Raw genomic sequence first — 123,873 nt, forward strand, 5'->3', positions numbered from 1 at the left:
ATTAATGCTTCAGAAAGCAAAGTACTAATAGAAAAGTGGTGCCTAGTTTCCAATTTTCTTTGTTAATGAGCACATTTCACTCTCAGGTCAGCGCTGACTAGCTCAGATTCCCTGGTGGCGGGAAAGTTCTCATCTAACTGCTATCCTGGTCTGTTTTGAAATCACAGTGCAGACAAAAGCTTAGATGTCCCAGGTTGAAAACAGGTTTGGAAACTAAAACTACAAAAACTAAAATGTTTTAAAAAGTGTTACCCCTGAACATCTGGAGTCAAGGGTACAGTGATACCTGCTGTGGGATAAAAGGCAACAATTTATGAGAATATCAGGGTCTTCCTGAGCCCTGAGTTGCCTCACACTCACAAAGGATAAGGACATTCTCATCCAAGTCTCTACCTGCTTTGGTCTCTCCCATGAGGTCTGAGGATAGAGGAACATGAGTCTCAGAAAGACAAAAAAAAAAAAAAAAAAAAAAGCCCAGAGTGGCTGAGAGAGCTCTCCCCTTCCTGGAATCATAATCTATCACGAATCTCACCACTTCCCCAGTACCAACCTAGTTCACATCCCTATCATCTCTCAATTTTACAGCAGTTACCCCCTACCTTGTCCCCCTGCTTCCTCTCGTCTTCCTAAAGTCAACTCCTCACAAAACAGCCAGCGTATAACCTTTTGAAACCAGAAATCAGACTGTGTCACCCTCTGTTTCAAACATTCTTGATTCCCCATCATACTCAGAATAAAATTAAAACTCCTTATGGTAGTTTAGAAAGCCCTGTGTACTCTGGCCCCTGCCTCTCTTTCCCCAACTTCAACTCCAACCACTTTTCCCCCTGGATCACTCTGCTTTAGCACTTTGTACTTGAACACACTAAGCACATGACTCTTTATGGGCCTTTGCACAAGCTGTTCCTTCTGCCTGGAATGCTCTAACCTCAAATCTTTGCACAGATCTTCAGTGAGGTCTCAACTCAATTGCTACTTCCTCAGAGAAAAACTTTCCTCCCATCCTATCTAAAACAGTACCTCTGCCCCAACCCAGTCACTCTCTTTCTTTTATTCTGCTTATATTTTATATATAGCATGTATTTCTTGACTACCTATACATATATGTGTGTGTATATCACCTATGACACATACATACACATATTCTCTGGGTCTAAAAAATAAGCCACTATTCTGGGTAGCATGGAAAAAGCAGAGTGTCAGAAAGATTTCAGTTTGAATTTAAGTTGTTGTTGATATTGTCTGCCCCCCTCACCAGAACATAAAGTCCATGAGAGCAAAGCCTTGTCTTCTCAAATACTGATATATCCTTGGTTCCTGGCACACAGTGAGTGAGTGAGTGAGTGAGTGAGTGAGTGAATGAATAGATGAATGAAGAAACAAACCAGTGCTCAGTTCAATTCCCAGCTCTTCTACTTCCAGGTTATGTTACCTTTAGCAAGTTGCTTAACTTCCCTGGACCCTAAATTTCTTCATCTCTAAAGTGAGCATAATTATCACCTCCTCTAAGAGTTGTCATAAGGAATAATTGAGATAAATTGTATAAATCCTCTGAATAGTGGGATAGAACTTAGTATGTATTCAAAAAATTTTCTTTCCCTCTCAAGCTATAACTTTTCTAGGGATACCAAAAACACTGTAAAGTGAGGCTTCACAAGTTATCAGACTAACTACTAGGTTATGTGTCATGAATTCATCAACATACCCAAACATTGAAATCCTATCATTTATTCAACTAGACCTCTCTGTCCCTGTACATTCCTTAAAAATGCAAATATTTCTCAATAAAGTATCCATAAGGTCATATTTATCTTAATAAAAATGCTTTTCAATTTTTATTCTATGACGTAAAGTTCTGTAGAATAAATAGAAAGCATAAACAAAGGATGCCAAAGAGCAGCTTCATAGATGTGTAGAGAGTTCATTTAATATAAAATCACAGCCTGAAATCAGAGTCACAGCCAAATCATCAGAGGTGAAACAATTGGTTCTTGAAGAGGAATGGTTAAAGAGATTTTTTCTTAAGCATGGACATCACTCAAGGTTGACAGGTCTGTTGCTACCTGACCAATGGGTACTCATGGTGGGAAATTCCCAAGTGGCTGAGCCAGAAACAAACTGAATTGTTTTATTGGTTAGAGGAATGATCATATTAAATTAAGCTAGTGATATGATCATTCCAAAAGACCTTAAGATTTCTTTATAGTTTAGCTAAGATAGCCCCAGTCTTAATATGATTCAGCCTAATACCTATGCCTTCCATTCTTCTTCTATTCCTAAAGGTAGAAGGGAAAGGAACTGGCCACAGTCAACTACTCTGTTTTTCCACCATCCTTTCCACAAAGGATGCACTTAAAACAAGCTCATCTAGGTTGCTCACATCACCACTCTAGCCTTTGAAGTAGTCTGTGCCTCTGATGTTGGTACCCGCTCATCTCACATCTCTTTATTGGCCTTGAAATACCTCACCAAATCTGTCTCTTCTGGGACCATAGAGTGTGTAGCCTAAAAATGCCTGGGCTCCCTCGATCACCAAGAATTTAGAATCAGGGAAAATTCATTGGAAGCCCATTAGCTTGTGGGTCTATAACATTGGAGGATTTCAAGACTTTCCTTTTATTCATTTAATCTTCTTCAATGACATGCTTCCCTTGCCTACGTCCATCTATCACCCCCAACCCAGAAAAGCTTTTGAAGTTGAAAGCCCTTTTGAAAATAAAATTCTATCATTTAGTAAAATATTTTTTCTTTTGGTTTCCAAGATATATTTTTAATAGTCTATCACACCCAAGTATGTGCAATTACGGGTAGATTGTTGCTAATCAACTTGATTTGGCTGAAATATAGCTTTCTTTTATTTCCTTATTTCTTTGTGTAGTTTTGAGCCAACATTCCTAAAATGGATGGCTCTTGATTGAATAAACAGACGTAAATGAGACTGATCTTTGGATAAACATAAACCTTATTTTTATAGAAAGTTGTGCTCACGTTTGTTGTTTTTTTAATGTACTCATACCTGAAGTCCAGCCAAAACTGTCTTATCTCTTACAGAAATCTGTGCTAATATTTCTTAGAGAAAGAATTCTAAATCAGGGAGGGGGAGATGACCTAAAATCTCATCAGTGTCTTAAATTCTATACTAGTAATTTTAGAATCGTAACTTTAGAATATGAGATTGCACTGAGGAGCTAATAATACTACTAAGACTTGTTGCTGTCTTTTCTAAGCCTAGATCAAAGGTTTTTACAAACAAAGAATACCAAAGCTCTAAAAAAATTTTAATAATTACTATGCCATTTGCAGGACGATCCAGATTAATCTTTTATTTCAAGGGGCCACATTATCCTCTCTATAAACTAAAGGTAGAAAAAGTGGGAATGAACAGCAAAATCTTGTTTAATATCAGCCTACTTCAATGGGTAAAGGAAAGTTTTTCAAGTAGAAAGTCCCTGACCTATGGTTTAAAATTTTATAAAGATTTCCTTTGCTATTTAAACTTTGCTGATTATGAAGAGGAAGAGAAAACATAAGACAGTTCCTGGGGTCATCGTTCATTTAAAAGTCTTCTGGGGAACTCTTGCGATGCATCTGGGATAACTATGTCCATTCCATTATTTTCTCTATCATCAACTAGTATTTTGAACTTTTGAATGTTTGCTAGAGGCCACACACTTTGTTAGGATCTAAGAGTAAAATGTTGACCCCACCCCTATTTTCAAGACAAGAGCTCAGTCTTAAAGCTCACTTGTCCTGATCAGTGCCCCTCCTTAGAATGACAAATTCATCATTATTTGTTTCTGGAATCCCTCAACCCTCCTTTCACGGCTTTGCCCTCTTCAAAGTCTCTGCTCTACAGTGTCGCTTGAAAATAATTCACATTCATGTGAGTAAATCCATGACTAAGTTCTCCTTTCCTTCTCTTTACCTTTGCCTACAATTCACCTTCGCCAATAGACAGAATCTACTATAATAGAAGATATACAATGATATATGAGTATTACCTTTCAAGGAATAACATTTCTTAAAGAGAACACTTGGAAAGGATAAAGTTTAGCTCAAGATATGAAGCCTTCAACAATGAAGGCTTCAGGCTATGGGGCAACCTACTGTCTTCCATTTATTTTGCCTGCAAGAAGCAGAAATGCACTAGCATAGACACAAAGTGGGACTGATGATAAGAATACAGGCATTTCATGGGCCAAGAACAGAGGGTGAAGAAAAGATGGGCATTTGGTAGAATTTTAACTAGAAACTAGGAACTACATGATTTCTAACTTCTGTTCCTCTGAGTTTGGTCCATTTCCTTTCTCAATCAGCTTCTACTTCACCTTGCACATGGCTCAATGTGACCAGCAGTTCCAACTCTATGTCATAAAGCTTCAGCCCTTCTGCACATCACCAACTAGTACCAGTCTTTGTTCCTCAGTTCAAATATGAAGGAGGGAAACAAGGAGAGGATATGAGTCAGAGTTTGAGTGGTCCAGCTCATCTCTTCAAGCCAAGCTATAAAAAATTTGCTGTCTAACCATTGCATAGGCAGATATTGGATAAGGTGCTTACTCATGGCCCAATTATCTGGGCCCAGGATGTATCAAGGTACCAAAGTATGTAGGGCTGTCTAAGTGGCATTTGGATAGGGAAGAATGTTTTAAAATCTGTGGATAGGGGCAAGAGATGAAACATCTTTAGTGGACTCAACCTCTGTATTCCTACCTTGAAATATCTGTAGGTTGTTTTATAGTATGTTCAGCCCTTCCTCTCTTCTTGCTTTCCAATTATTATAGATTTTCTTGATTCAAATCCATTTCACATTTGTTTGCTAGCCTCCCACATCTCTTTCATTATTCACTTTAAGCCCTCAACCTTCAGAACCTACTTAGTATTGAAACAAGGCAAAATCCACATGGATCATCTGTCTAGTGACCATGATGGCCCACTTCTACAGCAATGATAAGAGGGTGCTCAAATTTTCTCCATCTGTCACAGCACACTCTGACTGTAATTTCGAGTACCATAGAGACAAGTGGGCAAGAAGAATGGGATGTTCATAAATGTCCTTTACAATAGATCCAGAGAGGAATGAAGGGGGTTCTATATTGCCCTCTTTTCAACTCACAAGAATGGACTGGCTCTGAAACAATAGAATCTGGTTTCTCTTTTATACCTACCCGGTCTCTTTAAATCTCTACCTCCCTTTGCCTTTCTTTCTCCATTCTCCCAGTATGTTAACCCTAATCTCAACTGCTGAGGGAAAACAAACTTTACTACAGATGGCAAATTGTCCATTTGCACAAAGTACACAGGGGTCTAAGAAACTATGGCAAGGAAGATAGAAAATAAAATCCTCTACCCTGATATAAAACTCCCTTATGAAATGCCCCATCATTCCAGAAATGCAACCATCCTATGGTTACATTGCAAACCTCATTTAATAATGATGTATTTGATGACGTGGAAAATTTGCAAAGTAAATATTATTTTTTGTCCTTCAGATACAACTATCTGATGAATAGGAGTATTTGAATAGCAGAGGAATAGTAAACAGATTAAAAGGAGTACTCAATTTATTTCCCTGGGTCTATTATTGGATCTGTCTTGTCTAATCTTGTGACTTTGGACAAATTGTTTAACTCCTGCTGGGGCTCAGTTTCCTTCAAAGTCAAGTGCTGAGTTAGATGCTAAAGCAAACAGTGTTGGTTTCCAGACATCATTCTCTCCCCTCCTTCCTTGCTAGTGGAACTTATCTCCCACTATAAAGCTAAAAAGATCATCTCACTTCTCCATTTTCCTATGTATCTAGTACACAGGCACATAATCAGTCTCAGCCAGTGGAAAGTGATTATTCTGCCTGGGGTATTCTGGGAAAGGTTTTCCTTACTATTGAAAATAAATTTCCCGCCTACATGCCTTTGGAAGCTTTTGTGCTTGTTAGCGGTTATAGCTATCATGCAACCATGACATGGAAGATAAGAGGATTATATAGAATCTGAGGGCCCCCTGTCACTTTTGAGCTGCTGAATTACCAACATTAGAATTCATTAAACAATTTCTCATTCTATAAGCCATTTGGGGGGATATTCCATTACTTTTAGCCAGAATCATCCTTATTGAATAGATGTCATTCTAAGGGGTCCTAAGACCGCTTCCAGCTTTAAAAATATATGAGTCAATAAGAAAAAAGAGAGACAGAGAGAAAGAAGGAAAGTTGTCCCCTTGATAAAAAGAATAACTGCAAATCTTTAAGGACCAATAGTAAAGAGACTTCAAAAAGAGATACTCCAATAAGACAAACTTACAGTGAGAGTAAAGAACTGCTGATATGATGTGGCTTGAAGAGAACAAGATATGAACTTACCCCCAAATATCTCCCACTGCTTTTGTGTGTGCCTCTGTAGCGTCATGTGTAATATTTTGACTGCCCATCATTTGAACACCCTTCCTATTTTAGCAATCTGTCTCCCACTATGAAAGCCAAAGGGAGATTTGCTCTCTTCCTATCCCTGGCAGACAGAATAAGAGAAAACGGCTAAGGCTTGGCTAATTCAGGGCTTCTACACAGGATTTTGAATTTTGGGGAATAGAGATTACGGATGCCAAGGCAGTTCTAAAGTTACTGACGAGTCCTTGGCAGAGACAGGGCAGGGAAGGGATCACCAAGGGTGACTCCTCAACCAGACTGTTTCTATGGTGTGTCTTGGATGAAAATTCCTGATGCCCTGATCTCACTTGGTCCTGCCTCTGTTTTTTTTTTTTTTTTTAGTTTCTGCTTTATAACAAAGTCATACAGTCATACATATACATATACATCCGTTCCCACATCCCTTCCCTCATGCATCTCCCTCCCTCCCACCCGCCCCATCCCACCCCTCCAGGCGGTCACAAAGCACCGAGCTGATCTCCCCGTGCTCTGCGGCTGCTTCCTACTATCTATCTACCTCACGTTTGGTAGTGTATACATGTCCATGCCTCTCTTTCGCTTTGTCACAGCTTACAATTCCCCCTCCCCATATCCTCAAGTCCATTCTCAAGTAGGTCTGTGTCTTTATTCCCGTTTTACCCCTAGGTTCTTCATGACATTTTTTAAAAAATTCCATATATATGTGTTAGCATACGGTATTTGTCTTTCTCTTTCTGACTTACTTCACTCTGTATGACAGACTCTAGGTCTATCCACCTCATTACAAATAGCTCAGTTTCATTTCTTTTTATGGTTGAGTAATATTCCATTGTATATATGTGCCACATCTTCTTTATCCATTCATCCGATGATGGACACTTAGGTTGTTTCCATCTCTGGGCTATTGTGAATAGAGCTGCAATGAACATTTTGGTACATGTCTCTTTTTGAATTATGGTTTTCTCAGGGTATATGCCTAGTAGTGGGATTGCTGGCTCATATGGTAGTTCTATTTTTAGTTTTTTAAGGAACCTCCATACTGTTCTCCATAGTGGCTGTACCAATTCACATTCCCACCAGCAGTGCAAGAGGGTTCCCTTTTCTCCACACCCTCTCCAGCATTTATTGTTTCTAGATTTCTTGACGATGGTCATTCTGACTGGTGTGAGATGATATCTCATTGTAGTTTTGATTTGCATTTCTCTAATGATTAATGATGTTGAGCATTCTTTCATGTGTTTGTTGGCAGTCTGTATATCTTCTTTGGAGAAATGCCTATTTAAGTCTTCTGCCCATTTTTGGATTGGGTTGTTTGTTTTTTTGCTATTGAACTGCATGAGCTGCTTATAAATTTTAGAGATTAATCCTTTGTCAGTTGCTTCATTTGCAAATATTTTCTACCATTCTGAGGGTTGTCTTTTGGTCTTGTTTATGGTTTCCTTTGCTGTGCAAAAGCTTTGAAGTTTCATTAGGTCCCATTTGTTTATCTTTGTTTTTATTTCCATTTCTCTAGGAGGTGGGTCCAAAAGGATCTTGCTGTGATTTATGTCACAGAGTGTTCTGCCTATGTTTTCCTCTAAGAGTTTGATAGTTTCTGGCCTTACATTTAGGTCTTTAATCCATTTTGAGCTTATTTTTGTGTATGGTGTTAGGGAATGATCTAATCTCATACTTTTACATGTCCCTGTCCAGTTTTCCAAGCACCACTTATTGAAGAGGCTGTCGTTTCTGCACTGTACATTCCTGCCTCCTTTATCAAAGATAAGTTGACCATATGTGCGTGGGTTTATCTCTGGGTTTTCTATCCTGTTCCATTGATCTATCTTTCTATTTTTATGCCAGTACCACACTGTCTTGATTAATGTAGCTTTGTAGTATAGTCTGAAGTCAGGGAGCCTGATTCCTCCAGCTCCGTTTTTCGTTCTCAAGATTGCTTTGGCTATTCAGGGTCTTTTGTTTTTCCAAACAAATTTTGAAATTTTTTGTTCTAGTTCTGTGAAAAATGTCAGTGGTAGTTTGATAGGGATTGCATTGAATCTGTAGATTGCTTTGGGTAGTACAGTCATTTCCACAATATTCATTCTTCCAATCCAGGAGCATGGTATATCTCTCCATCTATTTGTATCATCTTTAATTTCTTTCATCAGTGTCTTATAATTTTCTGCATACAGGTCTTCTGTCTCCTTAGGTAGGTTTATTCCTAGATATTTTATTCTTTTTGTTGCAATGGTAAATGGGAGTGTTCTCTTGATTTCATTTTCAGATTTTTCATCATTAGTGTACAGGAATGCCAGAGATTTCTGTGCATTAATTTTGTATCCTGCTACTTTACCAAATTCATTGATTAGCTCCAGTAGTTTTCTGGTAGCATCTTTAGGATTCTCTATGTATAGTATCATGTCATCTGCAAACAGTGACAGCTTTACTTCTTCTTTTCCAATTTGGATTCCTTTTATTTCCTTTTCTTCTCTGATTGCTATACCTAAAACTTCCAAAACTAAGTTGAATAAGAGTGGTGAAAGTGGGCAGCCTTGTCTTGTTCCTGATCTTAGTGCAAATGGTTTCAGTTTTTCACCATTGAGGACAATGTTGGCTGTGGGTTTGTCATATATGGCCTTTATTATGTTGAGGAAAGTTCCCTCTATGCCTACTTTCTGCAGTGTTTTTATCAAAAATGGGTGTTGAATTTTGTCGAAAGCTTTCTCTGAATCTATTGAGATGATCATATGGTTTTTCTCCTTCAACTTGTTAATATGGTGTATCACATTGATTGATTTGCGTATATTGAAGAATCCTTGCATTCCTGGAATAAACCCCACTTGATCATGGTGTATGATCCTTTTAATCTGCTGTTGGATTCTGTTTGCTAGTATTTTGTTGAGGATTTTTGCATCTATGTTCATCAGTGATATTGGCCTGTAGTTTTCTTTCTTTGTGACATCCTTGCCTGGTTTTGGTATCAAGGTGATGGTGGCCTCGTAGAATGAGTTTGGGAGTGTTCCTTCCTCTGATATTTTTTGGAAGAGTTTGAGAAGGATGGGTGTTAGCTCTTCTCTAAATGTTTGATAGAATTCGCCCGTGAAACCATCTGGTCCTGGGCTTTTGTTTGTTGGAAGATTTTTAATCACAGTTTCAATTTCAGTGCTTGTGATTGGTCTGTTCATATTTTCTATTTCTTCCTGATTCAGTCTTGGCAGGTTGTGCATTTCTAAGAATTTGTCCATTTCTTCCAGGTTGCCCATTTTATTGGCATAGAGTTGCTTGTAGTAATCTCTCATGATCTTTTGTATTTCTGCCGTGTCAGTTGTTACTTCTCCTTTTTCATTTCTAATTCTATTGATTTGAGTCTTCTCCCTTCTTTTCTTGATGAGTCTGGCTAATGGTTTGTCAATTTTGTTTATCTTCTCAAAGAACCATCTTTTAGTTTGGTTGACCTTTGCTATCGTTTCCTTCATTTCTTTTTCATTTATTTCTGATCTGATCTTTATGATTTCTTTCCTTCTGCTAATTTTGGGGGTTTTTTGTTCTTCTTTCTCTAATTGCTTTAGGTGCAGGGTCAGGTTGTTTACTCAAGATGTTTCCTGTTTCTTAAGGTGGGATTGTATTGCTATAAACTTCCCCCTTAGAACTGCTTTTGCTGTGTCCCATAGGTTTTGGGTCGTCGTGTCTCCATTGTCATTTGTATCTAGGTATTTTTTAATTTCCTCTTTGATTTCTTCAGTGATCACTTCGTTATTGAGTAGTGTATTGTTTAGCCTCCATGTGTTTGTATTTTTTACAGATCTTTTCCTGTAATTGATGTCTAGTCTCATAGCATTGTGGTCGGAAAAGATACTTGATACAATTTCAATTTTCTTAAATTTACCAAGGCTTGATTTGTGACCCAAGATATGATCTATCCTGGAGAATGTTCCACGAGCACTTGAGAAAAATGTGTATTCTGTTGTTTTTGGATGGAATGTCCTATAAATATCAATTAAGTCCATCTTGTTTAATGTATCATTTAAAGCTTGTGTTTCCTTATTTATTTTCATTTTGGATGATCTGTCCATTGGTGAAAGTGGGGTGTTAAAGTCTCCTACTATGATTGTGTTACTGTCGATTTCTCCTTTTATGGCTGTTAGTATTTGCCTTATGTATTGAGGTGCTCCTATGTTGGGTGCATAAATATTTACAATTGTTATATCTTCTTCTTGGATCGATCCCTTGATCATTATGTAGTGTCCTTCTTTGTCTCTTCTAATAGTCTTTATTTTAAAGTCTATTTTGTCTGATATAAGAATTGCTACTCCAGCTTTCTTTTGATTTCCATTTGCATGGAATATCTTTTTCCATCCCCTTACTTTCAATCTGTATGTGTCTCTAGGTCTGAAGTGGGCCTCTTGTAGACAGCATATATATGGGTCTTGTTTTTGTATCCATTCAGCCACTCTGTGTCTTTTGGTGGGAGCATTTAGTCCATTTACATTTAAGGTAATTATTGATATGTATGTTCCTATTCCCATTTCCTTAATTGCTTTGGGTTCGTTATTGTAGGTCTTTTCCTTCTGTTGTGTTTCTTGCCTAGAGAAGTTCCTTTGGCATTTGTTGTAAAGCTGGTTTGGTGGTGCTGAACTCTCTCAGCTTTTGCTTGTCTGTAAAGGTTTTAATTTCTCCATCAAATCTGAATGAGATCCTTGCTGGGTAGAGTAATCTTGGTTGCAGGTTTCTCTCCTTCATCACTTTAATTATGTCCTGCCACTCCCTTCTGGCTTGTAGAGTTGAGAGATCAGCTGTTAACCTGATGGGGATTCCCTTGTGTGTTATTTGTTGTTTTTTGCTTGCTGCTTTTAATATGATTTCTTTGTGTTTAATTTTTGACAGTTTGATTAATATGTGTCTTGGCATATTTCTCCTTGGATTTATTCTGTATGGGACTCTCTGTGCCTCCTGGACTTGATTAACTATTTCCTTTCCCATATTAGGGACGTTTTCAACTATAATCTCTTCTAATATTTTCTGTCCCTTTCTTTTTCTCTTCTTCTTCTGGAACCCCTATAATTCGAAAGTTGGTGTGTTTAATGTTGTCCCAGAGGTCTCTGAGACTGTCCTCTGTTCTTTTCATTCTTTTTTCTTTATTTTGCTCTGCAGCAGTTATTTCCACTATTTTATCTTCCACCTCACTTATCCGTTCTTCTGCCTCAGTTATTCTGCTATTGATCCCATCTAGAGTATTTTTCATTTCATTTATTGTGTTTTTAATTGATGCTTGATTCATCTTTAGTTCTTCTAGGTCCTTGTTAACTGTTTCTTGCATTTTGTCTATTTTATTTCCAAGATTTTGGATCTGGGAAATAGAATCTTGGATCATTTTTACTATCTTTATTCTGAATTCTTTTTCAGGTAGACTGCCTATTACCTCTTCATTTGTTAGGTCTGGTAGGTTTTTATCTTGCTCCTTCTCCTGCTGTGTGTTTTTCTGTCTTCTCATTTTGCTTATGTTACTGTGTTTGGGGTCTCCTTTTTGCAGGCTGCAGATTCGTAGTTCCCGTTGTTTTTGGTGTCTGTCTCCAGTGGCTAAGGTTGTTTCAGTAGGTTGTGTAGGCTTCCTGGTGGGGGGGACTAGTGCCTGTGTTCTGGTGGTTGAGGCTCGATCTTGTCTTTCTGGTCGACAGGTCCACGTCTGGTGGTGTGTTTTGGGGTGCCTGTGGCCTTATTATGTTTTTAGGCAGCCTCTCTGCTCATGGGTGGGGTTGTGTTCCTGTCTTGCTAGTTGCTTGGCATAGGGTGACCAGCACTGTAGCTTGCTGGTCGTTGAGTGAAGCTGGGTGCTGGTGTTGAGATGGAGATCTCTGGGAGATTTTCGCTGCTTGATATTATGTGGAGCTGGGAGGTCTCTTGTGGACCCGTGTCCTGAAGTTGGCTCTCCCACTTCAGATGCACAGCACTGACTCCTGGCTGTAGCACCAAGAGCCTTTCATCCACCCGGCTCAGAATAACAGGGAGAAAAAGTACAAAGAAAGAATTAGTAGAAGAAAGAAAGAGAGAGGGAAAGAAAGGAAGAAGGGAAGAAAGGAAGGAAGGAAGGAAGAAAGAAAGAAAGAAAGGAGGGAGGGAGGAAGGATGGAAAGAAAGAAAGAAAGAAAGAAAGAAAGAAAGGAGGGAGGGAGGGAGGAATGAAAGCAAAAGGAAGAGTGATTGGAAGAAGGGAGGGAGGGAGGAACGAAAGAAAGAAAGACAGGAGGGAGGGAGGGAGGAAAGAAAGAAAGACAGGAGGGAGGGAGGGAGGAAGGAAAGAAAAACAAAGTGGAAAGAAGAAGGGTGGGAGGGAGGGAGGGAGGAAAGAAAAATAAAGAAGGAAAGGAGGAGCGGAGGGAGGGAGGGAGGAAGGGAAGGTAGAAAAAAAGAAAGAGCAGGTAAAGTAAAATAGAATAAAGTATGAAATATAGTAGCGTTATTAAAATTAAAAAGTAATTATTGAAAAAAAAACGGACCGATAGAACCCTGGGACATATGGTGGAAGCAAAGCTATACAGAGAGAATCTTACACAGAAGATTGCACATACACATTCACAAAAAGAGAGCAGGGGGAAAAATCAAAAATCTTGCTCTCCAAGTCCACCTCCTCAATTTGGGATAATTCATTGTAAAAAGAGGAAAAGGAGGGAAAGTCTTAAATCTTGTCCTCAAAGTCCACTTCCTCAATTTGGGATGATTCGCTGTCCATTTATGCACTCCACAGACGCAGGGCACATCAAATGGACCGTGGAGCTTTAATCCGCTGCCTCCGAGGCTGCACAGAGAGATTTCCCTGTCTCTGCTGTCACAGCTCCCGGGTCTCAGCCTTGGACCCGGTCCCGCCTCTGCTTGTAGGTCGCTGGAGGGCGTCCGTTCTTCGCTCAGACAGGACGGGTTTAAAGGAGCCGCTGATTCAGGGGCTCTGGCTCACTCAGGCAGAGGGGAGGGAGGGGCGCGCAGTGTGGGGCGGGCCTGCGGCGGCAGAGGCCGGCGTGACGTTGCAGCAGCCCGAGGCGCTCCGTGCGCTTTCCCGGGAAAGCCGTCCCCGTGTCCCGGGACCCCGGCAGTGGCGGGGTGCACAGGCCCCCCGGAAGGCGGGGCGGACAGTGACCCGCGCTCGCACACAGGCCCCGCGGCGGCGGCGGCAGCAGCAGCCCCAGTGTCCCACGCCCGTCTCCGAGGTCCGCGCCTGTCTCCGGGGCGCTTCCCCAAGCAGCCCTCTTAATGCCCTCTCCTCGCGCACCAGGAAACAAAAGGGAAGAAAAAGACCCTTGCCTCTTTGGCAGCTCCAGACTTTTTCCCCGGACTCCCTCCGGGCTAGCCGTGGTGCTCTAAACCCTTCAAGCTCTCTTTCCGCAGCCAGCCCCAGTCCTCTCCCTGCGCTCCGACTGAAACCAGATACCCGAGCCTCAGCTCCCAGCCCCGCCCGCCCCAGCGGGCCGAGCAGACAAGCCTCTCGGGCTGGTGTGTGCCTGAGGGCACCGATCCTCTGTGCCGGAATCTCTCCGCTTTGCCCTCCACACCCCTGTTGCTGTGCTCTCCTCTGCTACTCCGAAGCTTTCCCCCTCCGCCACCTGCAGTCTCCGCCCGCGAAGGGGCTTCTAGTGTGTGGAAACCTTTCCTGCTTCACGGCTCCCTCCCACTGGTGCAGGTCCCGTCCCTATCCTATTGTCCCTGTTTATTCTTTTTTTCTTTTGCCCTACCCAGGTATGTGGGGGAGTTTCTTGCCTTTTGGGGCATCTGAGGTCTTCTGTCAGCGTTCAGTAGGTGTTCTGTAGGAGTTGTTCCACGTGTAGATGAATTTCTGATGTATCTGTGGGGAGGAAGGTGATTTCCGCGTCTTACTCTTCCGCCATCTTCCTCCGGGTCCCTCCTGCCTCTGTTTTGACACTGGTTCTGCAAAAGCTACTGGGAGCTATCCCTAATATATTTGAAATAGTTTTCTGGTTTTGGTTAACCAGAGCTTGTTTTTGTTTACTACAACCAAGAGATCTGACTGATACAGTCAACATCTTGAATGTGAAAAATGTGTCTTCAAAAGTCTAGATTTCATACAAACTTATGAAAATAAAATTTGGAAGAACAGCTGGAGCATCTGAAGAACAGCTGGAACTTTACAGTACCTTCTGGCCTTACCCAAGAGAGGGATATCAGTCTTGGAAGGCACCAAGGGAAGTGAGACAGACTTCCCTGAGCATCTCTGCTGCTCCCCTTCCTGCAAACAGGAATTTCCCTTCCCCAAAGACTTTAGAACAAGTGGTCACACATGATATCAGCAAACAGCCTCATTTCTTACTGTCATCTTTCAGGGAGAGCTGTGATTTTCCTTCAAAAGTATTTCTGAATATTCTTAGTGAGGTATGCGTTTTTGAGAACCAATATTGAGTAGAATATGACTTTTATTAAGTGTGACCCCTGAAGAACTGGCTAGAGAGAAAGAGGCCTACAAATTTTCCATTTATGGTGGAATTATTCCCCTATCCCTCAAAGACCAAACTTCCTGCTACAATGAAAAAAACAAGTTAAAAATTAAAATAAATAAACTTGAAGGAAAACATAAATGAGAGCTATATCAAAACACAGATAAGAAGTTAACTGGGGGTTAATGTTGTTGGTAAAAAAATACAATGAGCAAAAATATTATCATTAAAAAGAAAATAGGTGATTTTTATCCTGTTATCAGTTAATGGCAGAATCAAGCTTTGAGACCAAACCTGAAATCACTGGGCTATCCCACCTCTTTTGCACTGTGCTGCTGAGGCCCAGTTTAATGCCTGGGACAGAGCAGATGCTTAGTAAGTAAGCTGACTAAAAGAAATGACCTCTACACTCTCCCAAGGCAGTAGAAATAGAAGCAAAAATAAACAAAAGGGACCTAATCAAACTTACAAGCTTTTGCACAACAAAGGGAACCATGAACAAAACAAAAAGAAAACCTACAGAATGGGAGAAAATATTTGCAAATGAATCAACAGACAAAGGATTAATCTCCAAAATATATAAACAGCTCATGCAGCTCAATATTAAAAAAACAAACAACCTAATCAAAAAATGGGCAGAAGACCTAAATAGACATTTCTCCAAAGAAGATATACAGATTGACAACAAACACTTGAAAGTATGCTCAACATCACTAATCATTAGAGAAATGCAAATCAAAACTACAATGAGGTATCTCCTCACACTGGTCAGAATGGCCATCATCAAAAAATCTACAAACAATAAATGCTGGAGTGGGTGTGGAGAAAAAGGAACCCTCCTACACTGCTGGTGGGAATGTAAGTTGGTGCAGCCACGATGGAAAACAGTATGAGGTTCCTCAAAAAACTAAAAATAGAGCTGCCATATGATCCAGCACTCCCACTCCTGGGCCTATATTCAGACAAAACTGTAATTCAAAAAGATATATGCACCCTTATGTTCATAGCAGCGCTATTCACAATAGCCAAGACATGGAAAAAAACCTATATTTCCATCGACAGACAAATGGATAAAGAAAATGTGGTATATATATACAATGGAATACTACTCACCCATAAAAAAGAACGAAATAATGCCATTTGCAGCACCATGGTTGGACCTAAAGATTATCATACTAAGTGAAGTAAGTAAGAAAGAGGACGACAAATGCCATATGATATCACTTATATGTAGAATCTAAAATATGACACAAATGAACTTATCTACTAAACAGAAACAGACTCACAGACATAGAGAAGAGACCTGTGGTTGCCAAGGGGGAGGGAAACTGGAGGAGGGATGGAGTGGGAGTTTGGGGTTAGCAGATGCAAACTATTATATATATAGGATGGATAAACAACAAGGTCCTACTGCATAGCACAGGGAATTACATTCACTATCCTGTGATAAATCATAATGGAAAAGAATATAATAAACAGTATATATGTATGTATAACTGAATCACTTTGCTGTACAGCAGAAATTAACACAACATTGTAAATCAACTATTACTTCAATTAAAAAAAGAGAAATGACCACTACTCAGCCAAGAGACATCTTGGAAAAGTTGTCATCTGAGGGAGTTTGACAAGGAGTTCCTTGTTAATCTTTGCATACTCATCCCACAAATGTAGACAGGGCATCTATAACATGCAACAGATTGTGCCTTGCAGGTATGGAAATGGACTAAAAATGGTTCTTGCCAGAAGCACCTGAAGGACACAGAACTCCCCCCACCCCCGCCATCTCATCTTGTACTCCTTGCTCTCTACTAGACACACACATACAAAAAAAAAAGAAAACAGGAATCAGGATGGTTAAATTATAATATAGTAAAATACAAGATTCAAATAGATAAGAGTTAAAGAGAAATCAAAAGATCAGATGAAAATAAATAATGAAAAGGAAAACAAATTAGAGATCCAAAAGATAATATGAATCCAAAAGGAAACAGTGTTTTGTAAAACCCTAACTCAGAATAAGAAAGTGTACCAAACCAACGCAGTACAAATTTTATGGCTTAAAATAATACAAGTTTATTCTAACAGTTCTGGAGGCCAGAAATCCAAAATAAGCCTTACAGGGCTAACATCAGGGTACTGGGGCAAGCTGGATCATTCTGGAATCTCTAAGGGAGAATCCATTTCCTAGCCTTTCCTGGTTTCCAGAGGCTGTTTTTGTTCCTTGGCTTATTGCCTTGCATCAAAAGACATTTTTCTCCTTGTTTCCATCAGCACATTGCCTTCTTTTCTAGTTCTGATTTTTTGCCTGTGTCCCTTATGATAATAAGGACCCTTGTGATTAAATCAGATCCATTCAAATAATCAAGGACAATCTCCCCACCTTGTGATCCCTAACTTAGTCACATCTACAAAGTCCATTTTGTCATATAAGGTAACATCCCGAGGTTCTCAGGATTAGCATGCAAACATCTTCAGTGGCCATTATTCAGCTTGCTACAGACTGGTTGTGTCAGAATTTCCTGAATGGTGGGTAGTTAATAGTATTGAACCCATGTTCTTTTCCCAGTTTTGGTAATTATATTAAAATTATGTAAACTGTTAACAGGAGAAGCTGGATAAGTGGTATATGTGAACTCTCTGTACAATTTTGGTAATATTTCTATAAGTCTAAAATTAGTGAAAAACAAAACAATGTTATTGAGGTTATAAACAAGAACAAAGAATTTCCTGGGGGTTTTATTAAAAATAAAGATTCCCAGGTCCCTCCCAGGATTATAGAATCACATTCTCCAAAGACAGAGTATAAGAATCCGTAATTTAGACAAGTACACATTCCCTGTTCCACAGGCAGGTTTGACAGTTGCTAATTTGAGATTATGCCCTTGCTATACAAAATGTTGTGCACTTTCAGCAACATTACCTGAGGTCTTTCCAAAATGTAAATTCTCAAGCTTACTCCAAACCTACCAAATAGAACCTCTCCTGGGCATGGGGACCAGGAACCTTGTGTCTTAACAAATTCTTCAGGTGATTCTTTTGCATAACATATTTTGATAAGTACTAGATTGCACACATTTAAAGCATGGGACATAACTATTATTATCTCCAGTTACTTCAAGCCCAAGAGAATGAGGATCAGTTAAATGAGGTTTTCAAAGTAATATAGCTGATAAGAGCCAAAACTGAGATAAAATTCCAGGTTCAACTGAAATCTTCAACAACTTGTCATTTAATTCTGATATTTCCCCTTTAAGTTAAAGTCTTTCCCAAAATGAAAATAGATTACTCTGCATGAGTAAATCATTAAGATGAGCAGATTATGTTCATTCATTGAACATGAATGAGGTAACCTGTTACTATCAGGGACTTGAATGAGGAATGAGACTCTGAATAGTACGTTTGATGGTCAAAGGAAAATCTGATACCATAGCCCTTGAATATACTGACTCAACCACATACTTCAAAACTTTCAATCCAAATAGTCCTTTCTTCAATTATCTTATTCTATTGTCCCTATAAAAATACTCACACTTCTCAGGTATAACTTCCCAATAATGAGACCCAGAGAATATGATTACCTTACTTATGAAGGGATAGCCAAGGAGGCAGATTCATATGTTTGGTAAAAGGGACGTTTGGTAATGTAACTCAAAGAAAAGAAAGAATATGCCACAAAAAAGCATTCTAAGAGGTTGAGCATCACAGCAGAGTGCAAGTCTGACCATAATGGCAGTGTTACAACTGCATGTTCTGAGCATCTTCCCCAGTATTGCTCTCCACCGTGGTCCACCCTGATGGAAGAGATGGAACTGCATGATTGATAACCAACACCAGAAAAGAAGCCCCAAGAGGAAGGCCCCAAGAGAGGGAGCCGAGAGGACGAAATTTAAAAGCATGTGAAGGAAGGAAGAACCTTCCCCCAGGACCTTGAGAAGAGTAATTAACTGTGGAGTGGGAGTCATAAGTGGCCCACAATCGTCGAAGTTGGAGGACAAGTGGATGAGAGTAACAGAGTCCTTCACACACTCCTCTCCACCAGTGGATTCTACATGAGATAAAAGACACAAATCGAACCTGAGTTATGGTTTCATGGACTTGGGTGTGCTCGTCCAGCAGATTGAATGATGTTTAATAATATGTTGAAGCCCCATCCTATCCACAGGTGAAGACAGAACTCTGAGTGAGCAGTAGAGCAGGATGGGAGTGGGCTTGAAGTCCTGAGGGAGGTTTGGGGCAAGAAGAAAATCAGCTCCACCTAAGCCTAGGGGGTGCCCAGACGGAGAGCCTAAACGCACCATGTAGGCCTAAGTGCCAGGCCATCCTCTTTTTCCAGGCTCCAGAGATGTGTATTGTGTGGGAAGCTGGCCTTTCACAGGTTCTGAGCACTTCCAAATGCTAGGGACACTTGGAAGGCTTGCTTATTTCAGATCCTCGTTTCTCCATCCCATAAAATCTCTGGCTATGAAGAAAACCAATTGATTTTTTTTAACATCTTTATTGGAGTATAATTTCTTTACATGTGAGGGAAATGAATCCTAGAAATGATGCCAGGGCACTGTTTGACACTTGTTCAACAACTTGCATCATAACCACCTATGGCCTGATTTGAATTCATTTTAAAGTGCTTTGTAAAGTACTCAAGAACTTAGCAGCTCTTGCTGAGGCATGGAGGCTAACAGCCTATAAGCAGAATGTTAGGAAGGGAGAAGGATGCTGCCCGCTATCTGAGCTGTCCTGATTTGCTGGCTGCCTTCCAGACTACTTGATTAGATCAGGATCTAAGTTTGTCACTGACCTGTTTTCACATCTCTGGTATAGGCAGGTAATGTAAGCCCAGCTCTCTGGTGTTATTTATGTATGAAACTTGGGTTTAGCCAGTTCTGTGTTTCATATCTGAATTCTGCAAATAGTAGCCTGTGCCTGTAGTTATTGTTAGAGGTAGGTAAGAGCCTCATAGTGTGGGAGTAAAGGAACCTGGGGAGAGATCCAAGCAAAGAAGACAAAATGCATCTCCATGAATGAGCTCATACACATGCTACTACCAGATTCCTGCTGAGGACACAAAAGGCTACGGGGAAATCAGAAAATCATTGAACCGACCTGACTCCATTCAACACTTTTGAAAGCCATAGCTCTGAACTGATATTGAGAACAAATCTCACCATCCCAACCCCCTGTGATTGAGAAGCTCTTCAGTGAGGTGTTCCTAGCCTAGAATTCTAGAACAGGATATGTAAAAATAAAATACACAGCTCCTGGACCTAAAGAATGCACATTCTAATGCAAGTAAACTTATTTACAAGAGTGTGATAAGTGTTACGATGCAGGTAAACCCTTGTGTTGTAGGAGCAGAGAAGACAGGCAGCCAACCCAGAATGTCATGGCTTAAGAACAGAAAGAAAGGTTAGGGATGGAAAGATACTTGGAGGGAGAGAAGAGGAGAGAAATCCTAAACTACTAGGGCAATGATTCCCAAACTTTTGTGGGCAAAAGAATCACCAGGGGGCTCTCAAAATGCAGATTCCCAAGCCACTCCTCCTTAACCCCCTCCTGAGTTTATTATTAACTGGGACTTGGGTGGATCCCAGGAATCTGATTTTTCACAAGAGTCACAGGTGATTCTATTTCAAGTGGTCCTATACCCTATTCTGGGAAACGCTTTACCCAAAGCTAAGCCAAGATCACCCCACTCACATGTGTGCTATTCCTGACCTGAGGTAGGCAGCCTTACGAAGTCAAAAAAGTCATCATTACTGACTTTGTCTATATTTTCTTCACTCTTTCAGCTGCAATCCACTCAAATTACACCCCTCTTCACCCAGTCCCTCATGGCCTCCTCTATGGAAACATATTCTCTGGAAAGTGCACCCTTCACATCCCAGTGTGAAGTGAGGGTCTTGAGTTACCATGACCAGGATGAATCTGCTTTTTATCCTGATCTCTGAGGAACAAAAATCTTTGTCTTCAATAAAGGAATGTGAACATCCTCAGGGAGGCAGGATTACCTGCAGATTACCAGGGAACCTTTCCTATTGACCAGAAAAATCAGACCTTGAAGGTGACCATTTATTTAGCTTGTGAGAAAAGGTATCCCAGAGCTCTGGGACACACCTGCTCTGTGGACCGCTCACTCTATCTACACTTGCTATCTCTTACACAAGATGCACAATGAACGAGTCTTCATTTCCTTGTGGTCCAATGAGTTTTATGCTTCTCTCCATATTTTCAAAAGATAAGGACTGAAAATAACCTCTGAAAAACCACCAAAGCCAGGGTCCTTGGGAAGGCCTGTCCTTTCCCAAGGCACCGAGGAGAAAAGGAAGGAAGGCTGATGACAACAGGAACCTTCCCAAACAAATAGTTTTCTAAGACAGTTTACATATATCACCAAACACCAAAGGAAAAACAACTTAGAACACACTACTACTGGGCACTACTTTTCCTAATCAGATGAAGCCTATTTCTTCAGGGTCTCCTGTGGCCCTTTTCTATATCACTTCCTTCCATACCTAAAGCATTCCCTAACTCTGTGGTCCGTCTTCTAATCTCTCTCCCACTCCCATCTTTTGGCCCCTGCTCTTGTTTGCAAAACACCACCCAGATCCTTGTTGTATCTTTCCTGGAGGTCCACCGTAACAGGCTCAGAACCAGCCTACTGACTTCAATGCATCACATTGACTTATCAGGCCAGTGTGGCCAGATGTGTATTTGCAAAGCACAGCTGCTGTCAGGTAAGTCCTCTGCTCAGTGGCTCCCCAACACCTCCATGGAAGAGCTTCTTCAACACTGGGAGGCAACTTCACCCTGTGCAACAGCCAAACATATCTTCATGCCGTTTGCTTCCAAGGACTGTCTCAAATTCTCTTCTTTGCTTTGGATGTTGTGGCTGGTTTTTAACATTATTTTTATAATGTTGTAAATGCACATAGTAAATATTCAAGCAGTGCAAAAGGGTATGAGGAAATAAATTACATTTCCTTTCACCATTGACTCCCACCCTGTACCATTTCCCAGAGGCAACAATGCTGCCAGTGTCAGAGCTATTCAATGCATCTATAAACATATCCCCATGTATACATGTCCCCACCTTTTAAAATAAATAGTAGCACACTATACACACTGTTCTGCACTTGGCTTTTGTCATCTAATAATATCTTAGAGATTGTTCTATATCGGTACATATGGATAGACCTCCCACATGCTTTTTAGCAACTGTATAATATTTCATTAAAAATATATCATAATTTATTTAACCAGTACTCTGCTAATGAACAATTTGATTAGCCCAGAATTTTGCTACTAAAAATGATGCTAAATTACACAGAGACAGGTTCACAGTGAATCTACTGAAGCTCAAGCTTCAGAGTCCCTCACTTTCATGGGTCTTTTGGTGTATTTTTCCTCTTAACAAGAGAACCACAAAATTATAGTATATATGCTTCAAGATCCACAAAACCTGGATCAGCACCTGGATGTAGTATAAATTTTCTATGACAGCAGAGTCAAAGTGCATGTGTATTTTACATTTTGAATAATGTTGCTGAATTCTAAAATCAAGTCTATGATCCATGTTGAAAGACACTCTCACTACCTCCTTCAATTCCCAGGGGGATTCTATTGACACCTCTGGTAGGATGCATCCTTTGGTATCTTGTTTTAGTTATTCAGGTAGTTGTCTTATCATCTTCTCAGGTTGTAAGTACCTTGAAGTTGGCACTCAAGTCCTCTATCTCTATTCTGCTCAGAGCCTGGCATAGCTGCTCCACACAGCAGGCATTCAAACATTTGCTGACTCTGCTGGAAGTCCTTTTCAGACATGAGGGACATATAATCAGACAATAAAATACTTATTGAGTGAATAATAAACCATTTCTGCATCACCTTCAATACAATTTGATTTTAGATTCTATCCATGAGATACCAGCTCTGCCAACATTGCAGATTTAAAGACTATGCTTTCCCTTCCATCATTAAAGTCATGTAAAATAGTACATAGCAGTGGCCTAAGGCCAAAGGCCTATAAAATATTACCTAATAAGTTCTCTTCCCTTTTTTAATACTGCTATTAAGCCACTGATATTGCAGTCTAAATATAGCCTTGCTATATTTAATTTGTAAATATGAAAAAAAATCAAAAGCTTATTGAAGCTGAAACACAAGCTGGCTACTTCTTTCCCATTATTTTCAGTAAGGGGTCCATTGCTTTACCTAAGAGGCAAATTTCATTTGTTAGACATAGTTGGTTCTTTACAAAACAGCACCAGGTATTAGGAAACTCTTCAATTTGTCTGAAGTGTTTGCCAATAAGTTCAGAGGTATTCAAGTTAAGGTAACCAGAATATGTAGGCATTAAATTGGATGGGATATGTAATTTCTCATTTTAAGCAATATGAAGTTTAGCAATGTTGAAATCAGTGCTGAAGGCACCATTTTTTAATATAATAAAAACTTACATTAGAGGATCCCAGAAGTCCACTTAAGCATTATCATACATTAATCCTCGCCTCTGACTGTCATTAGATATTCACTTCATTCCAACTCAGCTGTCCCTCCATGCTTTCTAAAATCTCTTTTCCTCTTTCATTAAGCTCAGTAGTTTTCCAACTTTGATATGCATCATAATCACCTGGAGAGTTATTAAAAACACAGTTCCCTATTCCCATTCATACAGTGTCTGACTCAATAATCTCTCTAGACCTTGCTACTTAAAGTATGGTCCAAGCAACATCACCTTGACATCACCTGGGAGCCTGTTGTATATTCAGAATCTCAGATCTCACCCTAGCCCTACTGAATTAGAATCTGCACTTTTACCAAGATCCCTAAGAGATTTGTATGCACTTCAAAGTTGGAGAAGCACTGAGCTATCCTCCTCTTCCTTCCAGCCTTTTCAGTTTGTCTCCTTGATTCTATCCCCTCTTGTCTATTCAAAAACATTACTGCTGAAACCACCTCCTTATTTTCTTATATTGTCACTGTGCAAGGTAATTGAAATTCAGCAGTGAATGAGTCAAACAAAGTTCCTACAACCACGGAGTTTATCTTCGGAAAGAAAGGTAACAAATACAACCAACAAATGAAATGAAATAGGTAATGATCAGGATAGGTTAAGAAAGAAATAGACACAGTATAAGGAGAATGAGGTAGGTACTATTATTATTCTTATTTTACAGACAAGGAAATTGATTTTGACGGTTACACAATTAGTTGAGAGTCACGTAGCTAGTAAATGGCAGAGCTGAATTTAACCTAAACCAGAGCCTACTGTCTTAACTACTCCACTAACATGGCTTCATTGAAAGCCCAGGTGGGATTCATTTTTGGTCACCTATGAGAACTTTGCATTTATTTTTCCAGGATTTCTGACCGTTCTTTTCCCATTTGCATGTTTTCTTGCCCTGATAAGTTTGGATGCATTTCTCAAGCTCTGATCCTGGCTCCACCGCCAATGTATTTACCCACCCTCTGCTTCTCATACCACAGTGGGGAGAAAAACAATCTAACCTTTTACCTCAAACCCAGAAGGTCCAACTGCCCCCCCACTGGATAAAGAAATTGACCATCTTGTCCATCATCTTATCTAAAAAAAGAAAAAGGAAAAGAAGGAAAGAAACCTGCTTCTCTGTAACTACAAATCACCAGTAGTGTGCCCTTAAATCCTTTCCTAGAGGTAGAGCAGATAGTAAATTAAAACACACACCTAGGGAATATAGAAGAGATCCCATCTCTTCTCTCAGATCCAGAAAATGACAACTGTTCTCTTGCCCAAGTTATAAAGACACTTGGGTGATTCTGGTCAACTTTAGGCAAATAACCTCCCAAAGAGCAGCATTCAATTTTCATAGTACTATGCTAAAATACCCTCATTCAGCTTTGCTTCTCTGAAAGGTTGATAACATTTGTGATATAATAGAAATATTCAAGTACTAGAATATTCTAACAGATAACTGTGAAATATTGTACACATTTGTTCCAGGAAAGTATTTTACAACTTTGCCCATACTTAAATATGAAAACTGCAAATAGATTTTATTTTGTATAAGTACTTACAAAAATTGGATGCTTATTGAATCAGGTAATGGGAAAAGATTTTGGTTTCAACAATAGCATTAAACTTTAAAAGTACGCCTTGAAAAAAAAAAACTGCCTTGACGCAGTGTAAAACAAAGAAAGAAAATCTCTGTAGTGGACCCTGTATGGCTGCCTCTCAACATTCTCTTCACATTTCCCCTTAGTGTACCAGCCCATGTGGTTTTCAAATTTAACCCTGGTTAATCTTAATCATGAGAATGAAATTCCCCTTTGCCAATAATTGGCTTAGAAAACAAGACTTAAGCCATGAAATGGACAGCTTTTCCCTACAGAGATTAACTGAAGAAGGAACTCATGAAGATCTTTCTCATCGTCTAGATTTTGCTATGTGAGCATGTAAGGCCTGAACCAAATTAACTATGAGGGGCTGAAACATTAAACCAAGAGTGTTGGCTGAAATATGGAGCCAGAAGCTCTAGAAAAAACCTAAAGCCTGTGCTACCTGAGGGCATCCAGCTGCCATATTTTATCAAATTTAATATGCCATCCATTGTAAGACATGCCATTATTATATGTACCACTAAGAAAAAGCTCTGTCCCTGAGACATAATGCTTTCTTACACTTAAGGGTTTTGTTTTTTTTTTAACTTTGTTACTGAAATAGCTCTTTTAGACTTATTCAGGCAGAGATTGGAATTATATCTCCTTTTCATGCATAATAATAAGGGATGCATACAAAACAAATTTAAGGTCATCTCAAAACTTCTTCACACTCAATCTGGCTCTCCTTGGATCCCATATATCCCAACCTTTTCTATGCCATTAAGGATACAGACAATGCTTTTTTTTTTCTTTTTTCCCCCAAAAGAATGGTCCACTACTATCTTCAGGACCGCCTTTCAACCCAGTAACACCAATTCTTCTAATATTGATATGCACATGGAGGCGATGACAACATTATATCCACTGTCTGGCCAACAGTGACTGTAAGACACATTGAGATTTAAAATATGGAAAATGTGCGTCTTAGAATCACTAAATACCAGTATACATGCCAGTAAATGTCCTTATTGCTGCAGTATCCTCTAACCATTGACATGAGACTGTGACCGCTGAGAGGCCACCAGACTTCCTACTATCGCTGACTGTGAACTGCTCCTTTAGAATCATGACAACTGGAGAGGTGGGCCAACAACAGGGTCTGTGCTGAAGGATTCTGTAAGGCAACAGTGATTTATGGGTTGAATGGTGAGTCATTGGTGAAACTTTACACAGTATTAGAAAGCAATTCTTAAAGGGCATGGAAACTAGAGGGCAATAGGTATTAATATCTACATTATAATTCATTGTCCAGCACACCCAATATGACCAAATGGAATTAAACATTAATTGTCATAATACAGAGGGGGATTTGCTACCATTGGTTTAGAGGATGACAATATTCCTAAATAAGTGGAGTAAGTGATAGTCTGTAGGTCATCAAAAAAATGTGTGGAGCATGGGGCTTCCCTGGTGGCGCAGTGGTTGAGAGCCCACCTGCCGATTCAGGGGAAGCGGGTTCGTGCCCCGGTCCGGGAAGATCCCACATCCCGCGGAGCGGCTGGACCCGTGAGCCATGGCCGCTGAGCCTGCGCGTCCGGAGCCTGTGCTCCGCGAGGGGAGAGGCCACAACAGTGTGAGGCCTGCGTACCGCAAAAAAAAAAAAAAAAAAAAAAAAAATGTGTGGAGCATGTTTATCAAAGAGTATGAGGCAGTTGAACAGAGCCAGGGAGCTATCTTTATAAATTAGATTATAATTTAAGAGTAAATGTATTCAAGTTAAAATTTTTGCCAGAAAAATAGAGTCTCATCTTGAAACTAAGCATTTTCCAAAATCGGTCACGTGTAGTTCATGGGTTCTCAGCTTGAGTCTCCCTATATTCCGTATCAGTCCTCCATTAAAGCAAAACACTTAAAAAAAAAAAAACCTCCAATATGTTTTAAACTCCAGAGAAGGGAATAACAATGATAACAAAAATAAAAACAACAGCTACCATGTATTGAGTTCTTTGTATATTACAGGCACTGTGTCATGCACTGAATACACAATGCTCCATATCATCTTCACTTATGAAGTGGGCACTTTGAATACCACCATTTTATAGAGAAGAAAACTGAGGCTTGAAAGTTTTAGGGAACTTGCCTGAGGTCTCCCACTGGGAAATGGCAGAGCCATGAGTCAAACCTGGTCTTTCCATCCCCTAAGACTATTTGCTTTCCACTGACTGCCCATTGTCACTAACTTATAAGGTGGTAAAATAAAACCAGGGGTCTCTTCTGAGCCTTTCCATGAAGAGCAGGAAAATGCTTTATTTAACTCTCACCAGTATTCTGGAGTAACCTACGTTGATTTAAATATACAGCTTACTCAAATTTTGGAATTCCTCCTACAAACCAGTATATGTGAGAAAAGGTTGGAAGATGCATAATTTATGCATTGAGTAAAGGACTAGTAAAATGTAAAATTTTTTGGAACTTATACTCACTATTTTTGGTCCCATTTACAACAATAGATTATACCTGGTTGTATGTAAGTACGGATAAAGAGAGAGAAGGAGAGAAATAGTGAGAGCAGTGATTATATACACATATAACCTTATAATTAGACTTTTGAAGATCTTTAACATATGTCTCAATTGCAATATTCAGGGCTGCCCATGTGCATCAAGTCAGGCAATCTTGGGTTCAAGTTCTTGCCTACCGCTGTGTGACTTTGGTCAAGTTACTTCTCTGAGTTTAGTTCCTCCATCCATAGAATAGGGAATAGTAATGCCTCCTTTTCAGACTTATTTTGAGGTTTACAAATGATGTATGTAATGTGCCTCAGACACAGTGTCTGACACATTCATTTACTCATTCGTTCCTGTATTTAGCCATTCAATATTCATTGAGCACTTACTACATTCCAGTCAACTTCTAAATACCAAGGACACAGTGGCAAACAAACTCAATAAGACATATACCTTGCCCTCATAAAGTTTATAAGTTTGTGAGGAAACTGCATTAAATCAACAAATCATAAAAGTATGTGTAAAGTTACAATTGTGAAAAGTGTACCTGGACACAGCAGCTGACTGTAAGATAGCCCAATGGCCAAAGTTGGAACGTTTGAGCAAGAGAAAAAAGTACTATTCGATTACAACCCAAAGGGTAAAATAAATATCCATGGTTCCACACTGATAAATAAGCAAGCAAGCAATAAAGCAAGCAAATAGGGGAGAAGAGCCAAATCTCCCATGCAGAAGAATTCCAAAGAGATTATGTAGGTCCTATACTCTAAAGGAGGGGGAACGTAGCTCCCTACTCCTTCAGTGTGGCCTGGGCATAGTGTCTCTCTGCCAAAGAGTACAGTATGGAAAGGGGAAAATAAAGAGTAACTTTGCAGCAGAGAAAGCTGACAAACACTGCTTCAGTCAGGGGTTCAAGGTCAACATCAACAGTCATAAGTCATGTTGATAGTATGTGCCCTTGATATGATATGATTAAAATAGCACTTTACCTCTGTGCTCTTCCCCAAATCTATAACTCCAGTCTCATCATGACAAAAACACAGATAAAACCCAATTAAGGGATGTCCTACAACTCACTTCATCAGTATGCCTCAAGACTGTCAAGGTCACCAAAAACAAGGAAAGTCTGTGAAACTGTCACTGCCAAGAAGAGCTTAAGGAGGCATGATGGCTCAATGCAATATATCTTGGATGAGAACCTGTGACAGGGAGAGGATATTAGGTAAAATTTAAGGAAATCTGAATAAATCATGTATTTTAGTTAGAAATACTGTGTCAATATTGGTTTATTAGTTGTAACACAGGTACTGTACTATTATATGATGTTAATAATAGGCAAAACTGGATGCTGGGTATAAGGGAACTAAGCGCTGTCTTCACAATTTTTCTGTAAATTTAAAACTGTTCTGAAAATAAAGTTTATTTTAAAAATAGTTATTTTTAATATCTAGAATGTACTGTTCTAAACTTTAATAAACATGTTTTCAAAAACTTTAAAAAGTTCTCCTAAATAGAAGCATATGGAACTAATAGAGCAGGCAATTGCTAGATTTGATTTCCAACTTCTGGATTTATACATGTGTATATAATAGTTTCCTTGAGGCAGTATTGGAAGATCTGGGTTTGGACTCATTAAACAGTAGCTATTTTTTTTATTCTGATAAACTTTTCTGGTTTAATTAAAAAAAAAAATCTCTGCCTCCTATTAGAAATCTACTCTATTGGAGTCACTGATTTGAGTTAGGCTACCCAAGAGCCTTTGCCTGGGAGAGGGGATAAGATCCCTAAGTCTGATTGTTTCACCCAAGAAGCCAAGATGCTGCCATTATTCCATCAGTCTAAGAAGGAAACTAACATGTCTCAGATGCTTGTGTGCTTAGCACGTAACAAGCTTTTTAAACAGAACCAATCTCACTCTTCACAGCACTTCTGAAGTGTGACAACTCCCATTTTACAGATGAGGAAACTAAGGTTCAGAAAGTATATGGCCAGATCTGCCAGAGCTCAGATTCATTAAACTGAAATCTTTCTGGCTCCCTGTTTTTTCTGTACAACCCAAAAAAAACTGCCCTAATGAGATGAAACATTTTTAAAGGCCTGTCCTAGTCACAGTTATATGGGAATTTACAAATTTCACAGAATGGTGAAAATGTCAATCTACTTCCATACTAAAAATTAAAAAAGAACAAAAAACAAAACTCCTTGGCATAAAGTCAGCAGTCAGATGTTTGAACTCAAAGGACCTCAGCAAAGTAGGTCTTGCTGAATTAAATGTGCCTTTAATTGGTGTTTTGGTTGAATGTCCCTTTTGCAGCAAAGGGATCACAATAAATGCCATTAACATGGAACTCATTTTCCAACTGAGTGAACAGAACTGGCTGAGGTTGTAAAGTTTGGTTGTTCTCTTTTCAGCGGTTCTCCGCTGTGTGAAGTTAATGGGGTAGAAGTAATTTGTGTGGCCAGGTCAAAATATTGTCAGCAACAAAATCCAGAAATATTTGAGCTGGCCAAAGCAAACACAACCTGGGATGCATTTTATACCTTCCTCTCCAATTCTCTTACCCCAGGATTCAGGCATAAATAGTGCTACCCTGAACACCAAGCATACATTTTAATTTATGCTTTGACACAAACTGAATATACTCTGGGCCCTTCTACTTTCTCTCATATTTCTGTCAAATAACAATATAAAGGAACTCTTACCTTTCTCCTTTATTAGGAAATCTTTTTGGATGGTGAACTCATGATATCATAGGAACTCATGTTTTACTTCAATAACCTATAGCTAATATCCACTGAATCCTTAGAGTGGGTTAAGCACTTTACATAACTATAGTAATTAATCCCCCAAATACCCCATTTTAAATGGAAGGAAACTAAGCACCAAGAATTTAAATAATTTTACCAAGATTTCACAGGTAGTGAGTGGGGGAGCTACAAAGTAAATAAAGCAGGAAATCAAGCTTGAGAGCCTGAATGCTTCATCACCGCACCATCTCACCAGGCATTACTACTCAGCCATGCCAGCCAGTGAATTCCAGAACTGACCTCCTAACTCTAACTTAGAACAAAGTTTTAAAGTTGGGTTTCAAGTTTGGGAGTTGCTTATCCTAGGTCTTGATGTTCTACACTAAACTAAACCTTTTGCCAGCCTTGCAGAGGTCACTTCTTTCTGGGTCTCAATTTCCTCAATGACAGAAAAAGAATGGAAGTCAGTGCTTAAAGGGTGTGGATGATAAACCAGCTGGTGAAGGCAACATCCCTCTTCAAAGCCTTCTTTACAGAGTAACTGCCATTCCTAAGATGGGAACAAAATTTAAAGTGAACCCTCTCAGCCTTCTCTTTTCTTGACCCAACGACATTCCAACATGTCAAATTCAGTTTTACTAAGCATCTCCTTACCAACCAATTTAGCATACTCTTTACAACAGTAGTATACAGATTTCACTTTTAAAATAATTAGTATTAAAAATAATACCTAAATATACTCTTATTGTTGAAATTCCAATAATACTGAAGTGAGCATTCTTAGTTGCCCAAGATTTCTTTTTTTATAGTAGCCTATTATTTTTTTTAGTAAATGCTAATTCCTATCAAATATCTGAAGATAATAATTCTTGGACATGCTATGTTCTGAATTTGTTGCTTATGTAACACAGATCTGCCTTTCCTCAAATGCTTATTGACCTTGATTTTTCATTCCTAATTTTATAATTTGATAATTATCAAATTTCTAAGGTAGGTTTTAATAGTAGCCTGCTTCTGGCAAGTGGCTATGTCTGTGTGTGTCTGTGTGTGTCTGTGTGTGTGTGTCTGTGTGTGTGTGTATCCACAGAGAGAGAGAGACAGATAGACAGAATTTAAGGTATTGGCTTATGTAATTCAGTCCTGGAAGTTTGGCAAGTCCAAAATCTGCAGTGTAGGCTAGCAGGCTGGAGACCCAGGGAACAGTTGCATTTCAATCCCAAAGGCAATCTGCTGACAGAATTCCATCTACCTTAGGAAAGGTCTTTTCCTCTTAAAGCTCCAACTGATTGAATTAGGTTTACCCACATTATGGAGGGTAATCTGCTTTATTCAAAGTCTACTGATTTGAATGTTAATCTCATCTAAAGAATACCTCCACAGAAACATCTAAAATAATGTTTCACCAAATATTTGGGTACTATACCCTAGCCACGTTGACACATAAAATTAGTCACCACAAAAGCTCCTAATTGGATGTAAATTTTCAAGTGAGGAAACAGATTCAGAGACATGAAATTGTTTCCATAGTTATTAAGTTATATGACAATATATCCCTCTAGACAAAAGCCCCATGAGAACAGATACCATGCCTGCTGGCTCCAATAACCCCCATATCAAGCATGATCCAGATGTTCAATGAACATTGTTCCTTTAGGTGCAATCCTGTAGACTAGACTTCTTGAAAAACTTCTTGTGATGGAAAAGACTAGTTGCTTACCTCAATTCTGCCTTCATAGTAAAAGAACCCTGTTCTTATTTGGGATGGCCTTGAAAGAGTAATTCCTCCAACTAGGATCTAGATGAGGCCATTTGACCAAGTTTTGGCCAGTAAGATGTAAGCAGAAATGTTGAGTGGGATTTTGGGGAGAATTTCCCTAAAGAGAGGAAGTATGTCTTCTAAACTCCTTTCTGTACCCTGCATTCTGGATTTTAGAAGTGATGACCAGCTTGGGACTTCCCTGGTGGCACAGTGGTTAAGAATCTGCCTGCCAATGCAGGGACATGGGTTTGAGCCCTGGTCCGGGAAGATCCCACATGCCGCTGGACGACTAAGCCCATGCGCCAAAACTACTGAGCCTGCGTGCCACAACTACTGAAGCCCGTGTGCCTAGACCCCGTGCTCCACAACAAGAGAAGCCACCACAATGAGAAGCCCATGCACTGCAACAAAGAGTAGCCCCCACTCGCTGCAACTAGAGAAAGCCTGCGTGCACAGCAATGAAGACCCAATGCAGCCAATAAATAAATAAATAATGTTCCTTTGGATCAGGATCCAGGTGTGTGAAGATGAGAGTTACATCATAGCTGAGGGCAGGAAGGAGCCCAGGTCCCTGAGAAAATCTTATAGCTACCCTGCCAGCTTTCACTGCCTCCTTTGGACTTATTTTACATAAGAAATAAACTTCTATCTTCTTTAAATCACTGCTATTTTGGGTTTCCTATTATATGAATCCAAACCTAATTCAAATATATGTAATTTCCATTAAAAGACCTAGAAATGTGGATAGAATATAACACACTCATATAAATGCATAAAAATAAGAAAACAAAAAATTGTCAGAACCTGATTATTAGTAACCAAGTGGAGTGGATCCTTGCAACCAGGTGGGGACCTTGGACCTGAAATAAGCATAGCATCAGCATTGGTATTGAGCCCCTTCATAAAGCCAGGACTCTTGAATGTAACCACGCCGTCCAAAACGAAATGTAGACTGGAAGATATTTGCCCACTGGCAAAGGAAAATTAAAATGGAATTTGTCTGTCTCAATCTTAGATCTAAATGAGATAAAATTTCTCTAATGTTTATAACCTAATATATCCTTACGCAGGTTTTAAGGTACACACACAGACACACACAGATGATTTGTGTCTGTATATGCGTGTGTGTACGTGTGTATATATATATATATTGCATAGTATCATAAATAGCAAGCTAAAAAATTAATTTAGAAAAGTGTCGCCCAGAGGAAGCAAATGCAAAATCTCTCTGGAGGGATACAACCCCCTTGGCAAACTCAGGCGGTCCAGAATTCCTACATATAAAAGCACATATGAAATATAACCTCTCTATTAAATAACTTATATATTAAATATAACAATCTAAAAATGACAAAACTACAAGGACATAAGACATCTTAAAAGAGAGTTAACAAAAACAACAAAAAGAACTGGACATGAATCGCTTCATAGATAGAACTGTAATCATATACAGACTATAAATGAATGTGTTTATCATGATTCACAAAATAAAAGATGGAACTGAAAACAAAGAAAAATAATGCACAGCTCTGTTAAAAAAATAGAACTTCTAAGATATATATATGCACATATACATATGTATATGTGCATATATATATATATATATATACATACACACACGTACATATGTATATATGTGTTTGGCGAAGTTTAAAAACTTAGTGGATACATTAAGATGAATTAAACATAAGATTACACAATGTTGAGAAGGAAATTAATGAAAAGAAATGTGTATTTGAAGAAATTACCAAAATATATCTAATCATAGCTATAAAGAGAAAGATTAGAGAGAACTGGTTCAGGGGCAACATTTGAAGAAATGATGATCAAGAATTTTATAGAAGTGATGAAAGACTTAGAACTTTAGATTCAGGAAGCAGAAGGCTCCTCAAGCAGTCTAAATAAAAATACCGATTTGTTAGTGGGAGAACCAGGATAAGAATCCTAATCTGGATGGATTACGGTGTGGTAGAACGAGACCCGGAGCTGAGACAGGAATTTACCATGTGCCAGCCATAGTACAAACACAAAGCTCATTTAATTCTAACAAAATATTATAAATTAGATATTACCAATCCTATTTTACATATGAGAAAAAATTAATGTTCAAAAACATTAGGAGACTTTCTAAGGCCACTCAGTGAGTAAACGGCAAAAGCCTGTATGCTTTGCTCCACCCCTACACTGTTTCCTGGTATAACACTACTTTGCACAAAACATTTAACCTCTTATTATCTCATCTTTTCTTCTTCAAAACAGAGGAAATTGCCCTCCTGCCTTAATCTTTCCCCAGAGTTGCTATGAAGATAAAACACACATACATATAATATCTTAATTCCTACAGTGATCTATGATTCTCAAAGCGCACGTACACTGTTTACTCCACATTGTAAATGCATGGTGTTCACCAGACCATGCGGATGACCTCGGACCATCTGACAGGAAACACCAGTTTTCAGAGCAGTACATTTGAGACCACATGGAATCACAGTTTTCTGTTCACTGGTATAATGGAAGGAGGACGGTTAACCCTGAAGGCTCCTTTTAAAACTAATATAAAATTAATAGGTAAATATATGCTACGAATTTGGCTTTGGACTAAGCTCTTTCCATGCCTTCTCTCCTTTGAGTCTCATAGGAGCTCTGAGGTAGGTTTTACCATGATCCCTATTACCAGATGTGAAAATAGAGGCTCTGAGAGGTTAGAAGACTTACCTGAGGGTAGATAGCTACTGTGGTTAACTGAGATGACAACCCAAGCAACTGGACTGCAAAACCCATGCTATTAAACATTTTACTCTACCGCCTCCTAATCTTATATGGTTTTTGAGAAGACACATTAGAAGTGTTTTGGAAACTACAAAGTGCATTTGAAATGTAATTTTCCATTTTGTATAAACCACAATGAACACAAATTAGGAATTAGGCCCATTGAGCAGCAGCTTCAGTTATGTTTGAAAAGTTAACGTTCTCTTCCTAACCAGCTTGCCATTCATTTCAGCTTTCTTTTACCATTTGAAAATGTATTAATGCAAATAATTAGCATTTTATTATTCCATTTCTGTTATTCTTAACCCCAATGTTATTCTAGTATTTAAGAAAATCAGAAAAAAATGTCCTTTCTGGTTCATTGATAAATGTTTTTCTACTTGGATGTGGAAAACCTAGATTTGCTAAATTAGCCAGATCTAGTTTTACTGGAAAAAAATGCAAGATGCTGCCCAAGTTGCCATATATTACTTCTCAGATGCTTTGTGAACCTGAAGAATTTAGTGTATCAATTGGTCATAAGGAGCGGTACATTTGATGAAAGAAGGAAAAAATATATGATTATGCCATAATTATCTTGTCTGGGACGTGTGTGTGTTTGTGTGTATGAGTTGTGTGCACATACACATGTGTATATGCGTTTTAACTTTGCATCCCCCAGGATGTCTCCTACCTTTTGAAAAGATCTTTTTTGTCAAAACTTAGTAAAATTAACTCAAGGAAGTAGGTAATGTCATGATCATTAGGAGAGAGATTATATAATAAATTCCTCTCAAGAAGTTATCTAAGAGCTTAGAAGCAATTTTTCTGTGGGAATTATTTTCTTTATAGTAAAGAAAATAGAGCACAGCACATTAGGCAGATTAAAAACCCAATGATCAAAAAGCCCCCAAAAAACCCAATGATCAGTATTTTCTAATATCAGTAAAGGAAAACACCAGATTACCAACTGGATTTCTTGTTCTAAAACTGTTCTTTTACTAAAAAATCCATATTTGCTTTTGCTTTGGGGTTGAACTAAATAATATTGCTTTAAAAAAGCAATATGATCTTTGTAAACTATAACTTCAATAACATTCATTTCAACACAGGAATGACTATGGAAAGGAGCAAGGATTAAAAAGTGGGAGATACTCAATTCATGTTTAAAGGACAGGGCCAGGGTAGCCTCCTGCTTGCTGCTATGATTGTTAGATCTAGCCTACACTTTAGATAAATTCTCAAGTACTCATTTAATCCTATGTGATATGGAAAATACTGTTCAAGTATGTCAGGAGAACCAAATGCAATTTCCTAAAGCACAAAGCAAAGAGAGGGGTGGGTAGGTGTGTGTGGCTGTGTGTGTATGTGTGTGTGTGTTTTAATCAGTTCAACACTAGATGGCTCTAGTTACAAAACCAATAACTTGTCAAAAGTCTAAAATCCTGGGATGTGGCATTAAAGAACAGATGGATTCTAACCCCCTGAATCAAACTCTACTTTCTTCCAAAGTCTAGCAGGCATTAAGAATAGCATCAGGCTTTAAGGTTGAAATGTTATGAATCTCTAAAAGAGCAGGCTTAAAATCCTAGAAGACCTTATTTCACAGTTAAATTAAAACAAGAAGTTGCATTGACATAGCCTTGAGGATGTAGGTTTCATTTGCTCTGCAATCATTCTACTCTGTACTCTGTGGTACTCTACTATTTTCAAATCATTTTCACATATACTTTGACCATCTCAATAATCAGTGAGGTAGATAAGGCAGGTAGAGGTTTGCCTCATTAAAGGCAGCGACACAGACTCAGAGAAGGGGCAGACATTTGCTCAGGGTCAAGCAGCTCTTGAGTGATAGCATTAGCCCTGGATTCCTCAGGTACCAGCTCCAGGCTCAAAGCTCTTTCTACATAATAGAGAAGGAAAGAGAATTAGGCTTGTGCCCTAGGTAACGTGACCAACACGGCCCTTTCATTATCTAGAATGTTCCCTTCTAGGGAAGTAAATAACACCCACCCACCCATCAAACATCCAAAGTGAAATTTGAATTCCTAAGAAAATGAAAACGTTGAAGAAATCTTTTATTGAGATAGGAGAGGGAGGATCATGGCTGGGAAGGAAATTTCTTACACTTTGGCTTTGAATTATAGTTTAAGTTTTTTAAAGCTTTCGTTTTACCTAAGCCAGCAACTATCAATGAATTTTGCCTAAGTATGCCAGCTCTGCTAGGTGGCAAAGTCAGTCCAATATTAAAAGCAAGATTAGTTAAAATCCACAAGCCAAAGAGAACATGACTGATGAGAGCTACCATTTAATGAGCAGTTACTATGATCCATTTTGTAAACCTCTTCCTCCAATTCCATTCTTTCTCACTCCAATGCCACCACCCTAATCTTCACCACCATCTAGTCTGTTAGATGCTTTGCCTCCCTCAAATCCAAACCACTAACTCTTATTTGAACATATACATGAATAAAATAATTCTAAAACAAGCATATTTTGATCTTAAAAAAGATAAACTAATATATCATATATCAATTATTCCTCAATTTTTAAAATAAGGAGAGGGGCAGACAATGTCATCTCATGACAATTTATTCTCAACTCTACACCCAAAATATACACAAATAGATCATATGACTCACCTTCTTAGAACCCTTCAGTGACTACCCATGGTGCCCCAGGATAATGTTGGAAATCTGTATCACCACATGCATGGCCCTCTAGGGGCCACTTTCCGCCACTTTCTCCGTCTTGCCGCTCACAACTGGCTTTCTACCAGTTCAAACTCATTCAAACTCAGGGCGTCCACATGAGCTATTTCCACCTACTCGAATGCCCACCCTCCCACTCACACACCCCTCGGGTCTCAGTTTAAATATCTGGTGTTCTGGAAGCCTTTCCTCACTCCCACACAGTCCCACACTAGGTTAGGTTCCTGTGTTGTTGTTGTTTCTGTTTGTTTCTTTTTTTAACATGATTATCACAATAAGTGATATCAGTGTATATTCATCATCTCATATAGATACAAAATTAAATAGAAAATTTCTCGCGATGACAACTCAGGATTCACTCGCTTAACGACTTTCATATATAACATACAGCAGTGTTAATTATATTTAACATGTTGTACATTCCATCCCTCGTACTTATCTGTAACTGGAAATCTGTACCTTTTGACTGCCTTCCTCCAATTTACCCACCCCCACCACTAATAACACAAATCTGTTCTCTCTTTCTATGAGTTTGTTTTTGAAGTATAATTGTAGGTCCCTGTGTTTTATGCTCTGCTTAGCATCCTGTACTTCTCCCTCATAATACTTATAACTAAGTTAGTCACTGCAGGGGGGAACTGGCTTAATGCATATACCCTGTATCTGGTTGGTTAACCATGGAATACCTAAAGACTAACAATATTTTGTGAGCGTTTAAAATTGTGCTCCACAATAAAATAAAATTTACATCATAACCAGTACACACATACACATACATGTAACTGAAACAAAAGTTTCAGGAGCACTATATACCCTTTCTAGAAGCAATTCGCTTGATATTTTCTATTCTATTCTGGTTTTAGTATGTTGGATATGACCCAGTATATTGATTTTACACCCTACTTATAAATTCAACTCTCATTTTAAATAATTACCCATCTACACTTAGCAGATAGTAAGTCCTCAGGTAACTGAAGAATAAACAAATGAAACAATATTTACCAACCACTATTTAAACCGAATTTTTTCCTTGTTAACACTGTATAACAGTTTATTTGACTATTGCTTTGTCTCTCCTAGGATAATGAAGCCCCAGGAGGACTAACCTAGGTCTAGTTTTACAAAGTAAAAGCAAGCCTTGCCATTCTAGCTACAATTATTTCCCTTGATTAGACTGATGAGATCAAGGTCATGAACTTGATCTCTTTCTGATCATTTGATTTCTCTTTGTCCCAAGGCCACAGATTGCCTCCCTAAGTAAGTAACCTTAGGAAAGACAGAGGCTGATCCACTATTTTTCTTTTTATTGCTGATCAGCACATCCCTATCATTGCAACAAATATGGCTTAGAAAATAAAAAGGAAAAAGCTTTCCAGCAATATCTTAACAATATCATCGAATTCATTACTGCCTTTGGCTCTTATGAGTAATATATGAATTATCTTACCTGAATTGTCAGATCTAAGGGCTATTTTAACTTATTTCCAAACATTTTGGTTTAACGTGATTATAATCCTGCCCTGTTAAATGTCAGGACAGCTCAAATAGGAAACCGATATATTTTAAAATAACCAGTTAACATAATGCCTTCTTTTACCATCATATTTTGTTGTTCCATTAGATACCCTCAAAACCCTGGCTTTTTTTTTTTTTTTTTTTTTTTTGCTTCGTCTCTACTTCTCACCATCCAGGCATCTACCATACCAAACAACCAACAATAATCCTCCCAAGACTGACAATCTTACAATATCAACAGTTCTCTGCAGGACCAGGTGAACTCAATGAAAGAATTCCCCACACATTGGGGAACCATATGAGCCCAGATTGAGCTTTCACTAGGAAAACCAATAAAACTGCTTGGTGAGGGGTGTCCACTCCCAAGGAGGTTGTAGAGGGATGCGTCCCTCAGAGAGCTGTCTAGCTGGGAGGGGCATGATGCTTCCCTCAGGTCTTACTCCAGGGGCAAAATTCCAGGGCAAAACAATTGTTCTGGGAGTGTTTTTGTTAAACCTTGTAGACCTTGCTTTGGAAAAAACTTAGGTAAATCAAGGCTTCCTCGTGTTTGAGAACTGAAAACTGTGGGCAGAACTAGCATTCTGACAGTATACTTTATTTTCCCAGATGTGCGTAGTCGACTTATCTTCCTCTATGTCCATATTATGGAATGATTGTTTGTTAAAAAAAAAAAAAAGAAAGCACAGAATGAACAAGTACTTCTGTTAATAGTTGGTTCCTAGAAAATCAGATTCCTCTTATTAGAACTGAAACCAAGTGTGCCCTCTAATTTTAGCGCGGGGACCTGTAGTTTATAAACCCTTACAATTTGCTCAAAATTAGGAGAGTTTTAGTTCTTTTTTTTTTTTTTAAGTGGGCTTTATGACCCTTAGAAATTTCCTCTATAGACAGGAGCTCTTCTCAGAGAACTGAGAACGTAGAATTTATATCTTTGGAAATAACATTTTCCTATTCTTCAAGAAATGAACAAGTAATAGAACAATAGCTTTGGCTCTCATATAACCTCAGTACATGACTGATTATTATGGCTCCCTCTTAAAATCTGAATGAGCAGCCTGTATAAAAAGAAGCATGCTTTCCCCAACCTGATCCGACCCTATTTATTTGGTTATATAAATGCTTTTTGTGTTTTATTTTGGTAAGTCTGCATTTATCTACATACTTGACCTAAAACTCCACACTTTATTCCATGTAATACAGTGACATAGGAAGTGTGGAGGGGAAAAAAAAGGAAACATTCTCCTAAATTACCATAGGGTTAATATCATTTTGGCATAGCAGAAAACAAGGGAGCCAATATAAAGAAAAGCTTAGTTACCCAAATTGCAGTGAGTTCTACTTTTAAAATATATCACTTAAAACGGCATCAAAATAATATTCATGTTAATGATTTTTAATGCAAAATTCATTTTAATATGGTAAACAAATGACAACAGTAATTTTGTAGATTCTGCTTGGGTTGTAGTGACCCAATTATCTGGTCAAAGGGCTGCATGGATGCAAGAGACAGGGTGAGTTAAAGTTTAACATCCAGGAATTGTAAACCAAGCCTAAAGCCACTGAACCTTTGGAGTTTGATATGATGATTAGAGCATACCCAGAGTGACACGTTGAATTCGCCATAATCAAGGAAACCTTTTCCGGGTGGGGATCTCTGAAATCACTCAGGTATTGTCCATGTGTTTTGCTTTTTCTATCTCAACTGTGTGAAACTGTGCGGTGTGGATCAGTGGGAATGCAGTGAAAACAGTTTTTACCCTCTTCCACTATAGAGCTGAATTCAGAGATTTTTCTAGTTTGTTTTTATACTAATGAAGCCACCTGAAAACAAAAGAAAATTAGAATGATCACATAATCTCAAAATGAGATGGCAGCTGTTTTTGCTCCTTGATTTAATCAATTTCTGAGGGTTAAAAAAAATGTAGATTTATCACTTTGGGTATAAGAGTAAGGCTAATGTTTCTGAGAAATGTATTTAGCAATAGCCAGACAGCTGGGAGAGTTGTGGTTGACTGCCTGTCCTGGTCCTCAGATCCCAGGAAACGTAAAAGTATAATTAACAAGAGAAATAGTATTAACGTCACTGACAGATTCTGAGTTCTCTGTATAGGTCATAATTTCTACCATACTTTAGACTTCATATATTCAATTATCTTCTTTCCTCTCCTCCTTTATCCTGCACCACCACCAAACACACACACACACACACACACACACAGAGTCATGGACAATGATTGGTTTGAGTATATTAAATCTCAACCTTGAGATGGCTAATTATTAGATCTTTTCCTTTCAGGATGGTTTGGGCAACTGTGTTGCAGTGGATATATTTCACATGATCATTTTGTTCACTCCAACAAGATGATTCACAATCAGACTATGATGGTATTTTACCTAAAAAAAGAAATCAATCAGGGCACTTACCAGGAATATCCCATTCCTCCCAGAAATCTCTTAAATACTCTGATTGAAATAGTTTTGTTCTATGATTACCAAAGTAAGTTCCAAGGAGAATGGGTTCCCAAACAAGTTTCTTTACCATGGGACTTCTGAGATGTGTATTGTATATCTCCAAGAAGATGACTAACACACCATCATTTGTGCATTGTGCAGGATTAGTGTTCTGCAAAACGTGCATTAGCAAATTTAACTCTAGTTGTATACAATTTAAGATCATCAAAGATGTGGCGGTCTGGTCTGAAACATTCTTTTTTATTAATATATGCTGAGATGCATACAGTAGGAGCATAGGTCTGGAAATAAAAGTGAAATCACTAACTTGTCAAAACACTGAGGGCTTTCCCTGCTAAATACAGGTAATAGACAAATGACTTACAGGTTCATTTTTAAGGGCAATATTTTCTGGAATAGTATTGATACTGCCCATTTGAGATAGTTCTCACATTTTACTGTTTCAATTTATTATTTATCAAGTGTAAGGGAAGGAGAAAGATAGTTGTTGAGAAAAAAGAAATTAGTTGTTATGGGCAAACATAAAATGACATAGTGGATATGAAAACACTGAATATTTGGTTATTATTTCCAATTGGGCTAATACCAAGTTGCTTTTGTGTCTTTTCAAATATAGCATTTCCTACACTGTATTCAGTGGGCATTAATATATGTGGCTCAAAAAGAGGGATTCTATTGTCAAGTAAGTTGAGGAAATGGTGGTTGGACAAGTTAAAGCAGGGCTTGTTACTACATGAGTATTTTGAATAATAATAATAACAGACATTTATTATGCATATTGCCAAGTGCACTTCTAAGTGCTTTCCATGAGTTTATCTCAAGTTATTCTTAGAAGAGTCAGATAAGGTAGATACTATTATAACATTTTTCAAAATGAGAAAACTGAGGCACAAGTAAGTTACCTAATGGGCTGAAAATCACCCAGTTAGGAGGTGGCAGAGCCAAGTTCCCCAGCCAAGTGGTCTGACTCCAGAGCCCAAGCATAGAACCATGAGACCGTCCTCACAATGACTGGAGATTTATTCTGTGTGTAAATACATTCATTCATCTTGAATATCTAGGAGAGTAAGCAATGTTCTGTTTCCTAAGCTTAATTTACAACAGAACATCTTCTTTCAGTAACATTTATTAACATCTCTCAGAAATGGTATTCCTCAGACTACAGATTAAGACAGAACAAATCATTTTTATAACCCGTGTTCAGCATTCATAACAACCAGAATTGACTGAAACCATCACTATTGAAATCATCATGACTGAAAACCTCTTAGGTACTTTAGAGTCTAACCATCTTTCGTCAAACAGGTCCATGCTTATCTTAGAGACTTTCCAAATTAATTATAGACAGAACACTGGACTTTTCTCCTGACAGAGCTGGGTTGGACTGCTTGTTCACAAACTCCCTAGGTTTGTGACCCTGGGCATGATATTCAGCTTCCCTAAATCTCAGAATCCTCAAAGGTAAAATGGGGGCAAAATCTGTCCTGCAGAATTTAGTAAAGATTAAATGAGATGATAAAGCAAAATAGTTAAGCACAGTCCCTGGTACACAGGAGGAATTCAGCAAAACTCTTTTCCCTTTCCGTTTCCCTGTTGGTAAAAACCTCCAGAAAAGTTTCCTAAAACTTTCCAAACTTACCTATTAACTCCTCTTTGTCAAAACAATGCTACTATCATTTAAATGAAAAGCTGTATGTAAACAATGAAGTTTTTTTGTGAGTCACAAAGTGAAACCCCATTCCATTTATTCAGAAAATAAGACAACTTATCATTCTCTTTTATTCTAAAAAAAATAATTTTTTCACTGAGACCCACAAGACACCCTGTCACAGTGTGTGTTCATTTCATCACACAGCCAGTTGATATTAAAAATCTGTTTCAATAACTATCTTTTAAAATACTGTCATCCTACAGAAACCTGGGCAGTATGGGTAGTACGCTGGGTACTATTGCACAATGGTTTTCATTACCTTATGTGTCTCTAAATGACTCAATAAGTTCAAACAAGATGGTATTGATCCACAGAGGATAAACACCATTTTATCTTATTCATGGAAACAGTAACCAGGCTCTTCTAAAGTGCAGTCGTAACAGTCCAAACTCCCCCAGGGAAAGCATCTAGAAAACGAACAGCACGACTACAGTGACATTCTGTATTAGAAATCTAAATCCCATCTGCTCCTTGGCCTAATAAAGTAAAATCCAGGCAGTAATTAACAAATATTTAATTTGTTGCTGATTCGATCAGAAAAGCTGATTTATCTCTTTATTCCATCAAACCTAACCCAACTAGGTTATCAGCATTAAAAACTATTTCAAATTTTTATTTTAATAAATTAGAATTTTGTGATGAATATTTTTGATGGATCCAAATGAAAAATTAAAGTATTTATCTTTGTAAAAATAGTTGTCTTGACTAAAATATACCGGTATCTTAAGCTCTCAGATTTGATTTTCTTTTAAAGCTTGTTTTTTCCTTATTCGGATATATACGTAGAACTTTATATATGTAGGTATTACTGATCATACAGAAAACATTTTCCAGATTTGCTTATTCCAATAAGACTCAGTTCGTGCTAATATTAAGAGGAAAGTAATAATAAGGATTAGGATAACTCTCTCTAGTTTGCAAGGTTATGTACAGGGTTCTGCCCCAGTCAGTAATGTGGCTAAAGAGAATTAGAATATGACAATTTGGCCAGAAGGAATGACTAAGCCAGCAAACCGGTTTGCAATTCTATCAAAATCCCTCCTTCAAGGACATAGCAATGTCTTCTCTTCCTCTAGGAGTTAAAAAATGACCATTGTTTTGGGATGCCCAGTAGACTTAACACTAGATTTACAGAGCAAAATTAACTACCATGATACCTTATTTCTATAGAATATTCTAGTTCACAGAGCATTTTATACAGAAGAATTTAGATTTTTTTAATGCCAAATTTCTTCATAGTCAATTTAGTAATCCTAGTTTCTTCAAGGTAATTGTCATTATTCATCACTGAATGATGCTCTCACCTAGAGTTTATAAGCTTAGCTCCATTTATGTAGCAATAGTGCAGACTACGTAGGGAGCCTTCAACTACTGTCCTGGGCATTAACTGATTTGTTGATGAATTAAGAGGTTTGATGAAACTGTGAAGGAAGGATATAAGGATCCAGATGGAAGCTGAGAGGAGAACAAGTCCCATGCAGGTCCCAGAAGAAAACAACCCTAAAAAGATTTAAACCAGTGCAGATGCTGTAACTAAGATAGTGAAGGAAACAAAGAAGGGAAGATTCTATAACATCTCCTAAAAAACTGACAGAGCACTGGCAGGGCATTAGGTATAAACGCAATTGATTTTCACTTCTATTAACCCATCTGTAGTAGCCTTCTATCCAGCTTGTCTATTAGGTTTATATTTCGTGCTCAGCTGGGGCTCAGCTGGGGCCTTCTGCATGAATTGGCTTAGCCTAAAACCTGTGCTTACTTGCAGTGGAAGTCAAAAAGCAGAATCTGATACCACAGAGGAGAAAACTCTGTTGGCACATACAAATGCCCCCCTTAGGAACCCTCTTTCCAATCCTCTTTCCTGAAGAGCCCTAACACGGCCTCACAATTCAGGCATTTACTACCAGCCAATGGACACTGTATGATAATGATAACAATGATATTAATAATAGCTCTTATATCCTTATATAGCTCCTGCCATATGCCAGACACATAGATTAACTCATTTAATCCTCTGGAATCTCCTGGAATTGGTACTGGTGCAATTCCATTTTTCCAGGAAAGAGGTGATGTCTCAGAGACATGAAAAAAATTGCCCAAGATCACACAGTGAATCAGTGGTAGAAACAAGAGTGAACTCCAGCAGTCTGGCACATAGACCCTGCAAACAGAATAAAAATGGAACACTGAGAAGCACTGAGTCTTGGAGTTAAAAGGAAACGTTGAGGTCCTTTGATAGAGAAAAAGCTATATGAGTGCCCCAGGGATAAAAGACACTTTTTATTAGGGTAAGAACCCATGTGCAGGACTCCATCCCTCAGGCAGGCCCTTTCCATTATACCACCTCCCAAAGGACAGCATTTCTAATTCATCCTGATTCTCTATGCAGACTCTGAGAGAGAGATTAATAGGACCTCCACGATTATGAGGAAATATTCCCTTCACTCTGAGTGCCACTCTCCCTGTTACGTTCAGATTCAGGGACTGACACAGCCAGAGAGGCAGTTAAAGAAGACCTCTCTTGTGAACAAAGAGACTGCCAGGCCCAGGACACAGAGGAAATATGCACAGGCACAGGCCAGGAACACAGTGGCGTCACCTCTGAAAATACAAAGTAATTGTCCTGAATGACTTGGCTGCCTTACACTCGAATTCTGTTAGCGTCTGAAAAGGACATAGCACCTCCCACCTGGAGGACACACCCTTCTCCCCAGGGAAAGGATAATTGGGTTGCTAGGTCTCTGAATGCTAAGGGAATCCCATATTTAAACTGACCTAATTTGGAGCTTTAAATTGGAACCCAGATGCACCCAAATAGCAGCTCCATCAGCCTCAATAGAGTTCTTCATTTAGGATAAAAAGAGTATGTTTCCAGAAGTTCCTTTTTAAAATACAAATTAGTTGGAATACAGAGTGGGAGTGATCAGGGCACTTTGAGGTGTTGACATATAGGAACACCGTAGCCTAAAATCACCTAGCATATTCACTAGTCTCATAAAGCCTTAGGAAAATGGTACTTAGGACAAGCAAGTTTTGATGGTGGGGAAGAGAAGACGTACAGGAGAGATGGCCCAGGGTGAAAGTGTCATGGGTAACCAGAGGATAATAGAAGGTATTTGAATGGCAGGTGTTTGTCTGATTTTTGAGAAAGAATTTACGTATTAAATAATTTTGATTTATTATTAAAGTCATTTGAGCATCACACTTACCAGGTACTAATTCCTCCACGTGTCTCTCTCATTTCATAAGTTACTTAATACAACTGCATTACTTACGTTGGAATTAATCAGGAAATGCCATTATGAGGTCCCAGAGGGTAATAAAGATAAGAGAAAAAATTACAATGTCTAGAAACTCTTATTCTTATTTGCCTTTCAAAATAAGCCATAAGATCAAATATTTACTAAAATAATAATAATTTAGTTTATTACTTCCAATAATAATAATTCAATATTTCAAAGTATTCCCCAAATTCCAATGAAACAAAGCTGATTCATGGTGCTGGAATGGCCAAGAGGGAGATGAATACAATGTTAAAGCAGAAGGCTCTGGACTCAGAATGCCTGGGCTCAAATCCTAGTTTCACCACTTACTAGCCATGTGACCTTCAGCAAGGTAACTTCTCTGTGCCTGTTTCCTCTGCTGTAAAATCAAGGTTGCTTTGAGATTAGATCAGAAGTTACACATGAAGATCTTAGAACAATACCAAGTAAGTGTGCATAAACCTCAGCTATTGCAGCTGTAATTCTCATCTCATTTCTGTGTTGATTTCACAGTGCTTTACTTGAGGAAAATGGTTAGAAGAGAGAGAGGCTATGGGGTCAAAATGTAGAAAGTGTATTTTAGCCTGGAAGTCAGTGGCTTAGAAATTAACTATCCCCACGACTGGCTTGCTGTGCAAATTGGGAACAATTTCTCCCTGACTATTGCAGTTTTCCCAAGGCAGAGATGTTCTCTATCATAGGCAGGGCCTCCTAATTAAGTCAGTATAGAGTGATTTAAAGGAACCTGGGTAATTAGCAAGAGAAACAGGCTAGAAATCTGGTCTGAAATCACCCCAGAGTAGAAACCTCTCAGGCTCTGTTATTTTCACTGTTATGACAAAAAAAAAAAAAAAAAAAAAAAAATCAAAGTATTCAAAGGCACAATCAATACTCTTTATTGAATAAAATAGCCACATAACTGGGGACAGAAGGCGAGAAGGTAGAAGAGATAAAGAAAAACATTAGTGAGTGTCATGTACCATGCTCCGTGCTGTGCACTTATCCAATAAAGAAAAACATTAGTGAGTGTCATGTACCAAGCTCCGTGCTGTGCACTTATCCAATCACTTTGAATCACTATAACAACCCTATAAGGCAGGCATCACTATCTCCAATTTTGAAATGAAGAAACTGGGAGCCAGTTATAAATAACTTAACCCAAGTTTGCAAAGTTCTTAAAGGATGGAACTCAATATTTGAACCTAAGTCAGTATGACTTCATGATCCCATGGTTTTTTGTTCATTATTGACTATGACACCCTTAGACTTGTGAACCAATAATGAACAACACAGTGCAAAATATTGTATATTCTAACATCCTGTGGTGAAACTAGAAAATTAGGAAAAAGAGGACAAAGTCTGGAGTAGTCAGAGGGGATATATAACATGTCCATTCTGTTTAGCAAATATGTATGAAGTGCCAACTAACACGAGGCTAAGGGCTAAGAAGATGAGTGTACATCCTTGGTGGGTTTATGGCCCTCCCTCTCTTTATCCTACCTTCATTCCTCAATGAATGAATGAGGAATGAATGTAGGATGTTCTGTCCTCCTTTTTCTTTTCCATCTGTCTCTAAACTAATCTTTCTGCCTTTAAGCTGTTCTCAACAAAACTCACGTGTTATCTTTCTAAAGTACACAGGGTCCTAGAATTCTTCCATGCTGTTCCCAGTGACTTCATAATACAATGCAAACACTCTTATCATGTCAATATTGATTTAATTCTTGCCTACCTTACCAGCTTTATCTTCTGTCACTCTTGCTCCCTCTCTCGAGAAACCCCCTCCCAACTTGAATTCAACATTCTAATCATACTCAAGCTTCTCAACCATCCATATTATTTTCACTTACTCCTCTGTCCCCTAGAGTCCCTTTCTTCTCCCTTCTCCTAACTCCTAGCCATCCTTCAAACTAGCCTGAGTAGAGGGAATGTATACACTGGAAATTAATATGAAGTACAACATTGGAGAAGTTTGGTAATAAGATAGAAAAATTGACATTAGTTCATAGAGTTATATGAGGCCATTGGAATTATTTTATTTGAAGAGTAATATAAAATGGATATTTAAGAAAATCAACCAGTGTTGTACCGATGACATTAGAGTTAGAAAAGACTAGAGGCTGAATTACAGCAATGATCTAGGTATTAAATGATGGCTGCAGAGATGATAATTAATGGCAGTGGGAATTCAAAAGAAAGCAAAGTATCAGAACCCAGTGGCTGACTAGAAATAAGGAGGCAAGAATTTCATAAGGGCAGTTTATACCAACGCATATGAGTTAACATAAAATCAGAATTTATATAATCTTTTTTTTCACTGTGATTGAAATTTATTATTTTGTTTATATATACATTTGAGCTGATTTTATTTTTGCAACCAAAAAATACTGCATTGACACAATTTAATCATTGACATACACTAGGATCTTTTCTTTCATCTTCAAAAGTTCTGTCTAGCTGACTCTTGTCCTTGAAGCAAATTGTCCAATTTTGAGAGGTAGAACTATAAATCTAAGTAGTTGTATGTGTGGTCAGACTGCCCGGAATTTGTATGAGTAAATTCCATAGATGTTTCAGGAGGTACAGACTGTTTTTCTTGCCCCCTGCCTTTATTTTCTGACACTGAGTCTTGGAAGTTTCTGGCTTTTCAGTGGAAAAAAAAACTGAATCGTGGAAACAAACACTCCAAATTATTCATTCATCAGGCTTCGCACAATCTGGTCTTTAATCTTTCACTTTTTCTAAGTGCATCAGGTTGGGAGCAGCCATATGGTTGTAATGCTGGGAGGGCTGGGGAAGGCTAGATGTGAGACCAGGGCAGAATTTGGGGTTGTTGACAAAGAGCAGGGAGAAGAGGATCTGGATTTCTTTCAGAAGCCTGAATCTTTGGAGGGCAGTCTACAATCGGGGATGAGAGATGGATGCTGCAATTGGTCAGCTTGGGTTTGACTAGCTAAGTAGAGGACATGAAGAACACATGGCCAGAGCCCTGTGCTACTCATCCCGGTGAGATACAACTGTGGGCTAGCCAGAGCCCTGAAATTCTTACTACAGGAAACTGTCACCGGCTTCTCTGTGAGAATTACAATTGCAGGCAATTCATAAAGCACGGAGGGACTTCCCTGGTGGTGCAGTGGTCAAGAAGCCGCCTGCCAGTGCAGGGGACACGGGTTCGTACCTGGTCTGGCAAGATCCCACATGCCAGGGAGCAACAAAGCCCATGCACCACAACTACTGAGCCTGCACTCCAGAGCCCACGAGCACAAACTACTGAGCCCCCGTGTCACAACCACTGAAGCCTGCATGCCTAGAGCCCATGCTGCGCAACAAGAGAAGCCACCACGATGAGAAGCATGTGCACCGCAACGAAGAGTAACCCCTGCTTGTCTCATCTAGAGAAAGCCTGTGTGTAACAATGAAGACCCAACACAGCCAAAAAAAAAAAACAACAACGGTACATTAAAAAAAAAAAAAAAAAAGAAAACACCAAGCAGAACCATTTGCTACATCTCTTATCAAGGTATATCAGATGGCAAGTCACCCTTACTCAGTGACCTAGTTATAGAATATCCATATAATCTTTTTTTTTAAGGGAAACATAAGGTTGGCCTTTATTGAAAGAGTCAGACTGCCTCAGGGCCATTGTACTACAGAGCTTTAGGTAGTTGGAATTTGTAAGCTTCACTCCAGGATTGAATGTATTCCATCAGTCAGCGATTGGCAGCCTTGGTGAACATTGAGTTTTCAATTTAATTTTTCCAAATTGGTCTGAAGAAACCAGATGCAGGAACTAAGTTCAAAAGGACAATCTCAACGAGAATAAAAAGAGACATGATAACACCAGACCTCACCAGCTCATCAGGTCTCTGTAATCAGACACACAAATAATTGGTCCCAGGACTATTGGATAAACATCTGCTTTTAAGCTGAAGGATATCTATCCTATCACAGCTGTATGCTGTGATTACCACCATACCAATTTGTAAGTCAACTTAGAAATTCAACATACATGCAAAGAAATTCTACTCTTCTTGTTAGGTTATGTGATTCTAGAATTTCTAAACTCTGCCAGTTCTCTTTCCCAGGGATCTTTAAGAAAGTCAGGCATGGAGTCAGAGTTGGGAATTATTATTGAGAGAAGATAACACAGTAGCCATCTGTACCTTGATCTTACATGTACTAGAACAATGACAACACCAAAACCATGTATGTATATGTATTAGCCAGGGTTCTCCAGAGAAACAGAACCAATATTCCAATTGGAATCCTAACTGGCTAATACATATACCTACATAGTTTTAGTGTTGTCATTGTTCTAGTATCTGTAAGATACATATAAATCTATTTATCTATCAATAGATAAAGAGGTTTATTATAAGGAATTGGCTCATCTGATTATGGAGGCTGACAAGTCCCAAGATCTGCAGTTGGCAATCTGGAGACCCAGGAGAGCCAACATGTAGTTCCTGTCTGAAAGCCAGAAGGCTTCCCAAGAAAAGCCAATGTTTCAGTTCAACTCTGAATGCAGGAAGAGACTGATGTCCTAGCTCAAGCACTCAGGCAGGATAGAGGTCTCCCTCTCTTTTTTTTTTTTTTTTTTTTGTAATAAACTGGGCATTCTCTCATATTTAGCCTTTTTATTCTATTCAGACCTTCAGTTGATTAGGTGAGGCTCACCCACATTAGGAAGAGCAATCTGCTTTACTCAGTCTATCAATTCAAACATTCATCTCATCCAGAAATACCCTCAAAGACACACCCAGAATAATGCTTGGTCAAATGTCTGGGCACTCTGTGACCCAGTCATGTTGATTCATAAAATTAACCATCACAGTATAACCTTAAGGGAATAGAAAGCACCTCATGTTGTCTGGTCTTAAGGATGTCCATTCCTTCTCCATTACCCACTCCTTCATCCAACACATGTACAGTTTCCATCTGCTGTTAAAATTTTCCAAAGTCTTTTTTGGATTAAAAAAACTGCTATTCATCTCTCAATATTCAATGTTGTCAAGGACAAGTCACTTATGAGGATCTCTGGTTCAGAGTTTCTGATATTCTTATCCAAGTTGAGCAGAAGCTGGAGGATTTGTAAGGGAGTGGTGGTGTCAGAACCAGCTACAAAAGGAAACTTCTTGTGTGATGTTGTGCTATCAACACTGGCCACCAGGAGTTTATTCACCCTTATGTATATATACACATTCATAGCCACACATGTGCTTGTGCATTCCTACATATGTACAACCACACACAACCTGATGGTGCAGGCATAAATTCATCTCAACCAGGGAGAGTGTGAAAATAAGGATGGGGACTCTAGGCATATGGCAAATGGGAAACAAGAACAAAGGAACCTAAGAAGTAAGAAGTAACTGGTGTATCTGGGAGACCTGATGGGCTTGAGTGCAGAATAGCTCTAGACTTGGATTGAGAGATAGTCAGAAAAGTAGACTTAGGACAAGATCATGGTGGATGCTGGATGTCAGGCTAAGGGGTTGGACTGTTTCTTTATAGTTAATTATGAGACCAATGAAGAATATTAGAAGGGACTTAGGGAGACTGATCTCGCAGAGGTAGGCAGTAACTAGGGGTAGTAAGCATTGAAGTTTCATTCTACTTTGGCTGAGTTAAGTCTAGTAATGGAAGAGAGGGTGGAGGATGGGAATAGGAGTAAGAAGAGCAACAAATAAGGATACATATGTACAGGAGCAGGAAAAAGTCAAGATCCAGACTTCATGAGGAAGCCTACGCTGGAGGTTGTTCTGGATAAAGAGACTGTAAGGACCTCAGCTGTAGTTATTCATGGATCTGCTAAGGTGCTTCACTGTTAACTTGACTCAACTACTTCCTACATCTGCTTCTCTCTCTTCTAAATGCCATCCTTACTTTCTACTCTCTATCCTTTCTCTACCTCACAGCTTTTACTTCCTCTCCATATACAGAGCCATGACACAGAGCTTTATGCATACAGTGGTAATATGAATACCTTATTGGTTGGTCCTCATGGAAATGGAGTTGAATATGAATCACTTAGGCCAGAATCTAGGAAGAATGTGATTTTTTTTTTGGTATTTCAAAGGCATTATTTGTAAATACTGGCAATTATGAAAACATTTATTCATTAAAAGTGATGAAAAGTAGACAGGACAATTATTAGAGACAATTTTGAATTATTCTTTCTCCTGTAATCTAGACTCTGTCTTTCTTTTATAGATTTTTCTTCTTTTTAGTAATTTTTAAAGATGTGTCTGTCCCAACTATTTGGCAGGTGGAATAAATTACTCTCCATATTTCATTTTGTTTGACATTTAACATGCATAGACTAGATCTTATTTCAGAAGTTCTAACATCAGCTGTGTATTATCACCTGAGGAGGTTTTAAACCATACAATTTCCTGGGCTCCACTCCAGACCAGTTGAATGAGAATCCCTCTAGGGGTGGTAAGGGTGATGCCCAAGTACAGGTGATTATAACATGAGGCCAGGTAGGGAGTCTGTTCTTTCTCCATAGTTTCTGCTAAAATTTAGAAACACTTGCAGTTAAATCTTGAAGTCCTATTTTGACAAGACATGCATAGGTTAACACTTTCTCTCCTGTCTTTCCTTGTGTAATTTATAGTTTCAAGCTAAATTCCAGGGATTTAAAGGCTCTTTGTTGATATTTAAAGGGCATTTGAAGCAAATAAATGGTGAAATGTCTTTTGAAGCCAATAAAATATACCTCCATAATATCTACTTAATGAGAATATGTTAAAGAGCAGGAGGTGTTTCCACTGGACCATAAATTATGCAATTTTAAACAGATTTTTTAAATGAAAATAAAAACTTCTGCTCATTTGAAATCATTTTTTCTCAAACAAAACAAGAAGGAATTCCAGATGTCAGGATTGTTTTGCAGTAATGATGATCTGTGGGCCACATGAATGTGCTTAACTTTCCCAAGAGTTTGGGTAACTTTTTCTTTTCAAAAGAGATTGTGTGTGACTCCTGATTTTTAATTATTTTTTTAAAAAATGTCGGGAAGACATGTCTTCTCATCCCCTGAATGTTCACAATGCCCTGATTTAGTCCAGGTGTAAGCATATACACATGTATATACACAAAGAAATGTATAAAAATTGCAATCCAATCATTTGTCTATTATACCTCTGCTTGTTCTTTTTCTCTGATAAATTCTAAGTTGGTAGCCCCAATAGTATTTTTTTTCTCTGGTATAGTTTTATTTTTGTCTATAGATATTTTTACTGTGGTGCAATTTCCCCAGTATCTTAGGATGTGATATTTTAAGTTACTCTATTTAGGACTTGGAATGACTCCAAGTAAGACAGTATATGGATTTAAATATCAACAAACAGTAATCAAAATATCAGCTTTTTACATCTTTGAAAAAATAGCCATTTATTTAGAAAGTTTGTCTGTCAGCATTGCTTCTCTACAACTGTTAATAACTTGTCTTAAAAATATGGTGTACCTTCCAGATAGAATCAGCAACTTCTTTAGCCAGGGGTGTCACCAAAGGAGCAGGAGAGAGAACAAAGTACAGGATTAAAGAATGGAAGGGAGTAAGAGACAGATAGACAGCTACTTAGAGACAGGTAGACAGCTACTTAGAGACAGGTAGACAGCTACTTAGATTCAAATCACGGTTGTGCCACTTATTACCTAAGTAACCTTGGGCTCATTAACTTCTCTAACTTGGTTTATTACCTATATCAGAGGAATGATAATACCTACCCCATTAAGTTTTTATAAGGATTAAATAAATTACATTTTAAGTTTTTAGAACATAGCCAATAGTAATCGTTCAGTTAACGTCAGCTATGTTTATTGTTTGTATTATTTGAAATCTGTTCTAATATTGCCCCATAATAGGCAAAACCAAGTATCTTGGTTTTATGTCTTTTCTGACCACTAAATGACCATATTTAAATAAGTTTATAAACTATTTTTTTCTGTGAATTTACTGCTCATGTCCTTTGCTCTTTGTCCACTGACTTCTGAGCCCCTTTACTATTGATTTTAAAGTACTCTTTGTATATTGCAGATATTAATTCTCTGTATATTATGTAAGTAGCAATCATTTTCTTCTAGTCTGTGGCTTCCTTTTAACTTTATGTTGTCATTACAGATATTTGTAATTTTTATGTAGTCACATCTGTTAGTCTTTTCAATTCTGGCTTTTGGTATGCTTAGTTAGGAAGACTTTCTGCATTACAAGATTACAAAAATGTCCTCCCATATTTTCTTCTAGACGTTATACAATGTTTTTGAAAGGTTATTTCTTGAGTTCACTTAGAATTTCGGTATGTGTTGTGAGGTGGTATGCCAACTTTATCTTTCTTCTCAAATTGTCTATGATTTCCCTATGATTGCACCTATTGGCAGTTCCAATATAAACACAACTATGGGTCTAGACTTTTTTCCATTCCATTAATCTATTTGTCTATTCCTGTGCCTATTGTATTTATTTTTATTGAAGTATAATTCATCTACAACACTATGTTAATTCCATGTACACAACATAGTAATTCAATATTTCTATATATTACCAAATGATCACCATTTCCTGTTTTAATTTTAAGTTTTAATTAGGCTAGTTTCAAATAACTCTATACTTTCAATGCATGTTGTTATATGTATTACCATTTTTCCTGCCAGATGAACTTTAGAATCAGTTTGTCAAATTTCAAAATAATTTAATTGGAAATTATTGGTATTTTGATTGGTATTGGTATATTGGTATTGGTATTGGTAATTGGTATTACACTAGATTAATAACTTTGGAAGGATTAATTTTTATAATAATAAGACCTCTATTTACCCAGGCTTTTAGATCCTCCAGTAAGTAGACTTTCATCATTTTCTTCATATAGATTTTGGATATTTCACGTTGTTTATTGTTACTTTATATATTTTGTTTATATTGTTCAGATTCTCATTTCATTTTTTTCTGCTTAAATACGGAACATTTTTATAACTGTCCTCGTAGTATTCTTTTATTAGTTCTAATAGTTTTATATAGTTGATTTACCCTTTTTTTGGGGGGGTGGTATGCGGGCCTCTCACCGTTGTGGCCCCTCCCATTGTGGAGCACAGGCTCCGGACACGCAGGCTCAACGGCCATGGCCCATGGGCCCAGCCACTCCATGGCATGTGGCATCCTCCTGGACCGGGGCACGAACCCGTGTCCACTGCATCGGCAGGCGGACTCCCAACCACTGCGCCACCAGGGAAGCCCGATTTACTTCTTTTGACTGAGAATGAATGATTGCAGTGTTTCACTATTTAGTGTGATGTTTGCTACCTGTCTCTGATAGACACTGTATCAATTTAAGAATTACTATTCTATTACTAATTTACTAAGAGTTTTTTTTAAACCACTAGTGGGTGGTGAATTTACATTTACTGGGATGATCATGTTTTTTCTTCTTCATCAATGAAGTGAATTAAACTAATAGAATCCCTGATGTTGAATAATCTTTGTAGTCTTATAGTAAACCCATCATGTTTATTGTATATTAGTCTTTTGATATTTTGCTGTATGCAGTTCATATCTATATTTGTGATACTGATCTATAGTCTTCTGTTTTGTGATATGTTTGTCTGGCTTTGTATCAGAGATGTGCTAACTTTGTCAATAATTTTATAAATTTTCTGTTATTATTCTATGCTTCAAAAGCTTTCTATAATAAAAAATGTATTTCTTAAATGAGTCTGAAAAACTCATTTAAGAAAACTTAAAGTTTATAAAACTTGCCTAATAAAGCCATTTAGACCATGTGTTATTTGGGAGGAATACAAAGAATTTTTTCAATACAGTTTACAGTTATTGGTATATGCAAATTTTTGACTTACCCTTGAAGCAATTTTGAAAATTCACAGTTTTCTAGGTAACTGGTTACTGCATCTAATTTTTCAATTTATTGATAAAAACATATTCTTTAAAAGTCTCTTGATCTGTGGTTATATTCATTTTCCCTTTGTTTTTAAAATAGGTTTTCTTCTTTTTACCTTGCAAGATTGCCAGAGGTGTGCTCATTTACCCATCTCTTCAATCAGCTCTTACATGTATTTATCAAGTCTACAGATTTTTGTGTTTTATTAATTTACTTTTATCTTTAACTTCTTCTGATTTCTTTTAGTCTCTTTTGCTTTTTCCTAGCCTCCTTAGTCAAATGATTAACACTTATTAGAAAAATGCTGAAGAGAAACAGTTTCCTAAGAATATAATCTTGACCACATCTCATAGTTTTTGATGACTTGCTTACACTGACATTCATTTGTTAATATAATTTAACTTTTTAAAATTAGAGTAAGAGCTGCATATTATAGACAGCTAAAAATAGCAAGAATGATAAAAATAATTTTTTAATGCACCAAGAAGATAGAATGAGTTATCTTTTATAATCACTGTGATGAATATAAAAATTAACACAAATGAAATCAGACTATACATTGTGTTGTAATCTGCCTTTTTTTTACTTGATTATAGTTTACAAATATCTGCTTAAATAACATATTCTACTAGAACATCAGTTTTATTAGCTGTACAGTACCACTGCTTATTAATATTTCTTTATCATTGGATATTTAGATTGTGTCTAATTTTTATTACAAAATTAACATGCTCTATGAGACACCACACTCACACACACACATGCACACATACACACTGAGGACTTTAAAGATTTTTCCTACTGAGAAATGAAAACAAATGAAATAACTGGATTATTAAAACAATATGAAAGAAATCAAGATAATACATTCAAAACTGCACTTTTCTTCACCTCAGACAGTTTCTAGAAAGGAGAATAACCATTCAGAGAGCCATAGATGGTGATTAAAAAGTGGCATGGACATATATACACTACCAAACGTAAAATAGATAGCTAGTGGGAAGCAGCCGCATAGCACAGGGAGATCAGCTCGGTGCTTTGTGAGCACCTAGAGGGGTGGGATAGGGAGGGTGGGAGGGAGGGAGACGCAAGAGGGAAGAGATATGGGAACATATGTATATGTATAACTGATTCACTTTGTTATAAAGCAGAAACTAACACACCATTGTAAAGCAATTATACTCCAATAAAGATGTAAAAAAAAATCTCTAATTAAATAAAGCTAGCATAATTTGCCAACAGAAAAAAAAAAAAAGTCAACCAAAGCAGCAGATAAGGAACAAAGAAGGAATGTTTACTGAGTATCTTCTGTATGTCAAGCATTTTGTTAGATGCTCTCATATCCATTATCTGATTTATTTAATCCTTTGTTTAGAAAAAAAAAAAAGGAAAGAAAAACATTTAAGTATCTGTGTTCCTATTCTCTTCTTAAAATAGGAAACAGTGTCTCAGAATAGTGAAAATCATGGTGGCAGAACTGAAATTTAAATGCAAGCTTGTCCTTCTCTAAAAATGTGAAACCTACTCTAGAAAGCGGATTTTGTCAATAATTACCAGTAAAATTAATATATCTACTATGAAAAACTTTATTTTTCTTTATTTTAAGCCTTGTCTAAGCTCAAATTGACCAGGCCCAACTTAAGGCATGATTCATTACTAATGCCTGAATAACATAGAAGGGATTCTGGTTAATTTGATTTTTTGCTGATATACATTGCTTTTTAAAAATTAAGATGCCACATATTAAGACTTTGTGAGATGTTTTTATGGTTACGCTTTGGAATTTTATGTATGCGTATTCCCTATTAATTTTGCTGTGGTTCATGATGCACGGCCAAATAAACAGCTATAATATTAATTCACTTCCAAAATGAGCTTAAGACTGATTGTAAACATTTTTCCAAAGAGAATATTAGAGCTAATTTATATTTTTTTATCAAGTAACACAAAGTAATTTTTACTTAGCCTCATTAGGCAAATGTGTAAACTTTGGTCATAAATCCTTAACAAACCATTTCAATACAATTTGGAACACCTTCTGTGTAAAATTCCCAGGAGATACTAGAAGGCTGAAATTCATGATAAAATCACTTGTACCACTTGCATGTTGCATTAAGAGTTATGTCCAGCCTACATCATGCAACATCAGTATACAATAAGACACTGGGGAAAGACTGGATTGGGTTTGGAGAGGTCCCGAAGGCAAGTGAAGCTACCATCAATTTGAAATGCACACAGCACGTTGCTAGTACAGGCCCCCCACAATCACAAAGAACACCTCTCTTCTGTTTACCAAGTCAGAAATAGGCTTGCTTCCCATTCAGTTTCCTTATCTGTCCTCTTCGGAAAAAACCCAAATAAGATAGAAATGATAATATTAACAAAACTACTCCATTTCCTAACTCTAAATTGTTAGTACAATGGCTGGCATTGTATGCCTGTAATATATTAAACATTTTAAGATATTAAACATTTATTGACCTTTTTGTTAAAGTTGAGGATAATTACTTCATTTAGTTTTTTACCAAGAAACCTTCTAACTTTAGTTCTCTGTCTTATCCTGCATCTCCTTTTTGTTCTTCTCTGCCTATCATTCACAGCTACCATTTCAGCTTTTGCTTTTCTAAGTCATCCTTTCTTCACTCTTTAAGTGTGCTTTTCTATCGTGTACTTCTCTTACCTTTGTCTCATGTCTTGCCCAATTTACTATTTTGAGAGACTTTAAAAGCAAACAAACAAAAAAAAACTTGTTTTCCCACTTTCTCTGTTTCCCTAGCTGCCAACTTATGTTCCACCAGGGCATTAAGATCTTCCCACTTTGCCATAACTTCAGGCAAACCTAGATAACACATATCACCCCAAATTCTCTCATATTATCATATTTTTCCTTCCACAACTTGCTTCTCTATGTGAGCCCAATTTTTATGTATGCTTTTTTTCTTTACAGATTAGGGTTATAATTTAAGAGCAGCATACAGTATCTACCTGACAGCTCTAGATTTGGAAAAGTCATAATCTACCACCCTACCTGCTGCTCTCCTACAGCTTCCTTCTTATTTTGTTCCCTGCCACCTTCCCTGAGCCAGGACACACTGGCACTGGAGGACATCAGGGTCGAGGGTCAGGAACAGCAGCTCTGATCTTGCCCAACAGTGAACTCTGGAAATTGCTACTGATCAGTATCAGCCAAGTGATGAGGTGAGCTGTTCACTCCAACCCACCTGTGACTTTAAGGGAAGCAGAAATCTTGAACCCCCAATAACTTCTAGGTTCTTTTTATCTTCATCAAATAGGCACTAACATTGCAAATACAAAACCAGAAAGCCATTGAGAAGAAAAGTGAATCCAAACATCAACTCTATTTTTGAATCACTTTGCACTCAAAATTTTACTCTTACAAAATTTTACCCTCCCAAATACAATGACACATTCAAAAATGCAGAGAAACCATGCAAATCAATTTCTCACATAGAGCAAATTCATTCTAGGATGGAACTTTCAGGAAGTGACTGGAACAAGCATAATAATAAGTGTTAGGAAATTAGCTGCAGACTAATTTTACTTCTGATCCAGTGCAAGTCACTATCATTTATAAAATGCTGATCCAAAATTTTTCATTTGTTCCGTAAGTATTTACTGAGCACTTAGCATAATGTCAGGCTAAAACTCTTGGGTAAAGATGAGTACAACATAGTCCATACATGCAGGACATTCACAGTTTAGTTAGGTAATAACTAAACTATAATAATTATAATTATAGTACCATATGCAACAACCGAGGGATGTACGAGCTTTCTTGAGAGCATTAAGGAAGTGGCACCTAACATTACCCATAGACAGGATCAAAGGAAGCATCACAGAGCAGATAATATTTCAATCAAGTCTGGCAGGATCAACAGGGTCAATGTAGTGAGACCAACGTGAGAAGAGAATGGTAGCTAAGAGAAGGGAAGAGAAGAGAAGGAAAGGGCATTTGAAGCAGAGAGCCCAGAAGTATAAGAAAACATGGGACTTCCCAGTGGCAGGGTATGTGAATGACACTGGAAGGGGAGTCTGGGAGCTAGTCCTGAAGAGATAAGGTGTCATGCTAAGGACTTGGGACTTTATCCTCCCAGCAAGTGGTTTTGCAATTCTACCCCTTGGAATTAGAGATTGATTAATTATAATAATAATAATTAAATAATAAAATAGCTAACACTTCCTGTGCAGTTAGTAATCATCAGGATACACTTTAAATAAGAATACATTTAAAATACTTAATCCAGGGCTTCCCTGGTGGCGCAGTGGTTGAGAGTCCGCCTGCCGATGCAGGGGACACGGGTTCATGCCCCGGTCCAGGAAGGTCCCACATGCCATGGAGCGGCTGGGCCCATGAGCCATGGCCGCTGAGCCTGCGCGTCCAGAGCCTGTGCTCCGCAACGGGAGAGGCCACAGCCGTGAGAGGCCCACGTACCACACACACACACAAAAAAACTTAATCCTTAAAAACAACCCTATGAAATAGGAACTAATATTATCCTAAATTTTAAATGTTAGGAAACTGAGACTCAGTTTCCACTGAATGGAAGCAGAGGAACAAAAGAGCGGAACATTTTTATACAGCAAGTTTGGTGGCAAGTACACATTTGAACAAAGTATTACTTTGCTAAGAAAAAGGAGGATGGGAGACACTGAGGGCAGACTAGCGGAAGCTGGAAGAGCTGGAAGAGACCTCTCGTTTTTTGCATTATTAGCTCCTCCCTCACCTCATTTTCATAATGAATAAGGAAGGAGGAGAAGGGAAGGAAAGCACACAAGGAAGTGCTGTCATGTCCGGCAGGCCCTTTCTGCAATCCCTTTGCTATTCCTCCCCTCCAACGTGAGTGATTAGTCGTAAGTCAGGTGGGAGAACTTGCTGTATGCTGGACCCAACTAAATACTTGACAGGTATTTTCTCATTTCACCTCCACACCAGCAATATCACAGCCTGCCTGTTACCCCAATTCACAAATGAGCAAAGTGATGCTGGGGGGGAGAGGAGCCCATGATTCTTTCCTATAATATTGCCTATGCTCTTTCTCCATCCAACTTCCATTTCTTTGCCCCTTTCTTCCCTCATCCATTCTCATTTAGATAACCCTGCTGTTCCATGAACCTCTGGAATTTCTTACTGTACAATCTCTGAGAAGTTGGGGTGACTGCCTCTACCTTTCTGCTTTTATATTTTAATTATCTATGCCTAACAATAGTCTAGCACTTACTTCATTCCAGGAATTCTTCCAAAGCCCTTCCAACACATTTACTCATGTAATACAAGACCCCCAGAGAAATGTTATTGCTTCCTCAGTTAAAGATATTGAGTTACCAAGAGGTTAAGGAACTTTTCCAGGGCACAGAGTAAGACGCAGAAGGAGGATTTGAACCCAGGAGTCTAGCTCCAGGGTCTGCATCCCTAATCAGGCTTTATCTTCCCTGACTTAGCAGGACTTGGCACACCTGACCACGCACTTGATCTCAAAATCCTTTTTTTTTTTTCTTGGCTTCCAATCTACCTCTCTCATTTGGTTGACCTCCTACCTACCTGGCTGCTTCATCTCATTCCCCTTTGCTGATTCCTCTTTGTCTCTCCAACTTCCAAAAGTTAGAATACCCCAAAGTAGGACCTATTTTCTATACTCTGTCCCTACTGATTTCATCCAATTTCATAGCTTAATCATCATCTCTACACAGATAGCTGCCAAATCGATATCTCCTGTCTGTAAATCTCCCATAACATTCTGACTCAGATATCTAACTGTGCACTGAACCTCTTCACATGGCTACCTAATGGGCATCTCAAAATCAATGTACCTCCAACTGAGCTCCTGCTCTTCCTCCACAAACTTGTTTTTCCTCATCTCAGTAAACTGGCAACTTCATTCCTCTAGTTACCCAGCCAAAAAACGATGTCACCCTCAACTCTTCATTTTTCTCTCTCACGATGCAACCAACTCATCTGTAAAATATATTCCAAGATTCGATCACTTTTCAGCACCCTCACTATCACCACTCTAATCCAAGCCACTATTCTCTCGTACCCAGATGTCACAGTGTTTCTAACTGGTCTCCCTGCTTCTCCCCTCGACCCCTCTAACCAGAGCAAGGCAAGTGAGGCACTGCCTCAAATGCAAAATGTAAGAGCCATAAAAAAAAAAACTCGGTAATTAAGACAAATGATATTTTAATGCAATTAAAAAAATCAAAATCAATGAAAAAATCCATGATGAACAAAATGGCAAAATTTATGTAAAAACAGGATCAGAGTGATTGCCTTACCTCCCTTGCCTCACCTTAGTCCCAGCCCTGCCTGACTCCCTTCAATGTTTTCTCGATGGTTAGAGTGAGTCTGTTAAACATAAGTAAAACCTTCACATCTCAGGGCAAAAGCCAAGGTCCTTACCGTGACCTATAAGATCCTTCATGACCTGGTCCGCCATTATCTCCCTGACCCCAGTTCCCACTTCTCTCCTCATTCACTCAGTTCCATCCTCTCCACATAGGCCACTGTTTCATCGACAAGCTCCCACCTCAGGGCCCTCCAACTTCTTGGAATGCTCTCCCCCAAATACATCCCTCATTTCACCCAGGTTCCTTTCCAAATTCACTGTATCAGGACCACACTATCTAAACTTCCATCCTCCTCCCAACACAAATACTTCATATTGCTCTTCCATTCTTTATTTTTTTCTCTTCAGAAATTAACATAAGCACAGTGTATACTTTGCTTATTTATCTTGTTTGCTGTCTCTCACAATCACTATAAAATTCCATGAGATTTTGGGGGGAGAGGGGTTTGTTTTGCTCTCTGCTTTATTCCCAGTGTCTCAAAAATTCTTGGATCATGGTAGGTACCCAGTAAACAACTTTTGAATGAATAAGTAATACATGTTTATGAGTGCTTTCCTTTAGCTCCAATGGTCTTAATGCCTGCTATATATATAGGTTTTGAATTCTATTGCCTCAATAAATTACACTGGGAACTACTCCTCAAAATGCAGTAGCTCAGATCTGAAGAATCTGCAAGGTGTTAAATTAGAAAATGTATTGCAAAACGTTTCTTTCAAATTTGACCAAATTTTTAAACAAAAGTTTGACTTGCTTAAGAAAATATTTATCTTGGATTTGAGTTCACTCTTTAGATTAAGTCAATGTTGAAAGAGGGAGTTGTTTTTGAGAAATAAACATTGAAGGTCAAGTGTCTCTTAAGGCAAATTCTGAATTTTGTTTCTATGTCCCGATTTCCAATGACTTGATTCTGTGTTGAGATATTATACAGATTTTCTCAATAATGTCAGAGTGAACCTGTGTGTGATCAAAAGACCATTCTGATGTCAAAGTATTTTTAATCACCTTTATTAATAATTAACCAAAACTAAAGGCAGGTTTTACAAATAAAACTTGTCTCACCATGAATTGCTATCTCTTGATGGAGAAGATGAAGTTCAGCAAAGAGCAAACCTACAACTTGGCTAGAAGACAACAGACTTTGCCTTCCAGCATCTGTTAAAACATGCAAGACTAACCTCATCAGACCCCAGTCCATCCATGGCCTCACTGCTCTTACAGGTTTAATCCAGCACTGTGGGAGCATTTGAGAGTATCCTGATGAAAAGGCAATTTTAGTAACATTTGAGAAAAGTGCACGAGTTAGAATTAGTCTTAAAGGCTAGTTTTTCTTTGTAAATCTTCAAAATTCCTTTTTTTAATTTATATTTTTTATTGAAGTATAGTTGATTTACAACTTAGTGTTAGTTTCAGCTGTACATCACAGTGAAGTGATTCAGATATATATATATATATATATATATATACACACACACACATATATATACAAAACTGAATATATGTGTATATATATATATATATATTCTTTTGCAGATTCTTTTCCCTTATAGGTTATTACAAAATACTGAGTATAGTTCCCTGTGCTATACAGTAGGTCCTTGTTGGTTATCTATTTTACATGCAATAATGTGTATATGTTAATTCCGAACTCCTAATTTATCCCTCCCTTTTCTTTACCCTTTGGTAACCATAAGTTTGTTTCCTATGTCTGTGGGTCTATTGTTGTTTTGTATGTAAGTTCATTTGCATCTTTTTTTTTTTTAGATTCCACATATAAACAATATCATATTCGTCTTTCTCTGTCTGGCTTACTTCACTTAGTATGGTAATCTCTAGGTCCACCCATGTTGCTGCAAGTGGCACAAAATGCCTTTTGTAGTTTTATCTTTTAAGAGGATTGTATTTTTTCATAGAGATTTCTATGACTGTACTCACCAGCAGTTTAGGATTAAAAACTGAATATAGGTCTCATTTTATGCCTACCTTGTAGTATCCATAGAAAGAGTATTTACACTATAAATGTGTCACTAAATCTACACGTCCAATCTGAATTGCTACATTTATATATCAAACCACCACTATCAGAAAATACTTTCCAATTTGTCTTAGCCAAGATAAAAAGTTAAGATTAAAACAAACAAACAAACAAAACACTGCCTTTTGCAAAGTAACAGACACAGAAACTGGTGTATTAACTGAGTTAGCCAACTGTCCATAAAACACAATGCCCTAAAGCTGGGCAGGGAGTGAAGCTGCCATATAGACAGCACTAACTAAATACTTCTTGAGAGAATGAATGATTGAAAACTGAATTGATCTGGGTCAGAAGCAAGCAAGAATTATTGGAAAAGTCTAGGGCAAGAATGGCCATGCTTATATACAGAACATGAAATTGTTTTATCCCTGTAACAGCTAATGAATATTCTCACTGGAATCTAGTTTTTTTTTAATTTGGTTTTCTAAATTATATTGAAAATATTTCTTTCTAGATGATGCTTGTCTATTGTTTGGGAACTTTATTTTTAATTGAGTATAATTGCTTTACAATGTTGTGTTAGTTTCTGCTATATTATTCTATTACTTTCATAATAGAATACTTTGAGGCTGCATTTTACTCAGATTATTATCTTGGCTTCACTTTTGTCACCCAATTTTTTACCCATTCCTTGTATTATTAATGGTACCTTTACTCTGAACCTTTAAATGAAAACCAAAGTGGTATAGGAAATCCCAATGCATAGAACAGAAAAGTTCTTAAAGGGCCTATAGTGAAATACATTATATTTGCATGGGATTCAAATCAGTGTAAAAAAGTTTCCTTTGTCTTGGTTGGCAGAGTACATCAAGCAGAGTGAAACCCCAGCACGGAACCTTCACTGAGTCACTCCCACTCTAATCCAGTGGGTCAGTGCACTCCCCTCTGTACATGGGAGCCTCCAGGGGCTCGCACCATCATAGCCTGGGACCTTCGACAAGTCCTTGTGCTGGGAACCTGTGAATTTGAACAACCATCAGATTTGGAATGGGGTTCAAATCATGTTCCCTGATAGAAAGTATAGATAATGAAATGCTGAAGTTTCATATTCACATCTATATAGATCAACATGAACATATGTAAATTTTCCTAATTTCTTAGATTTTACAAAGGGCTTCATGTCCTTTTCTGAGTGGTCTATGTGATATACGATCCAGGTGTCAGTAGGCCCTTCCAACACCATTCAAAAGGATCCATTGTTCTTGTTTTGTTAAAACCCATGTGACATTTTTATTACAGAGTAGTTTGCATGATAACTTCTGTATATCTGATACCAGCACACTCTGATCTAGAAATTTATCTTTGAAGAATAAGTAGATAAATAAATGTCTCAGGTAACAGACAGAATAGATAAATGAAGCTAAAACTTTCAGGATCTTCATACCATATCCTCGTCAATTTGATTTAGTAACAGTGCTTTCTTCCCACATCTGCAAGGACCATTCCTCATACTTTTAATTGGCAAGAATGCATTTGTTTTTGAGTATTTGGTGACATTCTGAGATAACTGGACTGAGAACTACTGGTCTGCATTCTAAGTGGAAAAAGGACATTATTCAGTGTTGACTTCTAAATTTCAACTAAACTTGAACATTTTTTTAAAACTTTTTTTTTAATGAGGATATTTAACTGGCCTGGTTTGTGGGTGTCTGTTAGTTGCTCTAACCTTAATGAGTAATTTATACAGAATGTTTCCTAAAGATGTCCTTCATGAAAAGGACAAGTTTGGGCTTGGTAATAGTAATTTACTTAATTTATCTTAAATTTGGTTTCAGTGAGCAACCCTAATTAACCTGATTTTTTGCTGATAATCATTCTCAATGGAATCAAATCACAAATCCGGGGATGGATTGAGCGGCACCCAGAAGGAAGCAGCCCTCCGCGCCCTGGTCCAGCGTACAGGATATAGCTTGGTCCAGGTAGGAACTTCTTGTGCCATCTGCTGAAACTCACCACTGAATTCAGAGTGGTGGGAATATTAGCGATCCTAGCATGCAAAATGTGATCAGTCAGTTGTATAACTCTTTAGATGGACATTCCTTTCCAGGGGTGGAAGGAAGTTGGATCACTTCAGTTTTGTAGGTGATCTTCCAGGTGATGTTCTTTCTACTCTGGGTTATCAACTCAATTTTGCCTTGTCATTTGGAAGCAGAACTAGGGTTAACAGTCATAAAGACTATCACAGTTTTGAAAGGCCAGTTTAGTATAAGAAAAGGCAGCTGGAATTCACCACCCAGAGCTTGTCAGTGAAGGAGAACCCAGCTGGTGCTTCAAGAACCAGAAGAAAACAAACTATCCAGGAACTTGCCTTGGTCTCTAGAGAGATTTTTGACTGCAGATGTAAAACAACTTCTAGATGAAGGATCCAAGAACTGACCATCTGGTCAGCCTAGCTATTCCAGGATGTTTTCTCATAATACCTATCCAATCTGTTTAGGATATATAATAATTTCTCTCCATGTTCAGCATTTTTGAAAAAGAAAGGAGAAAAACTATCCTAAAACTATCTATTCATTGTCACTGGTTGTTATGAATTGTCTGTACATTATTATTGTCTTTATGATAACCTCTGTTAGAGAGCTTATGATATATTGAAAAACAAACTAGTTTTAGACATATAAGTTAATTATCTTACTCGAAGAAATAATGTTGCTTTGTTTTAATGTTGTTCTTTTTACAGTAAGACAAAGTATTTTACTGCTCAGCTATTACATTTTATCCACATACTTTCCCAACTTAACCAAATCTTTGTGCTATTATGAATACAAAATTCATAAGTGGATAATAATAAAATATACAATAGTGTCCTTTATTACATGTTCCTTTGTCAGATCAGTTGAAAACTAAATGTAGTACATTTTGCAATAATTTTTTGTTTTGTTTTGTTTTTGTGGTACATGGGCCTCTCACTGTTGTGGCCTCTCCTGTTGCGGAGCACAGGCTCTGGATGCGCAGGCTTAGCAGCCATGGCTCACGGGCCCAGCCGCTCCGCGGCATGTGGGATCTTCCCGGACCGGGGCATGAACCCGTGTCCCCTGCATCGGCAGGCAGACTCTCAACCACTGCGCCACCAGGGAAGCCCTGCAATAATCTTATAAGTCATGGCACACTTTGTTAGAGATAATATAATGCTCAAAGTTATTTCTAATTTTTTATCCTAATGAAGAGTATTTATTTAGACATTTTAAAGATTTCAGAGAGTATTATTTCACAGAAGCCTTCTAAAAGTTTCATTTAAGTCAAGGGAGATACTAATGTATTATTAGTTTTTAATACTTAATAAAAGTCTATTTTAGGATCATTACTAAACTTTTAAATGTCTTCACCTCCAAATTTAATGTGCTTCAAAATTAATGCCTGATTGAAAATTTTTATGCAATCTTTTCCCACATAAAGGGGTATTTCATAATCCATAGAGAAAATTCTATAGAGTTTACAGTCTATAAAACAGATACACTTAGAATAGTAATTTTTTACATTTGGTCAGGTATAGTTAGTTGAAAAAATGTTTTTATCTTTTGTAATCAGCAGTTTCATAAATGTTATAAAATCAAAAATGTTTTATATCAGTTTATCTTTTTAACTGCTTTGTATCTGAAACACTCCTGCAAAGATAGTGGTAGTGGAAAGCACTTAAACCCTTTTGAAAACCAATTTGTCAATATTCATACATAAGTGTATTCCCCTTCTGGAAACGAACCTCTAATTATCTGAAATATAATGATGAAAACATATATAAGCCTTTCTAGTGTGACACTATTTCTAATACCTAAATATCATAAACCTAATGCATAAAAGGAAATTATAAACTATGAATATATAAGTATCTCAACAAGCAGACTTTATGAGAAATAATCCTGAAACAATATAAACTGTCCATTTAATTTTATTCTGGGCCCTGGTTCTTTCATTCCCCCCAGATGAAATTCAGGGAAAGTCTCATGACTTTTCTGGTAACTTTCAGCTAATAAAAGATCCTCCACTAAATAATGAATATGTCTAGTCCAGTAGAATAAAAACTTAACTTCATTCAAAGTGAAAGCCATTTCCCTTTTCCAAGCATGTCAGGGTGGAGGGCAATTTCTATTTTTTCTCCTTTATGCTTTCAGAAGCATAGTTTCCGACACCAGTTTCCTAACTAGAATTCCTGACTCAGCTGAGGCAGAAGAAAGGGGTGAAAGCAAAGGAGAGGGGACAGGAGTTTCTACTTGACTGGTTTTGGCATTGGGCTCTGGGCTCAGCAGGTGTGTAAACCTCCTGGGATACTTTGTAGGGTCATCAAAGACCTCCTTAATTCCATTGCCAGGGGTCTCTCACCTGGCTATGCTCTGCTCTAGCTAGAGGTTCCTTCCCTGGGCCTCAGTCTCCCTTGGCAGAGCTCTTTTCAACACCCCAAGCATCCCTCTTGGAGAAGATGGAAAATGACCCCTGATTCCTACATTTGGCCAAATTCTAGTCCCCTGGAAACACACATTCTGACCCAGTAAAACCTGCAAGTGCACGTGACACAAAGCAACCAGCTCTCCTTCTCACCACCATCAAAGCAGGAGGCCAGCCCATTGTTCACCATTAGATACTTTAGGACTGAGTTAGACCCACCAGCCTCCTGTGTTCCCAACAGCAGGGAATACATAGCAAGCTCTGAGTGGTTTCCTACTCCTCTCCCCTGCTTTAGGTTAGCTGAGAAGCACCTCAAAATTCCTCCCACTTAAGGGGAACTAGGATTCACAACACACCAGCAGTGGGCTCCAAATACCTTTGAATCAACTCCAAAAATTCCTTTCAAACTCTTCAATATTTTTTTCTAAATTCAGGGATGAGGAGGGGTAGGGAATGTTCAGTTAAGAATGTCAAACAGTTAAACAGTTACTCCCTACCTCCTTGTCCTGCTTGTGGTTCAGTGACAGTTTTGTTTCCAAACCAGAGGCCCAAATAATCCATTCCATCTTAAAATCCTGTTACAAATGAAATGTAAACAGTCATTAAGTGATCATTTAGAAAATTCTGCAGAACAGAAAACTTTAACATATTAGAACAATGTAAAAAGCTTGCAAATAACAATATATTTTTAAAAGAGACTCAAACAGCAATGGAGATCTTTTCATAAACCTAATAATTTAAGAACATTTGCATTAAAAAGGAAAAAAATAAGGCTATTTTACTTTTATCATTTTAAATGTTTTCAAATATAATACCCCTAAAACTACACGGCCAAACTGCCTATTACTTTGATCTTATATATTCAATTACTTTCAGAAGATATGAATAGAGGTTTTAGATCACAAGTTAGTAACAATTACAAAATAGTAAACATTTACTGGACATTTATATTCTAACTGCTTTGTGTCTATTAATTCATTTAATACTAATAACAACACTATGAGGTAGTTACTATGATCATCTCCAATTTCCAGATAAGAGAAACAAGGCTCAAGGAGTTAGGGTAGCTTGCCCAAGATTTATAGGCCATCTTAATTCCACTGCAAGTGGCCAAAATTTCTGGCAAGGTTTACAGAACTAAGAGCTGTTGTAATGTTATCTTTAAGATTGCAGTTTGAGAGATTAGCATGGCAGAGCATGCTAAAAATATCTTGTTGAGCTTAAACCTTGTAACATGATTCACTTTAAGTAAGTATTTGTTAGCAGAATGACTACTGGAACAGAAATTTTCTAGTAATGTAGAAACCTAAAACTCTGACACTTAGCTATCTAGATCTAAAGCCTCTAATCAAGATGTAAATATATACATGACTTGGGTCAACCACTTTTAATGATTTGGAAAATACCTTCTGATTTTGGCTGCAAAGTGTAGAAAATCACTCAAGACTTCAAATCAGAGATCTGCTATTCAACCCATTATCTACCATATGCAAGTATGATCTATATTTTAATTCTGTTTTTAAAATTGACCTATAGTTGATTTACAACATTGTGTTCATTTCAGATGTACAGCAAAGTGATTCAGTGATGTATATATATTATTTTTCATATTCTTTTCCATTGTAGGTTATTACAATATATTGAGTATAGTTCCCTGTGCTATACAGTAGGTCCTTGTTGTTTACTTATTTTATATATAGTAGTGTGTATATATTAATCCCAAACTCAAGTCCCTTAACTGCTCTCGGCCTTAATTTCCCAGAAGGTTGGCTAGGACCTACCCCACTCTTAGTCAAGATTTTGTGATTCTAGCATCTGCTCAATCTATTTACTGCTCAGCAAACTTGTCTAATTGGAAGAGGAAACCAGCGTGTATTGAGACATGCTTCAAACTCTTCAATTTAGGGAAAATCCTTTAGCCTTCTCAATACTTCAGTCTTTCTACTCTGGATTAGAGAAAACATTAGTATCGTCTTCAAAAAAAAAAAAAAAAAGAACATCGGGTTTACTTTTTTAAAAATCTCTGTACACAAATGAAGGTAAATATATTAATACAATTCAGGGAGCATACCCATAAAATGATATTTTTAAGTGTTATGGTATTTGCTAAGTTAGGGATTGAAGGATTTGCTTCTGTTCTTCTTTGCAGTCTCTGATATTGAATGCTGAATACTTGCAAAACAAGAATTTGAAAAAGAGACGGTGACTAATTTGTGCTCTCTTATCACTAGCAGGACAAATACAGTGGTCAAAAATAGAATTTTGCAGGTTACTTAATAACGTGAGCCAGTCTTTTATATACAAACTGATGCAATAAAACGTGCTTGTGAGGGCTTGAAAATATGCTTTGTGATATCTTTTTAATAATAATTGGATATCTTCAGAATTCATAGCTAAAATTTTTATCAAAGTTCTTTAAAGAAGAACATTAATGCAATACTCTGCATATATAGGTTCAATAAATATTATTGATAAAAATTGTGTAATATTGACAAGTTAAACTTTCAACTTAGTTGCATTATGCCACACAGAAAGATTTTGGATGTGTGCCACTATGTTAGCTTGTAAACAGACTTTGTCTCCAGGCAATGAAATTATGTGTGGGGCTTTTTTTTCTCACTTTTTCACTCTTAACTGTACTTCCCAGATTTTCTAAAACTACTATACATGACTTTGAGAGTCAAAGGAAAAAAAAAGTCACATTATGATGAACATTTCCTCCAGAACGCATTACTAGCGTGGGTCATCAACTCTGACATGCGATGCTTCTTTCAGCTGGAATTTTCTCCTTAAATCTAGAAAAATACATTTTCATAGATGAACATTTTCAGAAAACTTTCCACCCAATGTGGAGTCAGTTTACATCAGTTTTAATTCTACTACAAGGAAAGCTAAATATATAGCTAATAAAAATCACCCTCAAGTAGTCTGAATATTTTTTTAAAGAAGACTCAGGATACTTATATACTATTTTTAAGTGATTTAAGATATGGTGTGTATTAACACTTTGTCCAATTACCCTACTGATAATCTATTTTCTAAAAATTATTACAACAAATATTTACGTGGTATGTCAGTCCCATTGCTTGCTTAATCCAGTGGTTGCCCTTAAAGTTTTTTTGTTCTTGTTTTCCTGTTTTGTTTCCTTAGTCCCTATTATTGAACACAATGTGTTAGTGTTGGTCCTTGGCATTATAGAAGTATAAGGTGTAGCAGCTGACCTAAAATGCATAGCAAGTAGTTGCAATAAAAATGAATTTATCCAGAATTTAAAAGGATACCATAAGACTGCATTAAATGAGCAATACAGCTGTGGGTGTTACCTTCCTATTTAGAGCCTTAAAACTGACCGAAGTCTTTGACCTAAGGAATGAGGACAAATATTTAGACATAAGGATGCTCATCATAGTGGAATTTATGTTTAAAAATATTGGACATATCCTAAGTGTCCAATAAAATATTACTGGTCATATAAAATATGTCACCCTTATATTTCCAAATTATATAGTCATGTAAAACTGTGATTTCAAAGACATGCAGAAATGTCCAAATTTAATGTTTAGTTAAAAATCAGAATGCAAAACTGTATATATCAGTTTATAGATCATATTTTAAGAAATTATTCACACACACAAATATTGGAAGATAATGAAATGTAATCTCTGATGAGAGTAGTTTTTTCTTCCTTGTGCTCTTTATGTTCCAAACTTTCTATAATGAATATGGATTCTTTTTAAGCCAAGGAAAAAAATCTCATGAAGTAGAAAAAATTTATAAGAAGCATTCGGTTAAGAATAGAAAAGTTGGGAAAAATTCATGAAGAAAATTTCATTAATGAAGCTGGATGATAGGTGCTTGTGTTCATTAGGCTATTATTTCTAATTCTTTATATGTTTACTACATGTATATTTAATACTGATATAATCCAACCCTTTCCATTTTACATTGGAAAACAAGCCCCCAAGTTATACACTTCAGTAGAGACATAAGCCAGAGGTCAGCAAGCTGACCCATGACTCAAATGTGGCCACAGACTGTTTTTGTAGTGATTGAAGGCTATGAGTGATTCTCACAATTTCAAAAGTTCGGGGGGTTTTTTAATCCTAAAATATCAACTATCTAGCGTTTTATAGAGAAAGTTTGCTGACTCCTAACTCTTATCCTTAATCTAGTACTCTATGCTATAAGTTCATTCACAGGTTTTTGAAAAAATTGAAGTACAGTTGATTTACCATGTTGTGTTAACTTCTGGTGTACAGCAAAGTGATTCAGTTATACATATATATACACACACATATATTCTTTTTTATGTTCTTTTCCATTATGGTTATGATTTATCACAGGATACTGAATATAGTTCCCTGTGCTATACAGTACGACCTTGTTGTTTATCCATTCTATATATAATAGTTTGCATCTGCTCATCCCAAACTCCCAATCCATCCCCCACCCGCTCCCTCTCCCCCTTGGAACTCACAAGTCTGTTCTCTATGCCTAAATCACAGTTTTTAAAGAAAACTTCCTATAACATAGAAGAGCATTTAAGATTCCTTAAAGGAAATAGGAGTATCCTTCCTTGTCCTACCCACCAAATGAAGTCTAAACTATCATTCATTCACTTATTGATTCATTTATTGATTCCACAAAGAGAGACACGGTGCCTGCCTTCATGAAAATTACTCATGGGAAGACAGAAAATAAACAACAAATAAAATAATGACATATCATGTTGAGTGCTATGAATGTCATAAACCAGGTTAAGTGACAAGGGCAGAAGGCCTTCTTCAGACAAGATGGCACTGAGCTGAGACTTAGAGGATGAAAGCAAACAAACATTGCAAGGAGCCAAGGACAAAACAGCATCCTTGGCAGAGGGGACCACTTGGGTGATACTGATTAACCAAAATATTTGTAAAATGCACAACACTTTTCAGCGGTGAAGACATTAGTGTGTCTTAATTTCAAAGGTCCAGTAAGATTACAGCAGATAAATGAGAAATCAGTGGGCTTCATCCTTCTCTTCCTTTTTTAAATCAGTCATCAATCTGTTCCTGGGAACAATTTCCTCAAACTAGAATAAAATACAGACTTTAATTCCCATTTCTCAAACTTTGCTTTCTAGGCATGTTCTCTTATTTGGAGTTTCACTGCAACTGCATATTTTAATTCTAATTTATTCAGTTCCTCAATAAATATGTACCAGCCATAAGGTACAAAGGATGGCACTAGATCTGATTAGGAGACCATCCCTCTGCTAAGTGTGCCTCAAACTAAGTTAACTCCCCTATCTCTCTGGTTTGGTATAATGTACTTTAGTAAATTTCCTTGGGTATTTTTCAAATTACAATTTTTCCTACAAATAATGCAATAAAAAATAAGTAACTTAGGATCCCAGAGTTTACAAGTGGCTTTGACTAGACTAGCTCAGTGAGAAGCAGATGGAGGAACACTGTGGCATTGACATTCTTTTCCAACCTCTACACAAAAATCCTAGGGACAGAAAAAGGAATTTGACTTCATGGTAAAATATAGTTCCTGGGTCCTACTTTTTCTTCTATTGCCTGTTCTCACCAACTGCTCCTGTCCCCACTACACAAGGACTTATCGTTCATGCACTTGGTGAATGACCTAATTCCTTAAATAGGTGGCACTAAGCATGAGAACAGGGTGGGACCAGTAGATCATCACAGGCACGTGTTTCCCTAAGCTTATCACTCCAGCCACCCACAGGCTAACTTAATTATCAAGCTCCTTAGAAGCCTTGCTTCTACTAGCCAGCAACACCATAGGCTGGTGTGGAAGACTCCAAATGAAGGAGCAGCTCTGTGAATCCTTTTGTGGAGAGTGTGTGTACCTGACATGTGATGGGAACTTCAGCATCCCACAAAATAGAAAGGCATTTCAGGAACTATTTTCAAACAGCAATGAATTTCTCCTCCAATAGCCTAACAGAAAGTTGGTTATATATGAGATCTTCAATATAAGGTTCAAAATCTTTGCAAAATATGGATTATAGTGTTTTCCCTTAAACTAGAAGCACATAAGCGTTTCCATTTTATCAGCTTAAAAATTGGTGTAAATTTCATGACTCAAATACACAAAAGCATCGATGGCTGTTTTGAACTTTAGACTTTGTTTGCAGACAACTTCAGGATTTTTAAAATTGTTACCTGTTAATACCAATCAGCAAGCAAAAATAAGTGGCTCTTCATCCTCAGAAACTAAAATGTTATTATGACATGCAAAGAGAGCTCTCTAACATAGGCTAAGGATAAAAATATGAGATCACAGAAACATACAATCATGAATTTGGGTAGGACTTCAGTAGCTGTGATCCTTTTTTTAACATTATTTCAGAGATGCAAGGTAGAGAGCCGAACTGATGTTAAACCGTACCTTGACAGAGGATTCAATAACCATGAATTTCATCATGAGAGAGTTATTCCACTTTCAATTCTATTTTAAGCCTTCTGATGAGGGAAGTCATTGAAGGTACGTCTTAAACACCTCTCCAGCCCCTGCTAATCTTTTTTGTTGTTGTTGTTATTTTTTAACATCTTTATTGGAGTATAATTGATTTACAATGTTGTGTTAGTTTCTGCTGTATAACAAAGTGAATCAGTTATATGTATACATATATCCCCATATCCCCTCCCCCTGCTAATCTTTTTAAACAGCAGAACTAGGGTTCAGAACTTTTAGTAGACAATGATGTCCAGCTAGAACTTGATCATGGTTTCCTTCTTTTGCAGTTTCTTTTATAATGACCTTCCATTTGTGGAAAACGATACTCCACTTATGAGAATGATATTTTCTTTTTTGTGTAAGTTTAAGAAAGTGAATCAATGCAAAGAAAGTCATTAAGTAATTAATGGACCAGGTGTCAAGGGGGTATGCAATGGAGACACATTGGTTTTAAAAATCCCTACATTTCCTTTAAGGGTCCTATTAACTAACTCAGAAAACATCCTATGAACATTTTTCCACATTTTAATATGGTGAAAGTCAGCCTCCCTTTCACAACCATCCTAATACCCTCCCAAGACCTCTGCAATCACCTAGTTAACCCTATTCCCTTTTAAATGAAGAATTTCAAGTCAGGAGAAATTTAGTGTCTTGCTGAGACCCTCAGCTTGTAAAAATTCATGGGGGTGTCATAAGGAGAATAATTACTGTATAAAATTTCTCACATGCTAAAAGACAAGTGCATTTGATGGAATTCTCCTTGGCATATGTTGAACTAGGAAAGGATAGAAGAGCAATTAACCCAAACCAAATGTTCATTATCTGCATATGGCCAAATGTCCTTATTTGCATGTGGATATCTTTATGTCATTTAATCAGATCTCTGACTACTATTAGTCAATTCAGAAAGGCAAATTGTATCTATAATAAAAAGTTGGATGGGCCTATTGAATAAACTACACATTGCAAAAAGATAAAGGCCCAAAATTGATAAAGGAATCACCAAAGATTTCACCTAGTTATTTTATAGATGGAATTTATAGGTTCCTGGAGATTGCAGCAGTAAGACAAGGCAGCTGCCCAGAGCTGGAAGTGAGCATGAACACAGCAAATCCTGGTCTCAAGATAATATACGCTGTGCAGTCCATCATTAGTGAAACTCACGTGAAAACAAATGTGAACAGAGGGTCTTAGAAGTTAATTGGCATTTTACTTGTTCTGTTATGTAGAAACACACATACACACTCCCAAAAAATATATTTTCTGATTTCTAATTTTATGTAAGGATATTCTTGAATTTAATATACCCATGAATTGGCCAAAAACATATAATAAGCTTTACAAAATGCAAATTATTTTTAAAAGCCTGTTTGCTCTTAAATACTTCAACAACTGAGATACTGAATTCCTCAAGGGTGGTTTTCACACATAATCCATAAAGGGAAAATATTAGAAGATGATATTATTAAATGCATCATCTGATAACAAGTTAGTTCTGCCTCCATAAGACAACTAGTAACTTGAAATGAAATTAGGACTATTTTCCTAGGCAATAGGCTTTCAACAGTCAGTCTTCCAAAGTGATACAGGAACATGATTCATAATTTGCTGATAGTTGTTTTTAGGAACAAACCATACCATATATTTTAAAAAATCAAACGTGAGAGCTTTTTGAAGACTGAAACAAAGATAAATTTTCAAAAGCCAAAATCTATTTGCATCTTTGTGATTTTTGCCATAAACACATATAGCCAAAAATAATATTTATTTAGAATTCATTAAATAACTTGAATAGAAATACTGAGTTTAGTGTTAAAAGTAGACTTTTCTCTTATGTAAGTGGAAAAGGTTTTATGTGATAAATATATTTGCCTGATGTACAATAAATGCATAACTATTAAAATAAAACATTGGTCTATAAACCACCTAATATTACCTCACATAAAATATTTTGAGAAACTCTGGGCTGTATGATGATAAAGTTAAATTTATATTCATGTGTTATGTTCCTGCCCTAACTTTGCCTCTTTGTTACTAACTAAAGTACCACATGTCTACAACTTCCAACATCCCATTTATTCAGTCTTTACACCACAATTATTATTGCTCTTTCTATTTTAAAGAAAATATCTGTCATTCATATTGTATATGAATGCAAAGACTGTAAAAAAAATAGCTAATAATGGTAATGCCAACTTCCACAGTATATAAGTTAAATAAATTCTGCCTTTCAAAAAATTCTTAGCCTAAAATAGATTTTACCAATATGAAGTCACTGGTCTTAAGATGCACAGGTAAACAAACAGTACACAAAACAGATCATTATCTTTCATATAGAATTAACAAAATAAACATTCCCTATAGCACCGTCTGTTGGCCTCAACAACAACAACAGCGTTAGCAGACCAAAGTTAAAATCACATCTAAGAGGATTCTTTTGGTACATCTTATTTAAGGCCCTTTAGATTTGCCTTGAACCCTATCACATATTGAGATATATAGTTGGTACACAGGTGAAAGGTAATAGAAATAATGCCTTGTAAAGACCTTTATTCAATCTTTCAAATTAACAACCAGGAAAATATGGTATTAATTTATGAACTGCAATAGACACAGTCCAGAGAGCTGTTCTCAATGCATTGGCATCAGCTGTGAGAAGAGACCACAGGAGTTTAGCCATGGAACCACTGTTCTGGGTATGGTGGTGGTGACTGGCATGCTTGTGAAGGTTAGAAATGTCACCAAGCATGGGGAGATTGTCCAGCACCTGAGCGATCAGGAGCAGAAATAGATCCAAACATAGTCAATTGGAAAATGGGTAGGAGAACAGCTGAAAGCAGTTTAATAAGGAAACATACACAATTTCTTCCCTCTTGGCAAGAAAAACAAAGGACCAAAGGGAACCACAAAGATGATTACAGATTTGGAATATAAAATTTCCAAAGAACCATTAAAGGAATTGAAATTACTACTCAGAAAAATAGACTGAATGAGGGTTCATTAATTAATATTCTTCTAGTTTATGAATCTGTTCATTTATGTGAGACAACCAACCATCTGGTGTCCATGTTTGATGAAGTTGAACAAGAAAGTAGGTGTGACACACAACATACAAACTTGTGAGGCTGGTAAGCCTGAGAAGAAAAGTCATCTCGACTTTTGAACAGTATATTTGCCAAGTTCACCAGATTGGGAATCAGAGGACATTTAGTCTAGTGTTTTCTGCAATAAATTTAACCAGTGTAACTTTAAGGAAGTCATATAACATCTCTGGACTCAGTTTCCTCATCTGTAAAATGAGCATATTGGGTTAATATAAAAAAAAACAGAAAAATGTTATAACTACAAGCATGGACTCAGGATTCAGATTTTCTCTTTGCCACTTACTGCTTTTATGTCTTTGGATTTCTCACCTACAAAATGAAAGTAATAGTACTATCATCCTCATAGGTTTGTTGAGAAGATTAAATGAATTAATACCTGGGAAGCACTTGGCACATTGCTTGACTCAGTTAGCCACTGTTTTAGCTGTTGTTTTTTGCTGCTGTTACTATCACATGCAAGTATTAGAGGTAAATTCTGGCTGATTAAGCAGAAAAGGAGTTTATTAAAAGGATGCTGATTTACAGAAATTTTGAATTTAGAGAACTAGATTCAAGAGTAAGCTTTTAGGAAAAAAGTAGATATGTATATGTATAACTGAATCACTTTGCTGTACGCCTGAAACTAATGCAACATTGTAAATCAACTATACTTTAATAAATAATACATTTAATTTAATTTAAAAAATTTTTAAAGAGTAAGATTTTAGGAATGAAACCCAAAACCACACCACAAACCTGGAATGATAAGAAAATGTATCCAAGGAGGATTCAACACTAATGTTAGCACGTTGAAAATTTCTGCACCAGAACTCAATTTAACTTTATTATAACCATTACTGTCCTAGTTGCAAGGGACACTAGAAAAGCAAGTATCTGCTATTTTTAACTCCTATAGGAAAAAGGCAGTTTTGCCCAGATTTCCCAGATGTATTAAAAGATCAGATGCCAGGTGGCCCAAATTAACTCAGTCCACTTGTCCTTCATGCTAAGATTTATTGCTTAGAATCATTTACTAAATGTTGGATGGTTTTATCCGAGGTTAAGAAGATGGTGTATAAAATTTCTTAAAGACTCTATGGTTCCTTCATGAAAGGCTTAAAATATCTGCAACAGAAGGGACTCCCAAATATTTACTGGGTAGGCTCAGTATCCAGTATTTAAATTAAAGCCACTGGATTTATAGTTAGAATGGGGTCTTTAGTTTTTAAATTTACACAGTTGAAGGTCTTCACCTATTTATGTGTGACTTGAGAGAATAAATGGTTTCCAAGTCTTTGATTGGAAAAATAAAAGATCCCAGAGTTCAATGAACAAACACTCATGGAAAACAAAAACCTATATTTTCTCTTTCTGAATGACTAATACATTTGTGCTGCTGGAGGAATTCATCTCACAAGAAGGACATCAGCCAGGAGAGGAAAGAGCAGCTATAACTAGGCTTTATCTATTTTAATCTCCTCAACTATAAAAATACTGCCTAAAATACCAGCAATCCAGCTCCCAACTGTCCTTTCCGAGTAACGGACAGCTATTTCAACCCCATGACTAATGCCCAGAGCCTGTCTTAAAGTGGCCTGGACCTCCACCACTGGTGCATTCCCAGCCCAGTGGGCAGCTCATAGGGCAAATCACCCCCAGTGCTTGAACTTCACCAGTCAGACTCTTGGTGATCCCCCAAAATACTCTTGGTGAATTTATTTCAATTGTTTACAGAAACAACAGAATTAATCATCTCTCCTACCCAATCATTTTGGCTTATAAGCAGATGAATTCTCCTATATACATGACATGCACAAAATAGTTGGTGACATTTTTTAACAATTAGAGCAAGAAAGTTGAGTGGGGAAATTCTAAAGGTCAATCTGCTGGTTGCCTATTTATTTTCAAGCTATCAGACAAAGCTTGTCAAATGAGAAATTCTGGAATAACCATTTCACGATGACGCGATGAAAGTTTGGTTTCCTCAGCATGAATAGTAAAAATACTGCCAAGTTTATACTAAATTTATTCCAATAATCCATTGAATAGTATATCTCCAGACATTTAAGAAATACAGAAATGGCCTCAGAGGGAACAGCATCAACCAAATGGTGACAGTCGACCCAAGGAAGTAGATTGTAGTATGGCAATAGAAATACCTCTCTGTAAACAATAGGTATGAGATATGTTCTTCCCCAAAATTTGTGTAGTAAAACGATTGGAAATTGGAAAGGATTTTAAATGCAGCAGAGAGTTTTCAGTTCAGTAGCATGATAATTTTTTCATAAATAAGTACTTAAATGTGTGAATCTGTTATAAGTGATTAGGCTACCACATAACAAAGCAAAATGTAATAGGGATTAAGCTGATGGCCTTTGAAACCAGACTGCCTGGTTTCAAATCCTGACTTTTCCACTCCCCAACCACATGATCTTGGCAAATTACTTAATCTCTGTGGGCTTAACTGTCTTCTGTAAGGTACGAATAGTAATAGCCCTTAACCCATGATATTGAGAATTAGAACAGTGCTGTCATATACTAAGTGTTATATAGGTATTTGTTAAGTAAGAAAACTTTAAATATGTCTTTGAAAATATCAAATTCATTTTTTTAGGAAATTCTTGGTTGAGATATGCTCATTGAATTCTTACTTTTTTTTTCCTGTAAGTATAAAACATTTTATTTCTCAGATTTTTCAGTGACAGTTTTTCTACTGGATAATCCTGCAAGAATATAGGGGAAGAAAAAAATACAAGAATTCTTGAGGCAAATATTTCAATGTTTAGTAAAATGAAAAGCACCTACTTGCTTGAAGCAAAAAGTAATCAAGGCAAGGTAGAACACCCATATGACATCTTTTTAATTTAAGGCAACATGATTAAATTAGTAGTAATTTTTAAATGATTGCAATCACAGACATCATTTAAATACTTAAATACTGTGATCCAAAAAGCCTTTGTACTACCACTTATAAAATAATTGAGAAAGTCTCAAGTTAGTATATATAAAGATTTAACAGTGAAACTAGAAGCTGCTTTACTTTGACTTTTTTTGACAAACAACTATCGTGAAAAACAATGTATTTAAATAACTAATATGTCTTTTAAAAATATACATAGAAAAATATTTGGAAAGGCAGATAAACTTAACAGTAACTATTTCTACAGATGGGTAGGGTGATGCTTTGGGGAATTCTTTTTACTTTATACATTACTAGGTTTTATCCAACATCATGTATCATTTTATGGTATAAAAGTTTTTTAAAGTAGTAATTGTAGAAGTTAACAATGAATACTGATATTTGGTCTTTTATGTTTTCCTTTCTCCAAAAATCACTTAAAGTATAACAAAGAGCTTTGGCTATGCCTAAGTGGAAAGTAAATTTATTCTTCTCCAGCAAATGAATTATTTCAGCTCAATAGTGGTGGACTAGGCCTATCTTTCACTTTGGGGCCCCTGAAGTTATTTTTAGGTCATTAACCTTCAGAAAAATACAGACAGCAGGGCAGACCATCATCAGTGCTTCTCCTCCCCTGAAAGGACATTGACTTTACCAAGGATTTTTTAGAACGAAGGAAAAAAAAAAAAAAAAAAAAAAGAAGCTAATGCTACAGTATTTGGACTGAGAACAGCACTGTTCTCCACAAAGAGAGGCAACATTAGTAAACACCTTTCACCATCTTGTCAGCTTTGAAGACAGATTTAAGTCCCTCACTCGTTACCCCCATAATTAGCCAGTCCACTCTTTCAAATGCTAACCTTCATGATGTTTCTATTTAGGGGCCTACATTGCCTTGCTCAGTGCATGAAACAGCCTCAATCCAGGGAGGCAAGAAGAGAATTAATAACTATTGAATATATATCACATGCCAAGACCTGTGCTGTGCATATTTGACACATTATCTCCTTCAATCAAAAGCTGATAGTATCTCCACTTAATATATGAGAAACACTGAGGTTTGGGGAACTCAAGCAATTTGCCCAATGCCCCACAGCTAGTGGGTCATGGAGCCAAGTAGTTCAGGTCCAGAACCTCATAGACTTCAATATTAAATCAGAACCCCAGATTCAAATTATAATCATATCCTTTGACAATCAGGCATTGGTGAGTTTGAATGGCAAAATAATAACAAACCAAAAAAATAACAACCTTTTATATTTGTCCAGCACTTTATAAGTTTTCACAGTGCTTATCTGGAGCAAGTCGCTGAAGCAAGAGCATGGTGTTGAAATTCACACAAAAGACGGACTTCCCTGGTGGTCCAGGGGATAAGACTCTGCACTCCCAATGCAGGGGGCCTGGGTTCAACCCCCGGACAGGGAACTAGACCTCACATGCATGCCACAACTAAGAGTTCACATACTGCAACTAAAGATCCCATGTGCCACAACTAAGCCCTGGCACAGCCAAATAAATAAATATTTTTTAAAAAATTCATATGAAAGAGACGTCCATTTTTATCCTCTGACCAGTCCACTACTATTATTTGTCAATAAGTATCTTCCTTATTGAGAAATGATTTTGAAAATAGTTGAGGAACTCAAACTAAAGATTCTATTGTTTTCTCTCCCTCCTACAATCCACATGGGATTTACAGGAAAATGGACAAAGAAAATATGGTGGTCCCCCGCCTGGTTGGGATGCTGCACCCCCAGAAAGGGGCTGTGAAATTTTTATTGGAAAACTTCCCCGAGACCTTTTTGAAGATGAACTTATACCATTATGTGAAAAAGTGAGTCTAAACATGTTTTTTATTTAATCTTTCAAGGAAAAAATACTACTCTCTTCACCTTGCTTTCACTCTCATTCTTCTTGGTCAGTGATGGTTTCTCTTCCAATTACCATTCCTCAATCATGGACAAAGTTAAAACCTTCCCAGCTGTTAGTGATTGGCCCCTAATTATCACTGCCTTGACTCAGCTCTGTCCTGTTACTGACAGCTGAAACTACCATTGTTGATGACTTTAATCTATATTTCAATCCCCCATCTCCACTAGCATAGCCATCTTACTGCAAACTCAACAGTTCTACCAATCTAGAATAACACTACAACAACCTGTCTAAAATAAGATATTGCTTCAACTTTGAAATGTTAATATGGTTTTATAAAGTGTAAGATTTTCACATTAAAAAATGTGTATGTCATGGCTCAACTGTGTCCCTGTACATATTGATCCAGAATGAAATTTCCTTCTACAAATTTGAATGCAATCAACAAGATTAATAACATGGTTTTTCAAAGTCACTATATAATTAAGGAATAAATTTCCTCAGTTTTAATTCCAAATGATATTTTGCTACTAAACCCAAAGTTAAAGCAAAAATACAAGATTAACATTTTCGATAATTTACCAAGTGGTGTTTAAAATTCCTAGAAAATTTAATGAGAGCTTAGCCATTTCTTTTCCTAAATGCCAAAATCAGCTGTGTGTGTGTGTGTGTGTGTGTGTGTGTGTGTGTGTGTAGTTCAGCTCAGTTTCAGAACTACTCTTAATTTTATACAAACAACGTCACTTGGCCTGTGCATAAATTACAAGGACTTAATCCTATAAGAATCTTATATACTGAACATGAAAATGAGCACCAAGAAACACTTGAAATGCAGAGATGAAACATGCTTGAACTCTTTCCTAATGAGCCCAGAAAATAATAGGTGTCCATCACTGAGTACCGTGGGGTGGCGTGGGGCTGACCTGTGGGTCAGACACCACTGATGTAATAGAAGTAACTTAATGATGCCTCTTCTCCCCATGCATGTCCCTCACATCTGTGTGGGCCACCCGTCTTACAGCAGCCAGCAGTAATGAATTACTGTGTCTGGATTATAGAGAACCGTTGGGGTAGCAGGAGGGAATAGTATATAAGCAAAGCAGAGGAGTTAAAGTGAGAGGGATAGAGTGAGTACACTGCTACCGTTGAGGTGCTGGCCCTGGATCAGTTGTGTTAAGACTAGCATTTACCTTCAGCCTACAGATGGAGAAAACAGGGCTCCCAGGACCATCCTCTGAAACACACCTTCTGTGTTCACCTTTATATCATGGTAGGTGGAAAAGATAGCTAAGAAGTCAATTTTACAAGGCTCCAAATGAGTTCTTGGTTTTGGTTTTAAACATCACTGGTGAGTATGACCAAGTAAAGATAAAAACTATGGAGGTCTCAGAGGCCAATGTAAAGGGCAAGGACAAATCTATCAAGAAATTGTACTTCTGATGACAAATGTGTTTTCTGGTCCCTAAGATGTCGTATAAATCCCCAGATAATTGTGTGATGAAAGGTCACTTGCTGCTCTGCCAAAAATATACATTCTGGCAACTCCGGCTGAAATGTCACTTGTACATGTTTTCTTTATTTATCCTGACTTTGCCCATGAGTCAGATAACAGATCTGAACCCAGCATGAAAACATGCAAACTATTACACATGGGATGCAAATGCCAAACACGGCAGAGACTTCAGAAAACGTTGTGTATTCGTGTGTGTGTTTTCATTTGGAAGTACAAATGTATAAATACGAATTCTCTTATTACTTGTAGATTGGTAAAATTTACGAAATGAGAATGATGATGGATTTTAATGGCAACAATAGAGGATATGCGTTTGTAACATTCTCAAATAAACAAGAAGCCAAGAATGCAATCAAGCAACTTAATAATTATGAAATTAGGTAAGATCCATCTCTTCTAGATTAAAAGTGAATCAGACAATGTACCTTTATCTGTTCTTCCATCAAGTTTATCTAATATAGTATATGCAAAATATAGCCAAAATCAGAAATAAAAGGTTAGCTCTTTTTCTTGGAAATCAATTTAATGAAATGTTTATTTAACCAACACTATGTAAGGTGCCAGACTAAGTTCTGTGAAATGTTCAAAGAAGCAAAATTCATTCATTTATCTGTTTCATAAATATGTGCTGGACACTGTTGAAAATGTTAGAAGTATCAAGGTACACTTTCCTACACTCATAGTGAGCAATCGGATGTATAAGATTATTTAAAAGAGTTTGAAAAAATAAAAACCAGGAAATGGGGTAAAGTTGTATGAGGAGGTTGCTACTCTAACTTGATGTATTTAAGAAAATCCTCTTCCGGAAAGTAAAATTTGATCTGAGACTTGAATGAAAAGAATCTGCCATGACAGTCAGACCTGGAGGAAAATCCTTTCAGAGAAAGAAAGAACAGCAAGTGCAAAGGTCTCAAAATGAGAATAAGCATGATGTGTTAAAGGAACAGAAAGAAAGCCAGCATTCGGAACAGAGTCAAGAGAGGAGGGTTGAAGGCAATACAGTTGGAGAGTCTTATATTTCATCATTAAAAATTTGGATTTTATTCTAAAAAAAGGGGGGGAATCACAGGAGGTTTTAATTAGAGTCATGCTTTTTTACAACATTCCTCTGACTACTAAGTGAAGAATGGACTGTAGCAGGGTAAGGACTGAAAGAGGGAAGGCAGTTCAAAGGCCGCTGCTGTGTCTAGAACTAGATGGGAGACGGTAGTGCTTGCATAAGGGGCTAGTGGTAAAGGTGGTAAAAAGTCAGATGTGTGATATATTTTGGAGGTTGAATAGACAAGACTGGCTAAATATTGGATTTAGAGTGTGAGTGGATTTATAATTCAGGGAGGAAAATTAGGATTTTGGTCCAAGTATGTGTGGATGTGATAGTGTCGTAGAGATGGAAAAGGCTGGGAGAATAACAGGAAAACATAAAGAGCTCTGTTTGGGACAATGTACATTTGAGATGCACATTAGACATCCCAGGGAAGTTGCTGAGGAGGTGATTGTATGATACTGGAGTCAGGAGAATGGTCACGATTGGAACGTAAATTTGGGGGTCAGCCAAATATAGGCAATATTTGAAACCATGGGATTAGCAGAGGGTTCCAGGACATTACTGACCCTATACAATCAATAACTGGTTTTTATAAATTGACAATACATGAAATTATCTACGTTCTAAAATCTAAACCAGAGGGAACTGCCGTAAATCCTTTCTTAAGGAAGCCCAGGGCCACATGGAAGCAAGATTAGTGTGTTAGATGAAAAAGCAATAGCTTGGGGTCAGATGGGCCTCAGCTGAGTGCCAAAAAGTGACTTGACCTCTCTGAGCCTCAATTTCCTCATCTATAAAGTGGGAATAATAATACTTATTTCATAGGTTTATTATGGGGATGTTATCAAGATTTCAGTATGTTTAGCTTAGTGTTTGGAACATAGTAATAGGTCAATAAGTGATAGAACTCTTACATATTAGCACATTAATTCTGAGATACAGTCTTTCACCTATATTTTCTTCCTGTAACAGAGATGTACTTTAATACTGAGGGAATCTTAAATTTAATGAATATAGAGAGAGTAGATTTCCTGTCATTAGTTTTCTCTCACTTCCTATAGGCTCAAAATAAGTCCTGCATTATCCTTTGTAATTCTGTAGTCAGTCAACTACTGGGTAATTTTTCTTAAACCCCTTAGCCATGAAAAGATTGACTGGACTTGGCAACTACTAGTAGCCTAGTCATTCAGTACCAGGATTGGATTCTGGAACAGATTCTTTGAAAAAAACATAAAGGAGGCTCCCCTTCCACACATGCCACCATGGATCCAAAAGAGCTCTGATATATGGAAAAATTTTTGGTATGAGAATCAGGAGATCAGAGGTCTAGCCCAGGTTCCTTTGGACAAATCCTTTGACCTCTTTCAGCATCCGTTTTGTATTATCACCTGATCACACAGAGTTATTCCGAGCATCCATCATATGAAATAATATATACTAAGTTATTTTAGAAAGGGCTATAAAAAGCTATATTATATTAGTGATGTTTTCAGGAATTAGAAGATTCTCCATTCCTTGGTCTTTCATAGAAACTAAACATCTTAATAGCAAAGGTTATTCTCAAAATAGCTTTTAAGTTGAGATGGATGTAGAATTGTTTCTGTAGGAAATCAACAAAGTTCGCTGAATCTACTTAATACATTGTTACACATTGGAGCCTGTCAAGACTTTCTGAAAATAGATGGGGTATGAACAATGAACACAATCCATTAAAAAGTATCAGTATCTTCTGTGAATTTCAATGTCTTCATCTATAAAATAGAGACAAAAATACACCTACTTCATGGGAGGGATTATGAAAAATAAAGGAGATAATGCATGTAAAGCTCAGTGCCTGACACATATCAGATGCTCTATAAATATTTGCTGATGGTTATGATGATGGCAGGAGGGTGCAGAAAAGGAAGAGAAAAAATATGACAAAGCATTTGGAAAGAGAGAATTGGTGGCCAAAATTCCAGTTAAAGTTCAGGTTGGATGGCAGAAGCAAGGTGAAGGCACAGAGTGACTTTGAATTTTAATGAGTAGGATAAACGGAATGTGAACTAGCAGAATAGACACCCCACGGCCAACTTCACCTACTTCCACTCTGCCTTGGATGTTGTCAGAGAGAGAACCTTTCTTGTAGAGAAGAGGTTTATTTGTTACCTCTTCTTGTTACAAACCTTTGGTTTGTTTTTAGCCACTGTCTCTGAGGGCATAGATAAGGTTCTTATCCCGAAAAGACCCACAGGTGTCATATCATCCTCCTCGTCATCAAATATCCCCTGAGCATCCTCTAAACGTCTGGCTTCTGGCGACGTTAAAGTCGTGCCCTCAGCTTTTGAGAGAGAGTTTTTCGTCTCCAAGCAATTCTGGGATTTGCTGACAAATCACACAGATTTAAAAACAGGATATGCAGACTCCAGACTCCCCCTACTGGTAACTGACTGGCCCCCAAATGATCAAAAATATAATTTCTAAATAAATAGTATCCTGGAACAAAAGGTTAAAAAAGAAAAAAAAAAAAAAAACCCTGAAAGATCACTTTATCGACCCTTCCCTCCCCCCAGAAAAAACACATTGTTAGGACAATGTTCAACAAATGGAGACGGACCTCTTACATATCTGATATGCGGTCCTTGGTTCTTCAACAAAGCACAGAGGACAACTAGGACAGGGCTCAACCTGGGTGAGAACACCTGCCACACAGCTGAGAGCCACTAGTTCCAAGAAATCAGAGCAATCTCCCACTCACCTGGCTGAGCACTTTTTATTCAGGAGGAATGAGTGGTTTCCGTTAAGCAAACTTGACCCATTTTTAATAACTTTGAGTTATTACAAAAGTCACATGGCCTAATACACAAACACAAAAAAACAGCAAAAAAACAGTAATAAAATTTCAAACCATTCCTTCATTACCCTATTGCCTAAAGAGGATCACTATGTTGAATCTTTAGTCTTTCTAGATTTTCTATAGTTTTAATCAAAATGGCTTTCTCATATACTCATTTTACATTTTTTTTAACCCAGCAGCATAGTGTGAACTGGAATTTTCAACCATCAAATACTCTCCTATGTTACTATGTTTATTCTCCTCTATTACTATGTTTATTGACCACAGAGCATTCTATGTTATGAACACTCATCTTTTATATACCAGTGCATCCCAGCCAGGAGCAATATTGTCCCCCTAAGGGACATGGAGAAAGATGAAGAGGCATTCTTAGATGACCTAACAGGTGGCTTTTGGCATTTAGTGGTCAAGAACCAGGGATGACAAACATACCACGGTATACAATGAGGAAATGTCCAGCCCCAGAGTCAGTCGTCTCAGCTGAGATACATTAAACCAGTCCTGCATGATGGACTATTTTGCTCATTTCCAATTTGGGAACTATTTTAAATAGTAGCAGTGGATAACCTTACACAAAAAAGCTGATGCTCATCTTTATTTCTAAGGACACTCCCCTAGAGGGGCATTATTTGGCCAAAGGTTATGCACATTTAAGACTTTTGATACATTTTCCCACATGTCCCCCAGAAAAGTTGAACCAACCTACACCTTTGCCATTGAAGGTATCCACCAACTGGCTGATAATCAACACTGCACAGTGGAAGAAACAGGGATTAAACTGAATCCAGGGGCCCATTTTAACTCCCAAAATCTACAAAATCTTAAGCAAGTCACTTAATATCTTGGAGTCTCAAGCTCTTCAACTGTAAAATGGAAACAATACCTATTCTGCCCATCTCACGGGCTCTTTGTGTTGGCCAAATAATATGTGAAACTCTGTTCTGTATAAGGGACTATCTTTAATGGTGATCATGTCAGAATAGCTTCTCTATTTGGTTGGAAAAAAAGGGAGCACCAGGGGTTGCAACCTCGAATACCTCCAGGGCAGGATACAAGAGTACATTGAGCCAGGTGTAAAGACCTCAGGATTGATGATGCATCAGGGAGTGTCGAGGATTCACAATAACTAGTGAATCTACAAATACTCTAAAGACAGCAGATGCAACTCAGTTTCAAATATTTTTTTTCTTTAAAAATGCAGAGCCAAGGTTGACAGAACTTCCAGTTTCTCAAAAGCAGCTACAACTTTCCAAAACCAGTTTAAACACTAAGACGACCAAACGTTCCATATCCACAGGCCATATCAGGTCCCGAGCCTGATATTTTCAATTTTAATTTCAGTATATATTTTCATTTTCCATCTTAAACCTTAATCAAGCAAGGACTCTCACCAATCAAAATGCCTGCTGTTTTCACAGAAATGGGCGTCTGTTAGGGGTTTGTGCCAGCGTGGACAACTGTCGATTATTTGTTGGGGGAATCCCAAAAACGAAAAAAAGAGAAGAAATATTATCAGAGATGAAAAAGGTCACCGAAGGAGTTGTGGATGTCATTGTCTACCCAAGTGCTGCAGATAAAACCAAAAACCGGGGCTTTGCCTTTGTGGAGTATGAGAATCATCGGGCAGCTGCCATGGCCCGGAGGAAGCTTCTGCCAGGTTAGGACCCCTCCTCAAAGAGGAGACTTTTCCATTGCCTCAGGCTGCTGTACTCCTTAGCAAAGGAAACAAAAGCCTGTTGTTCGGTTTTTTTTGCTCTTTATCTCTGGTTATGTTACATTTTTTAAACTCTTGGTCTTTCTTATTTATCTCACAGTTGATTCAGTTCCCTGAAGTTTTCACAGATTGGGTTCTGAAAACTATTCACTTTATGCATTAAATCCAATGTTTATTGCACAGGAGAAATCCAGAACTTGAAGTTATAGCAACCCTACACTGAATCTTTAAACTGAAGAATCTCCTTAAAAGTAAATTTATCAGTCAACAGTTATCTTTGTATATAGTTTTTGTTATCAGGCTTATTAGAAATAGGGTATATGTTATCCATTATAATGTAGAAATAATAAATATGCAAGTGATACATTATCCCAATGACAATTAAAATGATATACTTTTATTATGACTCCCTAGTGTCTAATAATTTCTGTCTAATTTTAGGGAATAGAAATAATAGCTTTCCATAGAAAGACACCTTAGTTAGATGCTACAACCACGAGGTAGGTCCTATTTGGTCAACAGCCATAAATTCCTGGGTTTAGAAGACTCCACCAAGACACTGCCCCACTAAGATCAACTTAGGAAAAATTGTTGAAAGTCCTGTGCTTGTTATAAAATATTTGCCAAACTTACACAAAGGTATTAAAATGAATTAATATTAAAATGATAAGTGTGTCAAGAATGGCATATTGAACACATTGGAATCAAGGATTCTCTTAAGCACTGTGGAAGTCACCAGAATCTAAAACAAAGCAAAACAGCAACAAAAACACCTACATTTATTTTTATTTTTTAAAATAAAACCAATAGGATTAGCCTTCCAGAAATTTTCAAAATTGAAAGATGGCTTCTGAGCTTGGGGAATATGTTTTAATAATATTTTCATGAAGGCAGCTTAAAGTGAAAAAATATGAGATATCCCTCAAAATTGATGAATCTATTGAGAGGTGGACATTTTTTATATTCAATATATTATTAATATATTTTATACATGCGTAATAATATTGTTATAAAACACAGCAAAGAGAAATTTTGCAAAGACTAGGGAAGATGAAATCAATATTTAAAATTTTAACAGTAAAAATTTTTTTTTTTTCTTTTGCGGTACGCGGGCCTCTCACTGCTGTGGCCTCTCCCGCTGCGGAGCACAGGCTCCGGATGCGCAGGCTCAGGGGCCATGGCTCACGGGCCCAGCCGCTCCATGGCACGTGGGATCCTCTCGGACCGGGGCATGAACCCGCGTCCCCTACATCGGCAGGCGGACTCTCAACCACTGCGCCACCAGGGAAGCCCAGCAAAAATGTTTTGATCTGAGGTGGATATTTTTAATGGGGAAGCTTCCATTCACTACTTCTTCACTACCCAGTGGTCAAGTCGCCTGACTCACAGGTGCATAGAATCACTAAAACTCCCTCGCGCTGCTTACCTAGCCTCTCATGACCTGAACTTAATATTTTGCTGTCCTCTTCAACATCAACAATTCTGCTTTCGAAAAGTGCCTCGTATCCTTCTTGTTCTCAAGCCATCTCTGTAGGCTAAACACATATATTCCCAACCTTGGATTATTTTTTTTCAAGGTCTCCTAAGTATTCTCCCAGCTCTGCTTTCTCTTTGATGCCCCCAGCCCCCCACCTCCCCCGCCTACTCTATCCTAAACATTACCACCAGAGTAGTGTTCCTAAAATAACATATCATCATTTCTACAAGTTCTTCCAAATAGTAGGAAGGCTGAATGATGTCACTCACTCATTAGTTCAAAAATATTCACCAATTTGCTGCTGCATATGAGATAAAGCATAAACCTCTGAGCTCATCATTCAAGGCCTTTCACTAGGGGCCCCAGTTCTTTTCAAACATAATTGGACCTTCTTTTTCACAATAAACACCCTCCCTTCTATCAGGACAAACTCAGTGTCCTAGACAACACCATGCTCGTTTTTTGTATCCTTTATTTCGGAGGCTCTATCCCCTCCTAGAATGACCTGCCCCTCCCCGTCTCTACTGACTCATGGCATTCAAAGCCCCAGCTTAGCCACCACTTCACTGAGAAACCAGCTTCCACTATTCCAACCCACATTAATCATTTTCCTCCTTCATTACCTGTAAAAACAGATATGTATAATCATTTGGGGGATGGGGGAGGATGGCAGTGAAAGAGGGTCCAAAATGGGAGAAAGAGTTTTCAGAAGCCAGACAATCAGTGTTCCTAGGGAATTAAAACTTCCCATCAGCTTCCCTTCTTCAAAGAAAACAGTACATTGACCCACAGAAAGAGCTTCTGTCTTTACCTGAGTTGAACTGACTAGGCCGGGCAAGGCTGAGCAGCTAGGCGGCAAGAATTCTCAAGCACTGTGCTATGCTTCCACCCAAGATCCTGAGTTCTCCCTATGGATTCTCTGGCCAGGACGCAGCAATATATAGGCTGCCTCACTCTCCCCAGGCATTTTCTCATCCTCATCATAATGTGAGGCAGCCCCCCCCCTTGCTTGTTTCCCTTTAAGTTGGCCTCAGCTGGTTGAGTTTCAGTCCGCTGGAGTTTAGTCAGACTGCCTCATCAGCAGAATAAGAGGCAGTGAATAAGCCAGCCAAAGCAAACTGCTTCCTTTCTACTGAAGCCTGAGACTAAAATCTATTACCCATTTGGACATCTACTTATGACCTCACCATAGATTAAGCAACAACACATGATTTCAGTAATGGGCAATCCTCTGGAGACCCCAGTTTGAAAGGACAAGGAGAGCTTTAAGAAACGTGATAAGCAAGGACCACAAGAAGCTTTTCCTTCTTCATTGATCCAGGCTTGAAGACAGAGAGAAAATTGTGGTCTAAAGTGGTATATTGCCTCCCACCACCTACCTCCTCAAACAGTGGAAGCTCCCTCTTGACATTGCATCTTTACTGAGGTGTAGTAGAACAAAGTTGATGCATCCAGTTCAGGCATTATCAAAGCATTCTAAGGATGCTCTGAAAAAAATTTCCAACAGCGGTTTGCAATTTTAGCCTCCATCAGAATCACCTGGAGGGCTCGTTAAGGCATAGATTGCTGGGGCCCCCAAGCCCAGAGTTCCTGATTCAGTAGGTGTGGTATGGGGTCTGATCATTTGCATTTATAACAAGTTCCCAGGATGCAACTGCCCCTGAGACCACAAGTTTGAGATCTGATCATCTAAATCAAGGGTGGTCCATGCTGGGCTACAAATTTGAATCATCTGAAGAGGTTTTTAAACAATACCAGTGTCCAAATCAACCTCTAATCAATTGAATCTGCTTCTCTGGGGGGCGGTGTTGGAGCACTGATATTTTAAGTTTTCCAGATAATTCTGTTGTGTAGCCAAATTTTGTGATCCACTGCTAAATCTATCAAATAATGACACTAGTCACTCACCTGCATGGGAAATAAATAGGAACACCTGGGGAACCACTCAGTATAGAAACATTTATTGTGTCTACAATGTACTTTTCTTTCTTCTAAATGACAAGGTTCTAAAAAAAATCATACCTAATTTGAGTGAGTGACACTACTCACATTGGACAATGCATATTCTGAGGAAACTATACATCCCAAAAAATAGATAAACAATACTCAAGAGGAATGTATGTTATTGAATTATCATTTAAAAGCGATAAATTAAGTCCCTTCTGTTTTTTTTAAGTTTTAAATAGGTGGGTTTTTAAAATTTTTTATTGCTGTATAGCTGCTTTACAATGTTGTGTTAGTTTCTGCTGTACAGCAAAGTGAATTAGCTATATGTATACATATATCCCCTCCTTTTTGGATTTCCTTCCCATTTAAATCACCACAGAGCACTGAGTAGAGTTCCCTGTGCTGTACAGTAGGTTCTCATTAGTTATCTATTTTACACATAGTAGTGTATATATGTCAATCCCAATCTCCCAGTTCATCCCACCCACCCTTTCCCCCTTTTGTGTCCATACATTTGTGCTCTACGTCTATGTCTCTATTTCTGCTTTGCATATAGGTTCATCTGTAACATTTTCCTAGATTCCTCATATATGCGTTAATGCATCACCTTCTTTTGTCTTCACAACAACCCTGAGAAGCAGGTACTTTTATTATCCCCATTTTGCAGATGAGGAAACTGATGCTTAGAAAGGTTTTTTTCCTAGCCAGGATCATTAATCTGATATTTGAACTTGTCTGACTTCAAAGCTCAAGTTCACAAATCACTTTCCAACACTGACTTTCACAGGGATGTTTATGGAAATCACTGCTCCCTGCACCTCCTCTCACTTCTATCCACTTTAACCTTTTCCACATCTTCAGGCCTGTGAATGACTTACCGTGGTCCCCGTCTGGGAAGGCAAAAGCCAATGGGCTAGAACAGTGTTCTCAATTTTGGCTGAATTAACTGAGGTGCTTTTTAAAATCCTAAGGCCTAGACCACTTAAATCAGAATTGGAAAAGAGGGTCCAGAGGTCAGTGATGAGCCGATTCCCAGGGGAAAATCAAAAGCACTGATTTGTAATATTTTTGGATTTCCATACTATTAACACTCCCATTGTGGTTCATTTCAAGCCACCAAGGTGACATCAATTGACTCACAAAATTCTGAAAATTTAAGTCTATTCTTGTAGGTAGAAAGGACCTGAGTCCAGCACACCCAGTGGAACCCATATTTTTGTAAGCTCTTCTATTATGGGACCAAGATTGAGAACCACTGAGCTACAGAAACCAGAGTCACCTAGGAGCCTTAGGGTGTTGGGGATAAGACCCTTAGCAAAGTTTATGTAAAGCATAGAAAGGAAGGGAATGGAAGAAAAAGGAAAGGAAATGTAGAAGGGGAGTGGAAGGGAGAGGGGAAAGAGAGTGATGGAGAAAACTATCCTCTGGGCTGCAAGGCAGAACAAGGTAGCCAGCCAACTGGGATAGCAGGAGCCAGCCTTCTGCTAACTCACTGGGATTCACTAACTCATTAGGATGCATCTATCCTTTGAGTTTTAGAATGTCAATGCCACAGATGCTTTCACTGACTGTTTTTTAAGGAATAAAAAGATGCATTTTGATTAAAAATACTTGCCTCTTGTGTAATAATTAAACATTTCCAATCAAATTTAAAAATTGAGTTGACCCTCACCCTCCTCTCATCACTTCAACATGGATCTGTACTGTGTAGGGGTACAGGGGTTGAGTAACAAAAAACAAAAGGAAGCAGTGGAGAAGTGAAATAGATCTGGGTAAGGTAGCCTCTCAAAAGCTCATTTCCTCTTCTGTAAAATTGGGAAAGTCATTCCCCTCCCCACAAAGTTACTGTGAGAAGGAACTGAGAGAATATGGGAAACATGCAGTAGAGTGCAAGACACTCAATAAATTGCAGTTATATAGGAATACAAATATATATGTAGTCATGGATAACAGCTACCCTTTCAAGATGAGTTCAATTTCCCTTCATAGACTCTTCATTGCTCTTTGTCTTAATTTGGGAAATAATAATAACTTTTTCTCCAGATTTCTGAGTTGTCTATGTTCTGATAAAGCGAGAATTAGGAGGGAATATAGTTGATCAGAGCTCTGACCGAGTGTAAGTGACCAAAAACAAGCTAGGGGTACCTGAGCCCTACCCACCCTTCACATGCACCATTTTTGGACAGCTCAGTGGTGGCATCTAGTCACACAGATTCCAACTGCAGCAGATATACTTCCTAATGACCTTTCTAATGCTTCAGGAAGCCAGACTCTATGTCTGAGCCCTAAATCCGTTCTTTTTCTTTCTTCCGTTTTTGCCATCTCCAATGACTACCTTCACCCTGTGAGAACTAGGACCCAAACGTGACCACTGCTGCCTCATTTCTGTTCCATTTCAAACCACGTTCTAGTTCCATTTATACCCTATCATTATAATAAGTCACTTGTCATACAGAACTCCCTTCTAGCCAGGTCTTATTTGAAATGTCTCTTAAAAACAATAATCACCTCTTTTAATATTAGTCTTCTTGCTCAATCAAGACTTCAAGGTTCAATTTAAAAGTCCGTTAGTATGAACTGAGATGATGTCCTAATTTCTATATAATTAATCATACTTGTGATCCTTCTCAACAGGAAGAATTCAGTTATGGGGACATCCTATTGCAGTAGACTGGGCAGAACCAGAAGTAGAAGTTGATGAAGACACAATGTCTTCCGTGAAAATTCTATATGTAAGAAACCTAATGCTGTCTACCTCTGAAGAGATGATTGAGAAAGAATTCAACAATATTAAACCAGGTAGGACATACCAGACAACATTACTTTTTCAAAACATACTTTAAAAACACTTATGCTTGTGATAACTTCCTGTATCTTTAAATAAGATAGCTTTCACTTATTCTCATAATTGCATAGACTATTAAAACTATATTCCTACCTTTGGATTAGAAAATAGGGACCTAAGGTCCTATAACATTTATCGATATTATAATTATACATGTTTCTGTGTGATTACTTAATGAATACATATTTCCTTCATTAAACTATAAATTCCATGAGTTCTTTTTGTTTCTATTGTCTCCTCAGCTCCTGTCTGTGTGCCTGGGACTTAGTAGATGCTCAATAAATATTAACTGTGTTAATAAATGCATGGCTATAACTATAGATCTAATGCAGGTTTCTCAACCTCAGTATTCTTGACATTTTTGGCCAGATAATTCTTGGCTGTGGGGATCTGTCCTGTGCAGCCCATGGTGTAATAACAAAAAATGTCTCTGGACATTTTTATAATTTTTTAATTTTTGTAACCAAAAATGTCTCTAGACATTTTTGTGCCTGGGAAGGCAAATTGCCCCCAGTTGAGAACCACTGGTCTAATGGAATATGATTGTGACTTTAGGTACATAAGTAAGGAGGTGACAATTTGTTCTAGGAAACTAATTTGGGTGAAGAGAAAGCAAAAAGGAAGGTGGAGAAGAATAATTACTGTTCATTTTGTCAATACTTTTCATTATCAATTTTAAGCCATGAGATCGACTCCCTATCTCTTTTTTTCTCATGTAGAAACTGCAACACTGAGACAAGTAAAACATTTTAAGAAACAATGTCCAGACAAGCATTTCCCAAAGCCAGTTCTGCATAACATTAATTTTATAAAATGTTAATGATAAAAGGGGTTCATGGTCAAATAAGTTTGTTAACACCAGATTCAGCAAAATTAAAGGTTTGTTTGCTTGTGGGACTTATCAGAGTCCTTCACCTTCGAATTTGCTTTGAAAGTCTCCAAAAGAAGCATTGTAGGATAACTCACTTCCCAATTTGGGGGCCATGGATCCCATTTTTTGGCAGATTGTCTTGTGGTATTAGCATGCTTTGGAGCATATTAGTCTAAGTGTATCACTGTTGTGACATCTTTCCATAAATGAGAATTTCTCAGGCAGTAACTGTCTAGATTGTTGATAAGCATGGGCCATGATGCCATCATCTTAAAACTGCCTGAGGATATTCACTTCACATAGTCATGTTGCCTGTTTCCAACTCTGGTTGCTCTGTCAGTTATAATAGAATAAACTGATAATTAATTCTAAAGGTAATTAGTAAGGTTATCATTTCTCCCTTTTTAAAGATTCATCAGAGATTTGCCTTTTTCCAGCCTTCAGGAACTCTGCCTTCCCTGCTACTTTAGTATAACGGTGTGGCTCAACAACCCTATGATGTAGGGTACCTTACTACTTCCATTATTTTAAAGATAAGAAAACCAGGACCCAGAGCAGATAAGTAGCTTGCCCAGGGTCATACAACCAGCATACAACCAGCAAGTGGCAGATTCCGGACTTGAATCCAGGTCTGGTTAACAGCATGTTCTTAACAACTCTAGGACCCTGTGCTCTGTGCTTATTCCATTCACTCACTCATTCATTCACCTGTCATTGCTTCAGTGGCTCATGGGTGCCAGGCACAGTGGGAGGAGCTAACAGGTATGATGTGTGTGTGTGGAAGGAGTTTAAGATGCTCCAGAAGAATAACAGCAATGGCAGCCTAACTCCCGAGGTGTAGAGAAGACTCATGTTTAGGAGAAGTGATGTATAATTGGAGATCTGAAAGTTGATGCAGTTATGAGCATAACAACTATCTGTGAATGTATAAGCATTGCTCCACCATGACTTTAAGTTGATTTTCTTCCTTCCCATAGTGAATAATACTTCTTATTTTTATGTAATTAAAACATTACTCCTTGAAGCAAGTCAGAAAGAGAAAAACAAATACTGTATGCTAACACATATATAAGGAATCTAAAAAAAATGGATCTGATGAACCTTGGGACAGGACAGGAATAAAGACACAGATGTAGAGAATGAACTTGAGGACACCGGGAATGGGGAAAGGGTAAGCTGGGACAAAGTGAGAAAGTGGCATGGACATATATACACTACCAAATGTAAAATAGATAGCTAGTGGGAAGCATCTGCATAGCACAGGAAGATCAGCTTGGTGCTTTGTGACCACCTAGAGGGGTGGGAGGGAGGCACAAGAGGGAAGGGATATGGAGATATATGTATATGTATAGCTGATTCACTTTGTTATACAGCAGAAACTAACACAACATTGTAAAGCAATTATACTACAATAAAGATGTTAAAAAATTACTCTTTTTAGGGGGGAAAGGCTGGAATGAGAAACTACTAAAAGGCTGCTTCATTTCATAGACACTGGCTATCAGCTTTCCCAGTCTGTGTGTTGAAGATAGACAAGTGTCCAGGCCCTTTTAAGTATAATGAAAATAATAAATGCCAGGTGTCTCTTCCTCCCTCTCTCTCTCTCTCTCTCTCTCTCTGAGGCTGGTGGGACAACTCTCAGGGCTCTATAACGATGTGTGGCTGCTTCTTGGCACTCTGCAGAAGAAAATGAATTGCAAAGGGTGGACTACTAGCAGACATCTGCTGTATTGGGGAAAAAAAAAGTCAGAGCTAACCAGTTTCCTTTCCAGTGGAAAGGATGTGTTTATACTTACTTAGAAAAATTTGAGAAACAGAAAAATAACTCTTTAAAAATTCTATTGAAGGTTTGGATCCCTCGGAGGATCCTGAATATTCCTTGCAAATATTTATCAATGAATTATTTTAACCCTGATTAACCTGAAAATATTATATCGGTACTCAGACAAATAAATGACAATCAGAACAAAAACTGGGTCCTGAAAATGTATGTTCTTCCCCAGTGTAGCCTAAGGGTATCTGCTGAAATTCCAATTATAGTCATTCTATAAAATCTGATTTTCCTAAAGGGGTTTACCTTCAGAATCACCTGGAGGGCTTGTTAAAACAGATTGCTGGCCCCACCCCTTGAGTTTCACATTCAGTATGTCTCGGGTGGGGCCCAAGCACTTGCATTTCCATTAAGTTCTAGGTGAAGCTGATACTGCAGGTCTGGGGACCACACTTTGGGCACCACGACCCTCTGAAAGTCTCCCCTTGGGATTGCAGATGTGTTTGTCTTCAGGTAATTGATGTGTCTCTGACAAGTTGGTAATGAACAGAGTAACTGTTTCCCAGTTCTCTGCATTATGAGTCTTACAGATGACCACTGGTATTTTATTGCCTCACTCTCTGCCAAATGAGGATCAATCAATAATCAAACTCCTATGCACAAAGAAGGAACATATTAAAATAAGCCATATGTTGGATACTACTGTAGAGAATACCAGCTTTTATGATAAAAACTCTCACTTTCTAATTTGTCTTCTTTATGAGGTTAAATTTTTACATCTTAAGATTTCTAGGACTTCCCTGGTGGTGCAGTGGTTAAGAATCCGCCTGCCAATGCAGGGGACACGGGTTCTATCCCTGGTCTGGGAATATCCCACATGCCGCAGAGCAACTAAGCCCATGCACCACAACTACTGAGCCTGTGTGCCACAACTACTGAGCCCACATGCCATAACTACTGAAGCCCGTGTGCCTAGAGTCCATGCTCCGCAACAAGAAAGCCCACTGCAGTGAGAAGTCCATGCACCCCAACGAAGAGTAGCCCCTGCTCGCCGCAACTAGAGAAAACCTGCTCACAGCAACAAAAACCCACACAGCCAAAAATAAATAAATAAATAAATAAAATAAAGTTAAAGAAAAAAAAAGATTTCCAAAAGCATGTGTGGCTGGACATTACTGTTCAAAAATGCAAGCTGATTTCAATATCTACAAACAGAATTTGAGAACATCAAAATCCATTATCATCTGAAGTGCCACCTAACTAATGTGAATGATAGGAGTTGGAGTGTGAACTGACTGATAATATTTGCTCATCCTCTGTGCCCAGGTCCCACTCGGTTTCAGTGCCTGGGGGCCCCAGAGGGCCCTACTCAGTTTCAGCCCCTGTGTACAAAACACTAGGTAGGAACTAGGGTAAAGACAATACCAAAATGCCTCTGGGAGCTAACAGTGGAGCCTGGGTGGAGGATGGCACTGGAGAATGAATGGCGCAAACACTGGAAAGGTAAAGGTCCTCATTGGCCCACTTTTTACTTAATTTCCAAGATAAGTCATAAGGTTAAGTCACAATAATTACCCCACTTGACACTGAAGGAATAAAGGGACCAGGTTAGAAGTTCAGTTAATCACATGTCCTATGGTTCATGGTCTCAAATACCTTTATTTATTATCAGCTAAGCCAGACCATTTTGCTCTGTACAACCACTATCATAAGAAGTCATGGGTGGAATGCTGAGGGGTGAGAGAAGAGAAGTACTGCAATATTTTTAAATTATCCTTCCATTAGAACTCTACCATTATTGCAAAGGAAGACAGTTTATAGTCATTGAACCACATGATAGAGTAGAAGCCTAATTGCCTTTGTGACCTTGAACCTAAGAGGGTAGATAACTGAACTTTGACAGGGAGAGGGGAAAAGGAGGACTTCTCTCCTCTCTTCTGATCCTCCCTGGCATGGGGTCCCATCCTAGGTTGTCTCTGGAAACTAAAGATAGTAGAAAACCTGTTCTCTCAAGATACACCCAAGAGACTATAACTAAAAGGTGGTAATTTACATGCTAAACTAACAGGTTAATGTTAAACAAGTTTCCATCTTACCTTCACTCTAGGCAAAAGTTCTATTTTTAAAATTGAGTAAGCAACATTTCATAATAAAATGTAAAATATAAAGCTCAACCATCTCAGTAGAACTTTATTTTTACACATTACCATCAACATATTCAGCAATCCCTCTACATAAAAATAGGATAGTTTGATTTGTTATTTTTTTATTACACGAATAATATAAACAAGCCTTGTTAATATTTGTAGAATACTGGAGAATATAAATTAAAATATCAAAGTCCCCTTTCTTCTCCCCAAATTTCTCCCCATTCCTGAAGTAACCCCTACTAATGGTCTGATATTTATCCTTCCAGTTCTCTTTCTGTGTGTGTGTGTATTCATATTTATGTGCACATGTATGTCGGTTGGGATTTTTAAAAACATAAATGCTGTGATATTATACTTATTATTTTGTAAATTTTTAAATTTGACAACAGGCTCTGAATCTTTCCATGTATATATAGACCTATTTGTTCTCTTTAAAGACTCCTTAGTGCTATTTAATAAGAATATACCAAATTTAATCACTCATGAAATTGGACATTGTTTTATTTTTGCTGTTTCAACTGACTGGTGTAATTAATACCCTTATGCATGATCTTTTTGTATATGTGTGAATGCTTCCTGTAAAAGAGATATCTCAAGGTAGAATTAGTAGATATCTACATTGTTTCCAACTTTTAGATATTATGAACAGCATCATAAGGAACTATCTTGGTTTTCAGATGTTCTTTCACAAACTATTTTTTGTTTGTTTGTTTTGATCAAGAGAGTATGAGATAAGCAGATGGGAGATCTGAGTTCTAGTTCCTAGCTATGTGAACTCAGAAATCTCGCATACCTTATCAGAACCTTACATTCCAAATCATTAAGTTAAAAATAAATAAATTAAGGTAAAATGAATTAAAAATTAAATTATTACTAAAGTCTCTCCTAACTCTAACACTTTTTATTATATAAATCAAAAGAGACAAGGTATTTTTCTGGGGAAAAAGCCATAAAATTTAAAAAGGTAATTACCTAAATATATATTTATAATATGACCAATAATTGAGTTCAACTCAACAATATTTTACCATGTATAAGTTACTATCTTTTATATTATATAATATACAAGATACCGTTCCTACCCTCAAAGATCTTATAATCTAGGAAGTGGAAACACAAATCCACAACTAATTACAATAAGGCAGAATATAAGTATTATTTAAAAATTAGAAAAAAATCTTCTGTTGAATGTGCAGAATTTTAAACCTGGACACAGGAAATATTTTCAATGACCTCCTTACTTAAATAGAGTCTCCAAAAATAAAAAAAAAAAAAGGATAAAATATTCTTGGAAGCTAAATGCTTAAATATATCATGTTCAATGCTATCTCAGGTTTGCTAATGGGACTACTTTCAATCTGCTTCCAGGTGCTGTGGAGAGGGTAAAGAAAATCCGAGACTATGCTTTCGTGCACTTCACTAACAGAGAAGATGCAGTGGAGGCTATGAAAGCTTTAAATGGGAAGGTAATGTAGGACCAAGAAAAAATATGTACAGGTTACATCAAAGTTTGGTGTGGAAGTTTTATTCAAGGGAACAGTCCTGCAAGTCCTTCTCACTCAGCCTTCCTCCATCTCTGACATGGCTGCCTCAATCCAGCTAAGATGAACAAAAGAGAAGTGATGGAAAATGCAATGGAGATGTGGTTCATATGTCCAATTCTTTCTCTAATTTTGGCTGATTTGGGCATGTCATTGGCCCTCAATTTCTTTAGAAGGAGAGAGTTGGAGTGGATTATCCCAAGGTGTTTTTCCCAATTCCAGTTTTCTCTATTTCAAAGAAACTATCACCTTTGTAGTGCAGGATTTTGGAGGCTGATAATCTAAAAAGATGTCAAGGTTATCATTTTTCCCTCAGAGTTTGATCTTCCAAACTCTGGAAGCCTTGGAATCTCTTCACCTTGCCAAGAGTAAGGTCTGGGGAAAACTCAAATACTATATCCTTACTTCTAATTTGTATATAGAAACCAATATAATATTTACTTATTACTCCAATAAACATTAAAAGGCTTTTGTAGACCACTTATCATGCTAAATAATGTTTGGGATACAAAAAGGATCAAACCAAAGATGTTTATCAAAGGGCTAAAAGTCAGCTGGAAGATTAAGACAAGTATGCAGAACTTTTGCAAAGTCCAGCCAGATAAGTTTTGTTTAGGAAAAAAAAAAAAAAGAAGTGGTGAGAATGTTCAAAGAAAAGAGGAGTGGGTCATAAAGAATCAGAAAATCTTCATGGATATGAGAAGATAATATTTAAGAGAAGCCTTGAAAGTTGGGCAGAATTCCAAAAGAAAAAACATGGAAAAGGAAAGGTAGTCTCAGAGGCACAGAATTTGGAAAGAGCGAGATATGATTGGAGGACAGTAAAAGTAGATTGCTTTGCTACGAACCTAATGCACATAGGGCTGTTTCACCTGCCGGACTTGCATCAGTCAGTCCTAATAGGAGACAGTTGGCAAAGGGACTAATTACAAACATGTGAGTGTGGGGTAGGGGAATTAAAAGAGTGCAGGAAACTGGGGCTCACCCACTCCTGAACCCAAGGGGACAAGGGGCTACAGAAGGAACAGGAAATCTAAAGGAGACAGGATTCTAAAGAGCAGGTCTCTGAGAAAAGTAATGAACTTTGGCCAGTGGACACATCCAGGCCAAGGCGACCTCTCAGAGAGAGAGCCAAGAGAAGAAATGGCTTGAACTCACTGTTTTCTCTCCCTCCAACCTCCTGCCAGGCCTCTCCACTGGCCAAATCCAATCATAATCCAGAAAGCCCAAGACCCTGAAGAGGATGCCATGCAGAACACCCTCCTGGAGCTGGGAGGCTGGAGACCAGTGGGAAGTGGATCTGGAGGGCAAATAAATGGTCTCCCAGCACAGGCCCTTCAGACACAGTGGGGCCTGGGCTTATGAGCCTACAGAAGTGTTTGAACCCTGGTGGGTGGTGGTGGGGGTGAGGGGGGAAGTACTGACTCCAAAACACAAAAAGAAAACTGCAGAGCAAAAATTAATGTATATTTAAATGCATATCTATGAAGCAAAACATTATTTCTTCTTCATTGATGATTATATTTATTATCAAAACAATTATTACTTTGAAAACAGTTTGTAGATTAGTTTCTCAATTTGAAAACATTCTTGAGGTATATATGATGCTTACTGAGAAGGGATCATCATAAATTAAATGCTAAATAATTACATTGGAATAATCACAATGGAAAAGTATTCAAATTGTTTCCAATTTTTGTAGCTAATATATTTAGAGCTAGATATTTTTATAGCAATGTATACATGTATTATGTAGTTAAATACATATTCAGTGTAATTATAAATATATATACTAAATATTATAATAATATTTAACTATAATGTGGTATGGGAAAATCAAAAGTAAGTTTGCCTAGGAACTATGAAGGTTTTTAAATATACATATGGATATTTATATTTAATTTATTAGACAAGGTGAGGCTTTGAAGTTTTTCTGTGCAGTGGAGTAATGATCATGTTAACAATTTAGGGAAATTAACCTCTTAAGAATTGAAGTTTCATAAAGTAGAGTGAGAGATGTAATTGGAACTAGTTAAAAAACTATTATAGTCGCTCAAATGGGAAGAAATAAGGGCTTGAATAAGGGTGGGAATGGAATGTAGGAGAGAGCTCTATACAAGACTATGGAGGGGTGAATTCAAAGGATCAAGCAATTGATTGTATATAGCAGTGAGAAATCAAGATGAGCCATTATAGGTTTTCAATATAAGAGACCAGAAGAAGGCTGATAGGGAAGTCAAGAAGAGAAACCTATTTGGAAAGAAAGGGGATGAATTGAAGTTTGCACGTGATTATTCACTTATTCTGTAAATACTTGTGAATGTCTACGACGTGAAAGGAATTTTGCTGGGCTTGTGGCTATACAGGTTAATAAGATATTGTCCTAGATCTTGAAACGTCTAAACCAAATAAGTGAAATACAGTACTGGGTTTAAAACATGGTTAGAGGGCAGAGTAATGCAGAACAAAATCTATTACAGTAAGATATTTGACTTTGCAGTTAAAATATTAAAAACATCTCTTGATATGGAAGTTCCTATAAGCAGAGACCTATCTGGGTATCATCTTCTTCAAGACAGGACCGAAGACAAAGAATTACATCCAAGGTCACCACATTTCTTTAATACTCCAAATCTGTTTCTTCTAATTACATCAACATAAATATAATAGAGTTGAATATGAGCTGAATTCTATCTCTCAGTGTGGTCCATCTAACATATTTGATACGGACTCCTGCTACTAAAAAGTAAGGTAGATACATGTAACTAGGAACAAGAGGCTGACCAAAATGATCAGGATGAAGCACAAATTTTGTCCAGCAGACTTCAGTGATGCAGGAACCACTGAATCACTCATGAAATCATGAGCTGCTGTGAAAGGGAGTTTTTGCAGGAACACTTTACATCATTTCTTTTCTTTATAACAAACGACATTCTTATTTGAAAGAAGCCACCAACTGTTTCCTCAAAACACCTTGTCCCTTTGATAAGAAATTCACCAATCTATCAAGTATTTGTTGAGAGCTATCTTTATCTTTTGTGTATGCAAGCAGCACATAAAAGCAAGTCACACTTGTAGATCTACACACAGCCATTATCTTCAATATCTGGATCTGGTTACAAAATGTCAGAAACTTGTGTCAGAAAAAAACCACTTCAACAATTCTTGAGGACAAGTTTTAAGTAGTGCCTGACTTGAGAAACATCAGTACTGCCCTGCCATCCCTGTTTGTTAGTTCCCAGATGTTTAGCAGATCAAAAGGTTGCTTCACGAGGAAGCACCTACAGAGAACAATGCAGTATCCTCAATGATTCCTCTTTCTTAAGTAGGGCCCCACTTTTAAGCCTCACTTTTCTTCCAGTAAAAATTCACCTATTGCGTAGCTGCACCAAGAAGTAAGACACGTACCTGGCTGGCAGCTGGAAAGGCCTGATATGCTGCCCATGCCAAGGTGTTAACAACTGGTAAGATCTTTTATTGGTTTCCTTTTATCTTCATTACACTGTGCTAGGTACTGGAGCTTATATTCCATCCATAATTAACCTAAAATTTCTTAGAATAATTATATAAATAGGTAATTAAAAAATATATATCACATATAAATATTACATAATTCTCTGTCTCAGTAACCATATTCACTTAATAAATTTGTAAATAATATGTCAATGGACAGTGGTCAATTTTTCACTGTCAAACCTGTTGATAGATTATATGCAATTTACCAACAAACCACTTAGAGAAAACTCAGCTGGCACACAAAACAAGAACCTATGAAAAGATAAGATACATATGTCAATGGGAAAAACTTGCACAATCTAATAGTTGAGAATTACGTCTTCTTCTGTGGATATTCTGAGGACTTCAAGCCCAGGAGACAGCCTCTCAGATAGCTCTAAGGGATTGCTCTGAAGAGGAAAGAGAAGAGCCAGGATATGTAGGAGATTTTGCAACAAAGACAGGTAGTTGGAACACCAAAAGATTACTGTTAGTTAAAGAAAGCCAGATATCTCAAGTTAAGGAATTTAGCACTTTCTATGTATAGGAAGATGCAAGAGTCTGTGCTCATTGAAATCATTCCTTTGATATGCATCTCAGTGCTCTGGGGCCAGTATCCTGTGTTTTCACATCCTGAGTTTCCTCAGGATCACAGTTGGGGGAGTATGTAATGTGATGGCTCAATGGCTGCAACATCCTTTGTTTACTGATATGAGAGGTGATATTTTTCATTCACACCTATAAGTGAAACAGTCAGTAAACACAGCAGCAACTAGACTAACACTTAGAAGGAGACATGTTACTAGGACTCAGCCACACTTGGTTGTCTTCATATCTTTTCACATTGCTTTTTCCTTGCTGTCTAAAACAGGTGCTGGATGGTTCCCCCATCGAAGTGACCCTAGCCAAACCAGTGGACAAGGATAGTTATGTTAGGTACACCCGAGGAACAGGTGGAAGGGGCACCGTGCTTCAAGGAGAGTACACCTACTCCTTGGGTCATGTTTATGATCCCACCACAGCCTACCTTGGAGCTCCTGTCTTCTATGCCCCCCAAGCCTACACAGCAATTCCCAGCCTTCATTTCCCAGCCACCAAAGGACATTTTGGCAACAGGGCCATTATCAGAGCCCCTTCTGTTAGAGGTAACATTAATCAGCTCTTGTCTTAGAAAAAAACTCTGCGATTTCAAATGCTTTGTATTGCAATAGCCCTAGACAAATTGGACGGGTCCACTGGGAGACAAGAATTGGAAAATTGTTTATTGAAAATCAAATATTATATCAATAGTTTTCCTTCCATATGAATCTTTTTTCACATTACAACTGGTTATTGAAAAAACTTGGTCAGAACATGGTATAAATGAGTCTGATGTACACATTTGGTCTTTGCATGGGCCCGTAAAATGTGTACAAACTAAAACTCGGGTCCACAATTATTAGTTTCTTCCTTATCACTGTACTACCATATTGAAGTCATGTGACTCATTACAAAACTTCCAACTGAGAGCAGTATGGTTCAGTGGAAACCAGTTACCTCAAATATCAAGACACATGAGTATTGGATAGTGAGTCATTGCCATCGCATCCATATATAAATCACAATTCATCATAAATATATTTAACAGATATATGAGATGCTCTCATCTGACCTCTCCCAAGAAATATGTTCTATGCCTTCTAAAAAGCCACATTACTAAGGAAATCAACTTTTTTCTCCAGGATATCAGGAAACAAATAGTAAAGTCCAAATAGGAAAAAAAAAAAAAAAATGCGACCTCAATCTTACTGCCAAACAACAAATCTTCCTGCTGAATCCTGGGAGAATTCCAAATGTTCAAGCAGTTTTCTGAGCTCAGTTATTTCAAAAAATGTAAAAGATAAGGAAAGCATGTTTTATTTTCAAGAAACTGTTTTGTCTCTACCTAATGGGATCCTTCGGAGTGGTTCTGCTAGGAACCAATGCCTACGGAATCTCAGATCTGTCTGCCAAATATGACACCAGTCTGAGCAACTCAACAGCAAACTGTGTACTTAATTCTATTCTTGGGTTTGACTAGAAGAAAAGGGGCATGTCCAGATTACCGTGAAAACAATTATCTTACTGTGTTTTACTATTTTTCAGGAGAACTGAATTGACCACATCCTAGGAACTCTAGTCTTCAACAGCCTTAAAATTTCCATACTCATAATACTCTACCCAAAATTTTAATGTAAAAGAAATCTTCAGTATTTCCTTCATGATGATCTGTCTATAGGTTTGATAATTATGTCATTAAAACATTGTACATTTATAATCTAAAATCACATCATTAAATAATCCCTACATTAAGTATAAGTTATCAACCAGTTGTAATGTAGGAAAAAAACAAACTTCACTCCAAGGGAAAAAATACCTGTCTTATAACAAGAAAGAAATCAATGAATGATATTCATGGATGAAGGGTAATCAATTTAATTTTTTATCTCTTTATGCCACCAATAGAAAATCAAAGTAGCAATGTGGCAAAACAAAAAATCAAACGGAATCTATTAATGAAACTCAATGGAAATTTAAGCCTCACATTGATAGAATATAAGAGAGAAAATGGTGAGTTTTAAAACACATTTTCTAAATGTTGGTTTTCCAGCAGGCCATCACGAATGGGATATTAGAGAAACTAGAATTCATTTCTAATTTACTGATCAAAGACAAAAAGGCAAGACTTATTTTAATACATGTGGTCATATTATGCTGGGTTGTTTTCATAAATACCTTCCCAACATTTATTAGTCTACAGAAAAACATCAACGAAAGGTTAACTGAAGAGAGAAATTGCAAAATTTCTCTGTACCAAAGTTTTAAAGTTGCATGTGTACTTACCCATAGCTCTGATAGTATTGCTTTCTTCCACAGACAGTTAAAAAGAAAAAAAAAAAAAAAAGACACCTGTGGTGAACCCTATTCTATGTTGAGTTTCATTACATTAGAATCCTGGAGTTTTCTATCCATCTTCAGGGAAATAATCAATGTGACTTGGGCTAACTTTTCCATTACAGTAAGATTCAGGGTGATTATCTGGTGGTTTGATTCGGTTTAATGCCTTCTTACATTCCTAGAAATTTACATGAATGTACCTGTAGGGGCTGCGGGAGTGAGAGGACTGGGCGGCCGTGGCTATTTGGCTTACACAGGCCTGGGTCGAGGATACCAGGTCAAAGGAGACAAGAGAGAAGACAAACTCTATGATCTTTTGCCTGGGATGGAGCTCACCCCAATGAATCCTGTCACTTTAAAACCCCAAGGAATTAAACTTGCTCCACAGGTAGGTAATGTTATTCCAGAGATAGCTTGGATAATTTGTATAAGTTGGGCCAAAGACCATCATTTACCATTCATCAAAGGATTTGACTTGATCCCTACTTCAGCTGTTGTCTTGTTTTGTTTTGTTTTATTTAATAGATACAGTGGCCAATCAACATAATGTACTGTGAGAGAAAAGTGGGTGTTGAGTATAATTGTTTCATTTTAGTCTCTTTTTTTTAAATTATGAAATTTGACATCTTAAGTAATCTTCCACTGAAATGCAAGGATCCTGAGCACTACCGAGAATTATCAACCAATACCTTAAATGAGAATAAAATGAAGCAAGGCTGGTTGGCAAATGAAGAGCACTCATGACAGGGAATGAATAGATCATTTAGAACATCTTTTCTTGGAAGCACGGTGTCTAAGAGAAAACACTGTGCTATCTCTGGTGTATCATTACTCATATTAACTATAAGATGCCATCAGCCATATTGAATCAAGTCATCTACAATGACTGTATTTGGGCAGTAACATTAAGGTAAATTTTTTGCTTTCGCTTCACAATTCTAAGTTTCCATGTTTCTGCATGAGGCTATGATTTTATTATCGGAAAATTAAAAGTTATAAAAGTTGTTCCAGTATGGAAACTGAATGACAGGTTTAAAAATAAAACAAAACAGGATCTGTGTTAACCCTTACACTGTCCCCTCTGGACGTGTAGTACATGCTGGACTCTCTGCAGAGACACTTTGGCTGAATAATCAATATCCAGTTGTTCAGAGTGACAGTTTGCATATCCTAAAGGAAAATTCCCAACTCCCACCCCAAAGGTATAAGCCCCAAATTTATACGAGTAGCCTTATGATTGCAATCAAGTAGAAAACTTGATTTTCTAAAATCTCATCTTGAGCGGGTTTTTTTCTTTGTTTTTGGTGTATTAATGGCTTTCTTTTACATACAAATTAGCTCATCTGCAGTTTCTGCTACCCCTCCCCATACAATTTTTTTTAAAGGATGCCTATCAGAGTGGTAAATAGTAATCATGTGTCTGTTCAAAACCCATTTGGGGGGCACGCATTATGCACCAAGTATTGTGCTAGGTGCTGGGGATGGAAAAGTGAATATAACACAACCCTTGCCATCAAAAATCATATGGCAATCCTGACACATAATTACAATAAAATCTAGTAAGTGCCATGATGGAGCTTTGCTCAGAAAACACAAAAGCTAGTCAATCCAATCTACCTTGGGTTAAAACCTAAAATAAGCAACCTAATTAAAGTACTAGGATACCCAGAAATATTTTTAGAAAATAAAAAATAATCATTGTCATAAATTCTGTGTAATAGTTCTAAGAACTGCCATAGCATGAGTCATGATCTCTGGTTTTATATTAAATCCAGGTTAGAAATTGGTCATGCTTTATAGTAATATATGGGGGCTTCACTGGTGGCACAGTGGTTAAGAATCCGCCTGCCAATGCAGGGGACACGGGTTTGAGCCCTGGTCCGGGAAGATCCCACGTGCTGCAGAGCAACTAAGCCCGTGAGCCACAACTACTGAGCCTGTGTGCCACAACTACTGAAGCCCACGTGCCTAGAGCCCGTGCTCCGCAACAAGAGAAACCACCTCAATGAGAAGCCTGCGCACCTCAAAGAGTAGCCCCTGCTCACCGCAACTAGAGAAAGGCCACACGCAGCAATGAAGACCCAATGTGGGCAAAAATAAATAAATAAAATAAATAAATGTACCCCCCAAAATTATATAGTAACATATGAGTAACTATCTCTATCAACTAATGAAAGTTTTTCTTAATTAATTTGTTTCTGCAACTGCGGCTTAGAAATTAAGGGCCATGCCACCCCCAACCAGCATAGATGGAGCCTGGACAACTCCATGGTGGAGTTATGAACTTCCAAAAAGAAGAGCAGGCTGCCCTGCAGAGTCAGGAGTTAGAGCTGGAATCCTTTACATGTGTTTGCACAATGGGCACAAACAAGCAGGCAGAACATCTGCCAGCTCAAGTAACTGACTATTGCCCAGGAACCTTAGAGAACAGTTTGTAGATGACAAGAGATGCTACAAAACTAAGAGTATTAAGAAGCAACAGTTAATAGAGGAGATAGGAGCAATCTATAAATTCAATAAACTGGAAAATGTCATGCTATTACAGTTGGATAAGCATTAGAGCAAATGAGATAAGAAATTCCACAGACTCAACCTGGGAACTGTTCTGTCCCAAGAGTTATTTTTTAGGACTTACGCCCTGTTTTGCACAGTTTACTGGATCTTCTGACCAATGGGAGTATCAGGGCTTGTGGGCCACCAGAAAGGGCTTTGGCATGAAGAAAATATGTGCCTTCAGGCAAGGTTTGGTTTGGAGTAATGACAGAAGAAAGAAGCATGAAGGAAGATTCCAAAAATCAGATCATCATAAAAATAGCCAGAAGTGGTGTTTTGCCAAACAAAGACATTGCAACTATCAACACCCCTCTATTTTTTTTTTTTTTTTTTTTTGTGGTACGCGGTCCTCTCACTGTTGTGGCCTCTCTCGTTGTGGAGCACAGGCTCCGGACGCGCAGGCTCAGCAGCCATGGCTCACGGGCCCAGCCGCTCCGCGGCATGTGGGATCTTCCTGGACCGGGGCACGAACCTGCATCCCCTGCATCGACAGGCATACTCTCAACCACTGCGCCACCAGGGAAGCCCCTCAACACCCCTCTATTAATGTTCATCAATAAATACTAACCCATTAAACTTTTTAACTCTATTTTTATGAAAATGTAAAGTTAAAACCCTATGACAAATGACATGAAATAGGAATAAATCCTTAGGTTATTTTCTCTAAACCATTATAAACAGAAGGATTCAGGGTAACAATGAGTAAATCCAACTACACAGTGTTGGAATATCAATTTTTTAAAAAATGGAATAAATATACCAAACAAATCGTAAATTAAACTATTGGTAAAAAGTTAGAGCTAATGGACTAAACTAAAAGTGTATTAGAATAAATGGTGTGAAAATGATTGTCCTGAATTAATAGACACAACATTTTAAATGGAGTTCAAATTGAGTTCATCTTAAATTTTATGAGTCATTAAACCATGTGGCATTTTATATCTTCTTATATTTGCTTAAACTCTGAAGATTCAAGTTTAAAAACCTGAAAGTTAGAGAAATAATGCAAATGTGATATTTGGAAGGGAAGTCACTTTTGGTTGTTGTTTTTTTTTGCTCTTGTAGATATTAGAAGAAGTTTGTCAGAAAAATAACTGGGGACAACCTGTATATCAGCTACACTCTGCCATTGGACAAGATCAAAGACAACTCTTCTTATACAAAATAACTATTCCTGCCCTGTCCAGCCAGAATCCTGTCATGTGTGTAACTTCTCCAAATTCCTAATCATTTTGATTTTAGAATAAGAGTCTTGTAAATTAAGTGTATTTTATCACTATCTAAATAAGATAAATATTCAAGTCTACAACCTACTCATTTTTCATTCAGTGCAAACGTTGAGATGTGTATTTGGGATATATGTGACAGCTATGAGACTAGCATCTCAAAGCCCCTAAATTTCATATAGACAATGAAGACTGTGTACTCTCACCAACCAATGGAAAACTGCAGATGTTAAGTGTAATAGAAATGAAAACTATAGCCCATCCTTTTATCTGTGTAGTATTTGGGTTGAACCATACGAAACTGCCCTTTTATACCTAACAACACCATGCCTAGCCATTTACGTTTTGAACCAAAGCTATAACCTCTCTATTAGTGGTTATCACCTTCTCAATTTTACCTTGAGCCTGCATTTCTACGTGTTTTAGGAACCATCCTGTTTCACACATACATTAGAAAGAACTTATAATGAGTTGCAAGTATGCTCCAGGAATTTCATCATCCATCGATGTTCTAGGTCCATTCACAAATGCTCCAGCATGCATGTATATCTGGAAGCTTTAAAAGCAGAGAGTGATATGTCCCCACGCAAAATTCCATTATCCAATCAAAAAACTGAACAGCGCCTTAGGTTTTCACCTGTCTCAGCTACATAAGTTTAAAATGCACACCCTGACTGACTTTGCTTTCCAGCCACCCTTTCACACCCCCGAAGCTAAGTGCCTATGTGGATGAAGCAAAGACATATGCAGCCGAGTACACCCTGCAGACCCTGGGCATCCCCACCGATGGAGCCGATGCCCAGACCGCAGCTGCTGCTGCTGCTTCTGCCACCGCATTTCCAGGTATGGAAAAATAATGCCAGAAATGGCACTCTGCAGAGAGTGTTTGGGAGACCCTCTTTGGGACCATGGACTCACAGAGTTATCTGTGAACTCCAACTACAATAAATCTGATTTACACCACCTGTGACCAAAAAGAATTTGCCCGATGAGTGAGCCATCAACAAGGCAAGAGAATTGAGCTGGGCAGCAGATGGGGGAGTCTAGTCTCACCTCAGCTATAAGCAGCTGTGTGACCTTGAATGAATCAATCTCTCTGCATCTAGTTTGTTTGGGTTTTTACTTTTAGTAAGAGTTTAGAACTACTACATTCTACTACTACTACATTCATGGATGATGTTTATTTGAACTCTTACTATGTGCCAGGTGCTGACTTATCTCAGCAATGCTCATGACACCACAAGAGACAGGTTCTATCATCATGCACATTGTACAGATGAAGAAACCAAGTACCACCAGTAGAAAGATTAAGTCATTCGGCCAAGGCCAATCAGCTTTTAAGCAATCCATGGACTCCCTCCCCAATTCTAATCTTCAGTTCTACTCAATTCTACTTGTATTGCTTTGCTTTCTGAAAGAAACGTGTAGATCAGGTTTTTAAAAATTATTTTAAGACAAAAATCTATGTGTGTGTGTGTGAGAGAGAGAGAGAGATGGAGAAAAAGAAAAAGAGAGACCATTTCAATAAGTGGCTAATCAGGCTCATTTTATCTGTTCTATAATTTAGGTCTGGGGCATATGCTGATTACTTAAAGTAAAGCCTATCTGTAGATCAACATGCCTTCAGGGTCACATTTAAAAGACTTTCCTCCCTTTATTATGTACCCACAACAAATGCTAACAATTAAAAATGAATCCTCTAGAGATTAAAGAGGACCAGACAAGAAATTTTCCCTCAGCAGTTAGTTTGAGCAACTCCACTCTTTCTTAGTAATAAAAGTTTAGGTCTTTCGAAGAAATCTGTCATTCTGACTTGTCATTGTGTTGGCATACCTCCTCCCATAAGCCCAAATCAGAGAGTTCTGACTAGACCTAGAAATAAGACATTCCTATCAATTGATTAATTCATATATTGGTCCTGTGTAGGTATGAGAACTGCTATATACATCACATCCATAACACCTGAGCTGGCTCTCCTTTCCTTTTATTTCTCAAAACTTGCAAATGTGGCCTCCATTCTGGCAAGTGAAGCCAAAACGAATCATGCTTCCCACACAAATATGACCTCAATTCCAGCTTTGTTCTTAGAACATGGAGAAGGCGTGTGATGCACCTCTTCGAGGTTATCAAGGCAACAGTTGTCACTGCGAGGGCCAGGTCCCTCCTGGGCTGTGCTGCAGCCATCAGTGCCGTGCTTGCTTTCCATACAACAGGGTGTTGACACATCCATATTCTGGGGACTTGTGCCAGGCTTCTCAGTTCTTGTAGAAAGTTAAGGCCCTGTCTTGCAGAAAACTGTACCCCAAAGACACCAAATTAATGTACTATAAAAATAAATGAGCCACTGCCAGGAGAATTTTAAAGTTTGCTTTCACATTGGAAAGGATTTGCTTTTTGCCCAAATATATTTTATCTTATCCTCACTTTTATTTGCTCCCACAAGAAATAAAAAATTATTTAGAGCATGAGAATTGCCTTGGGAATGCCTAAGAATTTGAGAAGATCTTTTATAATTTGCTATGGAGTCAAGCAAAGAATAATAGGCTCCAAGGGAAGAATCTATTTAAAACACAAATGCTCTTGTACTTTAGAAATTAGCCAAATTGAAAATGAAAATTCAATTTTTTTTCAAAATCCCTAAAGGTAAAACCTACACTACACATGCACATACACATATATTTTACTTACTTACTTTAGAAATACTGTTTCCAAAATTATGAAAGTAATTGTTAACATATTTCTCATATCCTTGGAAAATGTACCAAACTTCACTAGCACATTAGTCAGCATTACTGCCCAAAGTGCACGAGCCAAGGAGTGGATTCAATTTTTTTACAAATAGTGCAGCCAGCTTCCCACCACCACTTCCTCAGAAGCCACCAGAAAGAAATCAATGTGCCTGGGTTTGGGCAGACTTTGACAACACATAAACCAAATGGGCTTGTTTTCTTTCTTTTCTTTTCTTTTTAAATCAGGTCCCCATTTGCTGCTTAAGTATACTTTTTCCCTTTTTCTCATCATCTTTCACAATTTGGGGATCATCTCAGAAATAACCAGATTTGGGTCTAAAACATTAACAGGGAAATACTGCTTTTAGATAATAGCTATTATGCTCTTTTCTTCAAAAGTATTAATCAGCTAGACATGATAGTAATACAAAAGCACATGAGTATTTCCTTATCACTCAAACCCCTTAGTTCTCTGACAGTGAGGACGAGCACTAAGACCTCTGCATACATCAAAGACAGCTCGATGGTGGGGTGAAGTATTGTTTGTCCTATCCATTTAGACCAAAATGTGGACACCCTAGGTATTTGCTTTTATGGTGCTATATAGAAATATGCTAAAACTTTAACTATTTCTCCTATTGGTCTACCCAGTCCCTACAATCCTCCCTGGGTAAAGGCAATGGTTTTTAATATTCTATTTAGATGAGGGTGGGGATGCAGCAGAACCAGACCCACAAGGCCCACCCCGATCTCCTTGCCAACCCATCAACTGCCTCCCCTCCTTCACAAGTTCTGAGACCCTCTGAAAAAGTTCTGAACATCAAACTTTAATCAGCTCAGCAACCAGTCAAGTTTCTGTTTCTTGGGGTCTATCCCCCATGTTGCCAGTTTTCTAAGAGTGAAACGATTCTGATATAAATGGTCGACCCCACTTTGAGGAACACTCTTCCCTAATCAGTGAGTCCAGATATTATGTCCCCTGAGGGCACCTTTTAAAATGTACACGTTAACTTTTGGCTTTAAGCAATATGTTAAATTTTCATCTTTCATAAAGACAATAAGCCAAAAGGAAGCAAATCCGAATCCCTTTCATGAAGTTTTCTCTGTCTTCTCCTCCAGGCTATGCTGTCCCTAATGCAACTGCATCTGTGTCTGCAGCCCAGCTCAAGCAAGCGGTGACCTTGGGACAAGACTTAGCAGCATATGCAACGTATGAGGTCTACCCCACTTTTGCAGTGACTGCCCAAGGGGATGGATATGGAACCTTCTGAAGACATCTTTCTTTTAAGAATAAAACACACGAAACTCAATCTAGAAGAAATACACCTCTAACTCGGTCCCCTAATTATCACAAGTAATACTTGTCCCAGAGTGATGCCTTTCCTGAGACTGTACAGCTTACATTGATACTAATTGTAGAATCATGGCATGAGAACTTTATTTCTAATGAAATCCAACATTAAGGAGCCATTTATCTAACAAGAAGCTAACAGCAATTGCCCCCAAAAGTTGTTCTTCAAAGGTTCCTGAGTGTCTTGGGAGTATGTTTACAAACCCTGACAGAGTGGAGAGAGATGTTTAGCCAGCAGGAGTTCAGGGGCTAAGCAGACCTGGACAACCAGTAACAACCAAGGGGGCCAAGTAATTCCAGAGTCTTAACCCCTGGCTCACAGCTGCTTTTGTAATACACAAAGTCACAAAAGGCTGAGGGACAGTAGGAGATGCTTTTCCAAGCATATTTCCCATTGCCCACTGCATGAGGCACATTCACAGCCTGGACCTCGTGAGAGATTATCCAAGGTTTAATGGAGTCAGCATCATTTCAGTCTGAAAATTCCATCCAGTCAATTTGTCATAAGTCAGGATCTTCTCATCCCCTGCAGCCCCTGGGGACTAGGAAATTGATGTGATATGTTACAGTTATTGTTAAGACAAATCCAGGCCCACCGTTTATTAAACTCATTAGCCCACACCTCTTTTTCCCTAGAACTCCAACGCTTCCTAAGGATGCCCACAACATAATAGTCATGCCAAATTGAAATGACTTTTTCTCATTTTAAACATTTTGACTTGTCCATATTGATTTATTTTCATCTCAATCTCATTTTGCTCATCTCCGATATCATAAAAAAATAATCAAATCTACAGCATATCATTTATGATACTTTTTGCTATTCAGCAAATTGGCTGAAAAGTCATTTCAAAGGGAGGAGTGAAGATTTACTCTCATTCCTATGATGTTTTTGTAGCACCCAGCCCACCATCCAGCACTCAGAGACAGTTATTAACCTGGGTTCAGCCTTGGACTATCTAACCCACTTATACTAAATCTGCCGAGAAATCCACCACCTTCTCTTCCTTTTACTTTCAATAAGTATCAGACAGCTTTACCATATCTGAGTCCTGAAGTTATCACAGGAGAACTTTATATCCATCACTGATTATTATTAGAAGCCAATTTTTCAGATATTCAACAAGGATGTTATTATCAAAATCTCCTAGAGTTTTGGGTCTCTTCTCTAGAACATCTGAGGTGAGTGTGCTACAAAAACTGGGGAGTAGAAGGCACTGCTTTCTTTCATACTTATAAATGATGGCTTTTTGTTCAAAACAGAAATAATCAAAGTCCAAACACAAAATACCTATTACTACCACTCCAGTCTTATTAGTGGTTTAAGACATACAGTACTAGATTTCCATTTCCCTTGGCTTTTGTAAATTTCTGTAAGACTAAAGGGAAGACATAAACACCAAAGCATAGAAAAATCTGTCAAGTCTTGAATGGAATTCTGTGACCCAAAATCATGCCAGATTCCAATGAAAATCAGGTAAATTCCAACAACAATTAAGAGTCCTTGTAATCTTTCAGTTCTATTAACTCCAATCTGATATCAAAGGCCTCAAGGCTACGGCTGAAACTCTGAAGGGCCTCATGCTTTCAGTTTGTTTTGCATATTTTTGAGGACAGTGTTTCCCAGACTTGACTGCACATTAGAAATACCTGGAGAGCTTTTCAAACTGCCAATGCCAAGGTCACACCTCATACCAGCTACATCAGAATGTCTTGGGATCGGAGCCGGACATCAGTTTGTTTCTTTGTTTGTTTTTAAAGATCTTAGCTGATTCACGTGCACAACCAAGTTTGGGAACTGCTGTATTCTTTGTATTTCCACTCTATTTTAATACTTTTTTTAAAAACATCTTTATTGGAGTAGAATTGCTTTAACAATGGTGTGTTAGTTTCTGCTTTATAACAAAGTGAATCAGTCATACATATACATCTGTTCCCCCATCCCTTCCCTCTTGCATCTCCCTCCCTCCCTCCCTCCCTATCCCACCCCTCCAGGCGGTCACAAAGCACCAAGCTGATCTCCCTGTGCTATGCGGCTGCTTCCCACTAGCTATCTATTTTACATTTGGTAGTGTATATATGTCCATGCCACTCTCTCCTACTAGAGAATGAACTTGAGGATACGGGGAGGGGGAAGGGTAAGCTGGTATTTTAATACTTTTTTATTTCACTTTTATTAAATAGAAAAATGCAAGAAAAATTGTCTAAGTTAAAATAAATAGCCAGATATTTTTACATATATTCATCTCATGAAAAGTATGAATGTGAATATAATTCATACTGGCTTCAAACTAACTCTTGGGCCAAACTAATTCTAAGTATGAGAAAGTGAAACATTCCTCCTTAAGCAATTCTTAGGTCCAAATTTACACTCTTCCACAGACCTGCTTTCATACTCAAGGAGAGTAATTACAGTGGGGGCAGGCAAATTGCTAATCAGTCCAAAGAAGCATTCCAAATTCCAAGAACAAAAGTTTTAATGTTCTTTAAAATCTTTGAAAATAAACATAAAAAGATACTCTGCATATCTAGTATATGCAAAAAAGAAGGTATGATACAGAGGAGTTTTAAATTTAATCAAAATGAACAATTAGTTAATACAGGAATCATTTTATGAGAAAAAAGTCATTATTCCAGATTAAATCATAATCACTTTTTTAAAAGATTAAGAGCAGAGACATAAATATACAATAATAGCAAAGTATCAAGAAAATTACCACTGGAATATCATCTCATTACTTGCTCAAGGAAAAAAGTCACAAGTATGCATAACATTTACTTCCTGAGAACTAGTTTTATTCAAGTGAGTAGATGTGGTTTTATTTTTTGCTGAAATCTTATTCTAGTAAAATCTAGAGAATTCCATTTAGAACATAAATCATAGAAAGTATCAACGTGTTTGCCATGCCATATGTTTGCATTGCCTTTGCCCAAATTAAGTAATGTAGAGCAACTCCTGTTATGATGAGTTTGAAACTTTAAAAATTGGGATTTTTTTAAAAATCAAGTGTAGAACCAAAGGTTTATTTTGCATTATGTTTATAGTTTTGAACTTCAGAAATTAGCACTTACTTAATACCTATCATACCTTGTGTATCAATACACTTTTTCTATTTCTTACTTTATTGCTTAATAGAAGAAAATCTTCATAGAAACAAAATTAAAATGAGTCAACCCACTAAGTGACAACAACAAAATACCCAAACCAATAATTTAGAAACATCTAGTGAATTAGGATTGGGTTTCAAAATTTGGGTAGTTAATAGCGTAATGAGAATTAAAATCAGCCGTATGTTACTTAGGAGGAAATGAAACAGCAGTGAGATTAGATATCAATTTCTTATCTATAAAAATGCTTCCTCTTCTTAAATTGCTATACTCCTCTCCCACCCCATTAATTTAGCTAGAACTGCCTTTAACTGCCACAAAATATAATTTTCCTAGATGACTATCCACACCCATCCATCTCCGCCCAAACCTGGTATCATGCTAAATCACACGATATTCGGGTGACAGCACCCAAAATGCTGCTAGAAAGCTACCTCGTGTTAAGAAAACACTGACTTCAAAAAATATCTAACAAATGAGAACGTATTTCAAAAAATATCTAACAAATGAGAATGTATTTCCAAACCACAGGTGTTTAACTTTCTAATGATGGATGGAAATTAAATTATAGCTATGTATTGCTAATAGCTATGCAGGAAATTTTAGTCTTACGTAAAAGTTTTTTTTAAAAAAACATTCTTCCAATCACATAGATTAGCTTTTCAGAAATATTGCTTCAATATAATTTTTAATTTATGTTAATTTTCACTATATTTTAAAATGACTATTTTATCGTTTTTTCTTGGGCAGCTGGGTCACAATTTGAATTCATGGGGATAGGGAAACTTTCCAGGGTGCCTTGGCAGAATAAGGGTCAATAAAGAAAGTTAGGATTTTCAGTAAACTGTCTTGTATTCAAAGCTACAAAGTTTTGATAAAGTTTATTATTGTTGTGCAACTCCAGCCCTGTCCCAGATTTCCTGAAAGTAACTTACAACTAAAAGGGAACAATGTGCCCAATATTCACACAAGGCCATGATCATGTATTACCCCCTTGCACTCATATAGAAGTTTCCAGGGGGTGAAAACATAGCTACAACTTAACCTAGAGAATTAGTACTTTTTATGTTCTGTAGATATATTTTTATATATTGTAGAGACATCTGCTAAAGACACAACTAAGTTTCAAACATGACACCATAAGTGAACTTTATGATAAACACTTTTAAGAGAAAATACTAATAGCATAATTTAGGAATTTTAATATACTTATTGAAAGAGAAACTAGGCAACAGACATTCCTACCTGACAGGCAACGGTTATCTACTGGGTTTTGTTAAATTGACTGTCAAATCTGATGTTGAAATTTCACTTCATTCTAGTGACATCTTGAAAATGCTCTCAGTTTAATGAGAACATATTCATAGAAAGTGTAAAGTATCCACAAACTGTATGTTTGTGTTTGCCAACATTAGAACAAAGCAAAGCAAGTCCTGCTATAATTAGTGAAACTATTAGGAAAATAAGTTTTTTTTCTGACCTCCATACCTATCTCTTTACTTATGTAGTAAAACATTAAAAAAAATTTTTTTTTACTCAATAATAAATGGGTACAGAATATTCTAGTGCCCCCAAAATGTCCAACATTTTAAAAGCCAGCTTTTTCTTACAATGTTGATACAGATTATAGAATGAACAAATTTAATAGGGACAGTAGTGTATACCTTGAACACACAGACTCATTTATGGGAAACGGCAGACTTTATGCATCCCCAGTTACCCTCAGTTTTGTAGGAAAGATAAAAGAACACCTTATAGTTTAGCTAATAGTGAAGAGAAGTTCATAACCAATCTAGAAGTAAAAAGTAATTAGGAAACCAGAAGCCTTCATTCATTCAAAAGTGCCTGGAATAAAATAGAGAACTCTTCTGCATCACCTCTCCCTTGTGGACTTTCTTCTTATTTTGAGAGGGAAATCAAGAAAAAGAATAAACCCCATTCTCTCTTCACATATGGTACTTTGTCTAAGGGGAGGAGAGATACCAAGAAACAGGTCTTTAAAGAAAGTTAGCTGCCAGCAGGAATTTCTTGAAGACACAAGAGCATCCACCCCACTCATGGTTTAACACCATCTCTCTGGAGTGACAATACATCCTGGTTTGCCAGGACAGTGCAGCCTTATGTCTGTTGTCCCACTATAAATATTAACAATCAACAATTAAAATGAACACCTGTCCCCCTTACTCTCAAATTTGTCTCAGTTTAGACAACAGATTATACAGTGACCTCATCTTTATGGCTCTTTTTGTTTTTTTATTTTTGTAGAATTGGCTTTATCCTCTCTAGAGCAGATACAGCTTAAACTAAAAGGCCCTGTCACTTCTTTCTGACTGGGGTAGGATCATGATGAACACAGAGGAAGGCAACATCTTCTCCACTCTTCAATCCACTCCCCATCTAGCTGACCCTCTACTGCCCCTTGCTGGTCCTACTTTTCTTCCCACTGCCCCTGGGCTCTGGGTCCTCAGTTCTGCCTTTTGTTGACAGAGCTAGCAGCCACTTGGCCACATGGTGCAGAAGAAAAGATGAAAGATAGTTCTTGGGGGCATGTGTTTAGCCTGTTAAGGTCAAGAGGGCATTAGTAGGGTCTTAGAGCATTTGCTGGGTTCTTTCTTCCTTGAACCAAGCTACCTACACCTCAAACCAGAAAGGACTTCCTATGTAAATCTTCATATTAAGAGGCACGATGTCTTCTTCCCTCCTTCTGTGTTTTCCAGATTTGTTCAAACACTGACTCCCTTCTATTTAACTTCACCATTATGTTTGCTCATCAACTATCCTTCACCCCAAATCATCATATAATCCCATATAAAGAATTTATTATTTTTAATGGAAAATAATGTTAACAGATAGTTTCCTTTTTAACAGGAATCCCTTTCCACTCTTCCTTTATTCTCTTTACTAATATTGAGAATTAAACAAATTTTACAGTCTCTATTGCTATTAACCCACAAAACTATTCTTCATAGAATGTATGATCAGCCTGTGTTTACTATGCACCTACTCTTATGCCAGAAACTGTGAACACAAATCTATTTTTAAAAATTTCTTCCCTCAGTGGGGTACACAGTCTAGTGATCCATTCTGCAGTTTTTAAAACTGAATATAATTGCACATATTTAAGTGTGTCATCTGGTAGGTTTTGTCACTTAGTCAGAATCCCCAAAATAAATCGACTCTGTTCTAAACCTTGTTTCCACTATCACTGCCAAACACTAGGTTCGTATAGTAAGCCTTTTTAAAGACGAATTTAACTCTTGATCTATCATTATTGCTACTTAAGTAAAATGAGTTTTCAAATATTTTCCCCAGGAGAAATATAACAGACCATGCAAAAATTTAAAAAGAGGAAAAAATTTTAGTTAGAGACCCAGAAGGAGCTTTAAAACATGGAGTTGACAAATTCACATACTGATTTATGATGTTAATGAGCAGGGATGCATGCTTTTTATTTACTTGAAAACAGT

At 37.6% G+C, this 123,873-nt stretch overlaps 1 protein-coding gene across 2 annotated transcripts; it reads left to right on the top strand.

Annotated features, from left to right (window-relative positions):
• The first annotated feature begins 40,466 nt into the window (after positions 1–40,466).
• A1CF (APOBEC1 complementation factor) lies at positions 40,467–119,241 on the top strand. Of its 2 annotated transcripts, none has more exons than XM_082639207.1 (12): positions 40,467–40,547; positions 66,395–66,538; positions 83,146–83,280; positions 85,081–85,211; positions 90,131–90,369; positions 96,485–96,649; positions 102,856–102,953; positions 107,395–107,668; positions 109,622–109,827; positions 113,058–113,194; positions 113,910–114,061; positions 117,067–119,241. In XM_082639207.1, exons 2-12 carry the CDS (start codon positions 66,440–66,442, stop codon positions 117,216–117,218), a joined length of 1,788 nt encoding a protein of 595 aa, XP_082495333.1. In that variant the 5' UTR covers positions 40,467–40,547; positions 66,395–66,439; the 3' UTR covers positions 117,219–119,241. The 2 variants fall into 2 exon arrangements, with proteins under 2 accessions (XP_082495333.1, XP_082495334.1); XM_082639208.1 differs by having other exon boundaries at positions 109,646–109,827.
• Positions 119,242–123,873: the final 4,632 nt, after the last annotated feature.

The sequence above is a fragment of the Mesoplodon mirus genome (genome assembly GCF_964341445.2).
Source record: "Mesoplodon mirus genome assembly, chromosome: 2".
Lineage (NCBI taxonomy): Eukaryota > Metazoa > Chordata > Mammalia > Artiodactyla > Ziphiidae > Mesoplodon > Mesoplodon mirus.

Excerpts from the sequence above, each read along its gene's own strand:
- A1CF (XM_082639207.1), top strand. The coding sequence starts at position 66,440 with ATGGAATCAAATCACAAATCCGGGGATGGATTGAGCGGCACCCAGAAG. Across the intron at positions 102,954-107,394 it reads TGAAAGCTTTAAATGGGAAG|GTGCTGGATGGTTCCCCCAT; the intron begins GTAATGTAGGAC and ends TGTCTAAAACAG. Across the intron at positions 113,195-113,909 it reads TCCAGCCAGAATCCTGTCAT|CCACCCTTTCACACCCCCGA; the intron begins GTGTGTAACTTC and ends TTTGCTTTCCAG.